This window comes from Triticum urartu, chromosome 1 (assembly GCF_003073215.2).
Source record: "Triticum urartu cultivar G1812 chromosome 1, Tu2.1, whole genome shotgun sequence".
NCBI lineage: Eukaryota > Viridiplantae > Streptophyta > Magnoliopsida > Poales > Poaceae > Triticum > Triticum urartu.
The window spans coordinates 209,410,622-209,554,800 of record NC_053022.1 but is presented as its reverse complement, the minus strand read 5'-3'; positions in this window follow the sequence as shown (position 1 = coordinate 209,554,800).

The window sequence follows — 144,179 nt, the reverse complement described above, 5'->3', positions numbered from 1 at the left end:
AATTACTTAAGAGTTATTGAATCAGAGTGCGGAATCGATTCACTTATTGGTATCCTCGGTTGACGACAACCCAGAACCTAGGAAAATTGGAATCGGTGAGAAATAATAGTTGATGAAGAACCCATAAGAAGTTATGCAGTTCTATGATATTCTTGAGATACCAGAGTGTAATACACGATGGTAGATCAAAGTAACAGTTGGTCGGGTGCAATGATCTGTAGAAGACAATTACTTCAACTTGTCCGAGAAATGGTATTTAAAGGAGAACATGGTCGGAACCACATCCACAGATACAAGATGAACTTATAACAAGGGGATAATTATTTTAAGAGAAGCTTCCATGATAAGGTATACATCGGGTCCATGGGCATGAACATAGGGTTCAAGGTCGACTCCCACTTGTTCAACGTATAACCTTTCATTCACCTCTCGCTTTTCAAAAATGACATTAGTTGTTGAAAGTTTTATCTAGTGCAATACTAGATGATTATGACCCGTGGAATCTTTCGGGTTTACACAGAGTAAGGAAGGCATAGGTTTAATCCATCGGGGCATCTTACGAACACATACCCCCAACTTCAGGAGCGAATAACTCAAGCTCGGGAGCAGAGCATGGTTGAGAAAAGCAGGGGATACAATTTACCAAAGGCATTATGTATCTGATGAAAGGCTCAGAAGTTTAATGAATATGAAGGACGGTGTCGGACAAAATCCAACAAAGGATTTGGTGGTCCATAAGGGATCTGATGTGAGTATCAGTACTCCACCAGAGGAAGAAAGAATGCAAGGAGATCAGATTATAGAAACAACTAACTAACTCAAATCTCAAATGCAAAGGAATTATGAATTCCAAGATAAGGGATCAGAAGCAATGCTCTGATTAGGGATGGATAAGTTGAATAGGCTTAGGGGTACAATCGATGGCAATTTTGTTGGTCGAGATCCAGCTCATGTTTAAAATGACGTCTAAGCCGGAAGGATAATCCTAGGATTCGACTGATGATTGTGAACATTTGCAACTTATTGAATCAATGGACTCAAAAATGATAGTGACCAAGGATGCCACTAGTATTTGTATACTTATGGGATTAACCATAGTGCAAGCAAGAAATAATTTCAAGAACAACTGGCGGTTGAGGATTTTTGAAAGATCAATTAGTATTTCAAAGACTTTGGTGAAACAAACAAACAACCGGGCAGAAACAAATCCTTGGTGTGTGTGAGGATTAATTTGTAGGTGTATTCAGGTGACAAGGAACTGTCAGGCAGTAGGCACAAGGTTTTTCGGAACAACAACGAGTATTTTGAGGTATCTCGTAATAACAAGAGAAACTGGGGACTAAGGTAAGAATGGCAAGTGCATGTAGTTATCTATAGGGGTTGACGGTGGAAGGGAATTGCAAACGCAATGAGCACAAGTTCTCGAGATAACTTCAGAGAGTATCTTCTGAATCCTCTGGTGTAGTAGGCGATCATCTGTAATAAGGGGCTCTTGAGAAGGAAGTAACTTCGAGAACCTAAAGTTAGATTTTAGCAAAATCATTTAACCCGAATAGAAGAGAGTTCAGAGTCCCAGAGTAAAGATCGAGGAGTAAAAGATCCTACTACCATCCAATGGCGACGTGGGCCCGTAAGACACACAGCCATGTTAGCAAAAAGTTTTGCAATGTCTAGACTCAACTTCGGCCAAGGAGTGTGGAAGGGGGATTCCTACAGGCAGTCGGCTCTGATACCAACTTGTGACGCCCCCGATTCAATCATACACTAATCATACACGCAAATGTGTACGATCAAGATCAGGGACTCACGGGAAGATATCACAACACAACTCTACAAATAAAATAAGTCATACAAGCATCATATTACAAGCCAGGGGCCTCGAGTGCTCGAATATAGGAGCTCGATCATAGACGAGTCAGCGGAAGCAACAATATCTGAGTATAGACATAAGTTAAACAAGTTTGCCTTAAGAAGGCTAGCACAAACTGGGATACAGATCGAAAGAGGCGCATGCCTCCTGCTTGGGATCCTCCTAAACTACTCCTGGTCGTCGTCAGCGAGCTACACGTAGTAGTAGGCACCTCCCGAGTAGTACTAGTCGTCGTCAACGGTGGCGTCTGGCTCCTGGGCTCCAACGTCTGGTCATAGCAATCGAGTATAGAAAGGGGGAAAAGGGGGAGCAAAGCAACCGTGAGTACTCATCCAAAGTACTCGCAAGCAAGGAGCTACACTACATATGTATGCGTTGGTATCAAATGGAAAAGGCTATCATATGTGGACTGAACTGCATAATGCCGGAATAAGAGGGGGATAGCTAGTCCTATCGAAGACTACGCTTCTGGTAACCTCCATCTTGTAGCAGGAGAAGAGAGTAGATGGTAAGTTCACCAAGTATCATCGCATAGCATAATCCTAACCGATGATCCTCCCCTTGTCGCCCTATGAGAGAGCAATCACCGGTTGTATCTGGCACTTGGAAGGGTGTGTTTTCATAAGGTCAAGGTACAACTCCGGGTCGTCCTTTTTCTGAGGGACACGGCTATCCGAATAGATCAACTTCCCTGTAGGGGTGCACCACATTTCCCAACACGCTTGATCCCCTTTGTCCGGACACACTTTTCTGCGTCATGCCCGGCCTCGGAAGATCAACACATTGCAGCCCTACCTAGGCACAACAGAGAGGTCAGCACGTCGGTCTAAATCCTATGGCGCAGGGGTATGGGCCCATCGCCCATTGCACACCTGCACGTTGCGTACACGGCCGGACGGCAGACCTAGCAACCTCCATTACAAAGGAAGTTGTGTTACGCGGTCCAACCCGGCGCGCGCCGCTCAGTCGCTGACGTCACGAAGGCTTCGGCTGATACCATGACGTCAAGTGCCCATAACTGTCCCCGCGTAGATGGTTAGTGCGTATAGGCCAGTGGCCAGACTCAGATCAAATACCAAGATCTCGTTAAGCATGTTAAGTGTCCGCGAACGCCGACCAGGGCCAGGCTCACCTCTCTCCTAGGTGGTCTCAACCTGCCATGTCGCTCCGCCACAAAGTAACTGTTGGGGGCCGTCGGGAACCCAGGCCCACCTCTACCGGGATGGAGCCACCTGCCCCTTCAGCCCCCATCTCCGAGCAGTGTCATAAGTAATGTAATAGTATAAAGTATATAGCATATGCCCGTGATCACCTCCTGAAGTGATCACGGCCCAGTAGTATAGCATGGCAGACGGACAAGAGTGTAGGGCCAGTGATGATAATCTAGCATCCTATACTAAGCATTTAGGATTGCAGGTAAGGTATCAACAGTTGTAGCAACAATGATAGGCTATGCATGAGAATAGGATTAATGAAAAGCATTAACATGCTACACTACTCTAATACAAGCAGTATAGAGGAGAGTAGGCGATATCTGGTGATCAAGGGGGGGCTTGCCTGGTTGCTCTGGCAAGAGAGAGAGGTCCTCAACAGCGTAGTCGTACTGGGTAGCAGCGGCGTCGGTCTCGGTGTCTAGCGAGAGAAGAGGAGGGGAACAGTAAATACGGAGCAAACAAAGCATCACAAAACATAACAAGGTAATACACGGAGCTAGGTATGCCCTAACGCGGTATTAGGTCATACCGGCGAAGGGGGGAAACATCCGGGAAAGTATTCTCGGCGTTTCGCGTTTTCGGACAAACGGACCGGAGGGGAAAAGTTGTGTGTTCGCTATGCTAGGGATGTGTGGAAGACGAACGGGCTGCGTATTCGGATTCGTCTCATCGTTCTGAGCAACTTTCATGTAGAAAGTATTTTCATCTGAGCTACGGTTTATTTTATATGATTTTCTAAAGTTTTAAATCATTTTTAGAATTTTCTTAATTAATTTAATTCAACATTATCCAGAACAGTACATGCTGACATCATCATGACATCAGCATGACGTCAGCAGTCAACAGAGATGTTGACTGGGTCGCTGACGTGTGGGTCCCACATGTCATTGACTGCTAACTAACTAACCAGCTTAATTAGTTTAGTTAACAGATTAGTTAAGTTAACTATAGCAGTTAATTAGGTTAATTAGTTTAATGAAAACAATTAGTTAAGTTAATTAATTTATTAATTAAATAATTAATATTTTTATTTATTTATTTATTTTATTTTTAAAAAAAATTGTTCTGGGGCTGGGCCCACTAGTCATAGGCTCATCAGCCTTAATGGGCATTCGGGCAGGCGGGTGCGGGCGAAGCCGCAGCCCAGCCCGGTAACGAGGCAAGGCCCGAACGGGGCCGGAGCGGGCGCGTGGGCGCCGGCGCTCGACGCGGCCAGCGGGCGTAAGGGCCACGGCCATGGCGAGGCCGCCGACAGGGGCTAGCGAGGAGGGGGAGGCAGTTGAGCGAGGGAGCGGCCGGGGGCGGAGCCTGCCGCGGTCGGGTGCGCGCGAGCGGCAAGAGCGGCGACCAGGCAGCGACAGGGGCGGGTCAAAGGCGCGGCCGGGCGGAGTGGGCATGGTCTGGCGCGGCGCGTGGCCGCGACGGAGGTAGGCGGAGGCGGCGGGCGAGCATCGCCGTGGCGCGGGGATCGCGGCGACCGGACGAGAGGGGGAAGAGGAGGGGGTTCCTCACAGGGGAGCTGCAGGGGGTAGGCAATGGCTTGGTGAGGCAGACGAGGACGGGGCGGTCCGGCGATGCAGCGTCGGGGAGGCGGGGTCGACGTAGCTCCGGACGGGGTCTAGCGACGGCGCCGAGGTCGCAGGGCGGTGAGGTGGCAGGGTGTCGCAATGAGGGGGGTTCCGGGGAGGAGGGCGAGGCATCCGGCGAGGGGTGGCACCGGGGTGGGCGCCGGTGACGGGCGACGGCGTCGAGGTCGCGGGGTGGGGCGGGATCGGGGCGATCCCGATCCAGATCGAGGAGGAGCGGGCGATGTGGGGAGCGAGTGGGGGAGTGGGGAAAGTGGGGATCGGGTGGTGGCGGAGTGAGTGCCTTGGGTTAGGGTTACGGGGGGAGGCCGGCCTAGGTAGGCCAGAGGCGCGCGGGCGGGCCGGCCCATTCGGACGGCGGAGGCCAGCTGGGCCACTTGGCCTAGCGAGGGGGGGCTTTCTCTTTGTTTTTTTTGTTAGTTTAGTTTTTCTCTTTATTTATTTTATCTGTTTTCCATCAGTTCTTTGCATTTTAGTATTTTGTAAAATATACAACTAGCCCCTAAATTAGTATTAGTAATACGATTAAGGTGACAACTAATTTGGCAACTAAATAAAATAGTTTTACATTTGTTTATAATTTAAAAGTATTTAGTAATTATTTTAGCCCCTGTTTTATTCATCAAGGAGCATTTAAAAACTTTATAAAAATGTGGTTTCAACATCACAAATATCCAGGGATCATTTTCCACGCTTTGAACATTTTAGTTTCCATGTTTGACAAATTTGATTTTTTTACTTTAATTCAAATTTGAATTTGAACTGTTTTGGACTAACGCGGGATTAGCAACAGTAACAGAGGTGACGTGGCTTCATTAGCAGAGGGTTACTGTAGCTTAAATATCCTGGCGTCACATTTGCTGCCTTACGTTCCGCTCTGTCGGCTAAGGCGAGACCAGGAGAACTACTGCGATTGTGCCCTGGTTCATCCGGACGAGCACCTCAGTAGAGATAGACGAAAACTGACTGTCATGATATAGCGTGAGACTGGTCAACCACTCGATGACCTATCGGAATCTTCGGGATTCGTCCGCCGTAAAGAAGGGTCGTTTCCCGGCCAAGCATGTACGCACCCCGAATTCAGATGAGTGCGGAGCCACAAGGGGCTATATAGTAGCCCCATTGTTCAACTCCTCTGGCTAAGTGAAAGTGTTAAAGCATTATAGTCTGGTTGCCTAGTTCGCTACGCTATCACCTCCTTAATGGACCAAGACGTTGGATCAAGTGTGAACATGCGTCTTCTGCGAACACCCCCGCATTATATGCGTGGGGGCTGAAGCCGACGACTGCAATCTTTCAGGCTATATACATATATACATAAACGGCCGCACATGAGGCATCATAATACTTTCGGGCAAAAGTATAAATACAGCCTTGATACACTTAACAAAACATTGTTTTTACAATAGGAATACATGTCACTCAAACATAATATTCTTTGAGCACTGGGCCTCTATCGAACGAGCGCCTTTAAGAACTTCTTCAAAATAGTACTTGACAGCCACTCGGCCTATGGCCGAACCCTGTGCCGCAACAGTGGTGGCATCCATCTCTGCCCAGTATGTTTTGACACGGGCAAGGGCCATCCGCGAGCCTTCTATGCACGTCGACCTCTTCATCGCATTAATGCGCGGCACTGCACCAAGGAACTGCTGCACCAAACTAAAATAGTTGTTCGGCTTTGGCCTTTCCGGCCACAGATGATCCACAACAGACCTCATGGCAAGTCCGGACAATCTATTCAGCTCGGCCCATTCGGCAAGCCGATCAGTCAATGGAAGCGAACGCTCTGGAACGTTAAATCGTGACCAGAATAGCTTGTCCACTTCACGATCTGTTTGATCTCGGAAGTATTCGGCCGCATCGACAGCACTCGCCGCCAAGTCAAGATATGCATCCGCCGAACTCCACAGCCGGTCCAGAGGGGCATACCAAGGATCTCCAAACTTCCTCCGCAGCATAAAGGGTTTCCCAGCCACGATATCGCCAGCTTGACGCAGCTCCTTCTTCTTCGCTCTCATCGCAGAGCGGGTGTCTTTGGTCGCCATCGTGGCCTTTTCCAGGTCCGTCGCCTTCGCCCGGTTTTCTTCTTCAAGAAGCCAGCACTGGTCGGGAGTATCTTTTAACTTTACAGCCATCTTGGCCATTTTTTCTTTGCTCTTGCTATGCGCGGCCTTTTCGGCTCTTAACTCTTTGGCCGCCTTTAAAGCGGCCGCATTGCTACTCCTGGCTTGCTCCTTGGCTCGGGCAAGCTCCACCCGAAGGGTCTCCACGGTGGCTGCTCCATCTGTAGTCACAACATATTAAAGATACTGGCATCATGCTGCTCTTATTATGTGACGATCACCAGAAAGGCCACTCACCCTATGCCTCGTCAAGCCGCTCGTTGACAAGCATGATGTCGGCATCTACCGCATCGAGCTGCCGCTTTAGTTCGGCATACCCATCAGTCCGGCTAGCCACCGGAGCTTCCACCACCTGCACATAAAGGCAGTCTGGTTATTACCTGGGACTATGATCCTCTGTTTGCCGCCGTTTTCGACGACAACCAGAGTCTCAGGGGCTACTATCTACACAGGGCACATCTAAAAATGTGCGGTACTTCCAAAAATATACATCATTTCACGTACCTCAAAACCCGTCAGTAGACTCATAAAGGCTTCATGCAGCCCGCTTTCGGCGGACGAAATCCTTTCAATCACCGTACCCATCAATGCACGGTGCTCTTCTGAGATAGCCGCCTTCTCCAGCAGATCCCTCCGTACATCCAACCACGCACCAGAGGATGCCGGACTCTTTTGATTGCTCTCTTCGAGAGCCGGATACTGAGGACTTCGGGTGGCCATAGGATTACCTTCTGGCCTTGCCGGATCAGGAGAAGCCCTGCGCGACGACACCTCAGGGTCGCCCGCTTCGTAAGGCGGTGTGGCAGGGGGAGGCATTTCGCTCTCCATCATCTCCGGAAGAAGATCCCCCGAAGACAAGCTCAACTAAGAAGGGCTAAGATCCGAACTGCAAGATAAATACTTTGGTTATTTTCCTCAGAAGCAAGGTAGGATATCTTCACTATTAAATACCTTTTGATTAGTTACAGCTTGTTAGAGGGCTGATCCCCGCACGGACATTGTGCGGAAAGAACACCCTCCGAGGCAGGACCCTTTGGCGGAGATTTCTTCTCCCGATTGGAAACCTTGATTTCCGGATCTTCGGAGGTAGTCCTCTTCCTTCCCCGGGGAGAAAGAATGTCAGATTCTTCCCCTCGGTTATCCTCCCTTGCGGAGGCGCTCATTCCCTCGGTTGGAATAGGTAGCGATGGAGGCCCGCTTTCGCCCTCTTTATTCCCCCCTTCGTCTTCCTTTGAGGGCACCGGACAAGGTGCTGGCTCGAGCATCTTTTCCAGCACCGGATTGTCCAAGACTTCGGGAAGGGGGGCCGAACACCGGATCATCTTCGCCTTTGTTATCCAGTCCTGGTCAAAGAGCGATTCTTCAGAATGATGTCATGATAAATAAAAGGACGGTGTGTTCGGCCATGGGATTACTTACTTGGGCAGCGGTGCGGTTGCTGCTCAGGCCCACGTCCTCGGTAGTGTCCGAACACTCTATTTGGGGTCCGAAGAACGATTTGTACATCTCCTCGTGCATCATGCCGAGGAAATTCTGAATAGTGTGTGGTCCTTCTGGGTTGAATTCCCACATGCGGAGGGGCCAACGTTTGCAAGGCTGGACTCGACGAACCAGCATGACTTGCATTACCATAACCAGACTGAAATCTCCCTCGAAGAGATCTCGGATACGGCTCTGCAGTATGGGCACGTCCTTGGCTGGACCCCAGCTCATCCCCCTGCTGATCCATGACATCAGTTGTGGTGGAGGGCCCGAGCGAAAGGCGGGGGCAGCTACCCACTTGGCACTTCTGGGAGCTGTGACGTAGAACCACTCCCGTTGCCACAATCCGGACACCTCTGGAAAGGAACCCTTTGGCCATGGAGCGTCAGCAATTTTGCTTATTAGAGCACCTCCGCACACTGCGTACTACCCCTCGACCATCTTCGGCTTCACATCGAAGGTCTTGAGCCACAGGCCGAGGTGAGGGGTAATGCGGAGGAAGGCCTCACACACAACAATAAATGACGAGATGTGAAGAAGGGAATCCGGGGCCAGATCATGAAAATCCAGCCAGTAATAGAACATGAGACCCCTGACAAAGGGATCCAGAGCGAGGCCTAGTCCTCGGAGGAAGTGGGAGACGAACACAACGCTCTCGTTGGGTTCGGGAGTAGGGACGACCTGCCCTCTGGCGGGCAGCCTATGCGAAATTTCGGCGGTCAGATATCTGGCCTCCCTCAACTTCTTGATGTCCTCCTCCGTGACGGAGGAAGACATCCACCAGCCTTGAAGGCTGGATCTGGACATGATTGAAGGTCTGAAGCACCTGACCTTGGCTTTGGGTGATAGAACTCGAGGCGGGGGAGTGATTCGATTGAGCATGGGAGGGGAAAAAGTAACAACCTTGTCCCTTTATAAAGAGGGTGAATATCAAGCGTCCTCCTCGTGGCCGTTTGGGACTTGCCTAAAATCTAGGAGTCCTAGGCACGGTTGGGTTACCCATGTCCGTATTGATGAGAATCCCGTAATAAGGGGAACACGATCTCTGCTTTGAAAAGACATGTCAAGAAACCGCCTCGCGTTATGAGCGGGGGCTGGTTAAAGAAAAACGGTTCAAATAATTACCGAGCCATGGCGTGAGGTCATGCTACCAAAACGTGTCAGCAGATTAGATTTGTGGAAATATTATTCTCTCTACGGTGGTATGTGGAACTTATTTTGCAGGGTCGGACACTATCCTTGTATTCAAACTCTTCTGTGGTGTATTCGGAGGAGGAACCCGCCTTGCAATGCCAAAGACAACACTGCGCGCCGGACTCGTCGTCATTGAAGCCTGGTTCAGGGGCTACTGAGGGAGTCCTGGATTAGGGGGTCTCCGGACAGCCGGACTATATCCTTTGGCCGGACTGTTGGACTATGAAGATACGAGATTGAAGACTTCGTCCCGTGTCCGGATGGGACTCTACTTGGCGTGGAAGGCAAGATAGGCAATACGGATATGTATATCTCCTCCTTTGTAACCGACCTTGTGTAGCCCTAGCCCCCTCCGGTGTCTATATAAATCGGTGGGTTTTAGTCCGTAGGACAACATACAATCATACCATACGCTAGCTTCTAGGGTTTAGCCTCTCCGATCTCGTGGTAGATCAACTCTTGTACTACTCATATTATCAATAATAAATCAAGCAGGACGTAGGGTTTTATCTCCATCAAGAGGGCCCGAACCTGGGTAAAACATCGTGTCCCCTGCCTCTTGTTACCATCCGCCTTAGACGCACAGTTCGGGACCTCCTACCCGAGATCCGCCGGTTTTGACACCGACAATATGCAAGGGATCAATAAGACTATTCCCGAGCTCTTCGCGATGCTAAAGGCTGCGGAGGTAGAAATCAAGAAGGAGCATCAAGTGTTGATGGTCAATAAAACCACCAGTTTCAAGAAAAAGGGCAAAGGGAAGAAGAAGGGGAACATCAAGAATAACGGCAAACAAGTTGATGTTCAGGAGAAGAAACCCAAGTCTGGACCTAAGCCTGAGACTGAGTGCTTCTACTGCAAACAGACTGGTCACTAGAAGCGGAACTGCCCCAAGTATTTGGCGGATAAGAAGGATGGCAAGGTGAACAAAGGTATATGTGATATACATGTTATTGATGTGTACCTCACCAAAGCTCGCAGTAGCACCTGGGTATTTGGTACTGGTTCTGTTGCTAATATTTGCAACTCGAAACAGGGATTACGGATTAAGCGAAGACTGGCTAAGGACGTTGTGACGATGCGCGTAGGAAATGGTTCCAAAGTCGATGTGATCGATGTCGGCACGCTACCTCTACATCTACCTTCGGGATTAGTTTTAGACCTAAATAATTGTTATTTGGTGCCAACGTTAAGCATGAACATTTTATCTGGATCTTGTTTGATGCGATACGGTTATTCATTTAAATCAGAGAATAATGCTTGTTCTATTTATATGATTAATATCTTTTATGGTCATGCACCCTTAAAGAGTGGTCTATTCTTATTGAATCTCGATAATAGTGATACACATATTCATAATGTTGAAGCCAAAAGATGCAAAGTTGATAATGATAGTGCAAATTATTTGTGGCACTGTCGTTTGGGTCATATTGGTATAAAACGCATGAAGAAACTCCATACTGATGGACTTTTGGAATCACTTGATTATGAATCACTTGGTACTTGCGAATCATGCCTTATGGGCAAGGTGACTAAAACGCCGTTCTCCGGAACTATGGAGCGAGCAACAGATTTGTTGGAAATCATACATACTGATGTATGTGGTCCAATGAATATTGAGGCTCGCGAAAGGTATCGTTATTTTCTCACCTTCGTAGATGATTTGAGCAGATATGGGTATATCTACTTAATGAAACATAAGTCTGAAACATTTGAAAAGTTCAAAGAATTGCAGAGTGAAGTGGAAAATCATCGTAACAAGAAAATAAAGTTTCTGCGATCTGATCGTGGAGGAGAATATTTGAGTTACGAGTTTGGCCTACATTTGAAACAATGCGGAATAGTTTCGCAACTCACGCCACCCGGAACACCACAGTGTAATGGTGAGTCCGAACGTCGTAATCATACTTTACTAGATATGGTACGATCTATGATGTCTCTTACTGATTTACCGCTATCATTTTTGGTTTATGCTTTAGAGACGGCTGCGTTCACGTTAAATAGGGCACCATCAAACTCCGTTGAGACGACGCCTTATGAACTATGGTTTGGCAAGAAACCAAACTTGTTGTTTCTTAAAGTTTGGGGCTGCGATGCTTATGTGAAAAAGCTTCAACCTGATAAGCTCGAACCCAAATCGGAGAAATGTGTCTTCATAGGATACCCAAAGGAAACTATTGGGTGCACCTTCTATCACAGATCTGAAGGCAAGATATTCGTTGCTAAGAATGGATCCTTTCTAGAGAAGGAGTTTCTCTCGAAAGAAGTGAGTGGGAGGAAAGTAGAACTTGACGAGGTAACTGTAAATACTCCCTTATTGGAAAGTAGTTCACCATAGAAACCGGTTCCTGTGACATCTACACCAATTAGTGAGGAAGCTAATGCTGATGATCATGAAACTTTAGATCAAGTTACTACCAAACCTCGTAGGTCAACCAGAGCAAGATCCGCACCAGAGTGGTACGGTAATCCAGTTCTGGAGGTCATGTTACTTGACCATGACGAACCTACGAACTATGAGGAAGCGATGATGAGCCCAGATTCCGCAAAATGGCTTGAAGCCATGAAATCTGAGATGGGATCCATGTATGAGAACAAAGTGTGGACTTTGGTTGACTTGCCCGATGATCGGCAAGCCATCGAGAATAAATGGATCTTCAAGAAGAAGACAGACACTGACGGTACTGTTACTGTCTACAAAGCTCGACTTGGTGCGAAAGGTTTTCGACAGGTTCAAGGAGTTGACTACGATGAGACCTTCTCACCCGTAGCGATGCTTAAGTCTGTCTGAATCATGTTAGCAATTGCCGCGTTTTATGATTATGAAATTTGGCAAATGGATGTAAAGACTGCATTCCTGAATGTATTTCTAGAAGAAGAGTTGTATATGATGCAACCTGAAGGTTTTATCGATCCAAAGGGAGCTAACAAAGTGTGCAAGCTCCAGCGGTCCATTTATGGACTGGTGCAAGCCTCTCGGAGTTGGAATAAACGTTTGGATAGTGTGATCAAAGCATATGGTTTTATACAGTCTTTTCGAGAAGCCTGTATTTACAAGAAAGTGAGTGGGGGCTCTCTAGCCATTCTAATATTATATGTGGATGACATATTGCTGATTGGAAATGATATAGAATTTCTGGATAGCATAAAAGGATACTTGAATAAGAGTTTTTCAATGAAAGACCTCGGTGAAGCTGCCTATATAATGGGCATCAAGATCTATAGAGATAGATCAAGATGCTTAATTGGACTTTCACAAAGCACATACCTTGATAAAGTTTTGAAGAAGTTCAAAATGGATCAAGCTAAGAAAGGGTTCTTGCCTGTGTTACAAGGTGTGAAGTTGAGTAAGACTCAATGTCTGACCACTGCAGAAGATAGAGAGAAAATGAAAAGTGTTCCCTATGCTTCATCCATAGGCTCTATCATGTATGCAATGCTGTGTACCAGACCTGATGTGTGCCTTGCTATTAGTTTAGCAGGGGGGTACCAAAGTAGTCTAGGAGTGGATCACTAGACATCAGTCAAGAACATCCTGAAGTACCTGAAAAGGAACAAGGATATGTTTCTCGTTTATGGAGGTGACAAAGAGCTCATCGTAGATGGTTACGTTGATGCAAGCTTTGACACTGATCCGGACGATTCTAAATCGCAAACCAGATACGTGTTTATATTAAACGGTGGAGCTGTCAGTTGGAGCGGTTCTAAACAGAGCGTCATGGCGGGATCTACATGTGAAGCGGAGTACATTGCTGCTTCAGAAGCAGCGAATGAAGGAGTTTGGATGAAGGAGTTCATATCCGATCTAGGTGTCATACCTAGTGCATCGGGTCTAATGAAAATCTTTTGTGACAATACTGGTGTAATTGCCTTGGCAAAGGAATCCAGATTTCACAAGAGAACTAAGCACATCAAGAGACGCTTCAACTCCATCCGGGATCAAGTCCAGGTGGGAGACATAGAGATTTGCAAGATACATATGGATCTGAATGTTGCAGACCCGTTGACTAAGCCTCTTCCACGAGCAAAACATGATCAGCACCAAGGCTCCATGGGTGTTAAAATCATTACTGTGTAATCTAGATTATTGACTCTAGTGCAAGTGGGAGACTGAAGGAAATATGCCCTAGAGGCAATAATAAAGTTATTATTTATTTCCTTATTTCATGATAAATGTTTATTATTCATGCTAGAATTGTATTAACCGGAAACATAATACATGTGTGAATACATAGACAAACATAGTGTCACTAGTATGCCTCTACTTGACTAGCTCATTCATCAAACAGGGTTAAGTTTCCTAACCATAGACATGAGTTGTTATTTGATCAATGAGATCACATCATTAGGAGAATTATGTGATTGACTTGACCTATTCCGTTAGCTTAGCACTCGATCGTTTGTTTACTGCTATTGCTTTATTCATGACTTATACATGTTCTTATGACTATGGGATTATGCAACTCCCGAATACCGGAGGAACACTTTGTGTGCTACCAAACGTCACAACATAACTGGGTGATTATAAAGGTGCTCTACAGGTGTCTCCGATGGTACTTGTTGAGTTGGAATAGATCAAGATTAGGATTTGTCACTCCGATCGTCGGAGAGGTATCTCTGGGCCCTCTCGATAAAGATCTTCGTAGAATATGTAGGAACCAATATGAGCATCCAGCTTCCGCTATTGGTTATTGACCGGAAACGTGTCTCGGTCATGTCTACATAGTTCTCGAACCCGTAGGGTCCGCACGCTTAAAGTTCTGTGACGATCGGAGTTTATATGTTTTGATGTACCGAAGGTAGTTCGGAGTCCCGGATGTGATCACGGACATGACGAGGAGTCTCGAAATGGTTGAGACATAAATATTTATATATTGGAAGCCTATATTTGGATATCGGAAGTGTTCCGGGTAAAATCGGGATTTTACCGGAGTACCGGGGGTTACCGGAACCCCCGGGGGTTTAATGGGCCAAGATGGGCCTTAGTGGAAGAGAGGAGGGGCTGCCAGGGCAGGACGCGTACCCCCTCTCCGTCTAGACCAAATTGGACAAGGAGGGGGGCGGCGCCCCCCTTTCCTTCCTCTCTCCCTCCTCCTTCCTCCTTCTCCTACTCCAACTAGGAAAGGAGGGAGTCCTACTCCCAGTGGGAGTAGGACTCCTCCTGGTGCGCCTCCTCCTGGTCGGCCGCCTCTCCCCCCTTGCTCCTTTATATACGGGGGCACGGGGGCACCTCTCGACACACAAGTTGATCATTGAGATCTCTCCAGCCGTGCGCGATGCCTCCCTCCACCATAATCCACCTCGGTCATACTGTAGCGGTGTTTAGACTAAGCCCTGCTGTGGTAGCTTCATCAACATCGTCACCATGCCGTCATGCTGACGAAACTCTTCCCCGAGATCTACTAGATCGTGAGTTCACGGGACGTCACCGAGCTCAACGTGTGCTGAATGCGGAGGTGTCATACGTTCGATACTAAGGATCGGTCGATCGTGAAGACGTACGACTACATCAACCGCGTCGTCATAACGCTTCCGCTTAATGGTCTACGAGGGTACGTGGACGACACTCACCCCCCTCATTGCTATGCATCACCATGATCCCGCGTGTGCGTAGGAACTTTTTTTGAAATTACTACGTTCCCCAACAAGATGCTCTAACATAGCACCCTCCAAGAAATTTTTGCTTATGTGGCAAGTAGTTAATGAGAAATAGTAACATAATATGTTACTGTAACATAGCGCTTCCCAATACAATATGAGTCTACAAGCTAATAAATGAAGCCATCTATGACACTACTACTATGTTACTTTGCACTATGAAGGTAGTAACTTAGACTACTTGTCATATGCATGACACTAGTATAAGGTACTCCCCACTCTGACCAGCCTTAGGCACGGTACATTAACTCCCTTCTCGTTTCTTGTTTCGAGACACACCAACCAATAAGAGATGTGGGCAGTGCATGTTTTCAATTACTTGAGACTGTACCAAACATGACATGTAGTGGTTAGTTCATTGCATGCAATGCTATTAATTAGCAAAACCATTAAGTTCTCTCATTTTCCCCTCCCCCTTGGTCACCGTGCACAACCTAGATGGAGGGAGTAGTACTGGTACATGCTCATAATTAATTAAACAAACGTACGGGTGACACAAACACACACACTAACTACTAGTACTACTACTTCTCACATGCTGGCTAGACGCCGTCGTTCTCCTTCCCGGCTTTGTCGGCGACAACCCACCATGCTTGGATCTCCGCTGACCTGTCCACAGCAGCGCGTGTGTCCTCTTCTTTCTTGTGGCGGCGGGCCTCTCTTTTCTTGAGCTCTTTCTGACTTTTCCACTCCCTCTGTGCGGCTTTGGCCGCCTCTTGCTCTACTGCCCATTCAGCCTTGGCAGCTTCAAATTCCGCCCACATAGGTGTGAGGTCGCGAGCGGCGATGAACTCGGCACGGCGGGATGCCATTGCTTCCCTACGATTCTGTGTGCGGTCGTGGGCGGCGAGGAACTCGGCGCGGCGGGATGCCATCACTTCCTTACCAGTTAGTGTGCGGCGTGGTGGAACGACGCTTGGTGATAGCTCTGGGGTGGAGTGGCCGGACAACCGTATAGTGCATTGGTTTGTCAAGAACTCAAGGACAGAAGACGAAGGAAATTTGGATTCCCCTTCAATCCTTGTCATTTATTACCGAGTAAAATGCATTGGCGGTCATTGAACTTGTCTTGATAGCTCACTTTGATCGTTGTATACGAGATATGGTGATTATACGGTCACTGGCTCAGCATATAGCTCTATATTTGTCTGGTTGACCAGTCAAAAAGTCCGCATGCACCTCATCGGCTCGTGTTCTTTATCTATCTATCTATGCGGGCCTACTTGTTAGTGGAGAAAGAAATAAAAACCAAAATTATGCATATGTGAGGAATCAAACCACGAACTCGTCGCTGCAATGCACAATCGTCAGCCCAATGAAAATGAAATACTTTGCATTAAATGCACAAACGGATTTTTTTTAAATTATACGTGTTGCACACGTTAGCGCACACCGTCCATAGAGGCAAGTAGCATGTACACGTGCAGACAGCCAGACACTCACGCTCACACTGTCAAACCATGCTAATGCATGCACGTCACCCTCTCAATCAAAGTCCTGCTCATGGCGCAACGCAAACGGCGAGCCCGTCACCTGCGCGCCCCGGCGGTGCCTGACATTATTGTTTAGACGTTTGCTGGAGGCCTCCGCGAACACCGAGCATGTACTCACCTGGCTCAACACCAACGGTCGTACTCATGACTCGGCGCCTTGCTCATGTATATCATCCATCACAACGACAATCTATAAACAGCCTAGCTAGAGAGGGTACTATGGTACTGACTATGTACTATCGTGAGAAACCAATCATAGTTCCACTGCATGAGTGTGTGTCTGATCAATTCGTCCATTATTCGTAAGTTATGCATGGTTGTGTGGTGTCTAATGGTGGTCGTCGAATGCTAGCTGGCGATAAGAGCGGTTGCATGGATGCCTGGTTGTCAATACGCGCCGCATACGCTTCAAAGGCTCGTCATCCATGAGTTCACATTTTACCACCACACCAACGTCTGACCGCCCTGGCCTACCGAAACCCCTTCCATCGCTAGCGCGCGCTTCCCGCCTGAAACGGTCACCGTCTCTCCATAACGTCAATGCCGCATGCACCAGACTTAACTACAGGTGCAGTTGTTACACTGACATGTGGGCCAGATGTCCGTTGGGTCCACATGTCAGTGACCCAACGCACCTGCAGTTAAGTCACTGAAGGAGCATCCGCATTCACGTCTGACGCGACCTCTCATTGGCGTCGGCATTGCAGCAGCGCAACGACCGAGAGAGCGCCACCCGCGCGGCATCCCGGTGCAAGCGACTTCTCCGCGTTAACGACACCACGGCGATCCTTCCATCCACCGCCCACATTAATGACACGCAGCTGCCGACGAACCTACTCTGACGCCAGCCGTCCATCCGTCTGCCGCGGCTCATTGCCATTTGCCTGCTATATTAACTTGAGCCCCAGCTCCCAGCCATAGCCAAAGACCCACACTCATTCTCCTCTGGTCCCTTCCTTCTGTTGGCACCACTCCTGGCACTCCAAAGTTCTCTTGGACTTACTATCGCAGGAGTAGATGAAGGAGATCGCCGGCTCCCCCCCCCTCGGCCGCCCTCCGCTGCCACGACCACGAAGCCGGCACGCGTGCGAGGGCGTAGCCGGCAGCAAGGAAGAGTAGTACATGGTAGGTCACCGCCGCTCTGGTCCCAGGAAGGCCACCACTCCTCCACTCAGTCGATGTCAAGCTTGGTGGGATAAACATTGGCGCCCGATTAGCCGCTTGACGGCGATGTGGAGGCAGAAATCATCATAACCTTGTGCTCCGGAGGAGGAGGTTATCGAGTCGGATGAGGAGGAGGCAAAGTCAATGGCCGGCTTTCTTAGGTTCATGGCCGGACATGGTGGTTGGGCGCCGGCGACCATTTAGATTAGGTTTACAGTAGGTTTTAGTACGGTTTGTGTGAAATATGTAATGAATTTCATCCAGTTTATACGAAAAGTTTTTGAAATTTAATGAATTTCATCCGATTAATTTGAAATTTGCTTTGTTTGCATGAATTTCATCCGGTTAGTTCATATAGTTGTCAAAAGGTATGCAGGCAGCATTGAGTGGCATCCATCAGTGTCCTCGGGCAGATGCCGGTGTAAATTTGAGGGCCAGTGCTGGAGATGCCCTAACTATCATGCTATAATCGCTAACAGTGCTCCATTATTTCGCAGGGAATAGTTATCCCTCGATCAAAATCAGATTTGTCGTGTTTCGCACTCCTCCCACGTAAGAGCATAGACTCTTGCTTACATAAAAATGGAGCAAGTGGATGGCACTGTAGCACGTCATATCACTCAAACTAGCCCGCCTAACGCGTGGGAAAGCACCGCCCTCATCATTTTGTTCTGGATTTCTATCGATTGATCGCACGAAAATGTTATGCTTTGCAAGTTCAAAAGGAAAAGGCAGCACACTTACGACTCGCACGCGGCTCACCAGAGGGGACACGCGTTGTCTTGCATTTTCACTGACATGTGGGACTGCAATTGAATAAATCGTCGATAGCCGAAGGGGCTGTTTGGTTCTAGGCCTAACAATGCCACACATTGCCATACAATGTTGCCTCACTTGTCTAAGGTTAGTTCTTCAAAATGTGAGCCACAATTTGGCAAGCCTAAGGGAATCTTGCCACATTTTTTGAGTGTATGTGATGTGGGATCCTAGTGTGGCTTGCCTAAGGTGTGGCCTGAACCAAACACCCACCCAAATTGGTCAAACTTGCCTAACCTTAGGTGTGGCAACCTTAGGCAAACTTAGTCTTAAACCAAACAGCCCCGAAATCTAATCGCTCGGCGGGCGTCGGCTGAGAAGAGAGAGACAGGGGAGGGAGAAGAGATCGCCCGCCCGCCGCGCACGAACTCCAAGGAATATATGATGATAATGTGAGGTGGGCCATGCGGGAGTCCGGACCGATTCCAAGCCCGCTTCTGATCACCCTAGCCCACCAGAACACCCCCCCCACCCCACCACCTCCCTGCGCCCGCTCTCCCCTCAGACGCCAACTGCCCGCATTCATAGCAAGTAGTGCCAGTAAAATTCTGGGCTATAAGGGCATGTACAGTGGTTGATAAGATAGTATTATCATAAGTCTTGCATGTAATTTAGAGATGACAAAAAAACATGTGTACAATGGGTCATCTCTTAGCCTTATCTTCAATAACTAGTTATTCCTAAAAACATGGTGAAACATATTGTGCTAAGAGATTATCTCTTGTCTTCTCGTATTTCTCTTAAATAAGGTAAGACAAACCTTTTTTCTTATGATTTTTCTTTCCTCCACCTCATCATTTATCCTATGTGGCATCCCTACAATAAAACCATTGTGCATGCCCTAAGCCCGCTTATGTGGAGGAGAGAGAGGCACTGACAAAGTCAAGGAGTGGGATCTGCAGGAGCCCGTCTCTACACGTGCTCCTAGGTATAAAAAAACTAATTCTAAAAAAGAGTCATAAAAACAATTCTGTCTAAAAAAAGAAAGGTAAAAAACATTTGAGAGGAAATAGATAGAGAGAAAGTGAGAAAAAGTTGTAACCTTATAGCCAACCTTATAGTCAACACTATAGTATTACATGAGGAAGGAGGGAGTGGTGCACATGCCAAGTTCACTGGACTGTCGTGTTTCACACTCCTCCGTCGTAACAGTGGAGACAATAGGTTTCATCAAAAATAAACAATTAATACTCGTTGCTCGTCCACTATATCAGAAAGAATACTTTCATTCGTCGACATGTGGGACGTCGACCATCCTGGTCCACCTGCCATGCACAAAATTATCCTGGTCGACCCTTGTCGTAGCGCAGGTCCAACCTTTCCCACTGTAAGTTGGTCGGACGAAGGAACCATCATGACTTCGTTGAATTTCGCTTCTTCAAGAAAACTTACTGTACCCGCAGTACTGTTACCACATGCGAAGACTGGACGGGACTATATCACGTCATATCACTGAAACCCACTAGGCCAAACTAGCCCGCCTAGGATTTGTACTTCCTCTGTTTCAAAGTTAGTAGTATAAAGTTGACTCATCTATTTTGGAATGGAGGGAGTACGTCTCTTTACTGCTATGATTTTGTGTTGTATGTCTCTGTACTTTTGCTACGATTTTTTTACCCAATGAACCAAATGAGGCCTGAATGTATCTGTGTCGACTATTGTCTGATCGAACGCTAAGCCTGCAATTTTAGGAGCTTGGGCTATTGGCCGATCGACGACGGATCAGTGTAAACGTATCACGAGTCCATCAGCCCCAACGTTTCTCTTCAGTGAGTGTTTTGCAAGTACTATAGCTCGCAAAGTAACTAGCCTACTAACACCAAGAATTATCAAACAAGCCCTGCTGATATGATAAACAGTTCAAACTTACATCTAAGCATGCCATATATCTATCTATTTATATTAAAAATGTTTGATGAGCTAACTAGAAAAAAGAAAATTAGTCTAGAAAATCTCACAATAATTAGAAACATCTAACCCTTAATTTGGTACATAAAAACCACAACCACCGGATCAACTTTAAAGTAAAAAAATTACCCACCAATGCCATAGAAAATAAGGTCTTCTTTAACCTTCAGACTAATTAACACGTAGCATCTAATTGTATATGAGCCGCAAAGCAGCCACAATAGGTTCCGACTGTTATGGCAAACCAGATCGATTCCCCGTGCATCCGTATTCCGGCAACCAAGAAATCCATCAGCTTTGTTGGCTGCTATGTCGTGAGTTGAAGCAATGGAGAAATCAGTTAGGATTGATGCATGTGGTGGATCAGATCGATTACCCCTGTGTATCCGTGTACATATGTTTTCCGGCCAGCAAGAAATCAATTAGCTTTTGTCGACAGATGTACATACATGTGAAGTGATCAAAGGATTCAGGTTCGCTAGCTAGGTCCTGCTTGTCTCGCCCTCCTGCCGCTGGTCGACGACAGCGTAGGCGGAAAGAAAGATGTCGTGAGAGACAGTCGCTGCCCGAGGTGGTTTTGGCCATGGCCGGTGATGTCAAGTGCTTATCCTCTTGCCGCTGAATGTATCTTCTTCACCATGCCACTCTGACTGGACAGGCGCCTCATCAACCATTGTCCGGTAAGCAGTCATTGATTTATTTATATGTTCTAGCATCCTGGTAATTAGTCTCCTCAAGTTATATTCCTTTACTAACCTTGGTGATTTTTAGGTGGATGCATGTCCCGAGGAGTACATCAGAACGTCTTCTTTTTTTTTTAGGGAAGCACATCAACCAGGTTGTGCCGGTTGGCGTGGTTTCCTTGTACTTTTCCTTATTTTGATACTCTTTTCTGCTCCGTTTTGTGAGCTGTAAGACTTTTATGACGATTCTGGATGGTTAATAAGATGGCCGCATGCATCATCATGATGCAGAGGCCGGGGGTACACCTCCATTTTAAAAAAAGGGCCAATCTGCTGATTATTAAAAAAATTCCTGATGGTGGTGGTTGTTTTTCTAATGGAAAAAATTATTTTATTATTCATGTAGCCAATGTGAAACAAATCTGTTATATGAATTAGTTCGTAGCCGTACTGGTGCTATGTTTATGATTTGGGGAGAACTCTTCTTCCTTCATGAGACTAGCAAAGGATACATCACAATAGTGAAGATTAATCAGTTGTGATCAGATTAAATATTTTTATATGTGCTACTCTTTAAGAATGTCTACCCATGTAAGAATCAGTCCAAAGAATTTTTGTATTTGTTTTACATCATCAAATTTACATGTCACTGTATACTAGCTTCTTCTCTGTGCAAGTTCGTGTAAATTCAAGCCAAAGGAATATCAAACCTTAATTAACTATGTCGTACAAATGAAATTACTTTTGAGTTTTCCATTTCAACATACATGCAACGGTCGTTTGTTTCTTGACAAGTTTATTACATATTTTAACTTCGCTCCCCAAGTCTGCCAATGTTTGTGCCATGTAGAAAAAATCATTTCCATAATGCATTCTTACGCCCGTGTCTACTTTTCCATCAACGTATCGTCTTCTTCTTCAATGTATATTTTCCCCTTAATGTGTGCGGATCAACAACATATGTAGACGAACCTGCCTGCTTCGCTATTTGATTTTCCTATATCTAGATGGTATAGTCAAACATCATATCTTTTAAAATCACCTACATATATGTCATGTTGTCTAGCCTTTAAGCATTTTCTTAGATAAAATGGAACGACGGGCTTTCTCCTCGCCATGGATGCAACGGGGATGAAGCCCCCGTGAAGACCCGACCATCCTAGGCAGCACCAACGGCAAACATATGCAACACAAACAATTCACATCAGAGGCAGATTGTAATTGTCATATCTTCCGTAAGTACAACTGATTTTTATATGCACTTTAAAATTTCAAATTCTTTATTAAGGTCACCCGAGGACAAAACATGATCCATATAATCCGGCCGGATGTTCAGTTACCATTTTGGAGCGGAGGTATAGATAGTTGATCGATGGTCCAATACCATGTGCAATGGCTTCCTTTTTTGCTAGGATGTGCACGAATTCTCTAGGAACATGCATGCACGGTTTGGACTACCTTATACATTGATCAGGGATAGATGTGATGTCGTCTTGTATAGTCATCACGCGGCACAAGCACCACATACGCCATGCAACAAAGATGGTTTGTGAGACTTTGTATATCCGTATTTTGGAATGAAGGGTCTAACTAGGAGAATGATAAAGCAATAAGATTGAAAATTTAGTACTTCAATATTTACTTGATTTTTACATGTGGCACCATTTATATTTGTGAGAGAGAGTAGAATGTTTTACTTGACGAGTAGGCCACAAAAGGAAATTATTAGAGATGAGGTAAACAGTAATAATACTCTCTAATTTGCACTTTGACTATTTGTGTATACAAATGTATTGAGAAAATTGAATCAATAGCATTACATTTACTGAGATCTAATAGATCACTAAAGTAGTGATGTAAAATATCTTATATTAGTTGCGAATATTTAGTATGCGTTCCAGTTCCCATGAATCTTTTGGTGTACTCACATTACAAACCAATTTTTTGTGTCTGTCCATTAGATCATCATATATTGTTCTATAGGCAGCTAGACAAATATTAGCAAAGTTTATGTGTTTTCACCCATGAAAGTTTTATCTAAATCTATTTTCTCATGATATAAGAGACCATGTCTATTATACATCTAAAAATGCATGATCGACCAGAAAAGCGAGGATCGAGTTTGTTGTCATGATCTAACATATAATATGTACTATACGATGGAAATACACGACCAACTATAAAAATGAGGATCAACCTGAAAACTATAAAATAAATCAAAAATCCAACCATTGACATGCTACAACCCACTTTCTATATGTATTGTTCGTTTGCATCTTATATTATATTACCTAATGCCCTGCAGTAAAAATATTTCATAAGTGTACATAGACGGCATCAGGTGTTGATTCGACAACCCCTTAATGTAATGCGGTCATTGTTACGGTGAACACTACTAATGAACAATAATATAACTGTTCTAAAAAAGGAACAATAATATAACAATGTCCATTTAAATCTATGTACTAATGCACTATGGCATATAACCTACCATGTAGCTACATATCTAAAATTAATTTTATGTGCTATTACAATGTTAGTTACAAAACAAAATGTACAGACATTATTATGGTCATTTGCAAGTAACACAAATCAGTTTTTCAAAATTTCAAGATGTTTTCATGCATATGATTTTTAAGCATAAATTTGAGGTGGCTCAATAATTGCATCAATTAATATCACATGAGAATTGTAACTGTTAAAAGGCATAAATTTATTTAGTGACACTTTCAACACACTAAAGACGCTGCCCTCGCATTTGCGAGGGCCATTGTGCTAGTTACATCAAAAGATGGTGAAGATACATCTGTTTCCACAACTCGGAGAGGGTTTGCATGATTCACTATCAAACAAAAGTAGCAACTACCGCCCACACAAGACAGTGCACTAGCCCTAAGATGGTTTGATAACACGCATCGTTCTGGTAATTAAACACAATGCAAACTACCCTGAAGGATTAGCGCGACCAACTATTTCTTGTCATCGATCTCTCGGGCAATGACCACAGCACGGACAGTGGCATGGGAATCGATCTCTGGGGCGATATCCACCTCGACATCGAAATTGATCTCTGGGGCGATGTCCATAGGATGGACAGCGGCATCGGAATCGATCTCTGGAGCGATGTCAACAGGACGGACCGCGATATCAAAAATGATCTCTGGGGCGTTATCCATAGGATGGGCAGCGACATCGGAATCATCAAGGACGTCCACCGGCACCTGCAAAACCCTAACATATTAGCAAGCACATTACACATAATCAAAAACCACAACTATGGTAAGCCATTATTTTTTACCTTGTGCAGCTCACAGGGGGATCCCATCCCTCCGGGGCCATCTCCTCGTCCTCAATGGGGCCATCACCTTGCCAGGGGAATACTGCTTCTCGACAGCGACTATCTCCTCAAACTCGGCCTTGAGCCTCGCATAGGTGGCCATTAGAGTTTCTGGGGTAGGCACGGTGGGGCCCTTGTTGTTCTTCCAAGTTTCTTTGAGGAGTTCGTCTGCCAACGTCGTCAACTCTTTGGCCAGTGCTTGTTTCTTGGAGTTCTTCATCTCCATGGGTTGGCCCGCCAACATGGTCAACTCGTTGGTCGGTGCTCGCTTCCTGGAGATCGCTGTATCTAGTGGGTTGTCCACCGGAAACTCTTTGCCTAGTGCTCCAGGATCCATCAGTGAACTGACAAACAAAAAACAATCGAAAGGAAACCACATTCGCAACGAAAATGGGAAAAGAATAGGCTGTGAGAATCGATCGATGCTTCGCAAAAAGAAGATTCTTGGAATGAAAATATAGTAGCATCACTGATTCGCCCACCTTTCCTTCGTCGGTACAAAAGAAAAATGGCAGAAGTAAGTAGCCTGGAGTGAGGTTTTCTTCAAGAAAGGAGAGAAAGGGCTTCGATGAGCGTTCCAGTGAAATGATGGTTGCTTCGTCCAGTCCAACTTCGAGGCCACTTCAAGACCACGCCGTGGTGACCGGTGAGTCTCAACTATAGCACCTCGCTGTGATTTGGTGGATGGCACGTGGGCCCGGATGCTTTGATGTCCCGCATGTAGATAGAGCGGCTAGTCATATAGGAGTACTCAATATTGTGCACCGCTACCAAGGCAGAGAGAAAAACAAGAGAACTACGCATTTATTTATGGTGTAGATTCACTCATTTGGCTCTAGTACTACCCATTTAGGGTGTAGTGTAGTCACTTTTTGAAATCTCTAAAAAGGCAAATACTCCTTTCCGGTTTACAGGGCTATACTAGCAAGTAGTACTACAATACTGGGGTCAAATAGCAATTTTGTCTCATGCAAGAGCCTTGCTATATGCATGCTCCAAGCCCTTCTCGACCCACTTTTGGGTGTTTGGTAGGCTGTATGAAGGGTGCATGAGTACACACTAGCTTAACACAAACACACTAGGAGCATGCATGAGAGGAGCATGCATGAAGAGGGGTGCTGGAATGAGCATGCACGAAGAGGGAATAACTATGCTGAGATGAGAATGCAACCAAACACACTGTGGAGAGCGTTCGCAACTGCCACGTTCGGGTTGTGCTTGGCTCTTCGCCTCTTCGAGAAGACGAACAATGATGTTACTACTAATTCTACAGTATCGAATCCACTGTTGCATGTCCGCCCACCGCATGCGGGAGGGATAGCTTGTTGTAGTACTCTATAAGGCTAGTTGTAATGGGAGTATCATAGGTAGTACTCCCTCCGTTCCTAAATATTTGTCTTTCTAGAGATTTCAACAAGTGACTACATAGGGAGCAAAATGAGTGAATCTACACTCTAAAATATGTATATATACATCCGTATGTGGTAGTCCATTTGAAATATCTAAAAAGACAAATATTTAGGAACAGTGGAGTATCATGCATGCCAACTAGGCAAATTTGATGAGGTGGCATAGAAGTAAATGAAGAAAGAGAGGGTTGAGTGTCATATCATGATACCGTATCATATTAAATGTTGTGCTACTATGTGTAATGCATGCTAATAAATGAAGTCATCGATGATACTAACATATGATACTATGCACTACGAAAGTGTAGTATCATACACTAGTATCATATGCATGATACTAGTATTCCATTACGACCAGCCTAAGCAAAAGCATGTCCTCGTTTGCGAGCCACCGCGCGCATGGGCGAGGGAGAAGGCGTGTAGTAGTAAAATCAAGCTTCTCCTCGTTGTACGAGTTGACGCGACACATCATAGCACTGGCCCCACATGGTTGCCTCTAAACTTGGCTGAAAGACCCGCAGTCTAGAATACTCCATTTGCTGCAACCTCTAACATTTACCCCACCACAAATTAAAATATATATTCCTGTCTTGAGTCTTGACCAGATGAGTGTGCAAACTACAATCACTAGATGACAGGTAGGGCCAGAAGATTATTTTAATCAAAAAAAGCATGGAGCCAAACCTAATGATTTTAAGCTTACAGGCACAGTACACGCTATCCTAGACTACTCTACACATGAAACTGCCACACAAGCGTCCGGGCTGCACTTGGCTCTTCGCCTCTTCGGGAAGTCGAACAATGATGGAGTACTAGTGCATGCTTCTGGCCATCTGACACCGATTGAAATGTTGTATGTCCACCGCGTGCGAGAGGGAGAGCGTGTAGCGAACGAAAGCTTCTCCTAGTCCTGCCAACCACCACGTTCATGGGCGAGGGAGGGACGCAGCTTCATTGAATTACTGCTCCTGCCTTTGCGTGCATGATACGTGGGCCCAACAGGCGGGTGGCCCACCTGTCATGCAGCCAAAGGCAGGTGCAGTTAAGGCACCGGAGCTCAGTCCATGAGCGAGAGGGCGTTGTAGGAATCAAACTTCTCGGTCTTGTACGAGTTGACGCGACAGATCAAAGCACTTCACTTGATATATTTCAATAATGTGCGTGTACCGATGCATTAATTACAATGCATGCATGCATGCCATGAATCTCCTTTTGATACTTGCATGTGTTGATTTAATGCACCTTACCAAATTTTGACTATATATTTAACTAACCAAATGTTCATACATGTCACAAAAAATTACATAATTGAAAACTATGTTCAAATACGAATCAAACGATATAATTTTTGTTAACATGCACTAACATTTTGTCAGTTAAATCTTTGGTCAAAATTTAGCACCAATTACAAAGGGGCCCAATACATATTGTACTCTCACATTTTGTTTTGAGGATACTCCCACATAGAAAATATAAATAATAATGCATGTTGGGGCAGCACACGTTTCTGATAATTTTAGCCATGGGCTTGTTCACAAATTTTACGAGGGGGTGGTTGTTCATTTAATGGAGGGTCTTGCACCAAACTTGAACGATACAAAGTTCGACCTGGCACATCGTAACACCACTTGGAATAAGCGGGTAGCTATCTCAAAAAAAATCAACAACTCAAAAAAGCAGCGTCCTGGCACATACACAATTTTAAATGATTGTTTTGATGGAGTGAAAAAGGAAAACTACCCCACTACGTATATATAGGCCGGAGCCTCCGTGCTTGCTTGCTAGGGTTGTTCTATTCACACACTCTCATCCTCTCCAGATCTAAACAAGATAGCAGCGGTAACACTGTCTTTCTCCTTTCAAAAAACATTATCTTTCTATCCTCACCACTGGTTACAGATCCGAAGGTATCCCCCTCTGCCGGTGAAGGGGAAGAGGGGCAGCGTTCAGGCCGTCGTCGAAAGCGAGTGAGGAGACCCACTGCCGGTTGCACCGTTATCTCTAGCCAAGTGCCAGCATGGGAGGTCCTCCGAACACTTCGTCGTTGCCATAGTGTGGGCGGATCCGGCCTCCCGCCGCCTACCTATCCACATCCCGACGACCTTCAGGTATATCTTCCTTCGAAACCGCCCTAGCTCTACTTCCCCAGCTCGCTATGTCGCTGCATGTGCATCATTTTCTACCTCTTAGCCCCTCTCGATCGAATGGTCCAATGACACATATTTTTTAATTCTATTGTTAGAGGTAAAGCTACTTCATGGAGTCGAATCTTGTACTTGGTTCAAACAAGAAATAAAGTGGGTGTGGCGGAATTTAGTATGTACATCGGACTTGGTACAAATAGGAAGGATAGGGGAAATGCTATACACAGTGGTGTATGACCAGGACTAGATTTGCTATCCACGCATAAGATGGCTGCATGCATCAATTTTTTGAACATCAGTATAGACACAAGCACTCATACATACACGCAGGCCGGGGGCACGCCTCCATTTCCAAAAAAAACATAGGAGTAGGTGTCTAGAGTGAACAAAAATGGGACCAGCCGAGATATGTTTCTTGGATGTTTGTTTCTCGGGGCAACAAACTTTGAATCACCACTTTATGGTCCGGTTTAGGTACATGGTGTTGGACTGCTGGTGCACCCCCTGTCCCATGCCCTTATACCAAATATTTAGCTGTTCTTAATCTAAGGCCCCAGGTAAAATGAATCCATGCCACTATTAGAAGCCATGACAAGTTTAGCCAAAAAAAATTTTGTAATTGTTTGAGACTCTGACTGTTTCCTCTGTAGCTATTTGTGCAAACAGGGATATCCATTTCACGTGGTTGCTGTTGTGACCTTTTGGTGCACTGCACAAAACACTTCTTAAAAGAAGTGACTTTTGTGTTGTTTAATTGGAATGCCAGAATGGAATAGTTGGTTCATTTCGGTGGAACTGCACAAAGGGAGATATGTGTTCCAATCCTCATCATCCATATTGGCACCATAACCGTCCTTTAGGTAAGAAAGATATTTAATGCATGTGTTCATCTCTATTTTCCGACTGCCATGAGAAAATAATACTATTGTTTACTATAGTACACGTGTGCTCCCTCACTGACAAAACCAATTCTGAAATAGAAGGCCAATCATGTACTTGGTTTCACCAACTGGTGAGGAGAAAGAGAAATAGAGCATGAAGAGGAGGAAGAAGAAGAAGAAGAGTAAACGTGCCAAGGTGATATTGTTGAAGCCGAGGCCTCAGTCTAGGCCATTCAAGGGCTCCGGCAACGTCTACCTTACATGTGAGACGATCCTCCAGGGAGCCCTTCCACTTCTGTGTATTGTCCATGATCAATTTGATGCTACTGTTAGAGTAATATGCTAATGTATTTCTATCCTTTGTCACTAAGCTAATGAAGGTTTCACCTTGTTCCTACTTGTGCAAATAGGGATCATGTTGTGCCAATCATACATTTTAGTGGAACTACACAGGACAATACAATGAACTATATCCCATCCAGTGCTTTAACTCTGCTGGAAGTTCTTGATAATCTTTCGATATAATCTCAGCACTGGTAAACAAGAGTGATTTCAACCATACATTTGAAGTGCACAAAAATATATACTATTGAGTGATTCCAGCGAGTGCTTTATCATCTCTTCTGGGACTACATGAATAAGCTTTTTTGCTCAGGTTGGTACTGGCCTAAGGCCTTCATCCATATTAGTTTGCTGTCATCTCTATTTGTATCGTGCTACTATCATGAGAAACTCCTTTATCTTTGCACGTTAAAGTTTTGCAACCTATGAAACATGGCAATGCTTTGACTGTTGAGCTAATTGGCATTGATTAAATAAACTAATACCTCTCTTTAAGCAAGACTACTATGTTGCTAACTTTACCCATTAAGATAATGAGGGTGCTTCTATTTGTTAGTGTATGTTTCATCAACTTGTGCCACTATTATAATAATCTCACTCTCTTAATATATGTGCCAACAGGGGTGCTCGATTTTGGTGGAACTGCACAAAAACTTTGGGTGCTTCATTGCCTCGACAGCTTCCTTCCTTTCCTGCCAGTCGCTAATCTGGCATTGCTTCCCTCCTTTGTTGTCAGTCGCTTGTCTTATCTCGGCTTCCAATCAAAGGAAATAGTAACTGATATGCTACCTCACACAGGTTGGTACTGGTCTTTATCCTGATTATTGTGCTTGTCATATGTATTGGTAATTTGGTATTGTGCTACTATTTGCCGATTTCATGAAGGATTAACTTGGAGCCTGAACTCGCAGGCAAATCATTCCATTGGATGATTTTAGTAGAACTGCACAAAAAGGTCAGATGGACAGGTACTTATGCTTCTGCTATGTACTCCAAAGTTCACTCAGACAAGCATCGATGTTGACAAGAAGAAGTTCCTATATTCATTCGAGTATCAACCGGCGTCAACCAGTTGTCAAACTTCAAGTATTAGGAGAGTGAATGCCAAAAATATTGCTTGGCCTTTAGCCCAGAAAAATGTAGTCCAGTCTTTGCTCCCAACTTGTGCCTTTTGGTTATCAGCACATATGGTAGCGAACTGTAAGGCATGGAGTCTAAAGATTCCAGACAAGTTGGTTGACGCGCATATTCATCTGGCACTTAATCAGTCTGCACGCCAAGGATGCTCCGTTTTAGTTGAACTGCACAAAAAATTTGGATGGTTCATTTTCTCAACCGCCTCCTTTCTTGTCTGTAATGTAGAATATTGGCGAGCTACGTGACCAAGATGAGCCAGTAAACTAGTTGGATGAAAGTAGTGGCCAAGTTGATCAAACCTCCCTCGCACAAGGCCACTATTTGAGGATAAACCTAAAAGCAAAGCTCAGATTGTCTGTGCTGCCTCTTATGTACTCGAAAGTTTACTCGTACAAGCATTAATTTTAGCAAGAAGTACCTCCGACTGAACACCATTTACCAATCTGTACCATAGGTAATTAAAGTTCGTCCATGGATGATATTGGTTGTGATCTCAATCATTTGGTTGCATAAACATACTGAAAATGTGTATATTTGAATCTTTTTGTGAATTATCTATGAATATTGTCGTGTGATCTATCAATCATTTGGATGCATAGACATGCTGAACTTGTGTATATATGTATCTTTTGAGTTGTTGATTGTGATACAAATGTCCTGTGAACCTGAGTTTGATACAAATGTTTACCTATTCTTTTGTACTTGTGTGTGAACTTGTTAGTACGTCTACTGTGGGATTTGTGACGTGTGGGTGTCAACGGCACACCTTCTTCTCGAGAAGAATTGCACCTGCTTTGTTAGGGTAGCAACGGCGCATCAGCTCTTTTTAATATTTTTGCTCTGTCTTCCCCCCTCCCCTGCTCAACCCCTGCCGTAATGTTTTCGGCCTCAAAACAAGCATAGTACAGCGTTGTTTTGGGGGCTTGATGAAAAATCAAGTGGTGGTTTCTGTAGGTTGGCCCACCCGGCAAATGGGCTGCTGGTCCACCATGGACTGGGAGGCTAAAAATACAAGTTGTATGGTGCAGAGGCAAGTAAAGAAACGCCATCGAGAGCCATCCATTGAAGAAAAAAATCGCGTCTGGTGTGCTTCTTCAGTCGCGCCGCCGGCCCCCTCTTTAATTCAGTTCGCACGGGGATCTAGCTGGTATCATTTTTTTCTAGAGGGCGAACAAGTATCAGCTAGGCCTAGGTATGCGTAGCCCACGACATACGGAGACAGTGGTTTCAACTTATTTTTTGAGGTCCATACCAGCCTATGGGCCTCCTAGCATAGGTTTTACTCTTTCTTAAAGATCGTTTGCCCAATGTATTTTCTTAATAAAACGCAAATCTCTGTTCTATTTATCTATATATAAGAATACTAATGTTGTGTCAAATTTATGTTTTCCCTTCTAACCACATTATATATATTTATATAATTACTATTATCGTATATTTTATAGAGACTTATATATACATTATAAAAACATCCCACGTGTTATTAACTTATAAAAGTAAATGTTTAACAGAAGTTGGCAAGGAATATCCTAGTTGTTTTTGACTCACTGGTAGGAAAATCCTGGTGATTGCGTACAAAAGCTTACGCAGATTTTAAGGACCAATGTAATAATAACGCGCTCATTTTTATTTTGAGCAATAACTTGCTAATTTGTTAATTTTATATATAAAAAATGTGTCGCAACGCTTTATTTTTTATATTAATTTCTCCTTCTAACCTAACATTATACTGTATATAGAACAAGCCCAGCTAATTCATCTATTTCAAGAAAGTGCAAATGGGGTGGGATTTCTCAGAAAATATTAAATGGGCCGCATTGACGCGAAATTATTTGTTCATCCAGCCAAGCAAATGGAATATACATTCTAGAAAACATGGGTTAAGAAAAGAAAACATGGGTTAAATATATGCCACATTTTTGCAGGCTGACATGTGGGCCAATAGGTCGAAGCCTATGCAGGGCATTGTCAACTTGGTCAACAAATGATTATAACATCCATAGCCATTGGATTTATATCCAACGGCCGGCATGCACCTTCAATCTCTCGTCTTCTTCCTTCAACGTCGCCAGGATTGCCTGGTCTGGCCTCCGACGGCTAGCGGCTCTGCTTACCATGCATCCTGCGAAGCGCTACCCCACCGTCGGCTAGGCTATCCCCACATACCTCCACACCTCCTGTTATTCTCCACCGACTTCAGCCCCACACCGCACCAGAACCACTTATAACCCTTGTACTCCTCTCAATCTGCGACTCCACTGCCGCGTCTTCCCATCTCCGGGTCGTTCCCGCCCGAGGCCTCGCCGTCGTCCACTGCCTCGCTGCGCTCGGTGCGGCGTGGTCAACAAACGAGAGTCATCGGAAGAGGAATGTATGTGGAGAGCCTGACGGCTGGGACCCACGAGGTCCATGGTTGCATGCAAGGAAAGTTCCTCCTTATTAAGCTGAAAAAATGTTGCCTCCCTCTGACAGCTGGGACCCACCGGCTATATCTTCGCACGGAAGGAAGTGCCTCCTTGTTATGCGAAAAAAACTATTCCTCCAGTTGATAGTTGGGACCCATCAGATTTGGTGGCTAACTTGTGGGCCTACTAAGCGGATGTGTACGCAGGGCTTTGTCAACTTAATCAACAAATGATTCTAGCAGCTGGACCATTGGATGTTAATCCAACAGTCGTGATCCTTCTTCAACCTCTGTTCTTGCTCCTGTCTCCCGTGGGCGGCAGTGCTGCCGCGCACCCGAACCAGTCAAGTTTCCCACACCTCTCCATCTGCGACTCCACTGCAGCGTCTTCCCCTTCTCCAGGTCGTTACATTCTGGGGCCTTGCCGTCGTCCACCGGCCTTGGTAAGCTTGGCACGATGTGGTCAACGTGGTCAACAAAAGAGAGTCATCGGAAGATGACTGTACGTGAGAGGCTGACAGTGGGGACGCACCATGCCCATGGATGCATGCATGCAACTGCATCCTTTTTACCCTGAAAAATAATGTTTTCTCCCTCTGACTGCTGGGATCCACCAGCTACATCTTCACACGCGAGAAAGTGCGTCCATATTACGGGCAAAAAAAATGATTCGCCCCCTGACTGCTGGAACCCACCAGCTACATCTTCACACACGAGGAAGTGCCTGACAGTCAGGACCCACCCGGTCGAAGCGTACGTAGCATTGTCATTCTGGTCGCGAACGTGTACGTACATACTAGTCGATCGGTCTGTGTGTAGGCTGCAGCGATGAACCATGGCCGTGTAATGAAGGGCACGTGTGGTAGTAGAGGCGCGCACGTGTCGTAGTAGAGGTGCACACGTAGCTTGTACACGTACATACAACGGCCAGGGTGCAAGAAAGTAAATACAGCCACATACGTACATACGGGCGGGGTCTCGAATGCCTACTCGCGCATATGTACGGCCAGGGCTCGTGTACATGGTTGTGGCTGGGTCAGAACGGAGAAACTGCGTCGTTGTCATGTTCATGGGGAGGCAACGGAATGCGTCATGTTCGTCGGGAGGCAACAGAACGCGTGTTATTCATCGGGAGCCAACCGGCTTGGACGGAACAGCCGATGGAAACGAGGCCTGGCGTACCGCAGAAGGAGGAAACGGCCTTGTGTTCGACCAGCCATAGTGGAAACGGGATCCTGTTCATCGGGAGGGGTCTGGCGTACCACAAAACCGAGGAAACGGACCTCCTACGGTGGAAACGGGGTCCTGTTGATCGAGAGGGGTGTGGCATACCGTAGAACGAAGGAAACGGACTTGTGCTGGAGCGCTACGGTCGAAACGTGGGTCATGTTCATCGGGAGGGGTGTGGCATACCGCAAAACAGGACTCCACGGGATACTATTCATCTCCACCGTCGACCTCCTCCAGCCTCCACCTGCGAATGTTCATCCACGGGCTCCTGTTCATCCAGCCTCCACCGCGCGCTCCTCCACGGGCTACTATTGAACTAAACCTCTCCACGGGGTCCTGTTCAACCACCCCTCCATGGGGCTACTATTCATCCAGCCTTCGCTGGCTACTGTTCAACCAGCCATCCACCGGCTACTATTCAACCAGCCCTTCGCGGGGTCCTGTTCATCCAGCCCTCCATGGGGTCCTGTTCATCCACCAGCTCGGTCGATCAGGGTCCTGTTCATCCAGCGGCAATGGCCTCTACTACCACTGGGCCCTGTTCATCCAACCCCCCACCGGGAACTGTTCATCCAAACCCCACAACAACGCTCACTGTTCATCAAGAGGCAGCATCGATCGACTTCAGTTAGCATCAGTAGAGAAGGAATCACTCGGGTTCAGTTAACAACAAGGGATCGATCGATCGCTCGAGTTCAGTAACGTGTAGCCTACAGTGCAATCGCTCGGGTTCAGTTAGAGCGCAACGCCTCGCTCGGGTTCAGTTAGAGCACAACGCCTCGCACACACGCACGTATGTACGAGAGAAACGCCCATCGCTCGGCCCCCGACCACCCACCATAACCGCGAACTCCCCCGATATTTTCCTCGCCCTCGCTTCTACAAGGGTTTTCTCCATCATGGACGGCCCAAAGAATGTCATGCAGCTGCGTCTCCGCCCTGTCCAGGATGAAAAGCCCATTTTCTGTCATGATTTTTGGCATAGAAGTAGGATCCCACCACATCTATGATGATACCGGATTTGTCACAATTATCGTCATAGAAGTGTCATAAGCATGACACACAAAAAATTAGTTTGGCCCAAAATGTCACGGATGTGTCTTTTTTTGTAGTGTGGCGAACCCCTCTGTGATGGTGTCTAGATTTGATCTGGTGGTTCTAGACTCTGCGATGGCTGGAATTGATTTTCGTTGACTCCCCTAGGGTTTCTGGAATATTGGGGTATTTATAGAGTAAAGAGGCGGTCCGGGGGGCACCCGAGGTGGGCACAACCCACCAGGCGCGCCTAGAGGCCTGGTGGGTTGTGCTCCCCTAGTTGCTTCTTTGGCCCATTGGTTGTCTTCTGGTCCAAAAACATCCACAAAAAGTTTCTTTGTGTTTGGACTCCGTTTGGTATTGATTATCTGCGATGTAAAAAAACATGCAAAAAACAGCTACTAGCACTTGGCACTATGTCAATAGGTTAGTACCAAAAAATGATATAAAATGACTATAAAATGATTATAAAAAATCCAAGATCGATAATATAACAGCATGGAACAATCAAAAATTATAAATACATTGGAGACATATCAGCATCCCCAAGCTTAATTCCTGCTCGTCCTCTGCTACCTCTTGAGCATGCGTTGGTTTTCCCTTGAAGAGGAAAGGGTGATGCAGCAAAGTAGCGTAAGTATTTCCCTCAGTTTTTTAGAACCAAGGTATCAATCCAGTAGGAGATTACACGCAAGTCCCTCGTACCTGCACAAACAAACAAGAACCTCGCAACCAACGCGATAAAGGGGTTGTCAATCCCTTCACAGTCACTTACGAAAGTGAGATCTAATAGAGATATAAGATAAATATTTTTGGTATTTTTATTGTATAGATTGGAAAATAAAGATTGCAAAATAAAAAACGATGGAAATAGCAAGTAGATAGGAAAATAACATGATGGAAGATAGACCCGGGGGCCATAGTTTTCACTAGTGGCTTCTCTCAAGATAGAAAATTCTACGGTGGGTGAACAAATTGCTGGTGAGCAATTGATAGAAAAGCGCATAGTTATGAGAATATCTAGGCATGATCATGTATATAGGCATCACATCCGCAACAAGTAGACCGAAACGATTCTGCATCTACTACTATTACTCCACACATCGACCGCTATCCAGCATGCATCTAGAGTATTTAGTTCATAAGAACAGAGTAACGCATTAGGAAAGATTACATGATGTAGAGGGATAAACTCAAGCAATATGATATAAGCCCCATCTTTTTATCCTCGATGGCAACAATACAATACGTGCCTTGCTTCCCCTACTGTCACTGGGAAAGGACACCGCAAGATTGAACCCAAAGCTAAGCACTTCTCCCATTGCAAGAAAGATCAATCTACTAGACCAAACCAAACTGATAATTCGAAGAGACTTGCAAAGACATTAAATCATTCATAAAAGAATTCAGAGAAGAATCAAATATTGTTCATAGATAATCTTGATCATAAACCCACAATTCATCGGATCTCAACAGACACACCGCAAAAATAATTACATCGAATAGATCTCCAAGAGAATCGAGGAGAACTTTGTATTGAGATCCAAAGAGGGAGAAGAAGCCATCTAGCTAATAACTATGGACCCGAAGGTCTGTGGTAAACTACTCACACATCATCGGAGAGGCTATGGTGTTGATGTAGAAGCCCTCCGTGATCGGTTCCCCCTCCGGTGGAGCGCCGAAAAAGGCCCCAAGATGGGATCTCACGGGTACAGAAGGTTGCGGTGGTGGAAATAGGGTTTCGTGGTGCTCCTGGATGTTTTCAGGGTATATGGGTATATATAGGAGGAAGAAGTACGTCGGGGGAGCTGCGAGGGGCCCACGAGGGTGGGGGCGCGCCTGCCCCCCTGGTTGCGCCCTCCTGCCTCGTGGCCTCCTCGCTTCTTTCTTGACGTCCACTCCAAGTCTCCTGGATCATGTTCGTTCCAAAAATAACTCTCCCGAAGGTTTCATTCTATTTGGATTCCGTTTGATATTCCTTTTCTGCAAAACACTGAAATAGGCAAAAAAACAGCAATTTGCACCGGGCCTTTAGTTAGTAGGTTAGTCCCAAAAATAATATAAGAAGGTATATTAAAGCCCATTAAACATCCAAAACAGATGATATAATAGCATGGAACAATCAAAAATTATAGATACGTTGGAGACGTATCAAGCATCCCCAAGCTTAATTCCTGCTTGTCCTTGAGTAGGTAAATGATAAAAAACAGATTTTTTTGATGTGGAATGCTCAATGTAATTTTCTTTATTGTGGCATGAATGTTTAGATCCGAAAGATTCAATACAAAAGTTTAATATTGACATAAAAATAATAATACTTCAAGCATACTAACAAAATAACATGACCAAAGAAAGTTATCCCTACAAAATCATATAGTCTCGCTATTCTCTATCTTCATCACACAAAGTATTTAATCATGCACAACCCCGATGACAAGACACACAATTGTTTCATACTTTTGATGTTCTCAAACTTTTTCAATCTTCACGCAATACATGAGCGTGAGCCATGGATATAGCACTATAGGTGGAATAGAATGGTGGTTGTGGAGAAGACAAAAAGGAGAAGATAGTCTCACATCAACTAGGCATATCAACGGGCTATGGAGATGCCCATCAATAGATATCAATGTGAGTGAGTAGGGATTGCCATGCAATGGATGCACTAGATCTATAAGTGTATGAAAGCTCAACAAAAGAAACTAAGTGGGTGTGCATCCAACTAGCTTGCTCACGAAGACCTAGGGCATTTTGAGGAAGCCCATCATTGGAATATACAAGCCAAGTTATATAATGTAAAATTCCCACTAGTATATGAAAGTGACAACATAGGAGACTCTCTATCATGAATATCATGGTAATACTTTGAAGCACAAGTGTGGTAAAAGGATAGTAACATTGTCCCTTCTCTCTTTTTCTCTCATCTTTTTTTTATTTGGGCCTTTTTCTCTTTTTTTATGGCCTCTTCTTTTTTTCGTCCGGAGTCTCATCCCGACTTGTGGGGGAATCATAGTCTCCATCATCCTTTCCTCACATGGGACAATGCTCTAATAATGATGATCATCACACTTTTATTTACTTACAACTCAAGAATTACAACTCGATACTTAGAACAAAATATGACTCTATATGAATGCCTCCGGCTGTGTACCGGGATGTGCAATGAATCAAGAGTGACATGTATGAAAGAATTATAAAGGTGGCTTTGCCACAAATACGATGTCAACTACATGATCATGCAAAGCAATATGACAATGATGAAGCATGTCATAACAAACGGAACGGTGGAAAGTTGCATGGCAATACATCTCGGAATGGCTATGGAAATGCCATAATAGGTAGGTATGGTGGCTGTTTTGAGGAAGGTATATGGTGGGTGTATGGTACCGGTGAAAGTTGCGCGGTACTAGAGAGGCTAGAAATGGTGGAAGGGTCAGAGTGTGTATAATCCATGGACTCAACATTAGTCATAAAGAACTCACATACTTGTTGCAAAAATCTATTAGTTATCAAAAAAAAGTACTACGCGCATGCTCCTAGGGGGATAGATTGGTAGGAACAGACCATCGCTCATCCCCGACCGCCACTCATAAGGAAGACAATCAATAAATAAATCATGCTCCGACTTCATCACATAACGGTTCACCATACGTGCATGCTACGGGAATCACAAACTTTAGAACAAGTATTTCTCAAATTCACAACTACTCAACTAGCATGACTCTAATATCACCATCTTCATATCTCAAAACAATCATCAAGTATCAAACTTCTCATAGTATTCAATGCACTTTTTATGAAAGTTTTTATTATACCCATCTTGGATGCCTATCATATTAGGACTAATCTTATAGCCAAAGAAAATTATCATGCTGTTCTAAAAGACTCTCAAAATAATATAAGTGAAGCATGAGAGATCAATAATTCCTATAAAATAAAACCACCACCGTGCTCTTAAAGATATAAGTGAAGCACTGGAGCAAAATTATCTAGCTCAAAAGATATAAGTGAAGTACATAGAGTATTCTAATAAATTCCGATTCATGTGTGTCTCTCCAAAATGTGTGTACATCAAGGATGATTGTGGTGAACTAAAAAGCAAACACTCAAATCATACAAGACGCTCCAAGCAAAACACATATCATGCGGTGAATAAAAATATATCCTCAAGTAAAGTTACCGATGGACGAAGATGAAAGAGGGGATGCCTTCCAGGGAATCCCCAAGCTTAGGATTTTGGTTGTCCTTGAATTTTACCTTGTGGTGCCTTGGGCATCCCCAATCTTAGGATTTTTCCACTCCTTATTCCAAAACCCATCAAATCTTTACCCAAAACTTGGAAACTTCACAACACAAAACTCAATAGAAAATCTCATGAGCTCCGTTAGTATAAGAAAACAAACCACCACTTCAAGGTACTGTAATGAACTCATTATTTATTTATATTGGTGTTAAAACTACTTTATTTCAACTTCTCTATGGTTCATACCCCCCTATACTAGCCATAGATTCATCAAAATAAGCAAACAAAACATGAAAAACAGAATCTGTCAAAAACAGAACAGTCTGTAGTAATCTGTTGGTTTCGAATATTTCTGTAACCCCAAAAATTCTGAAATAAATTGGTATACGTGAGGAATTTTCCTATTAATCATCTTCAAAAATAATAAACCTAATCTCACTCTTTAGTAAAAAAAATGGCATCTAATCTCATGAGCGCTAAAGTTTGTGTTTTTTACAACAAGATCGCAAAGACTTCCCCCAAGTCTTCCCAAAGGTTCTACTTGGCACAAACACTAATTAAAAACATAAAACCACATCTAAACAGAAGCTAGATGAATTATTTATTACTAAACAGTAACAAAAAGCAAGGAAAAAAAATAAAATTGGGTTGCCTCCCAACAAGCGCTATCGTTTAACGCCCCTAGCTAGGCATTGATAATTTCAATGGTGCTCACATGAAAGACAAGAATTGAAGCACAAATAGAGCATCATGAAACACATGACAAACACATCTAAGTCTAACATACTTCCTATGCATAGGCATCTTATAGGCAAACAAATTATCAGAGCAAGCAAAAACTAGCATATGCAAGGAAGCGGAAAGAAACAATAGCAATCTCAACATAACGAGAGGTAATTTAGTAACATGAAAATTTCTAAAATCATATTTTACTCTCTCATAATAATTACGTGTGGGATCATAAGCAAATTCAACAAAATAGCTATCACATAAGATATTTTCAACACGATCAACATGCATGCAAAGTTGACACTCTTCCAAACCCACTTTTATCGAGAACTTCATAAGATTGAACATTCTCCAAATATGTGGGATCTAAAGTTGACACTCTTCCAAACCCACTTTCAATAATATTGCAAACACTATTATCAATCTCATATTAATCATGTGTAGCGACCAGACCTCAAACAGTCTGATCTCTATGCATCAGTGTCATCCCTCGATCAGTAATGCTGACACGCACAATACTTGAAGGATTTATAACAGAGTAGCAATCACACACTTATTACATCGAGTGTCTCAAAAGATAACTTATTACAAATAATATGGCTTAAGGCCATCTAATAACGATAACAGCGGAAGGCTTGGAAGATAAGTGAGTCCATCAACCCCAACGGCATCACTAAGTATAGAACCACGACCTAAGGCTCCTTACTCGTCGTTTGAAAAGTCTGCAACATGAACGTTGCAGCCCGAAAACGGGTCAGCACATGGAATATGCTGGCAAAGTAACACAGTAGAGCAGGAACAGAATAATGCTATCACTACATGCATATTTGGCTAGTGGAAAGCTCTATGGTTACATGTAACGCCCTCAATGCGGCTATATCTCCCACGTGTCGAAGCACGACTTAGAGGCATAACCGCATTGAAAGCAATGTCGCAAGTGAGGTAATCTTCACACAACCCATGTAATACATAAGGGAAAAGATACATGGTTGGCTTACAATCGCCACTTCACACAATTACATGAATAAAGCATTACATCATCCAGATACACACAAGGTCCGGCTACTGAACCAAAATAAAAGAAGACTACCCCAAAAGCTACACAGATCCCCGATCATCCCAACTGGGCTCCACTACTGATCAACTGGGAACGGAACAACAAAATGAACACGAACTCCATCGAGCTCCTCCTTGAGCTTCGTTGCGTCACCTGCACGGTTTCACCGGCACCTGCACACTGGTTTTGGAAGTATCTGTGAGTCATGGGGACTCAGTAATCTCACACCCTCGCGATCAAGACTATTTAAGCTCATGGGTAAGGTAAAAGGTATGAGGTGGAGCTGCAGGAAGCGACTAGCATATATGGTGGCTAACATACGCAAATGAGAGCGAGAAGAGAAGGCAAAGCACGTTCGAGAAACTATGATCAAGAAGTGATCCTAGAACAACCTACGTCAAGCATAACTCCAACACCGTGTTCACTTCCCAGACTCTGCCGAGAATAGACCATCACGGTTACACACGCGGTTGGTGCATTTTAATTAAGGTCAACTTCAGGTTTTCTACAACCGGACATTAACAAATTCCCATCTGCCCATAACCGCGGGCACGACTTTCGAAAGTTCAAATCCCTGCAGGGGTGTCCCAACTTAGCCCATCACAAGCTCTCACGGTCAACGAAGGATATTCCTTCTCCCAAGACAATCCGATCAGACTCGGCATCCCGGTTACAAGACATCCTCGACAATGGTAAAACAAGTCCAGCAAAGCCGCCCGAATGTGCCGACAAATCCCGATAGGAGCTGCACATATCTCGTTCTCAGGGCACACTCAGATGAGACATCCTACGAGTAAAACCAACCCTCAAGTTACCCCGACGTGGCCCTGCAGTCTACTCGGTTCGGACCAACACTCAGAGGAGCACTGGCCCGGGGGGGGGATAAATAAGATGACCCTCGGGAGCGCGACTCCCAAGGGAAAAGTAGGTGGTGGTGAGGCAAATGGTAAAACCAAGGTTGGGCCTTGCTGGAGGAGTTTTATTCAAAGCGAACTGTCAAGGGGTTCCCATTATAACCCAACCGTGTAAGGAACGCAAAATCCGGGAACATAACACCGATATGACGGAAACTAGGGCGGCAAGAGTGGAACAAAACACCAGGCATAAGGCCGAGCCTTCCACCCTTTACTAAGTATATAGATGCATTGAGATAAATAAGAGATATTGTGATAACCCAACAAAATATCCATGTTCCAAACATGGAAAAAGCCCCAATCTTCACCTGCAACTAAGCACGCTATAAGAGGGGCTGAGCAAAGCGGTAACATAGCCAAACAACGGTTTGCTAGGACAAGGTGGTTTAGAGCCTTGGCTTAACAGTATGGGAGGCATGATAATAAAGTGGTAGGTATCGCAGCATAGGCATAGCAAAAGAGTGAGCAACTAGCAAGCTAAGATAGAAGTGATTTTGAGGGTATGGTCATCTTGCCTGAAATCCCGCAAGGAAGAAGAACGAGTCCATGAAGAAGACAAACGGAGGTAGTCGAACGGGTCCTCACAAACGCGACGTTATCGGACCCAACCCGAAGAGGCAACACCGGAAAGAAGCACACAACATAGTAAACAAACAACACATGAACATGGCATGATATGCGGGATGCGGTATGCGGTGCATATGCATGATACGGAAAATAATGATTGAACCTAGCCTCAACTTGGAAATCCAAGAGTGCCACAGTAAAGAGGAGTTGATTTCGGCTGAAATCAATATAAAGATCACCGGAATCGGATGCACGGTTTGGAAATGGCAAGCAAAACAAATATGGCACCGGTCTGCGATAAACAACAAGTAGCCTTCTAAATGCATCAAGAACAACATTCTACAACACTCAAACATAGCAACAAAATACATGGCAGGGATCCACTCATGATGCTTGACAAAAGATGAACACTGAGCTATAGCTAATTCACTCATTAACAGGTTCAAACAAGCATGGCAAAAGTGCAAATGATAACAGGTTTCAAACTTGGTGAAATTAACAAGTCAGGAATTTATCATCAGGAGGCAATGTTTAGAGCACGAAAACTACATGCTACAGGAACATATCATGGCAAAGCAAGGCATGGCATGAAGATACTCAAAGCATATAACAAAAGTCCCTTATTGACCATAACACAAAACGGATCAGAAAATACAATTACAAGCATGTGAACATAGCAACAACATAAACAGATTCAGACTAAGTGAAAAATTGGAGCATGGCAAAACAGATAACGAGTAGGCATGTTTACGAGCTCGATGCACTCACTACGAGGCATTGCATGACAAACTAAGCATACACCCAGCAAATAGACATGGCATAGAAGCTAGACATGGCAAGAACAACAAAATAGCATGCACGGATCAACAACAACAAGCTCGGCAAAATCGCTAAACATGTTAACAATCTGCCAGGAACATTTTATAACAAAAGTAGAGCTCGATTGACTCAAGCTAGGTTGCTCCATTAATGCAAACAAAGACATGGATGGATAGAGCACCACAATATCTACAAAACATCCTTACTGATCATCCTCAAAAGAGGCACGGATCACTAGGAAACAACAAGAACACATGGCATAAAAATAAGGACAGAGCAAGGACTTAGTGAAATTCTAAGTCCCTAAAATCAGCATCATTGAGTAATCTACTTTGCATGCTTGTGCTAGTCACCACAAAGATCACAAAAATACATGGCATACACCCCTGTAAAGATAACATGGCATTCTTCAAAACACATGTAGAGCTCAGGATCATAGCATGCACACATTAAACATGGCAAAAATGACAAAATGCCATTTGCTGAAACAGATATGAAATAATCATCACATATCCCTCTTCCAACAGCGTTTCGGGCATCAAGATGAGCTCAAATGAAAATGATGCAATGAGATGAAATGATATACTCGTCGAGACGAACATTTTGATATGCCACACGCACAAATCGGAGCTACGATGAGGAAGTTATGGCATGTCAAAGTATGCATAAAAACTAGGGTTTCGGGGCAAAAAGTCAACCGAGATTCAGATCCAGATCCGGGGCACTGTAGCTTCACGGAGACCGAGATTCGCCGGATTTGTCGCCGGAGACGACGGAGCTCGCCGGAGTAGCGGGATCCGGCCGGGTCGGAGGAGGTTGACGGCGGGGGCGGCGAGGCGGAGGACCAGGGGCGCGCCGGCGAGGAGAGGCGCTCGGGCGGCGGGGTGCCGGAGCAACGGCGGCGGGGCCGGCGACCACCGGCGAAGAAGCGGCGACAGGGCGCTGGACGGCGAGGCGGCGGAGCCGGCGAAAGAGAGGCGGCGGCGCTCGGGCTGAGGCGGCCGCGGGCGCGCGGGGCAGCTCGGGGCGCTCGGGCCTGGAGCGGCTCGGGCGGGCCCCCCGCGGGCTCCGCGGGCCCGACGGCGCGGTACGGCGAAGTGGGGCGCGGACACGTGGCACGGCGGGGTTGGCACGGGAGGTGGCGGTGACGATGTGGCAAGCTCTGATTGGTCGGAGTGAGGTGGCGGCGGTGAGCGGACATGTCCAGCGTGGGAAGAAATGTCCGGCGGCGCGGAGGGAGTTGTATCTAGGCTTTGGCTGCGCGAGAATTTCGGAGGGAGGCACATAATTATAGGTAGAGGGGGCTAGGAGAGTCCAAATGAGGTGCGGTTTGCGGCCACGCCATCGTGATCGAACGACTGAGATGATGGAGGGGGTTTAGGTGGGTTTTGGGCCACTTTGGAGGGGTGTTGGGCTGCAACACACACGAGGCCTTTTCGGTCCCTCGGTTAACCGTTGGAGTATCAAACAAAGTCCAAATGGTACGAAACTTGACAGGCGGTCTACCGATAGTAAACCAAGGCTGCATGACAAGTCTCGGTCCAATCCGAAAACGTTTAACACCCGCACACGAAAAGAGGTAGAAAGGGACACCGGAGGACATAGGAGCGCCGGAATGCAAAACGGACAACGGGGAAAATGCTCGGATGCATGAGACGAACACGCATGCAAATCAAATGTACATGATGACATGATATGACATGCATGACACACAAGCAATGACAAGGCAACAACAACGAATAACTGGAGGACACCTGGCACATCAGTCTCGGGGCGTTACAACACTCCACCACTACGAGAGGATCTCGTCCCGAGATCTAGAATGGCACCAAAGTGAAAACGGAATAGAACGAGAAGAGGTAAAACTAAGCTGATTCTTTGACAAACGAGTGAGACCAAAGAACCTTGAAAAGGATAAGAAATTTGTGAAAAGAATACAACGGAGATGAACGAAGTTGAAAACACTCCGTTAGAAAAGAGGAACAAGGAAGAACAACTTCGGGCAGCACTCCAATTGAAAAGAAAAGGAATTGAATAAGAACTTGATAAGATGAGAAGACACTTGATGAAATCACAACATACAGCCTCCGGAACTATTGAATGAATGGAACAAGGGGTAAGAAAGATCTCAGACAGCACTCCGGTTGAAAAGAGATGCAAGGCTTGATAAGGAGAAAAGAACTTGAGCAAAAGGGCACACCACTCTGGTTAAATGGATAGGCATGAAAAGAATAAGGTCCTGACATGAACAAGAAGAAGGGTTGATGGTCCTGACATGAACAAGAAGAAGGGTTGAAGAGGGCAACATCACAATGCCTCCGGAAGAAAGAAATAGAAGATAGACAATTGAAATAAAAGAATGGAGAAGAAAGTGCCAACTTCTGCCACAAAAGAGCTTGAAAAGGCATACTTACGAGATGGGCCGAACTGAATAGTTGGAAAACCAACAACGAAAAGAATAAGCTGGATGTGGGCTTATGGAATACATCTCAAATTATGAGTTACAACCTGCCACTATGCAACCAAAAGATTGGATTGATATGAACAAGGAGACGAGAAACTTATTTCACTGGGAGGATAAATGAAGAACTTAGGTCATTTATAAGCACCATAATAGCAACAATCCTTAGGGAAAGCTTTAGGTGAAATTTAACCCAAGATAACTCCAATGAAGAGATTGATGGATTTAAAATAACTCATTCTTGATAACTTGTGAAACATGAAACATGAACCCAAATTATCAAGAATGACATAATACCACCTCCAATGATACGGAATAGAGAATTGCACTCCGGATAGCAAGATGAAGAATGCTTGATCTCCTCTGAAAAGAATCTCGATGAACACTTCGAGAAGGAATTAAATCCTTGATGAACCATCATGTAGAACCTTCATGAAGAACTCTGTTAAACAAAAGAATGATCAAACGGAAGGAAAAAGAAGTTGAAAACACAAGGTGAATCTTGTAATGATTTAGAAGGAGCTTTTCGATGAGATAATGCGGAAAAAGCTTTGAACTCCGGATAAGAAAGATGAGCAAATGAAATCAAGAATTCTGATGAATCTCCGGGATAAGGCATTGAATTTAGTCGATGAAACAAGAATAAGAATTACATTATGCTTATCCTTCACCAATTTAAATTGATGACAAACAATGGATTTGGCATACTACTTATTCTCGTAGAAAGGATTAAGATAGATATAGCGTCAACTTGGGAAGGTCTTCAATGAACCGCCGATAGGATTGGGACAACGAATGAATTGATATGATAACAACGGAAGAGAATCCTGGAAGAAAACACCGTAAGAATTGAAAATGAATGAAGTGAAGGGATGAATCACTGGTAAGAATTAAAGAACGACTGATGATACTTGAGGGGATTCAGATACAACTGAAACGAAGAGATCACGAGCTGATTAGAGAATATTTGAACGATGCACCGGTAAGATTTGGAGAAAGTGAGCTGAAAGCTGAAATGAATGATTCTGAGATGATGGACTCCGGATAACAACCTGAGAAGACTCTTGAATTGCTTCGGATGGGTGAAACGAATTCCCACAATCGAAAATAATTATGAGAGAATGGCAACAAGCTAGAATCACGAATCTTGAAGAGAATGGAGCAAGATTGCGAGAAAAATCTTCTTCGGTCTTCAAATGCAGAGAATGACGACGAGAGACAAAACCATGAATTGTTGAGACACTCCGGAATAAGGAAGAATAGAAAAGTTGAACCAATGATGAAAAGAATTTGAAAGATCTCAGAGAAAGGCATTTGACTGATGACAAATCATTCTTACGTCAAACTTCGAAAAGAATTTTAAGGATATCTCCAGGAGAATTAGAAGAGTCAGGTAAGATCCTGGAAAAAGACCTGTGGGTTAGGGCCCACTCAAAAGAAACACTATTCAACAATTACTTGAAAGGGAGATTGCACCGGTTTATTTAAATGGCTCAAAAGAGATAATATCCTTGAAAGATCTGGAACGAAAGCAGAGTGGAAAAATGAATCCTCGAGATATCTTGAGCACTCCGGAGCAATAGAATAGCGAGAGGTGAATGATAATGAGGTGCACCGGCATGAGAAACCATTTGAAACGAGTTAAAGGATATGATCAACACCAAAATCTTGAATTGAATCCACCGGAGAAGGAAAAGAATGATGAATGATGAACTTGAGACTTCCTTAGAATCGTCATGAGAATCACGGATACGAACATTGAAAGAAAAGAATGGAGAGACTTCTATCGATAAAATGGATACTAGATTAAGACATCTGATTCCTTGAAGAAAAAGGGGGGGAGGGAGGGACAACAAAGACAACTTGAGATGGATGAAACGAACAACGTTGAGAAGAGTTAGAATTGATCTTGCGAATGTTGAAATGATCAGATCCACTTGAAAAGAAAACACGCTGGTTGAAAAGGATTGACATAACAAACTCGATGATCGAGAAGGATTAGTATTCACATAGGAACATCAGAACACCACTTAGGACAGGTATGGAATCAACACTTGAAATCGAAGCAACTCGAATACCACAACTCAAAAACAAAACAAAGTATTGGCTTGCAAAATAAGCCGTAACAAACATATGATAGAGATTTCATCCGAAGTTTTCGTGGTGGGGCCTACACGGGCTCGATCATACAGCACCATCATGTACAAGGCAGTGCACATGACATACGAAGTGTCCCCGAGTCAGCATAGCCAAGGACTCTTTAAGACACAACGAGACTACTTTAAAACAAACCGTGGATAGGCGGACCACTAGACGTCGAACCCCAATTTCATATCATACATCTGTCGGAAAGATATCCTAAGAGCTACTTGAATTCCCACTTATAAGCTCCCGAAACTTTTCGGTTATGCAATCAGGTGTTGGGGATATAGGGGAAGCATAATATCTCACCCCAAACTAACAAATCCTACATCCAGTTGTATCCATCCTTCAACACATAACCAAGAAACCTTCGGAAATCATTTACCTCAAACTTCGAAAAGCATCCGTTATACGAGTTATGGCAATACTCCTGAACTCCCGCCCCACTACTGGGTGGCATCGAGGTTATCTCACCAACAACTGCATAACAGAGATTTTCGATGTCGGCGAAACTTAGGTATTCCAGAATCTCAACGATAAAATTGTGACGACAACACCTCGGAGCTCAACACCCTGGGACACTGCCACAACCCCTAAATGTCAGGAGGCACCAATAACAATGTTCTCGTCACAAAACCATCGGAAGATTCCAAGATACCCGCATGATCCCAAAATTTTTTTAGTGAAATCTGAGAAGAGAAGAGTCAAAACTCTACGTCCGGATGCCTCACCAGAGCGACGAAGGGACTGAGGAGTAAAAAGAATTCCTAACTCTCCGACATATATAATCCTAAATGACTCAAAACATTTTTTCCTAGACTCAACAACGCCAGTGATTCGATCAAGCAGGGGGATCCTAAGGTCGGGGAAGGCTCTGATTACCAACTTGTAACGCCCTCGATGCGGCTATATCTCCCACGTGTCGAAGCAGGACTTAGAGGCATAACCGCATTGAAAGCAATGTCGCAAGTGAGGTAATCTTCACACAACCCATGTAATACGTCAGGGAAAAGATACATAGTTGGCTTACAATCGCCACTTCACACAATTACATGAATAAAACATTACATCATCCAGATACACACAAGGTTCGGCTGCTGAACCAAAATAAAAGAAGACCACCTCAAAAGCTACACAGATCCCCAATCGTCCCAACTGGGCTCCACTACTGATCAACTGGAAACAGAACAACAAAACGAACACGAACTCCATCGAGCTCCTCCTTGAGCTTGGTTGCGTCACCTGCACGGTTTCATCGGCACCTGCAAACTGGTTTTGGAAGTATCTGTGAGTCAAGTTTCCCTGAGGTGGCCCCGTAGTCTACTCGGTTCGAACCAACACTCAGAGGAGCACTGGCCCGGGGGGGTTAAAATAAGATGACCCTCGGGAGCGTGACTCCCAAGGGAAAAGTAGGTGGTGGTGAGGCAAATGGTAAAACCAAGGTTGGGCCTTGCTGGAGGAGTTTTATTCAAAGTGAACTGTCAAGGGTTTCCCATTATAACCCAACCGTGTAAGGAACGCAAAATCCAGGAACATAACACCGATATGACGGAAACTAGGGCAGCAAGAGTGGAACAAAACACCAGGCATAAGGCCGAGCCTTCCACCCTTTACCAAGTATATAGATTCATTAAAATAAATAAGAGACATTGTGATAACCCAACACAATATCCATGTTCCAAACATGGAACAAGCTCCAATCTTCACCTGCAACTAACCAGCTATAAGAGGGTCTGAGCAAAGCGGTAACATAGCCAAACAACGGTTTGCTAGGACAAGGTGGGTTAGAGGCTTGGCTTATGGGGGTATGATAAGCAAGTGGTAGGTATCGCAGCATAGGCATAGCAAAAGAGCGAGCAACTAGCAAGCAAAGATAGAAGTGATTTCGAGGGTATGGTCATCTTGACTGAAATCCCGCAAGGAAGAAGAACAAGTCCATGAAGAAGACAAACGGATGTAGTCGAACGGGTCCTCACAAATGCGACGTTATCGGACCCAACCCGAAGAAGCAACACCGGAAAGAAGCACACAACATAGTAAACAACCAACACATGAACATGGCATGATATGTGGGATGCGGTATGTGGTGCATATGCATGATACGGAAAAGAATGATTGAACCTGGCCTCAACTTGTAAATCCAAGAGTTCCACTAGAAAGAGGAGGTGATTTCGGTTGACATCAATATAAAGATCACCGGAATCAGATGCACGGTTCGGAAATGGCAAGCAAAACAAATATGGCACCGGTCTGCGATAAACAGCAAGTAGCCTTCTAAATGCATCAATAACAACATGCTACAACACTCAAACATAGCAACAAAATACATGGCAGGGATCCACTCATGATGCTTGACAGAAGATGAACACCGAGCTACCGCTAATTCACTCATTAACAGGTTCAAACAAGCATGGCAAAAGTGCAAATGATAACAGGTTTCAGACTTAGTGAAATTAACAAGTCAGGAATTTATCATCAGGAAGCAATGTTAGAGCACGAAACTACATGCTACAGGAACATATCATGAAGAAGAAAGGCATGGCATGAAGCTACTCAAAGCATATAACAAAAGTCCCTTATTGACCATAAGCCAAAAAGGATCAGAAAATACAATTGCAAGCATGTAAACATAGCAAAAACAAAAACAGATTCAGACTTAGTGAAAAACTGGAGCATGGCAAAACAAATTACGAGTAGGCATGTTTACGAGGCATTGCATAGAAGCATGCACTCACTACGAGGCATTGCATGACAAACTAAGCATACACCCAGCAAATAGACATGGCATAGAAGCTAGACATGGCAAGAACAACAACATAGCATGCACGGATCAACAACAACAAGCTCGGCAAAATCGCTAAACATGTTAAAAATCTGCCAGGAACATTTTATAACAAAAGTAGAGCTCGATTGACTCAAGCTAGGTTGCTCCATTAATGCAAACAAAGACATGGATGGATAGAGCACCACAATATCTACAAAACATCCTTACTGATCATCCTGAAAAGAGGCACAGATCACTAGGAAACAACAAGAACACATGGCATAAAATAAGGACAGAGCAAGGACTTAGTGAAATTCTAAGTCCCTGAAATCAGCATCATTGAGTAACCTACTTTGCATGCTTGTGCTAGTCACCACAAATATCACAAAAATACATGGCATACACCCCTGTAAGATAACATGACATTCTTCAAAACACATGTAGAGCTCAGGATCATAGCATGCACACATTAAACATGGAAAAAATGACAAAAGGCCATTTGCTGAAACAGATCTAAAATAATCATCACAGAGCCCTCTTCCAACAGCGTTTCGGGCATCAAGATGAGCTCGAATGAAAATGATGCAATGAGATGAAATGATGTACTCGTCGAGACAAACATTTTGATATGCTACACACACGAATCGGAGCTACGATGAGGAAGTTATGGCATGTCAAAGTATGCATAAAAACTAGGGTTTCGGGGCAAAAAGTCAACCGAGATTCAGATCCAGATCCGGGGCACTGTAGCTTCACGGAGACCGAGATTCGCTGGATTTGTCACCAGAGACGACGGAGCTCGCCGGAGTAGCGGGATCCGGCCGGGTCGGAGGAGGTTGACGGCGGGGGCGGCGAGGCGGAGGAGCAGGGGCGCGCCGGCGCGGAGAGGCACTCCGGCGACGCGGTGCCAGAGCAACAGCGGCGGGGCCGGCGACGAAGTGGCGGCATAGCCGGCGAAGGAGAGGCGGCGGCGCTCGGGTTGAGGCGACTACGGGCGTGCGGGCAGCTCGGGGCGCTCGGGCCCGGAGCGGCTCTAGCGGGCCTCCCGCGGGCTCCACGGGCCCGGCGGCGTGGTACGGCGAAGTGGGGCGCGGGCGCGGACACGTGGCACGGTGGGGTTGGCACGGGAGGTGGCGGTGACGACGTGGCAAGCTCTGATTGGTCGGAGTGAGGTGGCGGCAGTGAGCGGACATGTCCGGTGCGGGAAGAAATGTCCGGCGGCGCGGAGGGAGTTGTATCTAGGGTTTGACTGCGCGAGAATTTCGGAGGGAGGCACATATTTATAGGTAGAGGGAGCTAGGAGAGTCCAAATGAGGTGCGGTTTGCGGCCACGTGATCGTGATCGAACGACCGAGATGATGGAGGGGGTTTAGGTGGGTTTTGGGCCACTTTGGAGGGGTGTTGGGCTGCAACACACACGAGGCCTTTTCGGTCCCTTGGTTAACCGTTGGAGTATCAAACGAAGTCCAAATGGTACCAAACTTGACAGGCGGTCTACCAGTAGTAGCCAAGGCCGCATCACAAGTCTCGGTCCAATCCGAAAATGTTTAACACCCGCACACGAAAAGAGGTAGAAAGGGACACCGGAGGACATAGGAGCGCCGGAATGCAAAACGGACAACGGTGAAAATGCTCGGATGCATGAGACGAACACGTATGCAAATGAAATGCATATGATGACATGATATGACATGCATGACACGCAAGCAATGACAAGGCAACAACAGCGAATAACTGGAGGACACCTGGCACATCGGTCTCGGGGCGTTACATTACAGTTTTCCGTAAAGCCAATTTTTCCCTATTGCAAAGGAATAAATTTTTATTTAACTATCATGGTGGTTGTTAAACATTGAGAGCGTAGACACCCTCTCAATCCCAATTAAACATCATCATTAAAACCAAACAAAATTAATTAAAGTCACATGATGAGATTCACATGATAATCCAAGTACTAGATACTCAAGACGTCCATAACCGGCGACACGGCTAATCATGATTAGTTTATACATTCTGCAGAGGTTTGCGCACTTTTCCCCACAAGACTCGATCTCCTCCGTTGGGATTCTCGCACTACATGGTGTTTGAGAAACGGATGACCGAGACATAGTCTTTCAGAAGCGCTAGCACCTTACGATCGGGTAGACCGTTACACCTACTTTCCCCTACATCTGCTAGTCTACCACTGTAAGAGTTCGCACGACTTAATCAACTATGCTAGAGCCCATAGTAGCTTGTGGCTGCACACGGAAGTTTCTAGTATGAATAATCTCATGATCCCTTTGAGCCTGGGTGGCCGTCCATAAAGAGAAACAACAGGCAATCGCTGGAATACCCAGGTGCCTCAATCCACCTAGATGTGTATTAAAGTTGCCACCTTAAGTTGAACCATTAATTAACATTCTCACATATGTCATGGATACACTCAAACCCAATCCACGTCTACAAGCATAGCATGGCATAAGCAAACGTAGAAGTAATTCCCAGGGTTTGATAATAAAACAGGTAATAGGTGCTACCTCATCTACTTCCCAACCCACAATTATTCAGATCCTAACCATGCAATTGTTTGTGGATGGATCTAATGCAATAAAACTGGGTAGTAAGAGGTATGATCAAAGTGTTACTTGCCTTGCTGATGATCCGTGAAACCTAGAGATTCGAAGTAGCAAGCGGCGCACTCCGGGTACTCTATCGCAACAAACAAACAAGCATACAATAAGTACTCATCTAATGCACAGGTAAAACTCAAATAAGAGATCTAACCAGAAAGTTCAACTTAAGAACTCTGGTTTGCAAAAACAAACAAATCGAACAAAACAATGAAAGTCAAATGGCGAAAGAACACAAGTTTCGATTACTAATCTGGACCTAAGTCAAATTTTACAGTAGAAAAAACTTGTTTGAGTTGGTTAAACGGAAAGAGGGTTTCGAGACGAAACTCTAGGCGCTTGAATCCCCTGATTCCGATGAACGAGTGAAAAGCTAAACTAAAACGAAAATCGCGATCAGAAATAATCGTGGAAAATCCGAGAAAAAAGAAAAAATTGACGAATAGATTAATGAACGAATGTTCGTTATCTGAAACTAAACGGTGAACTAGTCCGTTAAAACGAACGAACGAGCGAACGGTTGCTAAATAAAAGAACCGATTAAACCGGTCTAACAAAAATAAATAAATAAAACCTAGGGTTATCAAGGAAAAACCGGATTGGTTTTCTCCGAAAAACCGGCGGCGATCGGCGCGGCTACCTCGTCGGACTCCGGCGGCTCGGGGCTCCGGCGGGGTGGGGCGGCATCGGCGGCGGCGTGCGGCGACTGCGGGAGGCGGGGCGGGGCAAGGTAGCGGGGTGAGGCGGCGGCGGTGGGGTATTTATGAGAGAGGGTGGCGCGGCTTGGGGAAGGGGGCGCCGGGTCGGGGTCGGCCTCGGGAGGCGTGCCCCGGCCGGACTCGGCCGCGGCGGCAGCGGTCTCCCACGGGGAAGGCGGCGGCGGGCGCGGGCCTGGCCTGGCTTGGCTGGGCCTTCGGCCCAGTCGGGCGCGCGGTATTTTTTTTAAAACAATTCCGCCAAAACTAAGAAAAATTCTAGAAAAATAAAATAAAATTCTAAAAAATGCCAAAATAATTTTTCACCACCTAAATAAAATATTTAGAACGAGATGAACATTTTCTTGGCCCTAAAATGCAGTTTTGAAAAACGTGCAATTTTTCCTAAATTCAAATAAACTAGCCAAAAACTCCAAAATAAAAACTTATTTGATTTTTTATTAAATCTTCAATATTTCTTTTTTTTGGAAAAGTCATTTTATTCCCTCTCACATATTTGTGTAATAGAAATAATTGAAGATAAAATAAATAAAATCAAATGATCCTATTTTCAAAATTTGAGAAAGCCCAAATACGAAAATAACGAAATCCCCAACTCTCTTCGTGGGTCCTTGAGTTGCGTAGAATTTCTGGATCAGGACAAGAGCAAATAAAAATATGATATGCAGTGATGATCTAATGTATAACATTCCAAATTGAAAATTTGGGATGTTACAAACCTACCCCCTTAAGATGAATCTCGCCCTCGAGATTCGGGTTGGCTAGAAAATAGGTGAGGTTGGTCCTTCAGTAGATCTTCCTCTCGCTCCCAGGTGGCTTCATCCTCGGTGTGATGGCTCCACTGAACCTTGCAAAACATGATAACCTTGCTGCGGGTGACTCGGCTGGCATACTCGAGAATCTTAACTGGTTTCTCCTCATAGGTCAAATCACTATCCAACTGAATCGCTTCCAGCAGCACTGTATCTCTCAGTGGTATATCCGCCATTTCTACATGGCACTTCTTCAACTGGGAAACGTGGAACACGTCGTGAACTCCCGACAATCCCTCAGGCAATTCCAACTTATAAGCAACTTCTCCCATGCGTTCCAAAACTTTGTATGGTCCCACAAAACGTGGCGCTAACTTTCCCTTAACTCCAAGGCGCTTAACTCCTCGAAGTGGAGATACACGAAGATAAACTCTATCTCCAGCTTCGTAAACTATCTCCTTGCGTTTGGAATCTGCATCGCTCTTCTGCCTGGACTGGGCTACCTTGATCCTATCGCGAATCAACTTCACCTTCTATTCAGACTCCTTAATCAAATCTGGTCCAAACAACTGGCAGTCTCCAACTTCGTCCCACGATAATGGTGTTCTGCACCTTCTTCCGTACAAGGCTTCAAAAGGGGCCATCTTCAAACTGGATTGATAACTATTGTTGTAAGAGAACTCCGCATATGGCAAGTTGTCATCCCAACTAGATCCATAATCTAGCGCACAAGCTCTCAGCATATCCTCCAAAATCTGATTGACTCTCTCGGTCTGTCCATCGGTCTGCAGATGAAAAGTTGTATTGAACTCTAGCCTGGTACCCAAAGTTTCGTGCAACTGATTCCAGAACTTTGAGGTAAACTGGGTCCCTCTATCTGATACAATGCTCCTCGGAACTCCATGCAGGCATAGGATCCTGGTCATGTATATCTTTGCCAACTTAGCACTTGTGTAAGTGGTCTTCATTGGGATGAAATGAGATACCTTCGTCAAGCGATCGACTACAACCCATATCGAGTCATAGCCTGAACGGGTCTTGGGTACTACCGTGATAAAATCCATGCCTAGCTTATCCCATTTCCATTCGGGTATCGGCAATGGCTGTAGCAATCCTACTGGCTTCTGATGCTCTTCCTTTACTCTCTGACATACATTACAAACTGCTACATACTCTTCAATATCCTTCTTCATTCCGGTCCACATGAAAGTGTCTTTTAAATCCAAATACATCATAGTATTTTCTGGGTGAATCGAGTATGGCGAATCATGGGCCTCTTGCAGAATTAGCTTCCTGATCTCCGGGTCATTAGGCACATAAACGCGGTCTTCAAACCATAAGGTATCGTGTTCATCCTCACGAAATCCTTTAACTTTTCCCTTGCTCATCTTCTCCTTTATGGTGGCAATCTCCTTGTCGGTCTTCTGACCTTCTCTGATCTTATCCATTAGAGTAGACTAAATCCCAAATGTTGATACATAGCCTCTCGGAACTATCTCCAAACATAGCTCACGAAGATCCTCGGCTAACTCCTTTGGTAACTCTCCGGTCATTAGTGTGTTGACATGGCTCTTGCGGCTCAATGCGTCAGCTAATACGTTAGCCTTTCCAGGATGATAATGTAATCTCATATCATAATCCTTGATGAGCTCCAACTATATCCTTTGCCTGAGATTCAACTCCTTCTGCATGAAGATGTACTTCAAACTCTTGTGATCCGTGTACACCTCACAATGGTTTCCGATGAGTAAATGTCTCCACGTCTTTAAAGCGTGCACTACGGCTGCTAACTCCAAGTCATGTGTAGCATAATTCAACTCATGGGGCTTAAGCTGTCGTGAGGCATATGAAACAACTCTTCCCTCTTGCATAAGCACTGCTCCAAGTCCTCGACGTGAAGCGTTGCAATATACTTCATAATCCTTGCGCTGATCTAGCAGAATCAACACTGGCGATGTAACCAAACATTTCTTCATCTCCTGAAAACTGGCCTCACATTCTTCAGTCCATTTGAACTTGGTATCCTTCTTCAACAACTCTGTCATAGGTTTTGCAATCTTCGAGAAATTTTCAATGAACCTCTGGTAGTATCCCGCGAGTCCAAGAAAACTCCGGATCTCTCCAACTGTTGTTGGGGCTTCCCAATTTGTCATAGTGACAACCTTGGTGGGATCTATAGCTATTCCTTCTCCGGATATAACATGTCCGAGGAATCCCACTTGCTTCAACCAAAACTCACATTTGCTGAACTTGGCGTATAACTGATGTTCTCTGAGCTTACCAAGTACCAAACGCAAATGTTCTTTATGTTCTTCTTCATTCTTCGAGTAAACTAGTATATCATCAATGAACACTATGACGAACTTATCCAAAAACTCCATAAACACTTTGTTCATCATGTTCATAAAATAGGCAGGTGCGTTAGTCAGACCAAATGACATAATGGTATACTCATACAACCCATACCTTGTGGTAAAAGCTGTCTTAGGTATGTCCTGCTCTCGAATCTTCAACTGGTGGTATCCTGATCGCAAATCGATCTTGGAAAATACCTTAGCTCCTTGCAATTGGTCAAACAAATCATTGATCATCGGCAGTGGGTACTTATTCTTGATCATCACTTCATTCAATCCTTGATAATCAACAACCATCCTTAACAATCCATCCTTCTTTTCCACTATAAGTACTGGTGATCCCCAAGGTGACGAAATTGGGCGAATATATCCCTTATCCAGTAACTCTTTAATCTACTTCTTAATCTCCTCCAAATCCTTTGCAGGCATTCTATACAGTCTCTTAGATATTGGTCCTGTGCCTGGCAAAAGCTCAATCAAAAACTCAATGTCTCTATCCGGTGACATGTCTGGCCATTCTTCTGGAAATACATCCAGAAAATCCTTTACCACCGGTACCTCCTCCTGTACAACTCCTGATAAGGAATTTACTTGAGTCCTATTCGGCACATGCCGTGATACATACTTGATCCTTCTTACCTCTGGGGTGGTAAGCAAAATTGACTTACTGGCGCAATCGATGTTTCCTCCATACATCGATAGCCAATCCATACCCAGAATTACATCCAAACCTTGCGATTCCAAAATGATCAAATCTGAGGGGAACACATGCCTGCCTATACTCAATGGCACTTGAAAACACCCTTTACTGGCCATATACTCCGCTCCTGGTGAGCTTACTAACATAGGTGTTCTAAGAACCTTGGTGGACAGTTTATACTTATCCACGAATCCCCTTGATATGTATGAATGCGATGCACCAGTATCGAAAAGAACGATTGCAGTAAAAGACTTAACCAAAAACTTACCGATTACTGCATCTGACTGGGCTTCAACCTCCTCCACGTTAACATGGTTCACCTGTCCCCTGTTGAAAGGGTTCGACTTCTTCCCAGAGATTCCATTGCCATCTTCATTCTAGGCTTCAGGACATTCATTGGCATAATGTCCAGTCTTCTGACACTTATAACAAGTGACTTGGCTTAGGTCTCTCTTGGCTGGGGTTGATGGGTTGGTGCGATTCTAACCGTTGCTCTCCCCATTCCCATTACCATTTTTGGGGCCATTATGATTATGCGAACTCCCTCCTCCATGGGTATGCTGAAAATGTCCTCCCGTTTTCGGGGTAAAACGTGGCTTTTGCTGAGCTCCTGAATTGTATTTCCCTTGTCCATACTTCCTCTTGCGGTTCTCAATCTGCTGCTGCTTCCCTTCTATCATAAGAGCACGATCTACCAACTCATGGTAGTTGTTAAAAGTTGCTACCATCAACTGCATGCTCAACTCATCATTCGGTCCTTCCAGAAACTTCTCCTGCTTAGCTGCATCTGTAGCAACGTCATCCGGGGCATAACGTGCTAACTTACTAAAGTCATCCACGTATTGGCCCACTGTCCGTCCTCCTTGGCGCAAGGTGCGAAACTCACGCTTCTTCATGGCCATAGCTCTTGTGAAAACATGGGCTGTACGGAAAGCCTACTGAAATTGGTCCCATGTCACCGTGGCTATAGGGTAGGTGACAGTGTAATTCTCCCACCATGATGCTGCTGGTCCATCCAACTGATGTGCGGCAAAACGCACCTTCTGAGCGTCAGTACATCCTGTAGTGGTTAACTCCCTTCCTATCTTGCAGAGCCAATCATCTGCTACTATAGGCTCGGTGCTACTGGAGAACACCGGCGGATTCAGTCTAAGGAAATGGGTTAAGTGATCAACAGGTGGTGGTGGTGGGTTGTTGTTGTTGTTGTTCCCCTGATTCTGATTCTAGACTAGCAACTGCATCAATGCATTCTGCTGCTGGATCAACTGAGTGAGCTTCGGCGGGAAAGCAAATCCATTATCACGTCTCGGAGGCATCTGAGGGTTTAGAAAAGATGAGAAATAAGAATAGATTGAGGTCTAGAGACAAAACACTACCCATATGCACATGAGGCAAATGCAAACAAAATCACTTCACTCAAATCAAACAAGGGCATACAATCGGTCTAGAACTATCGTAAAAGTGCTCAGACTACTCTATTTACATGGTGGAATACTACTACTGATGTGGTGGTCTACTAGAAATATTCCTCGGTTGCAGACTCCATGATATCTGCTCCAGCTTCGTCTTCATAGTCATCATCGCTCAGGTCAGAGTCGGTGTCGTCGATGTTGATGTAGTCTTCTGGGCGAATCTCCTTGGGTTCTTCGTATTCTTCTACTGGTGTGGGGTCTCCCATGAATATTCCGATCTTCTTAATCAGGTCGTCATTCTTCTCCACTAGTACGACGATTTCCTCCTCATAATCTTCACGTGTAGCCTTGAGTTCCTCCTCCAGCTCCGTGATTATTGTCATCGCCTTCTTCAGATCTATCATGCCTGTGCACATCTGGTTCTCATGACGTCGAATGTGCTGGTTTAACTCCTGGATAAAAGTTGTGCTGGATCTATCCTTCCTGGTGCTGATCATCTCCCATTGCTCATCTCAGCGCCCACAAATCTGGTAGATAGTATCCTTGAGATCATTGCGGTAAACTTCTCCAATACGTCCCATGGAGATGTGGGCTGCCATGCTCTTTTCTAGACTCCAGGTTGGTGCATCAAAGAAAAACTCTATGGGCTCGGTGACTGGCGTGAACGTCCTTCCTGGAACTTGAACTTGAATCATCCAGCGCTCCTCTTCGGGTAAAGTGGCGTTGTAGGTCCCGGTGAAGCTTGGTACTCTGATGTTCAGGTACTTAGTGACTTCCTTCAGGTGATGTCCAAAGGGTGTATCTTCATCCGGTTGCGTGAACTTGTTCCTTGCATCCGCCATCCTAAAAGAGTAGAAAAGATGAGAAGTCAGAAAAGAGAAGAGAATAGTGATCTAGGTCTTTATCTAGTCAGCGTGTGCTCTGATACCATCTTGTAGCGACCAGACCTCAAACAGTCTGATCTCTGTGCATCAGTGTCATCCCTGGATCAGTAATGCTGACACGCACAGTACATGAAGGATTTATAACGGAGTAGCAATCACACACCTATTACATAGAGTGTCTTAAAAGAGAACTTATTACAAATAATATGGCTTAAGGCCATCTAATAATGATAACAGCGGAAGGCTTGGAAGATAAGTGAGTCCATCAACTCCAACGGCATCACTGAGTATAGAACCACGACCTAAGGCTCCTTACTCGTCGTCTGAAAAGTCCACAACATGAACGTTGCAGCCCGAAAACGGGTCAGCACATGGAATATGCTGGCAAAGTAACACACTAGAGCAGGAACATAATAATGCTATCACTACATGCATATTTGGCTGGTGGAAAGCTCTATGGTTACAGTTTTGCGTAAAGCCAATTTTTCCCTACTGTAAAGGAATAAATTTTTATTTAACTATCATGGTGGTTGTTAAACATTGAGAGCGTAGACACCCTCTCAATCCCAATTAAACATCATCATTAAAACCGGAAAAAATTAATTAGAGTCACATGATGAGATTCACATGATAATCCAAGTACTAGATACTCAAGACGTCCATAACCAGGGACACGGCTAATCATGATTAGTTTATACACTCTGTAGAGGTTTGTGCACTTTTCCCCACAAGACTCGATCTCCTCCGTTGGGATTCTTGCACTACATGGTGTTTGAGAAATGGATGACCGAGACATAGTCTTTCAGAAGCGCTAGCACCTTACGATCAGGTAGACCGTTACACCTACTTTCCCCTACATCTGCTAGTCTACCACTGTAAGAGTTCCCACGACTTAATCAACTATGCTAGAGCCCATAGTAGCTTGTGGCTTCACACGGAAGTTTCTACTATGAATAATCTCATGATCCCTTTGAGCCTGGGTGGCGGTCCATAAAGAAAAACAACAGGCAATCGCTGGAATACCCAGGTGCCTCAATCCACCTAGATGTGTATTAAAGTTGCCACCTTAAGTTGAACCATTAATTAACATTCTCACATCTGTCATGGATACACTCGAACCCAATCCACGTCTACAAGCATAGCATGGCATAAGCAAATGTAGAAGTAACTCCCAGGGTTTGATAATAAAACAGGTAATAGGTGCTACCTCATCTACTTCCCAACCCATAATTTATTCAGATCCTAACCATGCAATTGTTTGAGGATGGATCTAGTGCAATAAAACTGGGTACTAAGAGGTATGATCAAAGTGTTGCTTGCCTTGCTGATGATCCGTGAAACCTAGAGATTCAAAGTAGCAAGCGGCGCACTCCGGGTACTCTATCGCAAAAAACAAACAAGCATACAATAAGTACTCATCTAATGCACAGGTAAAACTCAAATAAGGGATCTAACTAGAAAGTTCAACTTAAGAAGTCCGGTTTGCAAAAAGAAACAAATCGGACGAAACAACGAAAGTCAAATGGCGAAAGAAAACAAGCTTCGATTACTAATTTGGACCTAAGTCAAATTTTTCCAGTAGCAAAAACTTGTTTGAGTTGGTTAAACGGAAAGAGGGTTTTGAGGCGAAACTCTAGGTGCTTGAATCGCCTGATTCCGATGAACGAGCGAAAAGCTAAACTAAAATGAAAATCAGATCAGAAATCGCGATCAGAAATAATCGCGGAAAATTCGAGAAAAAGAGAAAACTGACGAACAGATTAATGAACAAATGTTCGTTATCTGAAACTAAATGGTGAACTCGTCCATTAAAACGAACAAACGAGCGAACGCTCGCTAAATAAAACAACCAATAAAACCGATCTAACAAAAATAAATAAATAAAAAACCTAGGGTTTTCAAGGAAAAACCAGATCGGTTTTCTTCGAAAAACCGGCGGCGAACGGCGCGGCTACCTCGTCGGACTCCGGCGGCTCGGGGCTCCGGCGGGGTGGGGCGGCATCGGCGGCGGCGTGCGGCGACTGCGGGAGGCGGGGCGGGGCAAGGTAGCGGGGTGAGGCGGCGGCGGTGGGGTATTTATGAGAGAGGGTGGCGCGGCTTGGGGAAGGGGGCATCGGGTCGGGGTCAGCCTCGGGACTCGTGCCCCGGCCGGACTCGGCTGCGGCGGTGGCTGTCTCCCACAGGGAAGGCGGCGGCAGGCGCGGGCCTGGCCTGGCTCGGCTGGGCTTTCGGCCCAGTCGGGCGCGCGGTATTTTTTTAAGACAATTCCGCCGAAACTAAGAAAAATTCTAGAAAAAAAATAGAATTCTAAAAAATGCCAAAATAAATTTTTACCATCTAAACAAAATATTTAGAACGAGATGAACATTTTCTTGGCCCTAAAATGCAGTTTTGAAAAACGTGCAATTTTTCCTAAATTCAAATAGACTAGCCAAAAACTCCAAAATGAGAACTTATTTCATTTTTTTATTAAATCTTCAATATTTCTTTATTTTGGGAAAGTCATTTTATTCCCTCTCTCATATTTGTATAATAGAAATAATTGAAGATAAAATAAATAAAATCAAATGATCCTATTTGCAAAATTTGAGAAAGCCCAAATATGAAAATAACGAAATCCCCAACTCTCTCCGTGGGTCCTTGAGTTGCATAGAATTTCTGGATCAGGACAAGAGCAAATAAAAATATGATATGCAGTGATGATCTAATGTATAACATTCGAAATTGAAAATTTGGGATGTTACATCATGGGGCTTAAATAAATTTTCAAGATCAAAAGAAGAATCACCCCAATCATGATCATTGCAACAAATAGTAGTCATAGAAAAACTAGCATCCCCAAGCTTGAGGTTTTGCATATCATTAACACAATTGTCATTAAGAGAATTTATAATAACATCATTGCAATCATGCTTTTCGTCGAAGGAACTATCAAGTATGGGTGCAATAGCAACGATCTCATGTTTAACATAAGGAACTATAGCAAACTCATTTTCATAAATATTGGCATCATGGCCACAAGAATAGCAATCATCATGTTCATCAGGGGATATTTCAATCAACTCATCGGAATCATAATTATCTATAGATGCATGCATATCATTATTTTCTTCCCAAGCAGCGGTCATTCTTTCAATAAATTCTTTGACATAGACATTATGAGCATAGTTTTCATAGCAATATTTAAGTATGTCAAAATTTTCAGATTCGTAGAGAGTAACATCATACTTTTCAATCAAAGAAGCAACTTCATAAGCACCCTTAAAAGCAACAAATTCTTCAATTTGTTCAATATCGTAGTAACTATAAACACCCTTTGCATTAGAAGATAAGATTTCATTATCATTAAAATCACATAGGTAGGGGAGGTGTCTTTTAGGGTTCTTAGAGCAACAAGTAAAATCATAAATTTCACAAAGATTCCAAGCATAACACAGCAATCTTTTTATTTGATACCATAAGAGTCTCCCTTTTTCAGACAAACGGCAATGCACAAAATGAGCATGCTCATCTAAAGATTTCCCATCAACCAGGCTAGTTGGGTTTCAGCACGAGCGCATAAGGATCAAAGATGATCCAAGTAGAACACTTTAAGTGGATCCATATCAATAGATTTTTAGCAAGCAAAGATGCAAGCAAATGGAAGGCATATGGAAACACAAACAAAGATACATACAGGAAGAAGGCAAAGAAAAGGCAATGGTTTTCGAAAATCGTTTTAGAAGTGGGGGAGAGGAAAGCGAGAGGCAAATGACAAATAATGTAATGCGAGGGATAATAGTTTGTGATGGGTAGTTGGTATGTCTTGACTCATGCGTAGATCTCCCCGGCAACGGCGCCAGAAATCCTTCTTGCTACCTCTTGAGCATGTGTTGGTTTTCCCTTGAAGAGGAAAGGGTGATGCAGCAATGTAGCGTCCCTCAGTTTTTGAGAACCAAGGTATCAATCCAGTAGGAGATTACACACAAGTCCCTCGTACCTGCACAAACAAACAAGAACCTCGCAACCAATGCGATAAAGGGGTTGTCAATCCCTTCACGGTCACTTACGAAAGTGAGATTTGATAGAGATAATAAGATAAATATTTTTTGTATTTTTATTGTATAGATTGTAAAATAAAGATTGCAAAATAAACAACGATGGAAATAGCAAGTAGATAGGAAAATAACATGATGGAAGATAGACCCGGGGCCATAGGTTTCACTAGTGGCTTCTCTCAAGATAGCAAATTCTATGGTGGGTGAACAAATTACTGTCGAGCAATTGATAGAAAAGCGCATAGTTATGAGAATATCTAGGCATGATCATGTATATAGGCATCACGTCCGCGACAAGTTGACCGAAACGATTCTACATCTACTACTATTACTCCACACATCGACCGCTATCCAGCATGCATCTAGAGTATTAAGTTCATAAGAACAGAGTAACGCATTAGGCAAGATGACATGATGTAGAGGGATAAACTCAAGCAATATTATATAAACCCCATCATTTTATCCTCGATGGCAACAATACAATACGTGCCTTGCCGCCCCTACTGTCACTGGGACAGGACACCGCAAGATTGAACCCAAAGCTAAGCACTTCTCCCATTGCAAGAAAGATCAATCTAGTAGGCCAAACCAAACTGATAATTCGAAGAGACTTGCAAAGATATTAAATCATACATAAAAGAATTCAGAGAAGAATCAAATATTGTGCATAGATAATCTTGATCATAAACCCACAATTCATCGGATCTCAATAAACACACCGCAAAAAGAATTACATCGAATAGATCTCCAAGGGAATCGAGGAGAACTTTGTACTGAGATCCAAAGAGAGAGAAGAAGCCATCTAGCCAATAACTGTGGACCCGAAGGTCTGTGGTAAACTACTCACACATCATCGGAGAGGCTATGGTGTTGATGTAGAAGCCCTCAGTGATCGATCCCCCCTCCAGCGGAGCGCCGTAAAAGGCCCCAACATGGGATCTCACGGGTACAGAAGGTTGCGGCGGTGGAAATAGGGTTTTGTGGTGCTCCTGGATGTTTTCAGGGTATATGGGTATATATAGGAGGAAGGAGTACGTGGGTGGAGCTGTGATGGGCCCACGAGGGTGGGGGAGCACGCCCTCCTACCTCGTGGCCTCCTCGCTTCTTTCTAGACGTCCACTCCAAGTCTCCTGGATCACGTTCGTTCCAAAAATAACTCTCCCGAAGGTTTCATTCCGTTTGGATTCCATTTGATATTCCTTTTCTGCGAAACACTAAAATAGGCAAAAAAACAGCATTTTGCATTGGGCCTTTGGTAATATAAGAAGGTATATTAAAGCCCATTAAACATCCAAAACAGATAATATAATAGCATGGAACAATCAAAAATTATATATACGTTGGAGACGTATCATCCTCAAGTAGGTAAATGATAAAATCAGAATTTTTTATGTGGAATGCTGCGTAACATGCCATATCATATTCTTTTCTTTATAGCATGGACATTTGTACTTTTATATTGTTCAAAGCAATAGTCTAGTTTTGACATGATAACTTAAATACTCAAGCATATCAACAAGCAACCATGTCTTTCAAAATATCAACGCTAAAATAAGCTATCTCTAGCCCATCATGCTAAATCATTGATCCATTCATGAAACACACTCGCATATTAACTACACCCAATGCTCAAGTATGATCATAGTGCCTCCTAGTTGGTGCTTTTATAAGAGAATATGGAGACTCAAATTCAAAAATAAAAATTGCATAAAGTAAAATAAAGGCCCTTCGAAGAGGGAAGTAGGGATTTGTAGAGGTGCCAGAGCTCAAAGCGAAAATTGAGAGATAAAAACATTTTGAAAATCATACTTTTCCCACCAACAAAAAATGACTTAGAGTTCCCAACACTTTCCATGCTAGCTATATCATAGGCGGTTCGCAAACAGAAATTTAAGTTTATTCCTTTTTCCACCATACTTTCACTTTTCATGGCTAACCATATCCACGGGTGCCTTCCATAGCAACACTTTCCAAGGAATTTATTATTTGACAACATAAAGTAAATTCATTTTTCATTTCGGGACTAGGCATCCCTAATACCTTTGCCTTACTCTCGTGCAATGACTAGTGAATAAACACTCATTGTGAGAATAACACATCTAGAATGGAAAATATTAGCCACCTCTCACCATATCGTGAGCGGTACGAGCACACAAAAGAAAATTTTATTTTGAATATTAGAGATGGCACATAAAAATTTGCTTAGAACGGCAAAAGAATACCGCATATAGGTAGATATAGTGGACTCATGTGGCAAAACTAGTTTAAAGGATTTTGGATGCACAAGTAGTGATCATACTTAGTGCAAAATGAAGGCTAGCAAAAGACTGAGAAGCAACCAACCAAGAAATGAATAATCTCATAAGCGAGCATTAAGCATAATGTGACGCCCCCGATTCAATCATGCACTAATCATACACGCAAACGTGTACGATCAAGATCAGGGACTCACGGGAAGATATCACAACACAACTCTACAAATAAAATAAGTCATACAAGCATCATATTACAAGCCAGGGGCCTCGAGGGCTCGAATAAAATAGCTTGATCATAGACGAGTTAGCGGAAGCAACAATATCTGAGTACATACATAAGTTAAACAAGATTGCCTTAAGAAGGCTAGCACAAACTGGGATACAGATCGAAAGAGGCACATGCCTCTTGCCTGGGATCCTCCTAAACTACTCCTGGTCGTCGTCAGCGGGGTGCACGTAGTAGTAGGCACCTCCAGTGTAGTAGGAGTCCTCGTCGATGGTGGCGTCTAGCTCCTGGGCTCCATCGTTTGGTCGCAGCAATCGGGTATAGAAAGGGGGAAAAGAGGGAACGAAGCAACCGTGAGTACTCATCCAAAGTACTCACAAGCAAGGAGCTACACTACATATGTATGCATTGGTATCAAATGGAAAAGGGGTAACATATGTGGACTGAACTGCAGAATGCCAGAATAAGAGGGGGATAGCTAGTCCTATCGAAGACTACGCTTCTGGCCACCTCCATCTTGCAGCATGTAGAAGAGAGTAGCTGGTAAGTTCACCAAGTAACATCGCATAGCATAATCCTAACCGATGATCCTCCCCTCGTTGCCCTGTGAGAGAGCGATCATCGGTTATATCTGGCACTTGGATGGGTGTGTTTTATTAAGTATCCGGTTCTAGTTGTCATAAGGTCAAGGTACAACTCCAAGTCGTCCTGTTACCGAAGATCACGGCTATTCGAATAGTTTAACTTCCCTGCAGGGGTGCACCACATTTCCCAACACGCTCGATCCCCTTTGTTTGGACACACTTTTCTGGGTCATGCCCGGCCTCAGAAGATCAACACATCGCAGCCCTACCTAGGCACAACAGAGAGGTCAGCACGCCGGTCTAAATCCTATGGCGCAGGGGTCTGGGCCCATCGCCCATTGCACACCTGCACATTGCGAACGCGGCCGGCGAGCAGACCTAGCCTCCCTTATACAAGAGCAGGCGTTCCAGTCCAACCCGGCACGTGTCGCTCAGTTGATGATGTCAAGAAGGCTTCGGCTGATACCACGACGTCGAGTGCCCATAAATGTTCCCGCGTAGTTGGTTAGTGCGTATAGGCCAGTGGCCAGACTCAGATCAAATACCAAGATCTCGTTAAGCATGTTATTTTGAAATAACCATGGACGCCGACCAAGGCCAGGCCCACCTCTCTCCTAGGTGATCTCAAACTACCCTGTCGCTTCGCCATAAAGGTTCACTCAGAGGGCCATCCGAACAAACGTCCTTTTGGACCCAATCCGTGAATAACTCGCGGGTACTCTACGAGCCAGCCCGACTTTAATCACCACAGGTATCATATAATATGTATAAGTATATCCCCATGATCACCTCCCGAGTGATCACGGCCCGATAGTATAGCATGGCAGACGGACAAGAATGTAGGGCCACTGATGATAAACTAGCATCCTATACTAAGCATTTAGGATTGCATGCAAGGTATCAATAACTGTAGCAACAAAGACAGGCTATGCATCAGGATAGGTTTAACGGAAAGCAGTAACATGCTACACTACTCTAATGCAAGCAGTAGAGAGAAGAGTAGGCAATATTTGGTGATCAAGGGGGGGGGGCTTTCCTGGTTGCTCTGGCAAGAAGGAGGAGTCGCGGTCGATGTAGTCGATCACGGGGGTATCGGCAACGGTCTCAGGGTCTACCGGAAAAGTAACGGAGGGGGAACACAATAAATAATAGAGCAATCAAAGTATCACAAAGCAAAACAAGATAATACGCGGTGCTAGAAGTGACCTAATGTGGTACTAAGTCATACTGGCAAAGGGGAGAAATATCCTGGAAAGTATCCCCGGTGTTTCGCGTTTTCGGGCAGATGAACCGGAAAGGGAAAGTCGCATGTTCGCTATGTTGGGGATGCGTGGCGGACGAATGGGCTGCGTATTCGGATTCGTCTCGTTATTCTGAGCAACTTTCATGTATAAAGTTTTTTCATCCGCGCTACGGATTATTTTATAATAATTTTTAAAGTTTCATTAATATTCAAGAATTTCTGAAATTATTATATTTAATTAATCCAAATTGACTAAGTCAATTTGACTAGTCAAGAGGGCAGATGTGGCCCACCTGTCATAGACAATTTACCTAAGCAAATAAATAAACCTATCTTATTTAATGGGGGCCTACATGTCACCTACTACTAGACTAACTTAGCACTAAACTAGTACTACTAACTAAGCCTAGCCTAATTAAATAAGGGTCGGCTGTGGCACAGCCGTGCACACACACGAACATACATACGGCCATGGTCGTAGCCATGGCCACCAGCAGTAGCAGCGGCATAGTAGAAGCAGCAGTGGGCAGTGCAACACATGGAGGTGGTCAGCAGCGCATAGCACGCAGCAGCAGGCAAAGTAGCACAGGCAGGAGCAGCAGGCAAAGTCGCACGAGCAGGAGCAGCAACCAGCTGGCGCGGCTGCAGTACAGGCATAGTTGCACGCGGGCGGCAGTGGCGACGAGCGAGCACTGACGCAGGCGGCTGCTCAGGTGAACAGGGGCGTGGCAAGCAGGGAAGGGACCCCGGGCGCGGGCGCAGGCAACAGGAGCGGCTAGCGGGCGCGAGAGCGGACCTCCGGCCGATTACTGTCAAAGAGAGCTACGGCGAGATCGCTACGGATCAGAACTGGGATCGAGGGGAATCGGTCGAGGATCTCACCACGGTTCCAACGAAGGCGGCGAGAAGGTCGGAGATGGACCGGAGATGACGCAATCGACAACGTCGGCCGGCAATGTACGCGGTGAGGACGAGCTCGATGACGAACGTACGAGGCGGCTCCGCTCGATTTGTTGCTCGGGATCGATGAAGTAATCAGCGGTGATCTTCCTGGTCAGCTCGGAACGGCGAGAGGGAGTCGTGGGCCGCATGATTTACGGTGAGGCGGCCAAGGCGGTGCTCGGACGAGCGAGACAGAGAGGAAGGGATGTGAGCGAGGGGAGAGAGGCGTGCTAGGGTTGGTCAGGGTGTTGAGGGGGTCCTTATCTGCCCAATGAGCCGCGGGATGGTTGGCATGTGTCCATCTATGGCGTGGACGGCGTGCGCAAGCCATGGCCTCCTCTCTGCCGAGAGGTTGAGGAAAGGCCACGGTGAACGGTCCAGGCCGCACTGTGGCTTGTCGGGCCTTAAGTGCACAGCAATATCTAGTCTATTTCCTTTTCTTTTCTGCGACAAGTTTCTCCTCAGTTTTGTATTTAATTTTGATCCAAATGAATTTCATTGGATGCGAAACTTGTCTCAATAATTACTAGGCAATAATCTGCACTACCACAAAAAGTTTGGGAGTTCATTTTTAAAATAGTTTGGACTTTTCATAATTTAGATAAGCATTTAAATATTCTTTTGGTACTGTTTTAATTGTTTAGGGCATTTAAACACTTTATAAAACATTGGTTTCATTTTTATAAAAGCTTTGGGAAATTTTGCAATATCATGAACACTTTTGTTTTGCTGCTTGAATAATTTATATTTGGACTTTATTTTAAATTTGAAATTGAGGTCGAAGTATTCTTAATTATTTTTCTTAGGCATAATGGTGATGACCTGGCATAATTGGTGGAAGATTACTGTAGCAAGAATCCCGGGATGTTACACATAATTAACACCGAATAATGCACCACAAGTAGGATATAATTTCATTGCATGACTATTGAATTTTGTGCTTGCATAGGGAATCACAAACCTTAATACCAATATTCTTACTAAAGCATAATTACTCATCAAGATGACTCACATATCACATCATCATATCTCAAAATTATTACTAAGAAACAAGTTTATTTTGTCCAATGATCTTAATGAAAGTTTTTATTATATCCTTCTTGGATATCTATCACTTTGGTACTAATTTTCATGTGTTGCTTTTGACAAGTTCAAACAAATATAAGTGAAGATCATGAGCATAAAATTTCTTTCTCTCAAATTAATTTAAGTGAAGCGAGAGAGAATTTCTTGAAATTTTTACTAACTCTCAAATAAATCTAAGTGAAGCAGGAGAGCATTTCTTCAAAAATACTAAATCACAACATGCTCAAAAATATATAAGTGAAGCACTAGCGCAAATCCATAGCTCATAAAAATTTTAAGTGAAGCATAGAGAGCAATTTTAACAAGTCATGTCATAATTTTGGTTCTCTCAAATAGGTGTGTCCAGTAAGGAATCAAGACTTACAACACAAAATAATACAAGCAAACACTCATATCATACAAGACGCTCCAAGCAAAACACATAGTATGTGACGAATAAAAATATAGCTTCGACTAAAATACCAATGGTCGTTAGAAGAAAGAGGGATGCCACTTGGGGAATCCCCAAGCTTAGTTTCTTGCTCTCTTTGGATAATAGCTTGGGATGCCAGGGCATCCCCAAGCTTAGGCTCTTCTTACTCCTTATTCCTTCATCAATCATAAGATAACCCAAAACTTGAAAACTTCAATCACACAAAACTCAACAAAACCTTCATGAGGTCCGTTAGCATAAGAAAGCAAATCACTACTATAAGTACTGTAGCAAACCAATTCATATTTTATTCTTGCATTGTATCTACTATATTCCAACTTTTCTATGGCAAAAACTTATCAAAGAAAACCATAGAATTATTAAAACAAGCACACAACGCAAAAAACAGAATCTGTCAAAAACAGAACAGTCTGTAGTAATCTGGAAATTTCAAATACTTCTGCAACTTCAAAAATCTTGAAAATTTAGGAAATATTGAGAAATTTGTATGTTAATCTTTTGCAAAAAGAGTTTTTATTTTATCACGCTCTGGTTAAAAATTATAATTGTTTTTGTGAGTGCAACAGTTTCTGTTTTTCAGCAAGATCAAACAACTATCACCCAAGAAGATCCTAAAGGCTTTACTTGGCACAAACACTAATTAAAACACAAAAAGAAACACAATCATAACAGTATCATAATTGTTAAAACACTCAAGAACAGAAAGCAAAAAGCAAAAATAAATTTCATTCATTGGGTTGCCTCCCAACAAGCGCTATCGTTGTATGCCCCTAGCTAGGCATAAGATTTCAATGATGCTCAGATGAAAGATAGTAATTAAAACACGAAGAGCATCATGTAACATGTGAAAAACACATTTAAGTCTAACATACTTCCTATGATAGGCATTTTATAAGCAAACAAATTATCAAGACAAGAAATTTCTAGCATATGCAAGGTAGAAGAATAAAACGTTGACGATCTTAACATAACGAGAGGTAATTTAGTAACATGAAAATTTCTACAACCATATTTTCCTCTCTCATAATAATTACATGTAGGATCATAATCAAATTCAACAATATAACTATCACATAAAATATTCTCTTCATGATCCATATGCATGCAAAGTTGACACTCTTCCAAAATAGTGGGATTATCATTAAATACAGTCATGACCTCTCCAAGCCCACTTTCATCAAAAATTTCATAAGATTGAACACTCTAAAAATATGTGGGATTATTTTTACCTAAAGTTGACTCTCTTCCAAACCCCCTTTTAATATTATCGCAAGCATATTCGTCATGAGGTTTAAATAAATTTTTAAGATCATAAGAATCATTGTCACCCCAATCATGATCATTGCAATAAGCAGCAGACATAGCAACATTAGCATCCCCAAGATTGGGGTTTTGCATATTATTAGCACAATTGACATTAATAGAATTTATAGTAAAATCATTGCAATCATACTTTTCATTCAAGGTGCTATCATGAATCACTTCATAAATTTCTTCATCTAACACGTCATCAAAATTTTCAGATTCATGAATTTCAAGCAAAACTTCATAGATATAATCAAGTGCACTCAAATCACTAGCAACTGGTTCAACATAATTAGAACTCTTAAAAAGATTAGCTAGTGGATGAGGATCCATATCAATAGATTTTTAGCAAGTGAAGATGCAAGCAAATAGAAGACACATGGTCACACAAGCAAACAAGAGATCCGACAAGAAAAAGGCGAATAAAACGGCAAATTTTTGTGAAGTGGGGGAGATGAAAATGAGAGGCAAATGGAAAATAATGTAAATTGCGAGGACATGAGATTTGTGATTAGGAACTTGGTATATGCTGAAGATTCTCCCCATCAATGGCGCCAAAAATTCCTTTTGATTGCGGCTTGAAGCTACGTCGGTATTTCCCCAAAGAGGAAGAGATGATGCAGCACAGTGATGGTAGGTATTTCCCTCAGTAATGAAACCATGGTTATCGAACCAGTAGGAGAACCAAGCAACAACATGTAAACGGCACTTGCACACAAATAACAAATACTCGCAACCCGACGTATTAAAGGGGTTGTCAATCCCTTTCAGGTAACGGCGCCAGAAATTGGCAAACAGACGTGAATAAATTGTAGTAGATTGATAGATCGAATCCCAAATAAAGTAAATAAGAATAAATTGCAGCAAGGTATTTTTGTATTTTTAGTATAGTAGATCTGGAAATAAAGGCAAAGAAAAATAGATCGCAAAGGCAAATAATATGAGAAAGAGACCCGGGGCCATAGGTTTCACTAGTGGCTTATCTCGAGAAAAATAGCAAACGGTGGGTAAATGAATTACTATTGGGCAATTGAAAGAACTTCAAATAATCATGACGATATCCAGGCAATGATCATTATATAGGCATCACGTCCAAGATTAGTAGACCGACTCCTTCCTGCATCTACTACTATTACTCCACACATCGACCGCTATCCAGCATGCATCTAGTGTATTAAATTCATGGAGAAACGAAGTAATGCAATAAGAACGAAGACATGATGTAGACAAGATCTATTTATGTAGAAATAGACCGCATCATTTTATCCTTAGTAGTAACAATACATACGTGTCGGTTCCCCTTCTGTCACTGGGATCAAGCACTGTAAGATTGAACCCACTACAAAGCACCTTTTCCCATTGCAAGATAAATAGATCAAGTTGGCCAAACAAAACCCAAATATGGAAGAAGAAATATGAGGCTATAAGCAATCATGCATATAAGAGATCAAAGAAACTCAAATAACTTTCATGGATAAAAAGAGATAGATCTGGTCATAAACTCAAAGTTCATAGGATCCCAACAAACACACCGCAAAAGAGTTACATAATATGGATCTGCAAGAGACCATTGTATTGAGAATCAAACGAGAGAGAGGAAGCCATCTAACTACTAACTACGGACCCGAAGGTCCACAAAGAACAACTCACGCATCATCGGAGAGGCACCAATGGAAGTGGTGAACCCCTCTGTGATGGTGTCTAGATTGGATCTGGTGGTTCTGGACTCTGCGGTGGCTGGAATTGATTTTCGTTGACTCCCCTAGGGTTTCTGGAATATTGGGGTATTTATAGAGTAAAGAGGTGGTCCGGGGGGCACCCGAGGTGGGCACAACCCACCAGGGCGCCCCTGGGCCTCCAGGCGTGCCCTGGTGCATTGTGCTCCCCTCGAAGCAGCCCCCAGGTGCTTCTTCGGCCCATTGGTTGTCTTCTGGTCCAAAAAAATCCACAAAAAGTTTCGTTGCGTTTGGACTCCGTTTGGTATTGATTATCTGTGATGTAAAAAAACATACAAAAAACAACAACTATCACTTGGCACTATGTCAATAGGTTAGTACCAAAAATGACATAAAATGACTATAAAATGATTATAAAACATTCAAGATTGATAATATAATAGCATCGAACAATCAAAAATTATAGATACCTTGGAGACGTATCACAAGGTCGTCATATGTGTGTCTCAAACCCATATATAAATGTACTACCCGTGCGTGTATTTCAAGTATATATAATGTTGTGTCCTGTGTGTGCATTATGGGATCTAACTGTTGGGGTACGTAGTAATTTCAAAAAAATTCGTACACACACGCAAGATCATGGTGATGCATAGCAACGAGAGGGGAGAGTGTGATCTACATACCTTGTAGACCGACAGCGGAAGCGTTAGCACAACGCGGTTGATGTAGTCGTACGTCTTCACGGCCCGACCGATCAAGCACCGAAACTACGGCACCTCCGAGTTCTAGCACACGTTCAGCTCGATGACGATCCCCGGACTCCGATCTAGCAAAGTGTCGGGGAAGAGTTCCGTCAGCACGACGGCGTGGTGACGATCTTGATGTTGTACCGTCACAGGGCTTCCCCTAAGCACCGCTACAATATTATCGAGGATTATGGTGGAAGGGGGCACCACACACGGCTAAGAATATGATCACGTGGATCAACTTCTTAGTAGGGGTGCCCCCTGCCCCCGTATATAAAGGATCAAGGGGAGGAGGCCGGCCGGCCCCTATGGCGTGCCAAGGAGGAGTCCTCCTCCTAGTACGAGTAGGACTCCTACTAGGAGGGGGAAAGAAGTGAGGAAGGAGAAGGAAAGGGGGGCGCTGCCCCCCCTCTCCTAGTCCAATTCGGACCAGGGGGGAGGAGGCACGCGGCCCACCTTGGCGGCCCCTCTCTCTCTCCACTAAGGACCATATGGCCCATTACTTCTCCCGGGGGGGGGGGGTCCGGTAACCCTCCGGCTCTCCGGTTTTCTCCGAAATCACCCGGAACACTTCCGGTGTCCGAATATAGCCGTCCAATATATCAATCTTTATGTCTCGACCATTTCGACACTCCTCGTCATGTCCGTGATCACATCTGGGACTCCGAACTAACTTCGGTACATCAAAACTCATAAACTCATAATATATAATTGTCATTGAAACCTTAAGCGTGCGGACCCTACGGGTTCGAGAACAATGTAGACATGACCGAGACACATCTCCGGTCAATAACCAATAGCGGAACCTGGATGCTCATATTGGCTCCTACATATTCTACGAAGATCTTTATCGGTCAGACCGCATAACAACATACGTTGTTCCCTTTGTCATCGGTATGTTACTTGCCCGAGATTCGATCGTCGGTATCTCAATACCTAGTTCAATCTCGTTACCGGCAAGTCTCTTTACTCGTTTCGTAATACATCATCTCACAACTAACTCATTAGTTGTAATGCTTGCAAGGCTTATGTGATGTGCATTACCGAGAGGGCCCAGAGATACCTCTCCGACAATCGGAGTGACAAATCCTAATCTCGAAAGACGCCAACCCAACATTCACTTTTGGAGACACCTGTAGAGCTCCTTTATAATCACCCAGTTACGTTGTGACGTTTGGTAGAACACAAAGTGTTCCTCCGGTAAACGGGAGTTGCATAATCTCATAGTCATAGGAAGATGTATAAGTCATGAAGAAAGCAATAGCAACATACTAAACGATCGGGTGCTAAGCTAATGGAATGGGTCATGTCAATCACATCATTATCCTAATGATGTGATCCCATTAATCAAATGACAACACATGTCTATGGTTAGGAAACATAACCATCTTCGATTAACGAGCTAGTCAAGTAGAGGCATACTAGTGACACTTTGTTTGTCTATGTATTCACACATGTATTATGTTTCCGATTAATACAGTTCTAGCATGAATAATAAACATTTATCATGAAATAAGGAAATAAATAATAACTTTATTATTGCCTCTAGGGCATATTTCCTTCAGTCTCCCACTTGCACTAGAGTCAATAATCTAGATTACACAGTAATGATTCTAACACCCATGGAGCTTTGGTGTTGATCATGTTTTGCTCGTGGAAGAGGCTTAGTCAACGGGTCTGCAACATTCAGATCCGTATGTATCTTGCAAATCTCTATGTGTCCCACCTGGACTAGATCCCGGATGGAATTGAAGCGTCTCTTGATGTGCTTGGTTCTCTTGTGAAATCTGGATTCCTTTGCCAAGGAAATTGCACCAGTATTATCACAAAAGATTTTCATTGGACCCGATGCACTAGGTATGCCACCTAGATCGGATATGAACTCCTTCATCAAGACTCCTTCGTTTGCTGCTTCTGAAGCAGCTATGTACTCCGCTTCACATGTAGATCCCGCCACAACGCTTTGTTTAGAACTGCACCAACTGACAGCTCCACCGTTTAATGTAAACACGTATCCGGTTTGCGATTTAGAATCGTCCAGATTAGTGTCAAAGCTTGCATCAACGTAACCATTTACGATGAGCTCTTTGTCACCTCCATATATGAGAAACATATCCTTAGTCCTTTTCAGGTATTTCAGGATGTTCTTGACCGCTGTCCAGTGATCCATTCCTGGATTACTTTGGTACCTCCCTGCTAGACTCATAGCAAGACACACACTAGGTCTGGTACACAGCATTGCATACATGATAGAGCCTATGGCTGAAGCATAGGGAACATCTTTCATTTTCTCTCTATCTTCTGCATTGGTCGGGCTTTGAGTCTTACTCAATTTCACACCTTGTAACACAAGCAAGAATCCTTTCTTTGCTTGATCCATTTTGAACTTTTTCAAAACTTTGTCAAGGTATGTGCTTTGTGAAAGTCCAATTAAGCGTCTCAATCTGTCTCTATAGATCTTGATGCCCAATATGTAGGCAGCTTCACCGAGGTCTTTCATTGAAAAACCTTTATTCAAGTATCCCTTTATGCTATCCAGAAATTCTATATCATTTCCGATTAGTAATATGTCATCTACATATAATATCAGAAATGCTACAGAGCTCCCACTCACTTTCTTGTAAATACAGGCTTCTCCAAAAGTCTGTATAAAACCAAATGCTTTGATCACACTATCAAAGCGTTATTCCAACTCCGAGAGGCTTGCACCAGTCCATAAATGGATCGCTGGAGCTTGCACACTTTGTTAGCTCCCTTTGGATCGACAAAACCTTCCGGCTGCATCATATACAACTCTTCTTGCAGAAATCCATTCAGGAATGCAGTTTTGACATCCATTTGCCAAATTTCATAATTATAAAATGCGGCAATTGCTAACATGATTCGGACAGACTTAAGCATCGCTACGGGTGAGAAGGTCTCATCGTAGTCAATCCCTTGAACTTGCCGAAAACCTTTTGCGACAAGTCGAGCTTTGTAGACAGTAACATTACCGTCAGCGTCAGTCTTCTTCTTGAAGATCCATTTATTCTCAATTGCTTGCCGATCATTGGGCAAGTCAACGAAAGTCCATACTTTGTTCTCATACATGGATCCCATCTCAGATTTCATGGCTTCAAGCCATTTTGCGGAATCTGGGCTCACCATCGCTTCTTCATAGTTCGTAGGTTCACCATGATCTAGTAGCATGACTTCCAGAACAGGATTACCGTACCACTCTGGCGTGGATCTTACTCTGGTTGATCTACGAGGTTCAGTAGTATCTTGTTCTGAAGTTTCATGATCATTATCATTAGCTTCCTCACTAATTGGTGTAGGTGTCACAGAAACTGGTTTCTGTGATGTACTACTTTCCAATAAGGGAGCAGGTACAGTTACCTCGTCAAGTTCTACTTTCCTCCCACTCACTTCTTTCGAGAGAAACTCCTTCTCTAGAAAGTTTCCGAATTTAGCAACAAAAGTCTTGCCTTCGGATCTGTGATAGAAGGTGTATCCAATAGTTTCCTTTGGATATCCTATGAAGACACATTTCTCTGATTTGGGTTCGAGCTTATCAGGTTGAAGCTTTTTCACATAAGCATCACAGCCCCAAACTTTCAGAAACGACAACTTTGGTTTCTTGCCAAACCACAGTTCATAAGGCGTCGTCTCAACGGATTTTGATGGTGCCCTATTTAACGTGAATGTGGCCGTCTCTAGAGCATATCCCCAAAACGATAGCGGTAAATTAGTAAGAGACATCATAGATCGCACCATATCTAGTAAAGTACGATTACGACGTTTGGACACACCATTACGCTGTGGTGTTCCGGGTGGCGTGAGTTGCGAAACTATTCCACATTGTTTCAAATGTACACCAAACTCGTAACTCAAATATTCTCCTCCACGATCAGATCGTAGGAATTTTATTTTCTTGTTACGATGATTTTCAACTTCACTCTGAAATTCTTTGAACTTTTCAAACGTTTCAGACTTATGTTTCATTAAGTAGATATACCCATATCTACTTAAGTCATTTGTGAAGGTGAGAAAATAACGATATCCGCCACGAGCCTCAACATTCATCGGACCACATACATCTGTATGTATGATTTCCAACAAATCTGTTGCTCTCTCCATAGTACCGGAGAACGGTGTTTTTGTCATCTTACCCATAAGGCACGGTTCGCAAGTACCAAGTTATTCATAATCAAGTGGTTCCAAAAGCCCATCAGTATGGAGTTTCTTCATGCGCTTTACACCGATATGACCCAAACGGCAGTGCCACAAATAAGTTGCACTATCATTATCAACTCTGCATCTTTTGGCTTCAACATTATGAATATGTGTGTCACTACTATCGAGATTTAATAAGAATAGACCACTCTTTAAGAGTGCATGACCATAAAAGATATTACTCATATAAATAGAACAACCATTATTCTCTGATTTAAATGAATAACCGTCTCGCATCAAACAAGATCCAGATATAATGTTCATGCTGAACGCTGGCACCAAATAACAATTATTTAGGTCTAATACTAATCCCGAAGGTAGATGTAGAGGTAGCGTGCCGACTGCGATCACATCGACTTTGGAACCATTTCCCACGCGCATCGTCATCTCGTCCTTAGCCAATCTTCGCTTAATCCGTAGTCCCTGTTTCGAGTTGCAAATATTAGCAACAGAACCAGTATCAAATACCCAGGTGCTACTGCGAGCATTAGTAAGGTACACATCAATAACATGTATATCACATATACCTTTGTTCACTTTGCCATCCTTCTTATCCGCCAAATACTTGGGGCAGTTCCGCTTCTAGTGACCAGACTGCTTGCAGTAGAAGCACTCAGTTTCAGGCTTAGGCCCAGGTTTGGGTTTCTTCTCTTGAGTAGCAACTTGCTTGCTATTCTTTTTGAAGTTCCCCTTCTTCTTCCCTTTGCCCTTTTTCTTGAAACTAGTGGTCTTGTTGACCATCAACACTTGATGGTCCTTCTTGATTTCTACCTCCGCAGCTTTCAGCATTGCAAAGAGCTCGGGAATAGTCTTATTCATCCCTTGCATATTATAGTTCATCACGAAGCTCTTGTAGCTAGGTGGCAGTGATTGGAGAATTCTATCAATGACGCAATCATCTGGAAGATTAACTCCCAATTGAATTAAGTGATTATTATACCCAGACATTTTGAGTATATGCTCACTGACAGAACTGTTCTCCTCCATCTTGCAGCTATAGAACTTATTGGAGACTTCATATCTCTCAATCCGGGCATTTGCTTGAAATATTAACTTTAACTCCTGGAACATCTCATATGCTCCATGACGTTCAAAATGTCGTTGAAGTCCCGATTCTAAGCCGTAAAGCATGGCACACTGAACTATCGAGTAGTCATCAGCTTTGCTCTGCCAGACGTTCATAACATCTGGTGTTGTTCCAGCAGCAGGCCTGGCACCTAGCGGTGCTTCCAGGACGTAATTCTTCTGTGCAGCAATGAGGATAATCCTCAAGTTATGGACCCAGTCCGTGTAATTGCTACCATCATCTTTCAACTTTGCTTTCTCAAGGAACGCATTAAAATTCAACGAAACAACAGCACGGGCCATCTATCTACAATCAAACATAAACAAGCAAGATACTATCAGGTACTAAGTTCATGATAAATTTAGGTTCAATTAATCATATTACTAACAAACTCCCACTTAGATAGACATCTCTCTAATCCTCTAAGTGATTACGTGATCCAAATCAACTAAACCATGTCCGATCATCACGTGAGACGGAGTAGTTTCATTGGTGAACATGACTATGTTGATCATATCTACTATATGATTCACGCTCGACCTTTCGGTCTCCGTGTTCCGAGGCCATATTTGTATATGCTTGGCTCGTCAAGTATAACCTGAGTATTCCACATGTGCAACTGTTTTGCACCCATTGTATTTGAACGTAGATCCTATCACACCCGATCATCACGTGGTGTCTCAGCACGAAGAACTTTCGCAACGGTGCATACTTAGGGAGAACACTTCTTGATAATTAGTGAGAGATCATCTTAAAATGCTACTGTCAATCAAAGCAAGATAAGATGCATAAAAGATAAACATCACATGCAATCAATATAAGTGATATGATATGGCCATCATCATCTTGTACTTGTGATCTCTATCTCCGAAGTACGGTCATGATCACCATCGTCACCGGCGCGACACCTTGATCTCCATCATAGCATCGTTGTCGTCTCGCCAATCTTATGCTTCCACGACTATCGCTACCGCTTAGTGATAAAGTAAAGCATTACAGCGCGATTGCATTGCATACAATAAAGCGACAACCATATGGCTCCTGCCAGTTGCCGATAACTCGGTTACAAAACATGATCATCTCATACAATAAAATTTAGCATCATGTCTTGACCATATCACATCACAACATGCCCTGCAAAAACAAGTTAGACATCCTCTACTTTGTTGTTGCAAGTTTTACGTGGCTGCTACAGGCTTAAGCAAGAACCAATCTTACCTACGCATCAAAACCACAACGATAGTTTGTCAAGTTGGTGCTGTTTTAACCTTCGCAAGGACCGGGCATAGCCACACTTGGTTCAACTAAAGTTGGAGAAACTGACACCCGCTAGCCACCTTTGTGCAAAGCACGTCGGGAGAACCGGTCTCGCGTAAGCATATGCGTAATGTCGGTCCGGGCCGCTTCATCCAACAATACCGCCGAACCAAAGTATGACATACTGGTAAGCAGTATGACTTATATCGCCCACAACTCACTTGTGTTCTACTCGTGCATATAACATCAACACATAAAACCTAGGCTCGGATGCCACTGTTGGGGAACGTAGTAATTTCAAAAAAATTCCTACGCACACGCAAGATCGTGGTGATGCATAGCAACGAGAGGGGAGAGTGTGATCTACATACCCTTGTAGACCAACAGCGGAAGCGTTAGCACAACGCGGTTGATGTAGTCGTACGTCTTCACGGCCCGACCGATCAAGCACCGAAACTACGGCACCTCCGAGTTCTAGCACACGTTCAGCTCGATGACGATCCCCGGACTCCGATCCAGCAAAGTGTCGGGGAAGAGTTCCGTCAGCACGACGGTGTGGTGACGATATTGATGTTCTACCGTCGCAGGGCTTCGCCTAAGTACCGCTACAATATTATCGAGGATTATGGTGGAAGGGGGCACGGCACACGGCTAAGAATATGATCACGTGGATCAACTTCTCAGTAGGGGTGCCCCCTGCCCCCGTATATAAAGGAGCAAGGAGAGGAGGCCGGCAGGCCCCTATGGCGCGCCAAGGAGGAGTCCTCCTCCTAGTAGGAGTAGGACTCCTACTAGGAGGGGGAAAGAAGTGGGGAGGGAGAAGGAAAGGGGGGTGCCGCCCCCCTCTCCTAGTCCAATTCGGACCAGGGGGGGAGGAGGCGCGCGGCCCACCTTGGCTGCCCCTCTCTCTCTCCACTAAGGCCCATATGGCCCATTACTTCTCCCAGGGGGGTTCCGGTAACCCTCCGGCTCTCCAGTTTTCTCCGAAATCACCCGGAACACTTCCGATGTCCGAATATAGCCGTCCAATATATCAATCTTTATGTCTCGACCATTTCAAGACTCCTCGTCATGTCCGTGATCACATCCGGGACTCTGAACTAACTTTGGTACATCAAAACTCATAAACTCATAATATATAACTGTCATTGAAACCTTAAGCATGCGGACCATACGGGTTCGAGAACAATGTAGACATGACCGACACACGTCTCTGGTCAATAACCAATAGCGGAACCTGGATGCTCATATTGGCTCCTACATATTCTACGAAGATCTTTATCGGTTAGACCGCATAACAACATATGATGTTCCCTTTGTCATCGGTATGTTACTTGCCCGAGATTCGATCGTCAGTATCTCAATACCTAGTTCAATCTCGTTACCGGAAAGTCTCTTTACTCGTTTCTAATACATCATCTCGCAACTAACTCATTAGTTGTAATGCTTGCAACGCTTATGTGATGTGCATTACCGAGAGGGCCCAGAGATACCTCTCCGACAATCGGAGTGAAAAATCCTAATCTCGAAATATGCCAACCCAACATTCACTTTTGGAGACACCTGTAGAGCTCCTTTATAATCACCCAGTTACGTTGTGACGTTTGGTAGCACACAAAGTGTTCCTCCGGTAAACGGGAGTTGCATAATCTCATAGTCATAGGAACATGTATAAGTCATGAAGAAAGCAATAGCAACATACTAAACGATCGGGTGCTAAGCTAATGGAATGGGTCATGTCAATCACATCATTCTCCTAATGATGTGATCCCATTAATCAAATGACAACACATGTCTATGGTTAGGAAACATAACCATCTTCGATTAACGAGCTAGTCAAGTAGAGGCATACTAGTGACACTTTGTTTGTCTATGTATTCACACATGTATTATGTTTCTGGTTAATACAGTTCTAGCATGAATAATAAACATTTATCATGAAATAAGGAAATAAATAATAACTTTATTATTGCCTCTAGGGCATATTTCCTTCACTAACGTTTGTGTTTGGTTTGTGGTTTTCATTTTTGTGTGGAGTTTGCTTATTTTGGTTTCTTCATTGTGTTGGCATGATGTTTGGTGTCGGTTGTTATTATGTTCAAATGTTAGACCTTGTTGCTTCCCAGTGTCGTTTGTCGTTTCATTCATACTTATGAGAGGTCATGGAGAATGGCATCATGATTGGAGGGGTGGAGCTAGAGGCCGATGCCCCTAGAAGCGATGCCTTGACCATGAGGAGTTTTTTTGGTCCCATGGCAGTGTGGGTTGCTTGCCTCCTTATGATGGTGCTTTGGGTTGCTTGCCTCTTTATGATGACACTGCTCTCCAGGCTATATGCTTTTTACAGGATTTGTATGGGTTTGTTGTTTTAGATTATAACTACAATAGTATGATGACCTATCGAGAGCTTGCTCATCCTGTGGTTGTCTTGGCGGCCTCGCTGGTTCGGTGTTTGTCGGGGAACACAAACTAGGGTGTATGTTTTCCCCTGACTCGTGCACGGGTGGTAAGCCAACAGGCACAAGGACAAGATCCCAGCACCAAGATCAGATTGAAGCACAAGGGATCAGTTCTTCGAACAATGTATAGATCTAGAGGATCAAGACTAGCTAGAGAAGCAAGATATCACTAAGGGAAAAACCTCCCTTGCCAGGCAGGCGAGCCTGGCAAGGACGGGGTTATCCCCGGAAGCAAGCTTTTAGATTGTCCCGGCAAGCCTGCCGGGGCTACGGAGGCAAACCGCTCCACCGCACCACCTCACCATGACGCACATCGTCAATCAGTGCGGTGTCAAGCCCCAAGGTGACTAAGTGGCTGCTATTTGCTACATGGCGGCCACTTCCTACAGAAAAAACCTCCGAGCGACACCCGTCCTAAGACGTGTCAAGCAAACAGGCGTGAAGCTGGCAAAGCAGCCTGGCAGGTCCTGCAGGGCAAGCCATGATGTGATGTCTAGCGGCGCATTTAATGCACCCTCTCAGCCTGCAGAGTTAGGTATGATGTCACTTTTTGCTATCTAATCTATGCGTAATGACTGATTTTCCACTGTGGTGACCCCTTGATCTATAAAAGGAGGCCCAAGGCAACCATAGAAAGGGTTGGCTAATCCAGACACTCACACACTCATACGCGCGTAGCTGCTTTCGCCCTAAGGTAACCCTGCCGGGCAAGTGTGTTGCGCTCACCACCACTTTTTCCACCATCAATCCACCAAAGCAGGAGTAGGGTTTTACGGCTCACGGTGGTCCGAACCTAGGTAAAACTACTTGTGTGATCTCTGTCGTGTTGTTCCACGCCCCTCCGCTCTTTGTGCAACGTGCTATCCCCCGGCCAAACCAGAAAGGGGCTCTTAGTCCCATAGGTGGCCGTAGTTTCCCTCGACATCTTCGGTGCGTGAGGTAGGGGGATCGCTTGCGCGAACCCGAAGGCGTGAGAAACGCGTCATCTTCATCACTAGCTTCCTCAACAACATCATTGTTAAATGGCGTGAGAGGGGATGCAGAAAAGGGCAGGGACGGAGCGGGAGAACAACATCACTTTCCCTCTGGTCCCGTCCGAACTCCATCACCTCTTTCCTTCGCAGCCCCAGCAACGACGAAAGCCAACAAATAAGGCGACAAGACCGCCTCGGGCGGGCCGGGCAGCATAGGTGCGCCTTGAGCCCCGTTCGAGGAAGAGGACTGTGTGAAATGGTGCTGGGTTTTCTCTCTCTGCCGCTCTCACTTTTTGACAATCGGGCTGCTGTGGAGATTCTAGCATCATCAACCTCGATGAGCCCATGTGAAATTCGGTTCAACATTTACCCCACTTAGGGAAATGTTGAGTAGAGCGTTGGTGCGAACCCGTTGATCGATGCCCCGTCAAGTATGCTCTGTCAAGGTCGTCCGCGCTGGCGTGACTTTTGCGCCGATATCCGTTAGATTGTTCGAAAAACATGAAGAGAAGAAGAGAGAAACCCGCCATGCCCGGTGTCACATCCCACCGCCCGCAAGATTTACGTGTGATTCTGGCCGAGCCTTGCCGAAAGTCAGACATTGGCATGCATGCGATTCCATCTTCCCCGAAGCTTACGAGCCCAACCAGCGGCCGTAAGTGCAAGAAGTGGATGGGGCATAGATAAGAGCTAAGTTCATGATATCTTTGTGTTATTACGGATTCCTTTGGTTTATATGCTGATTTATCCCCTAAGTACCAAAGTGTTTGAATGATGAAATCTTTCACGTAAAGGTACCTCTGTTAGATTCTTGCCTGCACCCTTGTTCCGTCCACAGGCAGCTCGCGGGACGAGTGGCTGCGTCGGAAACTACTGAGGAAAAACCTACTGGGACGCATCCATGCCAAAAATAACTATTGAGGGCCAGACCATCATGACCATTGCGGCCATATGATACCGGTAGGCAACCAGAATGTGCAATAGAGACTAATCATGCAAACATTGTATGGATAAAACTCGAAAGGGATAAACATGCAGTTCAAGTTAAGCAGAAGCATTAAGCTCCACAGGGAGCATAAACAGAACGGAGTCTGATCATAGGACACATATCATTGTACTGATTACAGGACCGAATGGTAGCAGGGATAACTCAAGGGCGGGCATGTCGGGCTCATACATGGAGAAACCTGTCGGCAGAGGGGGTGGCCTTGTCCTCAGCAGCAGCAATGTCAGTACCCCGTGGCGGCTTCCGAAACCCATCAGTGAGGTCGAGGTCTGGGTGGCGGCAAGCCATGTTGCTCAAGACCATGAAGAGGGAGTTGCGGCCAAGCCTCCGGGATTCAGCCTTGAAGAGGACAGCACTTCCCTCCTCGTGCGTCTTCATCTTGGGGATCAACTCATTGAAGAAAATCCCCAGTTTAGCGCTGGGGGCCTCCTGTTTCATGGCCGAATAGAATGGCCCCTCCACGCCCATCGCCGCAGTTTGAGCAGAAAGGCGATCGGTGATTTCAACCAAGCTTTTGATCCAGAGGTCAACTTGGTCAGAGTAGTTCTTCAACTTGTCCTCCGCATCCTTTCGAAGGCGCCTTACGGTGTCCAGGTCCTTCGAGAGCTTCTACTCGCGGTCCTCATTCGATTCCATAGAGCCCTCCAAGGAACCGACCCTGGCCTTCAGATCTTCAATTGTGCCATTAGCAGCCTCGGGGCGTTGGCTCTTTGAGGAGAGTTGCGATTGCCAATCCTTCAGAAGGAACTCTGCTTTCTGCGCCTCCTCCTTGAGGGCCAAGATCTCCTTGGCGCTCCCAGCAAGCTTCTTCGTCAAATCCGCTACTTGCTGATCAAGGTTCACCTAGGCCGCGGAGGCAGTAGCAAGGTCGTCGGCAAGCTTCTTCAGCTAAGCATCATAGTCAATGGCAAGGACGTCCAATGCTGCTTTGTGCCCATCCTCCAGTTCTTTGGTACGCTGCTGGACAAGGGCCTCCAGGTCATCATCTTTTGCATGGAGAGTGGCTTCAAGATTTTCCTCCCAGAGAGCGATGCTCTACTCTCTGGTGTCCAGGAGTGCTTTGCGCTCTGCCAGGCATGCCTCCTGAGAAATGACATCCTCCCTCGTCATCAAGAGCGTTTCTTGTTGCTTCAGGAGGACCCAGAACTGCTTGCCATGCCAGTCACACAGCTCAATCCCCTTATCCTTCTACTTCTAGTCCACCTTGTTGGCAGACTGGCGCTGCTCCTTGAGCTCCTTCCACTTTTGGCTATGCCGCTCCCGCATCTCTTTGAGGCCTGCCGCCACAGACTCCATGAAGGAAAGATCCATGGCGACGGCAACGGAGTCATCCACCTCTTCGACTCCCTGGTACAGCGATGGCAGAATACGTTGGAGCTCCTCATTAAGTTCTGTGCTCGCCTCCATCAATGAGCCAGGGCTCCAGGTTCAGGTTGCGCAAGCACCAATGCCAGGTTGCTCGAAGAAGATGGCGGGACCTCCATCGAGGCGCCAAATGAGGGAAGGGGGCCCATGGTCTAGAGGGATATTTTTTCTTCGACCACGGCTCCCATACCTGACGCGCTGCCCAGGGTTTCCTCTGACTCCTTCGGGAATCCCAGAGCACCCCGGCAGCATGTTCTTGTCCCTCCGTGGCAGTGATCTTGGCGGCCTCTTTGGCAGCATCCTTCTTTATGGTAGCCGCATCCTCCAGCAAATCTGGCCCTTCACTCGAAGGGGCTGCGAACAGAACCAGCAATTAATGATAAGGATACAGAATCAGGAATACAAAGCTAATTAATGAAACAAATCCTCCAACCCTTATACTTCTCCTCCTTGATCCAAAACTTTGCCCAATTATCATGCCATGTGTATAGGTCAGAATAGTATTTTTCTTGCAAAAATAATTTGGCCAAAAAGTATTTTATAAATTAGGTTTTTCAAAAACCCCTGAATTGAGACTTGAACTACAAGTACTTAATTTAGTGTATGAAAATATTTAAAAAGGTATATTTGACTCCTATTAGATATAGGACTCCCATAAACCACAAACATATAATTTTAGAAGTTATTTTCCTATTTTATTTAAAGGCTTTTTCTTTAGGCCAGAAATGGTCTTTAATAAGTTAAAATTATTTTAAAGTTTCAAAAATATTTGATAAAATTTAGGGAAGCTCAGTGGACATATATTTTCCATATATATGAGTTTCAACACATGGTAATGTTCAAAATATTGTTCAAATCCATCAAAAACCCTTTCTTGATATTTCAAGCTTTCGAAATATTTACAAAGGAAATATTCTCTAAAAATTCCAATAAAATTCTAACAAGTCACATATGCCTAATGTGATGATCTTGCAAAGTTCTATTCCAATCAAAATAGTTTTGGTTCACAAAACTTCCCTAAAACCCTCTCTGTCTAGATCCAAGTTTGAACAACTCTACATTGTAAACTCCCTTGTTTTGATCTCAATTTTTGTGGACATGCTCAAATACTCAAATTATGACACTTCACCAAGTGGTGCATCAAGGAGAAAAGATTTGCATGACTAAATCTTGGAAAATCCATTTTTGTTGATTCCTAGGGTTTGCCAAAGTTACATTGGCAACTTTCTTCAAATGAGCTCAAACTTGGTGGTACACCTTATTTCTATATGCCATTTAATCATGTTAAATCTCAAGTCAAGTGGAATCCATTTACTTGCCCAAATTTGCATCAAACACCTTATGCCATATTTTGTGGTTACTGTTAGGAGCCCCAAATGAATTTCCCTTTAGTTCAAATTTTTACCAGAGCTTACCCTAGTCACCTTCTACCTCCAGTACCACCCACCCATCCAGGGCTCAATTATTTGGGGGTGAAAACCCCATTCTTTCCCTCTGGACAGCCCCAGCTCACCTCTCTCTCAACCCCTCTCTCATTCTAGAAGCTCTCCACAGCATCCTATGCCTTCCCCCTATTGTTTACTCCCTCCTAGAGCTACCAGACATCAGTGGTCGCGCCCATAGGCCCTAAAAAATGCCTATTCCAGCCATAGACGCGCTCTGGAGCGCGCTACAGTACACTGGAGCATTGGAGCCGCCCTCTGCCCGATGACCCTGATGACCTCAGGCCTTCCCCATGCGTCCCCCGAGACCGCCTCGGCGTCCGCAACATGGCACATTGTCGGGCCCCTCCTAAACCTCTCTCCTCTCCCCTCCGCAGACTCACCCGAGCGCGTCCGTGGACGCTGCCCACGATGCACCGCGGCCACGCCCATATAAGGTCACCCTCGGGCCTCTTATCTACTCCGGTGACTCTCTCTCCCTCTCGCGCATCTACTGGACCAACCCACTCCTCTTCCCATGCTCTCCTTGCACCTCCATGGCCGGAGCAATGCCGCCGGCCGCCTCTTAAATTCATGGGCCTCAGCCCCTCTCTGTTCCCCCTGAACACTCCTGCACCCTCTCATCACCACCGCCAACTCACCCTGCTCTCCACCCCTCCTCCACGCACCTTCCTCGCCGTGCCGAACATCGACATCGCCTGTCCCTGCCGCAGCCGAAGCCTCGCTCGCTCCGGCGCTCCCCGACAGAAATTGGACACCCAGGTGGATGCGGCCCATCCTCCCGAGCTCGCTGGTGTCCGGACGGTCACCCGAGGTGGTCGGAGCCACCGGAACGGGCGCCGGTAAGCGCTCGGCCCCGCCTCATCTGCCTCTCCCCTACTCGGGCGGGAGGAGGAAGAAAACCCTGTGGGAGGTCCCCGCAGGTCAGTGCCTCTGCTAGCGGGCCCCGCCAGTTTAAGTGGAGGCGGCTCTTGCCCGTTCCCGCCTCCCGGCGACGGAAACGTCCCATAGGGATTACGCCTCCTGTGTGGCCCCTGCGCGCGTGCGGCCGAGCCGCTAGGCCGGCCCAGTGGCGCCATCTGCTAAACCTCGCCCAGTGCACGCTACCGCCGACCAGATCCGGCCCATTTCGATAAATCTTTTGTCTTTTTCTTTTTCTCAGTGAACTTCAAAAATCCATAATCAATTCAAATTAACTCAAAACTTGATTATTCAAATTTCTAATAGTTCATAAATTCATTCTCTATCACATGGTGCAATTTGCACATTTTTTCAGAAATATTTCCTTCACAAATAATTATGAAATCCCATATTTTTTATTTCTGTTATAAACTTAAGAAAATCACAAAGAGCCATTTTTGATCCAAATACCATGATTCAAATTCCTATATACCTAGAAGTTCAAAACTTAGTTTTCAAACATTTTTCCTAATACTTCCAATGCCACATGAAATAATAATCCATTTCTCCTTATATAGCCAACTTTGCAAGTTCATAGGAAATTCATTTGAACTCCAAATCCAGTGAAACCAACTGCTAGATGCTTCTAAAATCGTACCTTGTTAAATGGGTGCCTTTGTTCATTTTTAAAAATAATATTTTTGTATACTCCTTGCACATCCATAAATCCCTTGAATCCTTCATATTGAATTGTTCAAAGATATCCATTGATCCACTTCCAATCAAACCACTTTGGTCATTTTTCATATGACCAAAGGTATCCTAGAAAAGTCTAATTCACATTTTTAGAGCACTTTTATTTTTTGCCTTGTTGTGTTCCTTAATGTGATTGTTTCCGATGTTAGTTGACGAAGTAGACGGAATACTCGGAGAAGGACCAGAAGGATTGAAGACCTTGTGGAGCCAGACAAGCAGCCCTTTGACCATGATTCACCTCTCTTGTTCCTTGATAAATTTTTCGTATGCATGATGACGTTGTTGACTATGAGCTTGATAAAATCGTCGCGTTGATGCACGTCCTTTGGTACTTGCATGTCATAGCTCTATCTTGTGCTAGAGATGCGATAAAAAATACTGGATATTGACGCATGATGTTGCACCTATGCCATGATCATCTCTTGATTACAATCCTTTGGAAACCCCATCGGGTTCCCCTAATGCCCGTGGGTAATATTGAACTAGGTCACCACTTCAGGAAGAAGTGGTGCACCGAAGCAAGTGAATATGTGTTGTTTACAGAGACGGATTAGATTTAAGATTTGTTGACTGTCCCAACCAAACATGCGCAACCACTCTACCCTTATATGGGAAAGGGCATTATTGATTACATAGTTCGTTCTAACATGGATGCCCGCATTACTAGTGACGAGTGGCGTGGTCACTCTCGGGACGGGGTCGTGCCAGGTAGGGCGGCCATGACCGTTTTTACAGGGCACCGGACACACTGTTGGTACTTCGTGCTTGTGATATGTGATGAATATGGGAGCGTGGCTCCACAAAAAAATTATTATGTGACAATGTTTGGCACGGGGGCTGCTACCAATCGAGTGAACTCCTTGTTGGTTACGGCTAGGGAAAGGTAGTGATCGGGTGCTTACCCTGGGTACTTGAGGTACCACGGGTCGTGCTTCACAAGAAAGCTTCCCGGATCTTATGGGTAAAGTGTGCAACCTCTGCAGAGTGTCAAACTATTCGAATAGCCATGTCCATGGTAAAGGAAAGTTGGGTGGTGGTGCTTAGACTATGTCCATATGTTTCTGACAAACAACATGGTTTGGTAAATATGTTGATGTGATCCATGAGAAAGTCATGATGAGCTTGAGCTTGAGTTGTTCACAACTCTTTTTCGATATTAATGTATATAACCTCCTGATACTTGTTGCAGACGCATTCATGTCCTTGATAAATGATGATCATACTTGCATGAGAAAAACTAGCTTTCCACAAAAATGCCAATTTAGAAGTAGAGCCTTGCATAATTATTTTGTTATCACTACTCTTGGGTTGCCTGAGAGTACATTCAAAGTACTCATTGGCTTGCCACTGGTTATTTTATTGGCCAGGCATGAAAGAACAGGATATAATGAACAGTACCTTGTGTCGGTGTCAAAACCGGCGGATCTTGGGTAGGGGGTCCCAAACTGTGCGTCTAAGGCTGATGGTAACAGGAGGCGGGGGACACAATGTTTACCCAGGTTCGGGCCCTCTCGATGGAGGTAATACCCTACTTCCTGCGTGATTGATCTTGATGATATGATTACTACAAGAGCTGATCTACCACGAGATCGTAGATGCTAAACCCTAGAAGCTAACCTATGATTATGATTGTTGTTGTCCTACGGACTAAACCCTCCGGTTTATAAAGACACCGGAGTGGGCTAGGGTTACAGAGAGTCGGTTACAAGGGAGGAGATCTACATATCCGAATTGCCAAGCTTGCCTTCCATGCAAAGGAGAGTCCCACCTGGACACGGGACAAAGTCTTCAATCTTGTATCTTCATAGTCCAATAGTCCGGCCAAAGTATATAGTCCGGCTGTCCGAGGACCCCCTAATCCAGGACTCCCTCAGTAGCCCCTGAACCAGGCTTCAATGACAATGAGTCCGGCACGCGGATTGTCTTCGGCAATGCAAGGCGGGTTCTTCTTCAAATCTTGAGTACTTGTCGTAATGAGTAGTGTCTGGCTTACCATGAATATTGCACTCCTTGGCTTCTGCGCCTAATAATGGCTATCTTCCACGTGTCGAGCGAATGCGAGAAGTCGAGGCATTTTTACATTTTCCACCCTAACCATGTGAGTAAATTTGTCTATTTAAAGAGTTGGGGATCCTCAGATCCAGATCAAACCATCCTCCCACAACGAGCATCCATCGGAGCACGCCCGAAAAAGTCCATCCCATCATGGCCGGCCATCGCAGCTCCTCCTCTCGCTCCCATAGCACTAAGCCAGGCAATTGGGAGAAGTGTTCCGTCCCCCACAGCCAATTAGTAGAGTTACAGACCCAAGGGCTTCTCCCTCCTGCGTACATGATCCCTGTCCGAGCCGGACTAGCCACTTATAATGGCGGGGAGCAAGCGAAGAGCTTTCCCAACCCGTCCATGGGGGAGCGGGTATGCCTTGTCCCTTACTTATTGAGGGGACTCGGATTTCCAATCCATCCGTTCCTCCACGGGCTCTTGGAGTTCTACGGCCTCCATCTGCATAACTTTACTCCCGCCTCCATATTACACATCTGGCTACGTCGCCTTTTGCGAGCTGTTTCTGGGCTGCAAAGCTCATTTCGAGCTATGGAAGAGGCTATTTTGCCTCGTACCCCATACACAGGAGGGGTCAATATATCAAGTGGGCGGAGCCGAAATATGGCGCATCGCCGGGACCGGATACCTATCTGGTACTCCGAAGAAGACATCCGAAGACTGGCCTTCGGAGTGGTTTTATATGGAGGACGTCCCCCTTCCGGACCCTATTCGGATGAGCCTTCCTATGTTTAATAACGCCCCTTTGAAGAAACGCTGTAGATGGCGCCCTCGGAGCCCCCAGGAGGAAGATAACAGAGAGGTCCTTTTCCTGATGGGCAGGATAAAAACGCTGGCCAAATCAGGACTGACAATAATCGAGGTTATGTCAATATGTATAATGCGGGGGGTGCAGCCACTTCAGTATCGGGGGAAACCCATGTGGCACTCAATGGAGAAGACGATGCCACCGCTGCGGCCGTAAAGGTCCGGACTCCGATGCTGCTCTAGCGAAAATACTATCCGATTTATACAAAGGAGAGGAAGAGGAGTTCATCCGCATTAAGCCACGGGATGGATTCTCCATGCACAACCCCCCAAACTGGGTGAGCTGCTACTTTTTACTCCAGACCTTCCCGCATTTTTCGTCATAAATATTTACCTTGCTATTTCATAGCAGGAACTGTGAAAAGCTGTGAGGGAGGTCCACAGCCTGTCTCCACAGCCAGAGGACCCTGACCGGGCCCTCGACCCCGGACTCGAAGAAGATCCGGACATATTTGTGGAGCTTACCGACAGGACGTTCTGTCAGTTAAGCTGCGACGGTGCCTTGGTGGCCATCATAGCCGATTATCCTAGCCTGCTCCCCGCATCACATGTAAGTAAAACCAGAGTCCCAACTTCCGAGAAGGATCCCCTTTTTTGCACTTCACCCACCGCACACATATGGTGTCTTACAGGGAAGGCCCTCGGGACGCCATGCCAAACCAGCGGTGACTCACCCATGAGGGGCACCGAAGCTGGGTAGGCTTAAAAGGAACGCGGTTAGGACTGAGACACCGTCGCAGAGGTATGAAAAAGAACCCTGCTCTGTGGTTATCATCTTTAAAATATAATAATGTCCACGATTCCTGGCAGAAAAAACGCTCGCCGGACTGTGTCCGGAGAGCCTGCCGGCCACGCCTCCACCAACCGGACTCCAGAGCCGTTCTTAGGGGCAAATGCTAACGTGGGGAAAACACCGGATCTTCCTCCTACAGAGGATGCGGATAGGCTGTCTGCTACGAATTCCGAAGTGGAGAGTGCCAAGAATAGGCGTCGCTGGGCCGTACTCCGCGACCCTGGTTTCTCCGAAGAGGCGTTCAATGCCTTCAACTCGGGAGACGCATACATCCGTGCCGCTCAGAATGGTCTTGCCAGAGCTACGGACCAGTATGTAAAGGATATATGGGTAAGAAAATCTGATAATTATGTATATCAGTAGCCCCTGAGAATTGAAACAGTTGGCACAACTGATTTAAGGATCATTATATGCGTAGGTTCTTACGGAGAAGAATACCCAGTTATCTCAAGAGCTGGAGGAGTGCAAAGCCCAGCTACGGGCCGCAGTTGCCGAAATGAAGGAGTCCAAGAAGGCCCCATCTGGTAACACTTGTTCTGATCAAAAAGAATGAAATGTCATGTACCAGTTAGTATTCGGCATGCATGCAAATCTAACAATAGATTCTGCAGATGACCCCGGAGTGAATCCGAAGGTTGTGCGAGGGGATGAGCAACATGCTCAACGACAGTTAGAGGCTGGCGAGCGCGTGCTTACGCGGGTTAGGCAGGAGAAAAACAATCTCCAAGATGCCAATACCCGGCTGGGTGTTGAACTGAAGATGTTCGGGCCCAGCTAGCGGACTCCGTAAAGGAGAATAAGGATCTTCGACGCGGCATTTTTAGTAAGTGCTTGAACGAACTTTTATAGAGTTCGGCGAAGAAAGTGGCTAACAAAGTTATATCTGTAGGTATGCTGACGGGTCATCCCGGAGAGGAGATGCCCGGGTCTGCGGGTAATCTTCTGCCAGAGCTCTCACAACTGCACGAACAAGTTCGGCAGGTGATGCAGGGCATTGCCCAGGCCTTGTGTCCATCCGCATCCCTGCCAGGAGGCATGGTGGAGCTCGTAGAGATGCTCAAGGGAGCGCGGCGGCACTTCCGATTATGGAAGATATCTGCCTGCCGACATGGTGCAAGGGAAGCCTGGGCCATGGTGAAGACTCGATATACCAAGGCTGACCTGAACCACATGGCCGAGGTCGGACCTGTGGGGTCTGATGGGAATGAGATCCCTGTTAGTCTAGTGTATGACCAGGTAAAGTTAGCCGCAAAGTATTCCCAACAGGATTGTAGGCTAGACAGCCTGTTGGATGGTATAGAAGTAGAATTTAGTCAGTCTAAGTGACTGTGTACTTCAAGTGACATATATTGTCCCTAGCCAGATTGTAAATCATTTGTCATGGCGGACCTTTTCACTTCGACCGAGTGTATCCAAATACCCGCTCACTTATGTAAAAACCAGGGTACGCGTGGAAACCAGACGTATGGGTCATAAGTGCTTGAACAGACAAGTACCCAACTAGCTATGTTATATTACATGGATAGTAAGAAACATCTTCCAGGGAGAATAGTTCCGTTAAGGGTTCCTTTCCATGGGTACGCATGCATTAATGTGCATGTCTGAACTGTGAAAAGAGACGCAGGATATAAACATCTGGGGGCATGTATTGCAATAAGTAAAAGTCATCTTTTATTCACGACCGAATATTCCCTTAAGAATGCTAGCTTTCGGCTTCACCCAATCTGAGGTACACATCCGGCTGACCCGGCAGTAACAATCGCAGAGGTGCTCCCCTTATGCCGTAGACGAATTAACGGGAACGTAGGGCATAAACACAAGAGCCAGGCAACCCAGTTTGGCCAAAACTTAAGTCATATCGATGCATATAATGGCGAAGAAAAGGTACATGTGGAAAAGTAACACATGTGTAGGGGGCATAGAGCCCGGAACGTAATTATATTAAGCCTCTGTATAAGAAGCCCCCAGGTATAATGAGCACGCAAGGCGCGTCAAGATTGTGTAGTCAAGACACATTTTAACCTTTTAAGGCTCTGAAGGAAAAAGGGAAGAAAGAAAGAAAGACAGATAACAGATATATATAAAAAGGCAGAGGTAAGGAGACGAACACAGAGTCCGACACTATGCGTAGAACCTTCGGAGTCTGGCCGCGTTCCATGGGTTTGGCTCGAGTCGATTGTTCGATGCATCCCGCAGACGGTACGCTCCACCGGTTAGAACTTTGTCAATGACGAAGGGACATTCCCCTTTGGGCTTGAGCTTGTCCTTTTTCTTCTCTGGTAGGCGTAGAACGAGTTCGCCAACGTTATAAGTTTTGGCCCGTACTTCTCTGCTTTGATACCGTCAAGCCTGTTGCTGATAGAATGCGGAGTGGGCTTTTGCAACGTCACGCTCCTCCTCCAGGGCGTCTAAACTGTCCTGCCGATCAAGCTCGGCTTCTTTCTCTTCGCACATGCGCACTCGAGGTGAGTCATGAATGATGTCGCAGGGCAGTTGTAAGTGCATCTAGTGCCACCCCTAGTTGGTTTTGGAGTATTGACAACAAACCTGGTTGAGGGACTAATGTGTTTGTGAGAATTGTAGGATAACACAGGTAGTAGTCCCTCATTGATTCGGTTTACCTACATGAGATGACCCCTAAAAATGTATGAAGACATTGAAGACAAAGGTGGTATGTGAAGATATTCACATTGAAGACTATGACAAGGGAAGACATCACGTGAACACTATGGAGCGCGGAGACTTAGTTGTTTTGTTGTTTCCTTTTCTTCTTTGTTGAGTCATAGGAACCACCGTACTATTAAGTGGGGTCCCAGTGAACAAAGTCAGAGTGACTGAAGTGATGCTTAACCAAAATCCTATGTCTTCGAGCGAAGACAATGAGAGCAAATCTTATCTAGAGCTGGATGAGTCAGCTTTATTTGTAGCCCAAGTAAAGTTGCTGCGTGTGTTTGAAATCTGACCGTTGGAACACGTGTCAGTTCCTTAGTGACCCAGGGTCATTTCGGATAAATCAGGTGGGGTTGCCTAGTGGCTATAAATAGCCCACCCCTACACCATAAATTGGTGGCTTCTCAGAGTTAGTGCACGACTTTTGTCATTTGAGAGCAACACACCTCCGAAGCCTTTGAGAGAGAAATCCTTGCGAGGAGAAAGCCCTAAACACCCAGAGCCAAAGAGTGTTAGGCATCACTTGAGGACGGTGAATCCTCCAGCCGGTTAGGCGTCGCGTTCTGAGCATCCAAGAGTCATTGTGGATCACCGGTGAATGAAGTCTATGAAGGTTTGGAAGTCTACCTTGAAGACTTACCTAAGTGATTGGGCGAGGACTGTGTGTCCTTAGCTCAAGGGGAATAAGGTGAAGACACGGTCTTCTAAGTTAAATCTCAGCCTCCCTAACCATACGTATAGTTGTCACAGCAACTGGAACTGGTCCAACAAATCATTGTCTTCAACAAGCAACTGGTTCTATCCATCCCTTCTCTTTATTTACAGTTCGTACTTGTGAAGTCATTGCCTGTTTGCATTATCTTTTTGTCTTCACTGTGTGACTGTTTGTTCTGATTGGCTTCATACTATCTTCCATCCTGATCCGTACTGCCTAGCTACTATTAGTCTTCATGCTTTCACTTCATTGAATACTTGACTATTGCTTGCCTAGTGTAGTCTACCTTCCGCTGCATGTTTATAGGTTCATTTCTATCATTTGTCTTCGAAACTTCCATGTTTTGAAGACTTTCATAAAAATCGCCTATTCACCCCCCTCTAGTCGATAACTAGCACTTTCAATTGGTATCAGAGAAATGTACTCCCTTGTCCTGTGTGATTCGGTTTAACCACCTGGAATTTTAGCTATGTCGACTGCAGGGATAATCAAAGTCTCCACTGCATGCCCCGTCTTTGATGGAACTGAATATCCCTACTGGAAGAATAAGATGCGTATGCATCTTGAAGCCATTGATGTTGACCTATGGTATGTCGTCAAGAATGGCGTTCCCAAGACTGGTGAAGGTGTCACCCTGCTAATGTCAAGAAGTTCATTCAACTGGATTCTACTGCCAAGAACATCATCTGTGGTCATCTGACCAAAGGACAGTATGGCCGTGTGAGTGCTCTGGAAACATCGAAGCTAGTCTGGGACTAGCTCTCCAACGTCAACGAAGGCGTCTCAACCCAGAGAGATCAAAGGATTAGTGTCCTTCGCAACCTCTTCAACCGCTTCAAGAGAAACGGCAATGAGAATGTTCAGCTCATGTTTGATCACCTCATTGACATCACAAATGAGCTTCAAGCTCTTGGCGCTACTGAGATCACCAATCATGAAATCGTCAAGACACTCTTGGGATCACTTGACAGCTCGTTTGACACGCTAGCCCTGATGATTCAAGAATGCCCTGACTTCAAGACACTCGATCCATCTGACATATTGGAAAGGCTCAACACACATGAGTTTCAGCTTTCTGAGAAAAGAGATATCTACGGTCCCAACTATGGCCAAACTCGCACTTTGAAGGCAAAAGCTGTTTCCTCATCTGAAGAAGAATCTGACTGCAGTTCTGATGATCCTGAAGATATTGGAAAGGAGCTTGCTATGCTAGTGAAGAAGTTCCAGAAGTTCACTAGGAAGAAAGTCTTCATAAAGTCTTCACGATCCAGCTCAAGGAATGATGAAGTTTCTACTCATGACTACAAGAAGAGAACATGCCACAAGTGCAAGAAACCTGGTCACTACATCTCTAAGTGTCTGCAGTGGGACAATGAGAACAAGAAGAAGAAGAAGAACAAGAGCAAGGAATACGATTATGATGACAAGGAGAAAAAGAAATACTCAAAGTCTTCTTCCAAGTCTTCCTCAAAGTCTTCATCATACAAGAAGAGCTCATCTGGCAAGGCTCGTGTGTTTGTTGGCAAGGGAATGGATTCAGAGGAGGAGTCTGCTTCTGAGGAGGCGGAGGTGGAGTCCGTGGAGGAGTCCGACTCTGGCGTCGCAAGTCTGGCTAGAGCCTACGTTGCCAAGTCCATCTTCAACACTGAAGACAATGACTTCGTCACCAACGCTGATGCTAATGACAAGGACGACTCCGCTCCCACCTATTGCTTCATGGAACGTGGTGCCAAGGTAAACTCATGCAATGCTCACTATCAAACATCCAGTGAAGATGACTCTGATTGTGATTCCAAACCCAGCTATAGAACACTTGCTAAAATTGCAACTGAACAGCAGAGAGCTATGGAACATATTCAAAAACTGTTAGACAAAAGCGATGACCTGTTGGACGCGGAAATGACTCAATCTCAGTCCTTAATTGAAGACATAAAAAATCTTCATGTTAAGTATGAGGAACTGGAAAGTCGTCATGAAACGCTCTCAACAACTCATGAAAAGCTTTCCTATGATTATCTTCAAAGGAAGCAAGAACTTGAGAAATTGAGAGCAATTCATGAAGATCTTCAAAAGGAAAACGAGTCACTTCACGCTCAACAGATCAGTCCCGCTCTGGAAGGATTTGAACCACCATGTCTAAAATGCCTTGAGCGTGATAACGCTACTTCTATTGCTGAATGTACTATTGCTACCACTGTTGCAATATCTTCAATTGTTGATGTGGTAACTAACCCCTCTTCTGAGGATGCCACTGCTATTGCTCATGAAAATGCTAGGTTGAAGACATTGCTTGAAACAGGGATGTACAAAAGTCTCAAAGGGCATCAGACACTATGTGATGTCCTCAAAAGGCAGATTCTGAATCGAAACCCTAGGAAAGAGGGTGTTGGGTTCGAAAGGAAAATGAATGCTGATGGCTCTTACTGGAAGCCTGAGCAGTAATATTGCTCCATGCTATATTATCTACTGTTTTGGACATTATTGGGCTTTATTATCCACTTTTATATTATTTTTGGGACTAACCTATTAACCGGAGGCCCATCCCAGAATTGTTGTTTTTTGCCTGTTTTAGGGTTTCAAAGAAAAGGAATATCAAATGGAGTCCAAATGGAATGAAACCTTCGGGAACGTGATTTTCTCACCAAATACAACTCAGGAGATTTGGACCCTACGTCAAGCCAACTAATAGGAGGCCACGAGGTAGGGGGGCGCACCTGCCCCCCCCCCAGGCGCCCTCCACCCTCGTGGGCCCCCTGTTGCTCCACCGACGTACTTCTTCCTCCTATATATATCCACGTACCCCCAAACGATCAGAACAGGAGCCAAAACCCTAATTCCACCGCCGTAACTTTCTGTATCTACTAGATCCCATCTTGGGGCATGTTCCGGAGCTCCGCCAGAGGGGGCATCAATCACGGAGGGCTTCTACATCAACACCATAGCCCCTCCGATGAAGTGTGAGTAGTTTACTTCAGACCTACGGGTCCATAGTTAGTAGCTAGATGGCTTCTTCTCTCTTTTTGGATCTCAATGCAATGTTCTCCCCCTGTCTTTTGGAGATCTATTCGATGTAATCTTATTTTTGCGGTGTGTTTGTAGAGACCGATGAATTGTGGGTTTATGATCAAGTCTATCTATGAATAATATTTGAATCTTCTGTGAATTCTTTTATGTATGATTGGTTATCTTTGCAAGTCTCTTCGAATTATCAGTTTGGTTTGGCCTACTAGATTGATCTGTCTTGCAATGGGAGAAGTGCTTAGCTTTGGGTTCAATCTTGCGGTGTCCTTTCCCGGTGACAGTAAGGGCAGCAAGGCACGTATTGTATTGTTGCCATCAAGGATAACAAGATGGGGTTTTCTTCATATTGCATGAGTCTATCCCTCTACATCATGTCATCTTTCTTAAGGTGTTACTCTGTTTTTAACTTAATACTCTAGATGCATGCTGGATAGCGGTCGATGAGTGGAGTAATAGTAGTAGATGCAGGCAGGGGTCGGTCTACTTGTCTCGGACGTGATGCCTATATACATGATCATACCTAGATATTCTCATAACTATTCTCAATTATGTCAATTGCTCAACAGTAATTTGTTCACCCACCGTAGAATACTTATGCTCTCGAGAGAAGCCACTAGTGAAACCTATGGCCCCGGGTCTATCTTTATCATATTAATCTCCTACTACTTAGTTATTTGCTTTTCTATTTACATTGCCTTTATTTTACTTTGCATCTTTATCATAAAAATACCAAAAATATTATCTTATCATATCTATCAGATCTCACTCTCGTAAGTGGCCCTATAGGGATTGACAATCCCTATTTGCGTTGGTTGCGAGGATTTATTTGTTTTGTGCAGGTACGAGGGACTCGCGCATAGCCTCCTACTGGATTGATACCTTTGTTCTCAAAAACTGAGGGAAATACTTATGCTACTTTGCTGCATCATTCCTTCCTCTTCGGGGAAAACCAACGCAGTGCTAAAAGAGGTAGCAAGAAGTACCCCAAAACCACATGGGTTGATGCAAAGGAACCTTCAGTGGATCCATCCACCCTATCTGGCTTCACTTGTGCTAACTCTATTGTCATTGATGAATCCTTTGATGCAAACTATAAACTATTTAAGAATCAGAATGGTGAAGTGTTTACCAGGTATATTGGTACTAACTGCAGGAATGGGCCACCTATGAAGAAAGTCTGGGTGCCGAAAAGGTGTCTGGAGAATCTTCCTGTGAATGTCGTCATGACACAAAAAGGGAAGAAGACAAACCCCGGACCACAGGCTTCATATGGTCCAAAGGCTTCATACAGACAGAGGACTCACCCGAGTCGCACTAACACAAATGTATTGCAGGGAAACCATACTCAGGCCTATGAATATGATCGTGTTTCATCAAACCGCCATGTTCATAAGACCAAGAAATACTCTGCTTATTCTTATTAGTATTATTCACCTCATGCAAAACTATTTGCCAGGGATTCAACGCCAAAGTTCTCAGATGCTGCACTTGGACTCATTGCTTCTAATCCACACCTGAAGGTGTGGGTGGTTAAGAAGAATTAACTCCCTTTTGCAGGGAAAGGTCTCCAGCCAAAAATCAAATGCGTCTGAAGCTATTGCTGGGGACCTAAAACATCTTGTGGGGCACAAGATAAAATGCCCAAATGATCTTATTATATATTTCATTTCTGAGTCGCTTAACACGCATCCTATCAGTTGTAACCTGGGTCTGAGCTTTCATAATTCACTTGCTCGTCAAATGCTTATGCTTCACAATACTCTTCGTGAAGCGTATCCCCCTAACTGTTCTGTAGGGTATGACACCAGCTGCTTTAGAATGGATTATCGATAGTGGACGCACTAATCATATGACTGGTGATCAAAGTCTTCTCATGGACTCAACCTTACGTCCATCTGAGAAGAGTCACATCACATTTGCTGACACTGGTAAAAGCAAGGTATTGGGTCTAGGTAGAGTTGCAATCTCAAAGGAACAACACATGGATAAAGTGATGCTTGTTGAATCCCTTGGCTTCAACTTAATGTCTGTCTCAATGCTTTGCGATTTGAACATGATTGTGATATTTGGAAAATATCGTTGCCTTGTTCTAATGGAATATGACAAGTCTCTAGTCTTTGAAGGGTATCGGAAAGATGATTTGTACATGGTAGATTTCTCAGCAGGACCACAGCTTGCCATATGTCTTCTTGCAAAAGCTTCAGAGTGCTGGCTCTGGCATCGGAGGCTAGGGCATGCTGGCATGAGGAACTTGCATACTCTCGCAAAGAAGAAGCACGTCATAGGCATTGAGGGCGTCAAGTTCAAGAAGGATCACTTATGCGGTGCCTGCGAAGCTGGAAAGATGACGAGGGCCAAGCATCCCTCGAAGACAATCATGACAACGACTCAGCCCTTCGAACTTCTACACATGGACCTCTTCGGCCCTACTCACTACTCTACTCTAACTACTACTGCTTGTCTCTATGGCTTCGTCATTGTTGATGATTATTCAAGATATACATGGGTACACATAATCCTCTACAAGACTAAAGTGCAGGATGTCTTTAGACGCTTCGCCAATCGAGCCATGAACAACTATGGCATCAAGATCAAGCACATCAGAAGTGACAATGGCACTGAAATCAAGAACACCGACCTCGACACTTATCTTGATACATTGGGCATCACTCATGAGTTCTCAGCTCCGTACACGCCGCAGCAGAATGGCATCGTGGAACGCAAGAACAGAACACTCGTTGAGATGGCTCGGACGATGCTCGATGAATAGAAGACACCAAGAAATTTCTGGCCTGAAGCTACTGATACTACATGCCATGTCATCAACCATGTTTATATTCACAAGCTTCTGAAGAAAACATCCTATGAACTCCTCACTGGTAAGAAGCCAAATGTTAGTTACTTCAGAGTATTTGGTGCTAGGTGCTGGATCAAGGATCCACATCACACTTCAAAATTTTCACCGAAAGCACATGAAGGTTTTATGCTTGGTTATGGAAAGGATTCGCACTCCTACAGAGTCTTCAACCTCTTTCACTATAAAGTGGTTGAAACTGTGGATGTGCGGTTCGATGAGACTAACGGCTCGCAAAGAGAGCACCTGACAAATGTGCTAGATGAAATTCCACCTAGTGAATCCATCAAGCTTATGGGAACTAGAGAAATCATACCGTCTGAAGTACAGCCTGAAGAGGAACTTATCATTTCTGCACCTAATCAACCTGAAGACAATGCTCAGCCTGAAGGCAATCCTTCAAACGATGACAATGATTAGCAAGAGCAAAATCTTCATCCAGTTCATCCTCATGTTGCGTATGAAGTACAGATTGAGAAGATAATTGATAGCATCAATGCACCTGGTCCACTCACTCGTTCAAGGGCAACTCAGCTAGCAAATTTCTGTGGGCACTTTGCATTTCTCTCAATATCTGAACCCAAGAAAGTTGATGAAGCCTTCATGGAACCTGAATGGATTCAAGCTATGCAAGAAGAGTTTCAACAGTTCGACCTGAATAATGTATGGGAACTGGTCAAGCGTCCTGATCCTCGTAAACACAATATCATAGGCACTAAATGGATATATCGCAACAAGCAAGATGAGCATGGTCAATTTGTCAGAAACAAGGCTCGTCTCGTTGCTCAAGGATACACTCAAGTTGAAGGAATTGACTTCGATGAAACATTTTCTCCGGTGGCTAGGCTTGAAGCTATTCGCATACTGCTAGCCTATGCAAATCATCATAATATCCTTCTGTATCAAATGGATGTGAAGAGTGCCTTTCTCAATGGCAAGATTGAAGAAGAAGTGTATGTTGCACAACCGCCTGGTTTTGAAGATCCAAAACATCCTGACATGGTTACAAACTCAATAAGGCACTATATGGCCTCAAACAAGCCCCTCGTGCTTGGTATGACACACTCAAAAACTTCCTAAAGAGCAAAGGCTTCAAATGTAACATCCCAAATTTTCAATTTGGAATGTTATACATTAGATCATCATGCATATCATATTTTATTTTGCATTTTGGTTGATCCTAGAAATTCTACGCAACTCAATGACCCACGGAGAGAGTTGGGGATTTCGTTATTTTCATATTTGAGTTTTCTCAAATTTTGAGAATAGGATCATTTGATTTTATTTATTTTATCATCAATTATTTCTATTACAAAAATATGAGAGAGGGAATAAAATGACTTTCCCAAAGTAAATAAATATTGAGGATTTAATAAAAAAATCAAATAAGATTTTATTTCGGAGTTTTTTAGAGTTTTATTTGAATTTAGGAAAAAAGTGCGTTTTCAAAATTGCATTTAGGGCCCAAATAAATGTTCACCTTGTGCGGCTTGATTTTAGAAGCCCGTGAAAATTTATTTCGGAATTTTTGGAGTCTGTTTAGTATTACTTTTTATTTTTCTTCTGCGCGTAATTAAAAAAATCGAATCGACCTACGGGCCATGTCCGACTAGGACTCCGGCCCGTGGAGGCTTTATATAGCCGGAGCCGCCCCAGCCCATCAGCCCCGCCTCGATCCACGCGTGCCGCCAGAGCCGCCGCTGACGATCCCGCCGCCCAAGGTTTGTCGCGCCTTGTTTTCTGTACCGAAAAAAGAGAAAAAAATATTCGGCGTTCATTGTTTTTCTTTTCTCAGATTAAATCCGCGATTTCTGATCGCGATTCCCTGATCCAATTTCGTTTTAGTTGAACTTTTTTCGTTTATCGAAATTAGGCGGTTCAAGCGCCTAGAGTTTCGTCTCGAAACCCTCTATCCGTTTAACCAACTTAAACAAGATTTTGCTACTATAAAATTTGCCCTAGATCCAGATTAACTAGAACAAAGTTGTTTTCTTTCGCGTTCGTCTTTCGTTGTTTCGTTCGATTTGTGATTCTTTTGCCAATCGGAGTTCTTAAGTTGAACATTCTGGTTAGATATCTTAATTTGGGTTTTACTTGTAATTATATGAAGTAACTTATTGTATGGCTTCGTTTGTTTGTCTGCGATAGAATACCCGGGAGTGCGCCGCCTGTTACTTCAAATCGTTAGGTTTCGCGGATCATCAGCAAGGCAAGTAACACTTTGATCATACCTTTTCTACTACCCAGTTTTATTGCATTAGATCAATCCTCACACATTGCATGATTAGGATCAATTTAAATTGTGGGATGGGAAGTAGTTGAGGTAGTACCTATTACCTATTCATATCAAACCTTTTGGAGTTACTTCTATGTTTGCTTATTATGCCATGCTATGCTAGTAGATGTGGATTGGGTGAGTGATATCCATGACAGATGTGAGATTGTTAATTAATGGTTTATCTAAGGTGGCAACTTAAACACACATCTGGGTGGATTGAGGCACCTGGGTATTCCAGGACTTGCCTGTTTTCTTTTGGACCGCCACCCAGGCTCAAAGGGATCATGAGACTATTCATACTAGAAACTTCCGTGTGCAGCCACAAGCTATTATGGGCTCTAGCATAGTTGACTAAGTTGTGCGAACTCTTACAGTGGTAGACTAGCAGATGTAGGGGATATGGGTGGTACGGTCTACCCGATCGTAAGGTGCTAGCGCTTCTGAAAGACTATGTCTCGGTCATCCGTCTTCTCAAACACCATGTAGTGCGAGAAACCAAACGGAGGCGATCGAGTCTTGTGGGGAAAAGTGCGCAAACCTCTGCAGAGTGTAATAAACTAATCATGGTTAGCCGTGTCCCCGGTTATGGACATCTTGAGTATCTAGTACTTGGATTTTCATGTGAATCTCAACATGTTACTCTAAATTAATTTTGTTGGGTTATGTTTAATGATGATGCTTAATTGGGATTGAGAATGCTGTCAACCATTCTCCAATGGTTTAACAACCACCATGATAGTAATTAAATTTTATTCCTTTGAAGTAGGGAAAAATTGGCTTTACGCAAAACTGTAACCATAGAGCTTTCCACCAGCCAAATATGCATATAGTATAGCTGTTTCAATCCATTACTCTCTATGTGTTACCTTGCCAGCATATTCCATGTGCTGACCCGTTTTCGGGCTGCAACGTTAATGTTGTAGACTTTTCAGACGACGATTAAGGAGTTTTTAGGTCGTGGTTCTATACTCAGTGATGCCGTTGGAGTTGATGGACTCACTTATCTTCCAAGCCTTCCGCTGTTATCGTTATTAGATGGTGTTAAGCCATATTTATTGTAATAAGTTCTCTTTTGAGACACTCGATGTAATACGTGTGTGATTGCTACTCTGCTATAAATCCTCCGAGTACTGTGTGGTGTCAGCATTACTGATCCAGGGATGACACCTGAGCACAGAGATGAGACTGTTTGAGGTCTGGTCGCTACAGAGATGGTATCAGAGCACACACTGACTGTAGGACACGACCACTAAGCACAAGACCTAGATCACTATTCACCCTCTCCTCTTCTGACCTCTCATCTTTTCTACTCTTTAGGATGGCGGATGCAAGGAACAAGTTCACACAACCGGATGAAGATACACCCTTTGGACGCCACTTGAAGGAAGTCGCTAGATACCTGAATATAGGAGTACCAAGCTTCACCGGAACCTACAACGCCACTTTACCTGAAGAAGAGCACTGGGTGATTCAAGTTCAAGTTCCAGGAAGGACGTTCATGCCAGTCACTGAGCCCATAGAGTTTTCTTTTGATGCACCAACTTGGAGTCTAGGAAAGAGCATGGCAGCTCACATTGCCATGGGACGCATTGGAGAAGTCTACCGCAAGGATCTCAAGGATACTATCTACCAGATTTGTGGGCGCCGAGATGAACATTGGGAGATGATCAGCACCAGGAAGGATAGATCAATCGCAGATTTTATCCAGGAGCTAAACCAGCATATTCGACGACATGAGAACCAGATGTGCGCCGACATGATAGACCTGAAGAAGGCAAAGACTAGAATCAAGGAACTGGAGGAAGAACTCAAGGCTACACGTGAAGATTATGAAGAGGAAATTGAAGTATTGGTGGATAAGAATGACGACCTGATCAAGAAGACTGGAATATTTATGGGAGACCCTACGCCAGTAGATGAAGACGAAGAACCTCAGGAAATTAGCCCGGAAGACTACATCATCATCGACGGCACCGACTCAGAAGCAGCTAGTACCGATGATGACTATGTTGATGAAGCCGGAGCAGATATCATGGAGTCAACGACCGAAGAATATTTCTAGTAGACCACCTCATCAGTAGTAGTAGTCCACCATGTAAATATAGTAGTCCGAGCACTTTTGCGATAGATAGATCGATTGTATGCCCTTGTTTGATTGAAGTGAATTTTTTGCTCTTGCCTCATGTGCATATGGTTAATGTTTTCTCTTTAGACCCCCTCTATTCTTATATCTCATCTTTTCTAAACCCTCAGATGCCTCCGAGACGTGACCCCGGATTTGCCTTCCCACCGGAGCTCACCTAGTTGATCCAGCAGCAGAACACATTGATGCAGTTGCTAGTCCAGAATCAGAATCAGGGGAACAACAACAACCCACCACCACCTGTTGACCACTTAGCCCGTTTTCTTAGGCTGAATCTGCCGGTGTTTTCCAGTAGCATCGAGCCGATAGTAGCAGATGATTGGCTCCGCAAGACAGCTAGGGAGTTGACCACAGCAGGATGCACAGATGCGGAGAAGGTGAAGTTTGCCGCACATCAGCTAGAAGGACCCGCAGCATCATGGTGGGAGAATTTCACAGCCACTTTCCCAGTAGAAACTATCACATGGGACCAGTTTCAGCAGGCTTTTCATACTGCACACGTTTCAGCAGGAGCTATGGCCATGAAGAAGCGTGAGTTTCGCAACTTGCGCCAAGGAGGAAGGACTTTTGGCCAGTATGTGGAGGAATTTAGTAAGCTAGCACGTTATGCCCCAGATGACGTTGCTACGGATGCAGCTAAGCAGGAGAAGTTTCTAGAAGGACTGAATGATGAGTTGAGCATGTAGTTGATGGTAGCCACCTTCAACAACTACTAGGAGTTGGTAGATCGTGCTCTTATGATTGAAGGGAAGCAGCAGCAAATTGAGAATCACAAGAGGAAGTATGGACAAGGGAAGTATAATTCAGGAGCTCAGCAGAAGCCACGTTTTACCCCTAGACCGGGAGGACATTTTCAGCATACCCATGGAGGAGGTAGCTCGCACAATCACAATGGCACCAAGAATGGTAATGGCAACGGAGGAAGCAACGGCCAGAACCGCACCAACCCCTCAACCCTAGCCAAGAAGGACCTAAGCCAAGTCAGTTGCTTTAAGTGTTCGAAGACAGGACATTATGCCAATGAATGTCCTGAATTACAAAATGGAAATAGCAATGGAAGTTCTGGGAAGAAGCCGAACCCTTTCAACAGGGGACAGGTGAACCATGTTAGCGTGGAGGAGGATGAAGCTCAGCCCGATGCAGTAATAGGTAAGTTTTTGGTTAAGTCATTTACTGCACTCGTTCTCTTTGATACTGGTGCATCGCATTCATACATCTCAAGGGGATTTGTGGATAAGTATAACCTACCAACCCAAGCCCTTAGGTCACCCATGTTAGTAACCTCGCCCGGAGCAGATTATGTGGCTAGTCTATGGTGTGATCTGTTACCATTAAGGATTGGTAACTACATTTTTCCCTCAGACCTAATAGTATTGGAATCCCAAGGATTGGATGTGATATTAGGCATGGATTGGTTATCAAAGTATGAAGGGAATATTGAGTGTGCTAGTAAGTCAATTTTGCTTACCACCCCAGAAGGGAGAAGGATCAAGTATGTATCCCGACATGTGCCAAAGAGGACTCAAGTAAATTGCTTAACAAGAGTTGTGCAGGAGGAAGTACCAGTGGTAAGGGATTTCCCTGATGTATTTCCAGAGGAGTTGCCAGGCATGCCACTGGATAGAGATATTGAGTTTTTGATTGAGCTATTGCCAGGCACAGGGCCAATATCAAAGAGACCATATAGGATGCCAGCAAAGGATTTGGTGGAAATTAAGAAGCAGATTAAAGAGTTACTGGATAAGGGATATATTTGCCCAAGTTCTTCGCCTTAGGGATCGCCAGTACTACTAGTGGAGAAGAAGGATGGATCGTTAAGGATGGTTGTTAATTATCGAGGATTGAATGAAGTAACGATCAAGAACAAGTACCCGCTACCAATGATCAACGATCAGTTTGATCGATTGCAAGGAGCTAAGGTATTTTCCAAGATCGATCTGCGATCAGGATACCACCAGTTGAAGATTCGAGAACAGGATATTCTGAAGACAGCTTTTACCACCAGGTATGGGTTGTATGAGTATACCGTTATGTCACTTGGTCTAACTAACTGTAGGATCGAAAGTATGTCTAGAGGGGGGTGATTAGACTACTTGACCAAATAAAAACTTAACCTTTTCCCAATTTTAGTTCTTGGCAGATTTTAGCTATTATAGGACAAGTCAAGCAATCATCACACAATTCAAGCAAGCATGCAAAGAGTATATTGGCAGCGGAAAGTAAAGCATGCAACTTGCAAGAATGTAAAGGGAAGGGTTTGGAGAATTCAAACGCAATTGGAGACACGGATGTTTTTCCCGTGGTTCGGATAGGTGGTGCTATCCTACATCCACGTTGATGGAGACTTCAACCCATGAAGGGTAACGGTTGCGTGAGTCCACAAAGAGCTCCACCCACGAAAGGTAATGGTTGCGCGAGTCCACGGAGGGCTCCACCCACGAAGGGTCCATGAAGAAGCAACCACCCACGAAGGATCCACGAAGAAGCAACCTTGTCTATCCCACCATGGCCATCGCCCATGAAGGACTTGCCTCACTAGCGGTAGATCTTCACGAAGTAGGCGATCTCCTTGCCCTTACAAACTCCTTGGTTCAACTCCACAATCTTGTCGGAGGCTCCCAAGTGACACCTAGCCAATCTAGGAGACACCACTCTCCAAGATGTAACAAATGGTGTGTAGGTAATGAACTCCTTGCTCTTGTGCTTCAAATGATAGTCTCCCCAGCACTCAAATCTCTCTCATAGGATTTGGATCTGGTGGAAAGAAGGTTTGAGTGGAAAGCAACTTGGGGAAAGCTAGAGATCAAGATTCATATGGTAGGAATGGAATATCTTGGCCTCAACACATGAGTAGGTAGTTCTCTCTCAGAAATAGGATGCTGGAAGTGTAGGCTTAGTCTGATGGCTCTCTCCACGAATGAAGAGGAGGTGGAGGGGTATATATAGCCTCCACACAAAATCCAACCGTTACGCACAGTTTTCCAATCTCGGTGGGACCAAATCAACAAACTCGGTCGGACCGAAAAGGTAAACCTAGTGACCGTTAGAGATTTTCGGTGGGACTGACATGCAACTCGGTAGGACCGATATGGTTAGGGTTTGGGCATAACGTAATCTCGGTGAGACCGATTACACAAACTCGGTGAGACCGAGTTTGGTAATAAGCTAACCAGAGAGTTGGTCAGGCAAACTCGGTGGGACCGATTTGCTCTTTCGGTGACTCCAAAAGGTTACAAAAGGAAACATAGAGTTTACACTGCAATCTCGGTGGGACCGATTCGCTCTTTCGGTGAGACCGAAAAGTTACAAAAGGGAAACAGAGAGTTTGCAATCCCATATCGGTGAGACCGAGATCCCTATCGGTAGAACCGAATTGCTAGGGTTTGGCAGTGGCTTATGACAAGTGAAACTCGGTGGCGCCGGATAGAAAGAATGGGTAGGACCGAGTTTGGCTTAGGGTTTAGGTCATATGTGGATATGGGAAAGTAGTTGACGGTTTTGGAGCATATCACTAAGCACATGAAGCAAGAGGCTCATTAAGCAACACCTCATCCCTCCTTGATAGTATTGGCTTTTCCTAAAGACTCAATGTGATCTTGGATCACTAAAATATAAAATGAAGAGTCTTGAGCTTTTGAGCTTGAGCTAATCCTTTGTCCTTAGCATTTTGAGGGTTCCACTTTCACATCCATGCCATGCCAATCATTGAGCTTTCCTGAAATAGTCATCTTGGAATGGCATTAGCTCAATGAGCTATATCTTGTTATGAATTACCAAAACCACCTAGGGATAGTTGCACTTTCAATCTCCCCCTTTTTGATAATTGATGACAACATATAGGTCAAAGCTTCGACAAATGATAATAAGCATGAAATATATCGTCACTTTGAGAAGTATGTGAAAAGTAAGAGCTCCCCCTAAATTTGTGCATATTTAAAATTTGCTTTGGACTGCAAATGCACAAAGAGTTAGAGTCATGGGTTACTCTTCCATGTCACATACATCTTGGTGGAGCGCTTAAAATGATAAGAATGAAATACATGCACTCATCACCAAGAATAGTGAATGATCACATAAGATAGATAAGATGATAATATTAAGCAAACATTAAGTGTAGCTTATGATCAAACACATGATCATCAATGTCTCACGAGCAATGACATAGTATTTCACACAAAAGCAAACAAAGTTCGAAAAACCACCAAATAAAACAAGAGAGAATAAAAGAAACGCTCTCTCTCGAAGCCTATGATCTATACATTTTCTCCCCCTGTGGCAACAAGTTACCAAAAAGTTCCTAGAGAATGCATAGTGCTAAGTCGACAGTCAGGCTTGATCTTCAGGTGGTGGTGGAGTCCGGAGCACTCCAAGGACGAAGCCTTCTGTAGACGTGGTCGGAGTCGAGGCTGAAGTAGATGCTGGAGCTGGTGGAACTGAAGCTGTAGCTGGTGCAGAAGTGGTGGCTCTGGTGTCAGCAACTGGCACTGCATGTGATCTCTGAGCTCTTGGCACTCTGGCAAATGCATCAGTTGTAGTCTTGCCTCTCCTCTCCTGCATGTCATCCTGAAGTTGCTCCACTGCAGTCTGAATCTCTGTCACTTTGACATCCAATTCATAGAACTTTTGTTCCATAATCCTCTCTAAGCTTGCCTGGTTCTGAGTTAGGGTGGCCAGTCCTTGCTCAATCCTCAGTGTGGCTGCAATCAAGTAACCAAGATGCTCTTGTTTGGTTTTCAAGAAATACTCAGATGCCTCCTCTTGAGTTGGCATCTTGGCAGCTTTCTCCTTCCTTGCCTTCTCCTTCTTTGCTTGTGCTTGTGCAGATGATGGTTCATTCTCATTCATGACAACTTGATTGTCCTCAAAGTCTGGATGGATGGGCAGGTGTTCCTTGTCCAATAAGTATATGCCTGTGCCCATCTTCGAGTTGATTAACTCCTGAATCTGAGGGGCATAACCACAGCTCCTCTTCTGATCTGCTGCAGTCCTCTTGATAGTTTCTACTATGAGGCTCATGACCTTGAATTTCTGAGGCACATCAAATACATGAAGCAAATTGATTGCATGGCCTCTGATCATCTTGTGATCACCTGACTTGGGCAACAGAGTGTGCCTAAGGTCCAGTTAATGGTTGGCAGCCCTGACAGAAGATAATGCACAGACCCAAACTTGAAAGTATCAAGTGCCTCGTTTGGATTTCCTTGTACATATTGGACATAGTGTTGTGGTCCATCTTCTTCTTGGCATAGATATCCAAGTCATCCTCATGCTCCTCTGGGGCATTGATGAGCTGTGCCCACTCAGCAACAGTAGATTGGTACCTCGTACCTTCAGACATCCATGTGATCTTTCCATCTGGGTAGAAATGTGCTGTGGAGTAGAATTGCATAATAAGTTCCTCATTCCACTTTGTGAGCTTCTGCCCAACAAAGTCTGCTACTCCACAAGCATTGAAGCTGTCTTGCACTCCAGGATAGTGCTCTTCATTGTCCTTGATGTACTCCCAATCAACCCATCTCATGTCACAAACTATGGGCTTCTTGTCCAACAAAACTGTCTCATAGAAGTCCTGCTGTTCCTTAGTGTGAAACCTGTAATCAACAGCAGTTCTTCTCCTTGAAGCATACGGATCTGCTTCTCTCCACTTCCTCAGCCCTGAGTCTCTTCTGAGCTTCATGTCCTCAGCCACAGGATGAGCATCATTGTGGTCTGGGATCTTGGGCTTGAGCTTTCTCAGAACATGCTCTTCATCATCTTCTTCAGCAGCTTCAGCCACTGGGGCCTTGTTCTTCTCAGTTGCAGGTATGCTCCTCGTATTTCTCTTTGGGGCAGACTTGGGCTTGGAGGCAGCTTTGGGTGCTTCTTTGGGCTTGGATGCAGCAGCCCCTGTCCTGATAGCATCACCCATAAGCTTAGGTGCCTTAGGTGCTTGTGCAGCAACCTCTTCTTCTTTCTCTTCTTCCATGATGGAAGCCTTTCCAAGCACTCTGGCTACGGTCTTCTTGACCCTTTCCTTCCTTTTCTTTCCTTCAGCAGCAACTGGCTCTATGGTTGCAGGCTTTTCAGGAATCTGAGTTGAAGCTCTGGCCTTTGGCATAGGCTGCCTACCTGCTGGCCTTTTGATTTTCATCCCTGGTTTTATGCCCTGTGCTGGCTCAACTCTCTTGGAAGTTGCTTCCTCTTCTGCCACATAATCCTCATCTTCTGAGTCTGAGGTTCTCTTCTTTCTCTGTCTTGTGGCAGCTTTAGGCAGATTGCTAGGGGTGCTCCTGCTGCCATCATCTGAGGAACTTGAGGGACTAGTGCCCTCACTCATCTGCACTTGCTGCTCTGACAAGTTCTGGCTATCACTTTGGTCTGACATGATGCAAACTCTGACTGCTGACCCTGTGAATAGTTTATAGATGAGGTAGAGTGGATGAGCATCACAAAATGCAGAGATTTTTGCAAAAGAATGATTCAAAATCTTAGTTTTAGTTTCCCACTGAAATCATCTCGGATCTACCGATTTTTAAACTCGGTGATACCGAAGCAGTTTTGGAACCTAAACTAGTGAACTCGGTCAGACCGAGTCACAGTTCGGTGGCACCGAGACTGCTAGGGTTTCACAAAGTTCCAAAATCGGTCACACCAATAAGTAATTCTTGGTCAGACCGAGTCTCACTTGTGCAATGGCATAAGCCAAATCGGTGGGACTGAGTTTTTCAACTCGGTGGGTCCGAGATGGTTTCGGCGGAAACCTAACCCTAAAATTTTCGAATTAAACCTAATCTACGAGTTCATTGACTGGATAGAAGTTTAACAAACGTGGCAAGAATCATGATGATCACAATGTGCTAAGAATCGGATTGGGGAATAGCACAAAGATTGAGTCCATACCCTAGTTTGGCGGAGACTCGCTATGGCGGCAACGGCGGGGTTGAATTTCCGTTGACGGCGACGGAGACCAGCGACTGGAGGCGGCTGGCGGCGAGGAGACGATCCGGAGACCAAGTTGGCAGAGCAGGCTATCGCGTGGGCGAAGGGGTTCGGAGAAATTTCCAAATTTTTGCCCGTGACTATATATAGCCCGACCCTGTCGGTGTGACCGAGTGGAACAACTCGGTGGCACCGAGATGCAAAACTGTATACAGTTGTTGCAACTCGGTGTGACCGAATGGTTCAAATCGGTTGCTCCGAGATCGAAAACCTAGATCAACTTAATGATCTCGGTAGGACTGAAGGTAGGGTATCGGTCAGACCGAGAATCATAAAGAGGTTTTGGAAGTTTAAGTCTATGACGAATCGGGGACTCCGAGCGCTCCTCACACAGAGTGGTTCGAATCTGACTTGATCAAATTTTGTGATGTAGCATGAATAGAGTTTGAGACGAGAAAAGCATAGATAGCTAGACGAGGTTCTTAGGCATTCTTGTCCATCCACTTGGCAAAAGGAAATAAAACCAAACAATCAAAACAACAAGTGGATGTCCTCGAATGAGTAAAATATGCAACCAGCATGCTCACACAATAAGATGGCAAATGAAATATGTGACAAGGCATGCACAACCAATTCTAGCATCTATCAAGCAATTTGCGATGACAAGGTCATCTATATATGAGTATATTGACTCAGGAGTCAAGTGAGAACACTTGATCATAGGTCATACTCATCGTTTAAGCTCAAGTGGGGTTACCACTTTTACATAAAGCATTATCGTGTTCACATCTTTAGAGTTGCTTTAGCTCAAGTCTTAGAGTAAAGCTCCCCCTAGATGTGATATCCCCCCTTAGAGGGATGAACTAACCTCGGGTTTTGTCGATGATGACTTCATGTAGATGTTGAAGATGTGGATGCTCAATGTTGATGTAGATCACTTGGAGCTATCCATTTGAGTGAATTGCACTTTCAATACCTACATGGGTTAGTCCCACAAGGAACAAACAAGGATATCCATAGACATAGAGTGATGCACACACAAGATGATGTCCATGAAAACTTTTAGGTTACCTTGTCCCTTGTCTTACCAACAAGAGGGTTTGTGACTCCTTGAACTAGTTCAATATGTGGAATTTGATTGCACTTGTTCTTGCCAAAATGATAAGAGTGAAGTATGTTGGCGGAGTCACCCTCAAGAACTCTCTAGTTCTTCTTCTTTTGGATCCACACCATCTTGATGGGAATCCTTGGAGTTGTAGTCGTACTTGATGAAGTGGAACTTGAAGTAGTCTTGGGAATCCACTTGACTAAGGTCTTAGGAGCTTCTTCAAATGCATCAATTTCCTCTTGAAGCTTGTCCTTGCCTTTTTGCTTGTAGTCTTGTGGTGGAAGATCATCTTGAGCTTGTGTCCCCTTGAAAGAAGTATCATACTTCTCTTGTTGAGGAACAAACTTTGTCTTGGGGTATTGATCTTCTTCCCACTCAACTCCATTGGCATTGAACTTTCGTTCAAAACCAACACCTTGATTCTTCCGGTGCATTCCTTGCTTGCGCACAATTTCCTCGAATTGCTTACTCCCGGCAAGGCTTTTGTACACTCCTTTCTCTATAATTCCCTTCAATAAGCTATTTTCTTGCTCAAGTGTAACTTGGCTAAGAGAATCATTAGTGGAATCAAGAGAACTACTAGAAGCAACAATATTGGATTTAGCATGATCATTGTTACTGCTAGAGGAAGAATCTTTCTTGTTCTTGTTACTAGACTTGACTTGAGGCATGTAAGTGGATAAGAGTAAACTCTTGGCAATGTAAGAAGAACTTTTCTTGCGGAGATCATCATTGATTGCTTTTAAGAACTCATGCTCTTGCTCAAGATTGAGCTTTTCAAAGCGTAATTTCTCATGAGCTCTTAAAAGTTCTCGATGATCTTCGAAGATAGTTTCATGAGCTAACTTAAGAGTGTTTAGTTCTTTAGTTAGAGCCTCAATCTTCTCCTTATCATTGTCATTCGTTTTATCTTGATTAGCATGATTAATTGACGTTTCATCATAGTATTCATCACTAGAGTTGTCAACAAGCAAATCATCACCTAACAAGTCATCTTCATCACTATTGAAATCAACATACTCGGTGTGTGTTACCTTAGGACCTTTGGCCATGAAGCATCTTTCAATTCCTTCATTTGGTGAGTCAAATATGTCGTAGGAGTTGGTTGACACAAGTGCTAGACCAGCAACACCTTCATCTTGAGTATCTTCAGAGTCGGAGTGATAACTTCTCTCGGAGTGGCTGTCGGAGTCAGAGCCGGATACCCATTCACCAACATGAGCTTGATGTCTTCGTTTTGTGTAGCTCCTTGATGATTTTTCCTTCCTTTCCGAATCCTTGCTTCTCCGTGAGTATCTTCGTTCATAACGATCATCTCTACTCCTTCTCTCTCTTGGTGGTGATTCTTTGCTTCTTCTTTTTGAAGAATCTTCTCTTCTCTTGTAGGGAGCCGTACACTCATTGGAATAGTGTCCGGGTCTTCCACAACTGTAGCAGTTTCGCTCTCGACTGGAAGATATTTTGTCATTGTAGGACCTTGACTTGAAGCTTCTATCTTTGCTTCTACTCTTGTAGAACTTGTTGAAGTTCTTCACCATTAAGCTCAATTCTTCATTGAAGTTTTGTTTCTCACTTGATGATGTAGGGGCTTCACATGAGGCTTTGTAGGCACCACTTGATTTGTTGTGAAGTTCCTCTTTATCCTTAAGTGACATCTCATGAGAAACAATTCTTCCAATCACCTCCGTTGGCTTGAGATCTTTGTAATTGGGAAAATTTGGATCAATGTGCACACCGTATCATATTTTCCATCCAAGACTCTTAGAATCTTCTTGATGATGAATCTATCGGTCATCTCTTCACTTCCTAAGCCGGCAATCTCATTTGTGATGAGAGCAAGCCTAGAGTACATTTCAGCGACACCTTCACCATCCTTCATTTTGAACTTGTCAAGTTGACTTTGAAGCACATCCAACTTGGATTCCTTGACGGAGTCGGTACCTTCGTGCATATCAATCAAAGTGTCCCAAATTTCCTTTGCATTCTCAAGACGGCTGATTTTGTTGAATTCTTCGGGGCACAATCCGTTGAAGAGAATATCACAAGCTTGAGCATTGTATTGCAACATCTTCAACTCATCCGCGGTAGCTTCACGGTTTGGTTCTTTCCCATCAAAGAAGTCACCTTGCAAACCAACACACACAATAGCCCAAACGGCGGGGTTATGTCCAAGAATATGCATTTTCATTTTATGCTTCCAACTAGCAAAATTAGTACCATCAAAGTAAGGACCTCTACGGTGATAAATTCCCTCGCTAGACGCCATACTCTCCTAGGTTGTGAAACCAAGGCTATGACCACCAAAAGCTATGGAGATCAAAGCAAATGGAGACCAAAGCTCTGATACCACTTGTAGGATCAAAAGTATGTCTAGAGGGGGGGGGTGATTAGACTACTTGACCAAATAAAAACTTAACCTTTTCCCAATTTTAGTTCTTGGCAGATTTTAGCTATTGTAGGACAAGTCAAGCAATCATCACACAATTCAAGCAAGCATGCAAAGAGTATATTGGCAGCGGAAAGTAAAGCATGCAACTTGCAAGAATGTAAAGGGAAGGGTTTGGAGAATTCAAACGCAATTGGAGACATGGATGTTTTTCCCGTGGTTCGGATAGGTGGTGCTATCCTACATCCACGTTGATGGAGACTTCAACCCACGAAGGGTAACGGTTGCGCGAGTCCACGGAGGGCTCCACCCACGAAAGGTAATGGTTGCGCGAGTCCACGGAGGGCTCCACCCATGAAGGGTCCACGAAGAAGCAACCACCCACGAAGGGTCCACGAAGAAGCAACCACCCACGAAGGGTCCACGAAGAAGCAACCTTGAATATCCCACCATGGCCATCGCCCATGAAGGACTTGCCTCACTAGCGGTAGATCTTCACGAAGTAGGCGATCTCCTTGCCCTTACAAACTCCTTGGTTCAACTCCACAATTTTGTCAGAGGCTCCCAAGTGACACCTAGCCAATCTAGGAGACACCAATCTCCAAGAAGTAACAAATGGTTTGTAGGTAATGACTCCTTGCTCTTGTGCTTCAAATGATAGTCTCCCCAACACTCAACTCTCTCTCATAGGATTTGGATCTGGTGGAAAGAAGGTTTGAGTGGAAAGCAACTTGGGGAAAGCTAGAGATCAAGATTCATATGGTAGGAATGGAATATCTTGGCCTCAACACATGAGTAGGTAGTTCTCTCTCAAAAATAGGATGCTGGAAGTGTAGGCTTAGTCTGATGGCTCTCTCCACGAATGAAGAGGAGGTGGAGGGGTATATATAGCCTCCACACAAAATCCAACTGTTACACACAGTTTTCCAATCTCGGTGGGACCGAATCAACAAACTCGGTCGGACCAAAAAGGTAAACCTAGTGACCGTTAGAGATTTTCGGTGGGACTGACATGCAACTCGGTAGGACCGATATGGTTAGGGTTTGGGCATAATGTAATCTCGGTGAGACCGATTACACAAACTCGGTGAGACCGAGTTTGGTAATAAGCTAACCAGAGAGTTAGTCAGGCAAACTCGGTGGGACCGATTTGCTCTTTCGGTGAGACCGAAAAGTTACAAAAGGAAACATAGAGTTTACACTGCAATCTCGGTGGGACCGATTCGCTCTTTCGGTGAGACCGAAAAGTTACGAAAGGGAAACAGAGAGTTTGCAATCCCATCTCAGTGAGACCGAGATCCCTATCGGTAGAACCGAATTGCTAGGGTTTGGCAGTGGCTTATGACAAGTGAAACTTGGTGGCGCCGGATAGAAAGAATCGGTAGGACCGAGTTTGGCTTAGGGTTTAGGTCATATGTGGATATGGGAAAGTAGTTGAGGGTTTTGGATCATATCACTAAGAACATGAAGCAAGAGGCTCATTAAGCAACACCTCATCCCTCCTTGATAGTATTGGCTTTTCCTAAAGACTCAATGTGATCTTGGATCACTAAAATATAAAATGAAGAGTCTTGAGCTTTTGAGCTTGAGCCAATCCTTTGTCCTTAGCATTTTGAGGGTTCCACTTTCACATCCATGCCATGCCAATCATTGAGCTTTCCTGAAATAGTCATCTTGGAATAGCATTAGCTCAATGAGCTATATGTTGTTATGAATTACCAAAACCACCTAGGGATAGTTGCACTTTCACTAACGCACCTGCCTATTTTATGAACATGATGAACAAAGTGTTTATGGAGTTTTTGGATAAGTTCGTCGTAGTGTTCATTGATGATATCCTGGTTTATTCGAAGAATGAAGAGGAGCATAAGGAGCATTTGCGTTGGTACTTGGAAAGCTCAGAGAACATCAATTATATGCCAAGTTTAGCAAATGTGAGTTTTGGTTGAAGGAAGTAGGATTCCTCGGACACATTATATCAGGAGAAGGTATAGCAGTAGATCCCGCTAAAGTTGAAACTGTGACCAAGTGGGAAGCCCCAACAGTTGGAGAGATCCGGAGTTTTCTTGGACTCGCAGGATACTACCGGAGATTTATTGAGAATTTCTCAAAGATTGCGAAGCCTATGACTGAGTTGTTGAAGAAAGTTCATATGGACAGAGGAATGTGAGGCTAGTTTCCAGGAGTTGAAGAAACGTTTGGTTACCTCACCAGTGTTGATTTTGCAAGACCAGACCAAAGATTATGAGGTGTATTGTGAAGCTTCACGTCGAGGACTTGGAGCTGTGCTTATGCAGGAAGGGAGAGTTGTTTCATATGCCTCAAGACAACTGAAGCCTCATGAGTTGAATTATGCCACGCATGATTTGGAGTTAGCAGCCGTAGTGCATGCTTTGAAAACATGGAGACATTTTCTCATTGGAAACCATTGTGAGGTGTACACGGATTATAAGAGTTTGAAGTACATTTTCACACAGAAGGAGTTAAATCTGAGACAAAGGAGATGGTTGGAGCTTATCAAGGATTATGATATGAAATTGCATTATCATCCTGGAAAGGCTAATGTAGTAGCAGACGCATTAAGCCGTAAGAGTCATGTCAATACATTAATGACGAGAGAAATACCCAAGGAGTTAACAGAAAATCTTCGTGAACTATGTTTAGAAATAGTTCCGAGAGGCTATGTAGCAGCAATGGAGATTCAGTCAACCTTGATGGATAAAATCAGGGAAGCTCAGAAAGCTGACAAAGAGATTGCCGCTATAAAGGAGAAACCGAGCAAAGGAAAAGCTAAAGGATTTCGTGAGGATGAACACGGCACCCTATGGTTTGAAGACCGCGTTTACGTGCCCAATGACCCGGAGATCAGGAAGTTGATTTTTCAAGAGGCACACGACTCACCGTATTCAATTCACCTAGGAAATACCAAGATGTATATGGATTTGAAGGATATTTTCTGGTGGACCGGAATGAAGAAGGATATAGCGGAGTATGTAGCAGTTTGTGATGTATGTCAGAGAGTAAAGGCAGAGCATCAGAAGCCAGCATGATTGCTACAACCATTGCCGATACCTGAATGGTAGTGGGATAAGCCAGGCATGGATTTTATCACGGGATTTCCTAGGACTCGTTCAGGCTATGACTCGATTTGGGTTGTAGTTGATCGATTGACGAAAGTAGCTCATTTCATCCCAGTAAAGACCACTTATACGAGTGCTAAGTTGGCAAAGATATACATGACCAGGATCGTATGTCTGCATGGAGTTCCAAGGAGTATCGTATCAGATAGAGGAACCCAGTTTACCTCAAAGTTCTGGAAGCAGTTGCACGAAACTTTGGGAACCAGGCTAGAATTCAGTACAGCTTTTCATCCACAGACAGATGGACAGACCGAGAGAGTCAATCAGATTTTGGAGGATATGCTGAGAGCTTGTGCGCTAGATTACGGATCTAGTTGGGACGATAATTTGCCATATGCAGAGTTCTATTACAACAGTTACCAAACCAGTTTAAAGATGGCCCCTTTTGAAGCCTTGTACGGAAGGAGGTGCAGGACACCGTTGTCATGGGACGAAGTTGGAGACCGCCAGTTGTTTGGTCCTGACTTGATTAAAGAGTCTGAACAGAAGGTGAAGTTGATTCGTGATAGGCTCAAGGTAGCCCAGTCCAGACAGAAAAGTTATGCAGATTCTAAACGCAGGGAGGCAGTTTACGAAGTCGGAGACAGAGCTTATCTTCGAGTATCTCCACTTCGGGGAACAAAGCGTTTTGCAGTTAAAGGGAAGTTAGCACCACGATTTGTAGGACCCTATCGAGTTTTGGAGCGTATGGGAGAAGTGGCCTACAAGTTGGAATTGCCCGAAGGATTGTCAGGAGTTCATGATGTGTACCACGTTTCTCAGTTAAAGAAGTGTCACGCGGAGATGGCTGACATACCGTTGAGAGACACAGTGCCTTTGGAAACTATTCAGTTGGATAACGATTCCACCTACGAGGAGAAACCAGTCAAGATTCTCGAGTTTGCCAGTCGAGTCACTCGCAGCAAGGTTATCAAGTTTTGCAAAGTTCAGGGGAGCCACCACACGGAGGATGAAGCCACCTGGGAACGAGAGGAAGATTTGCTCAAAGATCACCCTCACCTATTTTCTAGCCAACCAGAATCTCGAGGGCGAGATTCATCTTAAGGGGGGTAGGTTTGTAACATCCCAAATTTTCAATTTGAAATGTTATACATTAGATCATCATGCATATCATATTTTATTTTTGCATTTTGGTTGATCCTAGAAATTCTACGCAACTCAATGACCCACGAAGAGAGTTGGGGATTTCGTTATATTCATATTTGAGTTTTCTCAAATTTTGAGAATAGGATCATTTGATTTTATTTATTTTATCATCAATTATTTCTATTACAAAAATAGGAGAGAGGGAATAAAATGACTTTCCCAAAATAAAGAAATATTGAGGATTTAATAAAAAAATCAAATAAGATTTTATTTCGGAGTTTTTCAGTGTTTTATTTGAATTTAGGAAAAAAGTGCGTTTTTCAAAATTGCATTTAGGGCTCAAATAAATGTTCACCTTGTGCGGCTTTATTTTAGAAGCCCGTGAAAATTTATTTCGGAATTTTTGGAGTCCGTTTATTATTTCTTTTTATTTTTCTTCCGAGCGGAATAATTAAAAAAACGAATCGACTTCGGGCCGTACCCGAGCGGGACACCGCCCGGGGGCAGCCTTTAAATAGCGCCGCCCCGAGCCGCCCCAGCCCATCAGCCCCGCCTCGATCCGCGCGCGCCGCCGGAGCCGCCGCCGCCGACGATCCCGCCGCCCGAGGTTCGTCGCGCCTCGTTTTCCGTGCTGAAAAAAAGAGAAAAAAAATATTCGGCTTTCGTCGTTTTTCTTTTTCTCGGATTAAATCCGTGATTTCTCTTATCGCGATTCCTGATCCGATTTTTGTTTTAGTTTAACTTTTCGCTCGTTTATCGGAATCGGGCGATTCAAGCGCCTAGAGTTTCGTCTCGAAAAACTCTATCTGTTTAACCAACTTAAACAAGATTTTGCTACTATAAAATTTGCCCTAGATCCAGATTACTAGAACGAAGTTGTTTTCTTTCGCCGTTCGTCTTTCGTTGTTTCGTTCGATTTGATTCTTTTTGCCAACCGGAGTTCTTAAGTTGAACATTATGGTTAGATCTCTTATTTGGGTTTTACCTGCGCATTAGATGAGTACTTATTGTATGCTTGTTTGTTTGTCTGCGATAGAATACCCGGAGTGCGCCGCCTGTTACTTCGAATCATTAGGTTTCGCGGATCATCAGCAAGGCAAGTAACACTTTGATCACACCTTTTCTACTACCCAGTTTTATTGCATTAGATCAATCCTCACACATTGCATGATTAGGATCTAATTAAATTGTGGGATGGGAAGTAGATGAGGTAGTACCTATTACCTGTTATTATCAAACCTTTGGGAGTTACTTCTACATTTGCTTATTATGCCATGCTATGCTAGTAGACATGGATTGGGTGAGTGAAGTCCATGACAGATGTGAGATTGTTAATTAATGGTTTATCTAAGGTGGCAACTTAAACACAAATCTGGGTGGATTGAGGCACCTGGATATTCCAGGACTTGCCTGTTTTCTTTTGGACCGCCACCCAGGCTCAAAGGGATCATGAGACTATTCATACTAGAAACTTCCGTGTGCAGCCACAAGCTATTATGGGCTCTAGCATAGTTGACTAAGTCGTGCGAACTCTTACAGTGGTAGACTAGTAGATGTAGGGGATGTAGGTGGTACGGTCTACCCGATCGTAAGGTGCTAGCGCTTCTGAAAGACTATGTCTCGGTCACCCGTCTTCTCAAACACCATGTAGTGCGAGAGACCAAACGGAGGCGATCGAGTCTTGTGGGGAAAAGTGCGAAAACGTCTGTAGAGTGTAATAAACTAATCATGGTTAGCCGTGTCCCCGGTTATGGACATCTTGAGTATCTAGTACTTGGATTTTCATGTGAATCTCAACATGTTACTCTAAAATAATTTTGTTGGGTTATGTTTAATGATGATTCTTAATTGGGATTGAGAATGCTGTCAACCATTCTCAATGTTTAACAACCACCATGATAGTAATTAAATTTTATTCCTTTGAAGTAGGGAAAAATTGGCTTTACGCAAAACTATAACCATAGAGCGTTCCACCAGCCAAATATGCATATAGTATAGTTGTTTCATTCCATTACTCTCTATGTGTTACCTTGCCAGCATATTCCATGTGCTGGCCCGTTTTCGGGCTGCAACGTTAATGTTGCAGACTTTTCAAACGACGATTAAGGTGTTTTTAGGTCGTGGTTCTATACTCAGTGATGCCGTTGGAGTTGATGGACTCACTTATCTTCCAAGCCTTCCGTTGTTATCGTTATTAGATGGCCTTAAGCCATATTTATTGTAATAAGTTCTCTTTTGAGACACTCGATGTAATAAGTGTGTGATTGCTACTCTGCTATAAATCCTCCGAGTACTGTGTGGTGTCAGCATTACTGATCCAGGGATGACACCGGAGCACAGAGATCAGACTGTTTGAGGTCTGGTCGCTACATCAAACCTGGTTCCCTGGATCCCACACTCTTCATGAAGACATATGATGGTGAACTGTTTGTGTGCCAAATATATGTGGATGACATTATCTTCGGCTGCACTAATAAAAAATACAGTGATGAGTTTGGACACATGAAGCAAGAGCAATATCAGATGTCCATGATGGGTGAGCTGAAGTTCTTCCTTGGTCTTCAAATATGGCAGCAACGCAATGACATCTTCATATCTCAAGAGAAATACCTCAAATATTGCCTGAAGAAGTTTGGAATGCAAGACTGCAAAGGTTATACGACGCCAATGCCAACCAAAATTCATCTGGGTCCTAAAGCCAATGGTAAAGAGTTCGATCAAAAGGTATACCGCTCCATGATTGGTTCTTTGCTTTATTTATGTGCATCTAGGCCAGATATTATGCTTAGTGTTTGCATGTGTGCTCGATTCCAAGCGGCACCAAAGGAATCACATCACGTAGCTGTGAAGCGAATTCTTCGATATTTGGCTTACACCACAACATTAGGATTATGGTATCCAAAGGGCTCAGAGTTTGATCTAGTTGGATTCTTGGATGCTGATTATGCTGGTGACAAGGTGGATCGCAAGTCTACATCAGGCACATGTCACTTTTTGGGACGATAACTTGTTTGTTGGTCTTAAAGAAGCAGAACTATGTATCTCTGTCCACTGCTGAATCTGAATACATTGCTGCTGGATCTTGCTGCGCTCAGCTTTTATGGATGAAGCAAACACTCAAATACTATGGCGTTCATCTGAAGCAAGTGCCACTCTACTGCGACAATGAAAGCGCCATCAAGATTGCCAACAACCCAGTTCAGCACTCGAAGACAAAGCACATTCAGATCCGTCATCACTTTCTTAGAGATCATGTCATGAAGGAAGATATTGATATCATTCACGTCAACACTAAAGAGCAACTGGCAGATATCTTCGCAAAGCCCTTGGATGAGAAAAGGTTTTGCAAGTTGCGGTGTGAGCTAAATATCTTGGAATCCTCAAATGTTTTGTGATCAGGCACACATCCTAACACTTATGCATGTTGATGACTTAGATGTGCAACACATGAAGTAACATATATCTTCAATTAATGAAGACTTACACTTTAAGTGTGAATACATTAACGCGGAATTTGACTTCGGAGCGCCACAATAATTGTGCGCCGTGTCTGGGTCTAATACTTCCTATACGGTGGGTAACGCCACCACCAAATTCTTCCGTTTGAAGTGTTCGTTTCATGGCGTTACTTTTGCTATGTCTTCGCATTTGGTTTGTTTTAAAATTTCAACACGTCCTCATGTTTATCTTCACTATGTTGATTTGGTTGTATTCTGATATATACGTATATTAGTGTTCTGTCCTCTACAACATTCACTTATAGCTATGTCTTCTCGTTTGAATCTTTTGAACTAAGTGAATGTGATTGGACCCTAACCTCTCTATGCCTTCTGCCTCAAACTCTATCCATCCAAATCATATGCATTCTATTGAAATTGTCGAATGTCTTCTCTGCGTCTTTGCCAGCAGAAGACACAGAGACAAACATTAAATCTGATTTAAATTCTCAATCCTTTTTTCCTGAAACCCGGAGAAGAGGGAAAGACCACCCGACAATCCAGGCATGCGTGGGAACATGGAACAACTTCCAATGTGTTGCATGTTTGCCACGTGTCCTTCAGATGTGAATCGCCAGGGGCACCTGCGTAATAACGCTATGCCGTCCCTGTCCTTATAAATACATGCCTCACCCCAGTCATTATCTCCTCTTCCACTTCTCCTTCTCGCACAAACCCTAGCGCCACCGCTAGCCCTCGACGACGCCGGCGACGAAGCGCTTAGCACGGAAGATCGAACTACTCGGCCTCATCTTCTACTCTGTCTAGCAGTTCCTCAAGTGGTAAATAAAAGCTCTTTTTATAGTCCTTTTGATCCGATAGATTCATCCTTCTCAACCACAAGTGGTTTCTGTCCCAACAAATTGAATCTATCCTGTTCTGCATCTCATAACATGCCTAGTATGTTCACTGATGCTTCACAAAGTAGTTAGATTCCTCACTTGTACTTACTCTTGGATTCATACAAATCTAGAACCAACTCTCAACATATGAGTGAATGTCCTTGCACTATGAGGTCAATGTCTTCTAAACTGATTTATCTTCAAAATCTTCTGAGAATGCATATCACCTCTTCCCCTTCCCTCGCATCTCTAATGCTGTCACAGGTACATGTCTGTGAGAGAATCCCTTGGTTCTCATAGTCTGCATTCATTTGCAGAGTTCTTACAACATCACATCAATTCTCCTGAAGCTAATTCCTGTCTGACCAGCAGAAGGAAGCCTCCGCAAGTTCTGAAGCCATTCGGTCTGAACTTCATGGCGACAGAAAAATCAGTCAGGAAGGGCGGCAGACAGCACCATGAAAACACTGCTAAGGACCTGCCACCGGATCTCTATGAGCTATACAAGTCAGATTCAGAAGAGACCTATGGAGAACGCAAGAACCGAATCCAATGGATTCGAAGATACTGGGCAGAGGAATGGTTCAAGTACAAATTTGTCACTGACGAATATGCTGAATAGAATGCCATCAAGGGCCCCTGGGGAGATATTATATACAAAGGTCTTCAGCCCAAGTCGAAGTCCAAAGCTATTGCTCAAGGCTTCTACCCTTGCATGATCCGTGGACCTCAGCCAGCTAATGCCGACCCATCCTCTCTGTTATGGTGTCATGAAGATAATCTCTTTAAGTGCAACTTCCAGTTTGCCAAAACTTCTGCCAAAGAGAACAAGAAGTCGCTTGGGTTAGACTTCAACCCCGGTCCCTCTGCTCCTCGTGCCGATGGCACACGCGATGTTGAACCCAATATTGTTGGGCCCTTCTACAACCTTGAAGGTCTCATCACTCACATTCTGTTGGGCCCTTGTTCAAGGGGCAGCCGTGGATCACTCTGCAGATGACGCTGATTCTGACGAAGCGCCTGCACCACCAAAGCCTGTGAAGAAAAAGAAACCAAAGGCTTCAAAGCCCTCCTCTACACCAAAAGTTTTGCGGGCGAAGCCTCTGGCCACTGCACCTCCTGAAGCCAGTGTGCAGTCTGAAGATCTCTCTCGCATCTCCAAGTCTGACAAGATGAAGAAGCCCATGCAACCAACTGGTCAAGCATTGACCCCTGCTGCTGTTCTGAGGAATGAGAACGAAGCCATTGATCTGTCTAGCGACGACGATCTTGGCGATGATGCTCTTGAGCTTCTTATAAAGATCAAGCAAGAGGCATAGATCTTCAATGATCTTCCCCTCTTTGATGTGGAGATCCTGTACAAGTTCATTGATGAGTGGTTCGACAGCCCAGACCTTTTGATGATCTTCAACTCCCAATTGGCCCCGGCGTCTCCTTCCATGGAGCCATTGCTCCTGAGCTGGCTCTTGCACAGAGAATTGTTGAGCTGAAGCACAAGATTGACTATGAAAAGGCTCAGTTCAAGAAGCACATGGCCAAGCTCAACGTGGAAGACGTCCAAAACTTCAAGGTCATGTTGCATGAGCTCAAGGAGGCGTTCCACAAGAAACGTGAAGAAGCTAAAGGTTCTCGAGAGCGCATGAAACACCTGGCTGCCAAATGTGTTCAAGGCTACAATGAAGCTAAAAAGCACAAGGCTCTGGGGCGACCTGGCATCGACCCCAGAATGGCTGCCAAGAAGAAGAAGAAGCCTGATGTGGCCCAACTTGAAGTATTAAGGCAGGAAGAACCTCACATTGTCTTCCCTGCCAGTATTACAGGCTCAAAGCCTAAGGTCCCCACAGTGGCTTCGGAGCTCAAGAAAACAAGGGCAGCTGAAGCCGAAGCCCGTAAGAGCAAGAGCAAGCACACCACTAACGACGCTCCCACGACGAAAAAGAGAAAGACAAAGAAGAAAGATCGAGCTGCTCCCACAGAGCCCCTTGTTGTCGAGCCGATCTCAGTGGCTCGTCCTGCGTCTGAACATAGTGAGCGCCAATTGATAGTTCATGAGCCTGCTTCCACAGAGGCTCCTGAAGCTGAAGACATTCCAGCTGTTGACCCCATCGCAGTTGAAGACATTGGTCATCAAGAAAATGTTGAAGATGATGAGGTCCTTCCTCAGATCAAACACAATGTGGTATCATCGCCTATTCTCACGAACATCAAACACATCGGCATTGGTCGTCCATTGACGCCAATTGCTCAGGATGACTCATGGGCTGATCACCCACAAGAATCCCCCCATCAAGAAGAATCACCAAGTACTCCCCCACCTCAAGTCACCACTTCGGTGCTTGAAGACAATGACTTTGCGGCCCAACCAACTCCATCTTCACAAGTGTCGCCAGCCTTCCACAGGCTTCGCAAAGGACCAAGGCCACAAGTCACTCTGTCAAGTGTTCCAAAAGGAGAAGAGCGCCAATCCATTTCACGCCAAGTCTTTCCTGAAGCCTCTCCTACTGCGAACATACCCGAGTTTGAAGCCAAAGCGGCTAAAGATATTCCGGCTGCATCAGCCGATGAACAAGAAGAGCCAAGACATGAAGAAGAACGTGTTGCTACACCCCCAACCAACCCTGAAGTCAATACCACTGCCACTGCTCCTGTACCACCTCCACGGCCACACACCCTTGAGCAAGCATTCTATCAAGGCCAACTCACCACCGTCCGCTGGCCCATTCTGGTTCCTCCACCTGCTGCCGGTCCGCAATTCGACTATCATGTGGAGCACAGGCCTTAGGTCCAGAAGCCAAAGTCAAGGCTGCCAAGGTTTCCAGGTACCGCAACTCACCAGGATTGTTTAATCTGAATGGCTTCAAGGCACACAACACATTCTTTGACAGTGCCAAGAACCCCTACACAAGGCCAAGAATCTCATTAGATCGATTCTGGAGTTATCAGCAGCGCAGTTACTATTCCTGCATCTTATACAATCAGGGGCGCATTTTCCCTCATATGCGTCTAGACTGTGAAGCCATGGCTGGTCTGCCCTGCCTAGAAGAAGCCCTTGACTGCTTCAGAGATGCTATCCTCCTACAGTTTGTGACTGCCAAAGAACATTGGAATGAAGAGCTTATGCTACAATTTTATGCTACCCTCCATATTCGCGGCTACAACAGGGATCCGAAGACTTGGATCCTTGAGTGGATGACAGCCGATGTACACCATGAAGCTAAAGACCAAGACATCATTGAGCTTACTGCCCTGCCCACTCCTGGCGAACATTATGAATCAGGTTGTCAGCTGCACCAAAATGCTTTGGAGAGCATCTTCCAGAAGCCAGAGCCAAACATGAGCCAAATGATGAGCATGATGAAGCCAGTGCCACAAGACGCTGACTATCCTAAGGAGTTCTTTGTTGAAGACCTAGAGTATCTACCCTGCACTATTTATCATATTATCACGCGAACTCTCTGGCCGGTCAAAGGACATTCTGTTGTAGCGAAGCTTGAAGGAGAAATGAAGACATTGGTTTTCTATACCTTCAATGGCATCAGCTTCAATGCTCAAGACTTCTTCATCAGACAATTGGCTGCATCTGGCTCCGATATCTTTGGTCTGAAGTTCTATGCCCCATGGGTAATGTGCCTCATCAAGCTTCACTCTGCTATCAACTATCAGCCGTCTGCACGCAATCATCTTATATTCTTGCCAGAGGTTGATCTATCTGTCGAAGTCATTTACCCAGAGCCTGCAAAGGAGCCAATTTATCTTCACAATGTCGATCATCAAAGCTTCACCCAGCCCATTGAAGGAGTTCAGGTCGTTTCTCATGTTTATCCCTTGGCTGGCAATACACGTGCCCCTCGCACCCAAATTGAAGCCACTGAAAGCACCATTGCTCAAAGGCCTCGGAAGCGATCTCGTGTTCTCAATGACTGAGAGCTTCTCGTCGCTCTACATCAAAAACAGGACAAGCATCATGACTGGCTTAAGAGTTAGATGCAAAGCCTCTTGGTGGACGTAAATCGCATTCGCAATCTTGCAACCAAGAATGCCTTTGTTACACATGAAACCTGTCGGAGGTCATGGAAGAGTTTGACATTGCGTAGTGCTGAAGCTGATCTTCAAGACGATGGCTTCACAGAGAGATTCAAGTTTGACTCAACTCCTCCAAGGAATGCTCACTTGCGTCGGACTCCCTCACTCGAAGACTCTGACTATTCCTCCTCAGCTGCAACGGTGAATGGCACAGTCATAGATGATCGAGATGATGCTACTTCACCACCTCCAACTTCAGTGCGTGTCGACACTGCACAAAGTTCTTCTGCACTACCAAACCTCAACGACGACCCTGCTGCTTTGCCTACTCCTCATGGGAATGAGTAGAAGCTCTATGTCTTTAAACCTTTTTGGTCATTACTGACAAAAGGGGGAGAAGCATATGAGTCGATAGTCTTCAAGCGGGTCCATATGGGTGGTTGCTATATGATACGTCTCCAACGTATCTATAATTTTTGATTGTTCCATGCTATTATATTATCAACCTTGTATGTTTTATATGCATTTATATGCTATTTTATATGATTTTTGGGACTAACCTATTAACCCAGAGCCCAGTGCTAGTTTTCTGCTTTTTGCCTATTTTAGGGTTTCGAAGAAAAGGAAAATCAAACGGAGTCCAATTGACCTGAAACTTCACGGAACTTATTTTTGGATCAGAAGAATCCCAGAAGACTTGGAGTCCACGTAAGGGAAGCTTCGAGGAGGCCACGAGGTAGGGGGGCGCCCCTCCACCCTCGTGGGCCCCTCGTGGCCCCCTGACGTACTTCTTCCGCCTATATTTCTCCATATACCCTAAAAACATCCGGGAGCACAATAGATCGGGAGTTCCGCCGCCAGAAGCCTCCATAGCCACCGAACGCAAATCTAGACCCATTCGGGCACCCTGCCGGAGGGGGCAATCTTTCTCCGGTGGCCATCTTCATCATCCCGGTGCTCTCCGTGACGAGGAGGGAGTAGTTCTCCCTCGAGGCTGAGGGTATGTACCAGTAGCTATGTGTTTGATCTCTCTCTCTCTCTCGTGTTCTTGAGGTGATACGATCTTGATGTATTGCGAGCTTTGCTATTATAGTTGGATCTTATGATGTTTTCTCCCCCTCTACTCTCTTGTAATGAATTGAGTTTCCCCTTTGAAGTTATCTTATCGGATTGAGTCTTTAAAGATTTGAGAACACTTGATGTATGTCTTGTCGTGCATATCTATGGTGACAATGGGATATCACGTGATTCACTTGATGTATGTTTTGGTGATCAACTTGCGGGTTCCGCCCATGAACCTATGCATAGGGGTTGTCACACGTTTTCGTCGTGATTCTCCGGTAGGAACTTTGGGGCACTCTTTGAGGTTCTATGTGTTGGTTGAATAGATGAATCTGAGATTGTGTGATGCATATCGTATAATCATACCCACGGATACTTGAAGTGACAATGGAGTATCTAGGTGACATTAGGGTTTTGGTTGATTTGTGTCTTAAGGTGTTATTCTAGTACGAACTCTAGGGCTGTTTGTGACACTTATAGGAATAGCCCAACGGATTGATTTGAAAGAATAACTTTGAGGTGGTTTCATACCCTATCATAATCTCTTCGTTTGTTCTCCACTATTAGTGACTTTCGAGTGACTCTTTGTTGCATGTTGACGGATAGTTATGTGATCCAATTATGTTATTATTGTTGAGGGAACTTGCACTAGTGAAAGTATGAACCCTAGGCCTTGTTTCAACGCATTGCAATACCATTTATGCTCACTTTTATTATTAGTTACCTTTCTGTTTTTATATCTTCAGATTACAAATACCTTTATCCACTATCCATATACCACTTGTATCACCATCTCTTCGCCGAACTAGTGCACCTATACAAGTTACCATTGTATTGGGTGTGTTGGGGACACAAGAGACTATTTGTTATTTGGTTGCAGGGTTGCTTGAGAGAGACCATCTTCATCTAACACCTCCTACGGATTGATAAACCTTAGGTCATCCACTTGAGGGAAATTTGCTACTGTCCTACAAACCTCTGCACTTGGAGGCCCAACAACGTCTACAAGAAGAAGGTTGTCTAGTAGACATCAAGCTCTTTTCTGGCGCCGTTGCCGGGGAGGTGAGTGCTTGAAGGTATATCTTTAGATCTTGCAATCGAGTATTTTAGTTTCTTGTTTTATCACTAGTTTAGTTTATAAAAGAAAACTACAAAAAAATGGAATTGAGTTTTTCTCATACGCTTCATCTTTTTAATATCTTTCGTGAGTATGATGGAAAGGAAAATTGTGCCAAAGTGTTAGAAGAAGAATGCATTAAAATGTTTGGCACTAAATTTTTGAATGATGAGCATGATTGCAATGTTGTTAGTATGAACTCCTTGAATATCCATAGTACTAATCATGATTGCACTAGTTATGATGAAAATGTCTCCTATAAACATGTCAATTTTTGTGGAGTGCATTGGGTTTGCAAGTATACACCAAATAGGGAAGATAGATATTGGAAGAGGCATAAGTATTTAGAAACTAAATTATTGCAAGAAAGTCTTGATGATTGTGCTGAAAAATTCAATATTTTTCGACCCCTTGTGAACTTTGCAATGAACATGGTCATTTAAATCTCCAATGCAAATTGTTTCATGACCAAAGCGTATCCAAAAATTGTGATAATTTGATTACCCTTGAGCATCATAAATAGCTTAGTCTTCTTTTGGGGTATGAGGAAATGAAACGTATAACTGAGGGTATTCCAAAGTTTAATCTTGATAGTTTTCTTGATTTTGATCTAGAGAAAATTTATATGTATTGTGCGGTGAATTGTATTGAAAATCCTTATATTGCCAACTACATAAAGAAAAGAAAACAAATAGAAGATGAAGAGAATATTAATGAAAGGGAAGAGACTTCCCAATACCCTCTTATTATTTCTTATGATGAATCAGGTAACGAGGAGGAGCCTCCTATTCAACCAATCTCATTAATAAGGAGCTCCAAAAAGATGATTAAACCCACACATGATGTGGTGAAGAAGAAGAAAAGAAAAAGGAAGAGAGGTAAAAAGATATCTCTCCCAAATAATGCTACTCCTATTACTATTGTTCCTCATGAAAATATAACTGTGGAGATAATGATACTTCTTATGATCTTGAAAATCTTTTTGGCACATTCTTGGAAGAATATGATAATTGCTATACTATTGGTGCTATCCATACTATTAATGATGAGAGTGATTATGCTTATGATATGAAAAGGCCCAAGATTGGGGATGCTATGTTTGATGAAGATGATGTTTTTGAGAATATATTTGCTGCAATTAATGTTTGTACCAAGCTTGGGGATGCTACATTTAATGAAGATGATATTTTTAGTCTCCCAAGTTTTGATATGCAAATTAATAATGATGATAGCATGCCTCCTACCTATGATGATTATTGTGATGATACATATGCTATAAAAAGTAGTGATGATTATATTTCTAAAACTTGTCATGATTATTATTACCCTTTTATGAACATTACTCTTTTAATGTGGAAACAATTTATAGTATTCAAGTCTCTTAAGACACCCCCACTATTCCGAATGAGAAGAATTTTTCTTATGTGGAGAGTAATAAAAATTCTATGCTTGTAGATCATAAAAAGAATGCTTTAGGTGCTGGTTATATTGTTGAATTCATTCATGATGCTACTGAAAATTATTATGAGGGAGTAATATACGCTTGCAGGAATTGCAATAATATCAAGTTTCCTCTCTATGTGCTTAAAGTTTTGAAGTTATGCTTGTTTTGCCTTCCTATGCTAGTGGATTATTGTTCCCATAAGTTGTTTGCTCACAAAATCCCTATGCATAGGAAGTGGGTTAGAATTAAATGTGCTATTCATATTCTTCATGATGCTCTCTTTATGTTACAATTCTTATCTTTTATGTGAGCATCGTTGAAATCATCATGCCTAGCTAGGGCGTTAAACGATAGCGCTTGTTGGGAGGCAACCCAATTTAATATTTGTTACTTGCTTTTTGCTCCTGTTTAGTAATAAATAATTTATCTAGCCTATGTTTAGATGTGGTTTTATGCGTTTAATTAGTGTTTGTGCCAAGTAGAACCTTTGGGAAGACTTGGGTGAAGTCTTTATGATCATGATGTAAAAAACAGAAACTTTAGCGCTCACGAGAATTGCTGCCATTTTTATTTTGAGAGTGCTATTTAGTTAATTATTTTTGCAGATCATTAATAGATAAATTTCTCAGGTCCAGAAATTTATTTTAGAATTTTATGAGTTCCATAAGTACATGTTTGATCCAGATTACTACAGACTGTTCTGTTTTTGACAGAATCTGTTTTTCGTGTGTTGTTTGCTCATTTTGATGAACCTATGGCTAGTAAAAGAGTTTATAAACCATAGAGAAGTTGAAATACAGTAGGTTTAATGCCAATATAAATCAAGAATTTGTTCATTACTGTACCTTGAAGTGGTGTTTTGTTTTCTTTCGCTAATGGAGCTTACGAGTTTTCTGTTAAGTTTTGTGTTGTGAAGTTTTCAAGTTTTGGGTAAGGATTTGATGGATTATGGAATAAGGAGTGGCAAGAGCCTAAGCTTGGGGATGCCCAAGGCACCCCAAGGTAATATTCAAGGACAACCAAGAGCCTAAGCTTGGGGATGCCCCGGAAGGCATCCCCTCTTTCGTCTTCGTTCATCGGTAACTTTACTTGGAGCTATATTTTTATTCGCCACATGATATGTGTTTTGCTAGGAGCATCATTTCATTTTCTTTTGCTTTGCTTGCTGTTTGAATAAAATACCAAGATCTGAAATTATTAAATGTTAGAGAGTCTTCACATAGTTGCATAATTATTCGACTACTCATTGATCTTCACTTATATCTTTCGGAGTAGTTTGTTGTTGCTCTAGTGCTTCACTTATATCTTTTTAGAGCATGGTGGTAGTTTTATTTTGAACAAATTAATGAAGTCTCATGCTTCACTTATATCATTTTGACAGTCTTTAGAACAGCATGGTAGTTTGCTTTGGTTATGAAACTAGTCCTAATATGATGGGCATCCAAGAGGGATATAATAAAAACTTTCATATAAAGTGCATTGAATAGTAAGAGAAGTTTGATACTTGATGATTGTTTTGAGATATGAAGATGGTGATATTAGATTCATGCTAGTTGAGTAGTTGTGAATTTGAGAAATAGTTGTGTTGAAGTTTGTGATTCTCGTAGCATGCATGTATGGTGAACCGTTATGTGACGAAGTCGGAGCATGATTTATTTATTGATTGTCTTCCTTATGACTGGCAGTCGGGGACGAGCGATGGTCTTTTCCTACCAATCTATCCCCCTAGGAGCATGCACATAGTACTTTGTTTCGATAACTAATAGATTTTTGCAATAAGTATGTGAGTTCTTTATGACTAATGCTGAGTCCATGGATTATATGCACTCTCATCCTTCCACCATTGCTAGCCTCTCTAGTACCGCGCAACTTTCGCCGGAACCATAAACCCTTCCTCAAAACAGCCACCATACCTACCTATTATGGCATTTCCATAGCCATTCCAAGATATATTGCCATGCAACTTTCCACCGTTCCATTTATTATGACACGCTTCATCATTGTCATATTGCTATGCATGATCATGTAGTTGACATTGTATTTGTGGCAAGGCCACAGTTCATAATTCTTTCATACATGTCACTCATGCATCATTGCACATCCCAGTACACCGCCGGAGGCATTCATATAGAGTCATATCTTGTTCTAAGTATTGAGTTGTAATTCTTGAGTTGTAAGTAAATAAAAGTGTGATGATCATCATTATTAGAGCATTGTCCCAGTGAGGAAAGGATGAGGGAGACTATGATTCCCCCACAAGTCGGGATGAGACTCCGGACGGAAATAAATGAATAAAAAAAAGAGGCAAAAGAAGCAAAAAAAAAAAAAAGAGAAAAGAGGCCATAAAAAGAAGGCCCAAATAAAAAAATAAAAAAATAAAAAAAATGAGAGAAAAAGAGAGAAGGGGCAATGCTACTATCCTTTTACCACACTTGTGCTTCAAAGTAGCACCATGATCTTCATGATAGAGAGTCTCCTATGTCGTCACTTTCATATACTAGTGGGAATCTTTCATTATAGAACTTTGCTTGTATATTCCAATGATGGGCTTCCTCAAAATGCCCTAGGTCTTCATGAGCAAGCGAGTTGGATGCACACCCACTAGTTTCTTTTGTTGACCTTTCATACACTTATAGCTCTAGTGCATCCGTTGCATGGCAATCCCTACTCACTCACATTGATATCTGTTAATGGGCATCTCCATAGCCCGTTGATACGCCCAATTGATGTGATACTATCTTCTCCTTTTTGTCTTCTCCACAACCACCATTCGGTTCCGCCTATAGTGCTATGTCCACGGCTCATGCTCATGTATTGTGTGAAAATTGAAAAAGTTTGAGAACATCAAAAGTATGAAACAATTGCTTGGCTTGTCATCGGGGTTGTGCATGATTTAAATATTTTGTGTGGTGAAGAAGGAGCATGGCCAGACTATATGATTTTGTAGGGATAGCTTTCTTTGGCCATGTTATTTTGAGAAGACATAATTGCTTAGTTAGTATGCTTGAAGTATTATTATTTTTATGTCAATATTAAACCTTTGTCTTGGATCTTATGGATCTGAACATTCTTGCCACAATAAAGAGAACTACATGGATAAATATGTTAGGTAGCATTCCACATCAAAAATTCTGTTTTTATCATTTACCTACTCGAGGACGAACAGGAATTAAGCTTGGGGATGCTGCTACGTCTCCAACGTATCTACAATTTTTGATTGTTCCATGCTATTATATTATCAACCTTGGATGTTTTATATGCATTTATATGCTATTTTATATGATTTTTGGGACTAACCTATTAACCCAGAGCCCAGTGCCAGTTTCTGTTTTTTTGCCTATTTTAGGGTTTCGAAGAAAAGGAAAATCAAACGGAGTCCAATTGACCTGAAACTTCACGGAACTTATTTTTGGATCAGAAGAAGCCCAGAAGACTTGGAGTCCATGTTAGGGATGCTTCGAGGAGGCCACGAGGTAGGGGGGCGCGCCCACCCCCCTAGGGCGCGCCCTCCACCCTCGTGGGCCCCTCGTGGCCCCGCTGACGTTCATATTCCGCCTATATATCTCCATATACCCTAAAAACATCCGGGAGCATAATAGATCAGGAGTTCCGCCACTAGAAGCCTCCGTAGCCACCGAAAGCCAATCTAGACCCGTTTCAGCACCCTGCTGGAGGGGACAATCTTTCTCCGGTGGCCATCTTCATCATCGCGGTGCTCTCCATGACGAGGAGGGAGTAGTTCTCCCTAGGGGCTGAGGGTATGTACCAGTAGCTATGTGCTTGATCTCTCTCTCTCTCTCTCTCTCTCTCGTGTTCTTGAGGTGATACGATCTTGATGTATCGTGATCTTTGCTATTATAGTTGGATCTTATGATGTTTTCTCCCCCCTACTCTCTTGTAATGAATTGAGTTTCCCCTTTGAAGTTATCTTATCAGATTGAGTCTTTAAACATTTGAGAACACTTGATGTATGTCTTGCCGTGCGTATCTGTGGTGACAATGGGATATCACGTGATTCACTTGATGTATGTTTTGGTGATCAACTTGCGGGTTCCGCCCATGAACCTATGCATAGGGGTTGGCACACGTTTTCATCATGATTCTTCGGTAGGAACTTTGGGGCACTCTTTGAGGTTCTATGTGTTGGTTGAATAGATGAATCTGAGATTGTGTGATGCATATCGTATAATCATACCCACGGATACTTGAGGTGACATTGGAGTATCTAGGTGACATTAGGGTTTTGGTTGATTTGTGTCTTAAGGTGTTATTCTAGTACGAACTCTAGGGCTGTTTGTGACACTTATAGGAATAGCCCAACGGATTGATTGGAAAGAATAACTTTGAGGTGGTTTGTACCCTACCATAATCTCTTTGTTTGTTCTCCGCTATTAGTGACTTTGGAGTGACTCTTTGTTGCATGTTGAGGGATAGTTACGTGATCCAATTATGTTATTATTGTTGAGGTAAATTGCACTAGTGAAAGTATGAACCCTAGGCCTTGTTTCAACGCATTGCAATACCGTTTACGCTCACTTTTATCATTAGTTACCTTACTGTTTTTATATTTTCAGATTACAAATACCTTTATCCACTATCCATATACCACTTGTATCACCATCTCTTCGCCGAACTAGTGCACCTATACAAGTTACCATTGTATTGGGTCTGTTGGGGACACAAGAGACTCTTTGTTATTTGGTTGCAGGGTTGCTTGAGAGAGACCATCTTCATCCTACGCCTCCTACGGATTGATAAACCTTAGGTCATCCACTTGAGGGAAATTTGCTACTTTCCTACAAACCTCTACACTTGGAGGCCCTACAACGTCTACAAGAAGAAGGTTGTGTAGTATACATCACTATACTTTTTGCTACATTTTCCAAGTGCTTACAACTCTCACTTTTGATACACTTGGTTCTTTGAGTTGTTACACTTAAACTTGATGGCCGTCTGCTACTTGTTTGCTATTTTGTGATGCGATGATAAATTCCGCATGTGCGATGATAAATCCCACACGAAGTCATTTCGCAGACGTCCATTTTTCATTATGCATGTCATTATCTTCGTTATATCCTTTCATGCATGATGAATTGTCTTCATAAGTAGAAGAGGAGCTCCGCAAGTACAACCTGCCATGTGCATTTGCATTCAAAAGCAAAATACTTATATGCACATCTTCAGGGGGAGCCTTTCTGCTACTTACGAAGACAATACCTAAATCCTTTACAATTTCACATACTTTTATCCACATTGAAAACTTCAACCAGTTTGTCATCAATCACCAAAAAGGGGGAGATTGTAAGTGCATCTAGTGCCACCCCTAGTTGGTTTTGGATTATTGACGACAAACCTGGTTGAGGGGCTAATGTGTTTGTGAGAATTGCAGGATAACACAGGTAGTTTTCCCTCATTGATTCGGTTTACCTACCGGAGACGATCCCTAAAAATGTATGAAGACATTGAAGACATAGGTGGTATGTGAAGATATTCACATTAAAGACTATGACAAGAGAAGACATCGCGTGAAGACTATGGAGCGGGAAGACTTAGTTGGTTCATTGTTTCCTTTTCTTCTTTGTTGAGTCATAGGAACCACCGTACTGTTAAGTGGGGTCCCAGTGAACAAAGTCAGAGTGACTAAAGTGATGCTTAACCAAAATCCTATATCTTCGAGCGAAGACAATGAGAGCAAATCTTATCCAGAGCTGGATGAGTCAGCTTTATTTGTAGCCCAAGTAAAGTTGCCGCGTGTGTTTGAAATCTGACTGTTGGAACACGTGTCAGTTCCTTAGTGACCCAGGGTCATTTCGGACAAATCAAGTTGTGTTGCCTAGTGGCTATAAATAGCCCACCCCTACACCATAAATTGGTGGCTGCTCAGAGTTAGTGCATGGACTTTGTCGTTTGAGAGCAACCCACCTCCGAAGCCTTTGAGAGGGAAATCCTTGCGAGGACAAAGCCCTAAACACCTAGAGCCAAAGAGAGTTAGGCATCACTAAAGTCTCCCTGTCTGTGTGATCCGAAGACTTGTTACACTTGAGGACTGTGAATCCTCCAGCCGGTTAGGCGTCGCGTTTTGAGCATCCAAGAGTCATTGTGGATCGCCGGTGAACGAAGTCTGTGAAGGTTTGGAAGTCTACCTTGAAGACTTACCTGAGTGATTGGGCGAGGACCGTGTGTCCTTAGCTCAAGGGGAATAAGGTGAAGACACGGTCTTCTAAGTAAAATCTCAGCCTCCCTAACCAGACGTATAGTTGTCACAGCAACTAGAACTGGTCCAACAAATCATTGTCTTCAACAAGCAACTGGTTCTATCCATCCCTTCTCTTTATTTACAGTTGGTACTTGTGAAGTCATTGCCTGTTTGCATTATCTATTTGTCTTCACTGTGTGACTGTTTGTTCTGATTGGCTTCATACTATCTTCCATCCTGATCCGTACTGCCTAGCTGCTATTAGTCTTCATGCTTTCACTCCATTGAATACTTGACTATGGCTTTCCTAGTGTAGTCTACCTTCCGCTGCATGTTTATAGGTTCATTTCTATCGTTTGTCTTTGAAACTTCCATGTTTTGAAGACTTACATAAAAATCACCTATTCACCCCCCTCTACTCAATAACTAGCACTTTCAGCAGTACTGCCTCTGTGCCGTACACCATAAAAAACGGGGTGTATCCGGTAGTAGTACGGAGTCGAGCTCCTCAACCTAGTGCGTATCTGATTCCTTCAAGGATCGCACTAATCTGGGTTTAATGCCGCTCATAATAAGACCATTTGCTCGTTCGACTTGACCGTTTTTTGGGGGGTGATAGACGGAGGCATAATCAAGGTTAATGCCCATGTTGCCGCACCAAGTTTTTACCTCGTCAGCTGTGACGTTCGAGCCGTTATCGGCGATGATGCTGTGGGGGACGCCATAATGGTGTACAACCCCGGATGTGAAGTCTATCACTTGTCTGGACTCGGCCGTTTTAACTTGTTTGGCTTCTATCCATTTGGTGAATTTATCTATCATGACCAATAGGTACCTTTTCTTATGGGTTCCTCCTTTAAGGGGTCCGACCATATCAAGCCCCCAGACCGCAAAGGGCCAAGTAATGGGGTTTGTTTGGAGAGCGGTAGGTGGCATATGGCTTTGGTTTGCAAACAGCTGTCAACCGACGCAATGTTGGATGAGGTCTTGTGCGTTTGCTCGGGCTGTCGGCCAGTAGAAACCTGTACGGAAGGCCTTGCTTACAAGTGCCCGACCTGCGGCATGATGGCCACCACGTCCAGCGTGAATTTGTGCCAAAAGTTGTCGTCCTTCCTCTTCGGAGATACACCTTTGAAGTACTCCAGTAGCGCTTTTCTTATAAAGCTCTCCCTCATGGACCTTGTGGGCTTTAGACCGCCGCACAATGCAACGTGCCTCGTTTGGGTCCTCGGGGAGTTCTTGCCTATTTAGGTAAGCCAAGAAGGGTTCTGTCCACGGGGCGATGACAGCCATAATCACGTGGGTCGAAGGTGTTATTTCCGTGGTGGAGCCTCCGATTACGTCAGAGTGCTCAGGATCTGGTGTTGTGGCCGGATCCGGACTGTTGTTGCCGGTCTCCCCTTCCCACACCACGGATGGCTTAAACAGCCTTTCCAAGAAGATATTAGGTGGGACAGGGTCGCGCTTAGCGCCGATGCGGGCGAGGATATCCGCCGCTTGATTGTTTTCTCGGACCACATCGTGGAATTCGAGCCCCTCGAACTGAGCTGACATTTTGAGGACGGCATTGCGGTAAGCCGCCATTTTTGGGTCCTTGGTGTCAAAGTCTCCATTTATTTGAGATATTGCGAGGTTTGAATCCCCACGCACCTCTAGGCGTTGAATGCCCGTGGAGACTGCCATCCGGAGACCATGCAACAGGGCCTCATATTCTGCTGCATTGTTGGAGTATGTGTATAATATTTGGAGTATGTATTGTACTGTATCTCCAGTGGGGGATGTTAGGACGACGCCTGCCCCCAGACCAGCCAGCATCTTAGAGCCGTCGAAGTTCATGATCCAATTGGAGTACGCGCCGTACTCTTTAGGGAGTTCGGCTTGTGTCCATTCGGCGACGAAATCAGCCAGTACTTGCGACTTAATGGCTCGCCGGGGTTTGTATGTTATGTTGAACGGGAGGAGCTCAATAGCCCATTTGGCAATCCAGCCCGTGGCATCGCGGTTATTTATTATGTCGTTGAGTGGTACTTTAGAGGCCACCATAATTGAACACTCTTGAAAGTAGTGTCGTAGTTTTCGGGATGCCATGAAGACCGCGTATGCTATCTTTTGATAATGTGGGTACCGTGATTTGCATGGAGTGAGGACAGTGGATACGTAGTATACCGGCTTTTGAAGCGGGAACTTATGTCCGTCCGTCTCTCGTTCGACGATGAGCATCGCGCTTACAACCTGGTGTGTTGCTGCTATATATAACAGCATTGGTTCGCCGATATTTGGCGCGGCCAAGATTGGGTTGCTGGCCAAGAGGGCTTTTATTTCTTTCAATCCGGCCGTGGCCGCATCCATCCACTCGAAGTGTTCGGTGCGCTGAAGAAGGCAATAAAGAGGTAATGCCTTTTCTCCTAGTCGGGAGATAAAGCGGCTTAAGGCAGCCACACATCCGGTTAATTTCTGGATTGGCTTGAGGTCTACTGGGGTAGCCAACTGTGACAGAGCCCGCATTTTAGCTGGATTTGCTTCAATTCCTCTATTGGAAACGATGAAGCCTAAGAGCTTTCCGGCGGGCACGTCGAAAACGCATTTTTCTGGATTGAACTTGATGTCATATGTTCAGAGATTTGCAAACGTAAACCTCAAGTCGTCTATTAAGGATTCGACATGTCTGGTTTTAATGACCACATCATCTATGTATGCCCCACAATTTTACCGATTTGTGCTTCCAGGCATGTCTGAATCGTGTGTTGATAGGTTGCACCAGCGTTTTTGAGTCCGAAAGGCATGGTGTTAAAACAGAAGGGGCCGTATGGAGTGATGAATGCCGTTGCGGCTTGATCGGACTCTGCCATCTTGATTTGATGGTATCCAGAGTATGCGTCGAGGAAACACAATGAGTCGTGTCCTACGGTAGCGTTGATAATTTGATCGATGCGGGGGAGGGGGAAGGGATCCTTGGGGCAAGCCTTGTTAAGGTCCTTGAAATTGACACATAGGCGCCAGGATTTGTCCTTCTTTGGTACCATCACCAGGTTTGCTAGCCAGTCCGGGTGTTTTATTTCTCTAATGAATCCGGCCTCGAGTAACTTGGCTAGCTCCTCTCCCATGGCTTGTCGCTTAGGCTCTAGAAACACCGAAGAGTCTTTTTAACCGGCTTGAATCTTTTTAGAATGTTCAGGCTATGCTCGGCAAGCCTGTGTGGGATTCCTGACATGTCTCAAGGATGCCAGGCGAGATGTCCCAATTCTCGCGCAAGAACTCCCGCGGTACGGCATCTGTTGTGGGGTTCAGCTGTGCCCCGCTGGATCCTGTTTTTGTAGGGTCTGTTGGGTGGACCTAGAATTTGACTGTTTCGTCCACTGGTTTAAAAGAGGTGGATTTGGGTCTTTTGTCGAGTATCATGTCGTCCCTGTCCACTGTGGAGCGCAACGCAGTTAATTCTTCGGCCGCGAGGGCTTCGGATAACGCCTCGAGGGCCAGTGCGGCGGTTTTATTTTCGGCGCGGAGTGCTATGTCCGGATCACTAGCTAGAGTGATGATTCCATTTGGCCCGGGCATCTTGAGCTTCATCTACCCGTAATGGGGTATAGCTTGGAAGATCGTGAATGCCTCCCGCCCTAAAAGGGCATGGTATCCGCTACTAAATGGGGCCACTTGGAATGTAATTTCTTCGGACCTGTAATTCTCTGGCGTGCCGAATACCACATCTAGTGTGAATTTTCCTGCACATCGTGCCTCCCGACTAGGGATTATTCCTCTGAAGGTCGTGCTGCTTTTCTCAATGCGGCTCTTATCTATTTCCATTT